Source organism: Centroberyx gerrardi, chromosome 12 (assembly GCF_048128805.1).
Source record: "Centroberyx gerrardi isolate f3 chromosome 12, fCenGer3.hap1.cur.20231027, whole genome shotgun sequence".
NCBI classification, from domain to species: Eukaryota; Metazoa; Chordata; class Actinopteri; order Beryciformes; family Berycidae; genus Centroberyx; species Centroberyx gerrardi.
In genome coordinates this window covers 7,412,465-7,553,893 of record NC_136008.1, presented here as the reverse complement: position 1 = coordinate 7,553,893, position 141,429 = coordinate 7,412,465, and the positions used below count along the sequence as shown (strand labels likewise).

At 41.4% G+C, this 141,429-nt stretch overlaps 10 protein-coding genes across 15 annotated transcripts in view; 5 read left to right on the top strand and 5 right to left on the bottom strand.

Annotated features, from left to right (window-relative positions):
- The window catches only part of LOC139917908 (apolipoprotein M-like), a 4,133-nt gene extending 77 nt beyond the window's left edge, over positions 1–4,056 (bottom strand). The window contains exons 1-5 of the mRNA XM_071907141.2: positions 3,943–4,056; positions 3,175–3,317; positions 2,003–2,073; positions 769–903; positions 1–39 (exon numbers count right to left, since the gene is read on the bottom strand). The exon at positions 1–39 is cut by the window's left edge and continues 77 nt beyond it. Coding sequence (XP_071763242.1) covers positions 1–39; positions 769–903; positions 2,003–2,073; positions 3,175–3,317; positions 3,943–4,056 — 502 coding nt within the window. The remainder of the gene's footprint in view (positions 40–768; positions 904–2,002; positions 2,074–3,174; positions 3,318–3,942) is intronic.
- A 3,006-nt stretch (positions 4,057–7,062) lies between these two features.
- On the bottom strand, positions 7,063–8,816 carry glrx3 (glutaredoxin 3). The gene has a single exon (XM_071907156.2). It carries the CDS (start codon positions 8,796–8,798, stop codon positions 7,821–7,823), a length of 978 nt encoding a protein of 325 aa, XP_071763257.1. The 5' UTR covers positions 8,799–8,816; the 3' UTR covers positions 7,063–7,820.
- Positions 8,817–8,910: 94 nt separating this feature from the next.
- Positions 8,911–23,806, top strand: LOC139917880 (large proline-rich protein BAG6). Of its 3 annotated transcripts, none has more exons than XM_078287167.1 (25): positions 8,911–9,010; positions 9,501–9,588; positions 9,690–9,807; positions 10,238–10,455; positions 10,589–10,660; positions 10,749–10,871; positions 10,998–11,194; positions 11,786–11,915; positions 12,265–12,465; positions 12,759–12,981; positions 13,325–13,375; positions 13,687–14,039; positions 14,168–14,240; positions 14,594–14,808; positions 15,265–15,523; positions 16,161–16,330; positions 17,184–17,237; positions 17,571–17,679; positions 18,024–18,148; positions 18,833–18,967; positions 19,649–19,705; positions 19,818–20,042; positions 21,425–21,532; positions 21,636–21,782; positions 22,555–23,806. In XM_078287167.1, the coding sequence occupies exons 2-25, from the start codon at positions 9,508–9,510 to the stop codon at positions 22,648–22,650; spliced, it is 3,540 nt and encodes a 1,179-aa protein (XP_078143293.1). In that variant the 5' UTR covers positions 8,911–9,010; positions 9,501–9,507; the 3' UTR covers positions 22,651–23,806. The 3 variants fall into 3 exon arrangements, with proteins under 3 accessions (XP_078143293.1, XP_071763203.2, XP_078143292.1); XM_071907102.2 differs by having other exon boundaries at positions 14,465–14,808; XM_078287166.1 differs by lacking the exon at positions 8,911–9,010 and adding an exon at positions 9,082–9,196 and having other exon boundaries at positions 14,465–14,808.
- A 1,969-nt stretch (positions 23,807–25,775) lies between these two features.
- LOC139917909 (LINE-1 retrotransposable element ORF2 protein) lies at positions 25,776–28,242 on the top strand. Its single transcript, XM_071907142.2, has 2 exons — positions 25,776–26,841; positions 27,018–28,242. The coding sequence occupies exons 1-2, from the start codon at positions 25,776–25,778 to the stop codon at positions 28,112–28,114; spliced, it is 2,163 nt and encodes a 720-aa protein (XP_071763243.2). The 3' UTR covers positions 28,115–28,242.
- An 893-nt stretch (positions 28,243–29,135) lies between these two features.
- LOC139917917 (tetraspanin-13-like) lies at positions 29,136–33,457 on the bottom strand. Its single transcript, XM_071907149.2, has 6 exons — positions 33,256–33,457; positions 32,182–32,349; positions 31,340–31,420; positions 30,911–31,024; positions 30,680–30,799; positions 29,136–30,203 (listed from the first exon to the last, which is right to left on the bottom strand). The coding sequence occupies exons 1-6, from the start codon at positions 33,316–33,318 to the stop codon at positions 30,129–30,131; spliced, it is 621 nt and encodes a 206-aa protein (XP_071763250.1). The 5' UTR covers positions 33,319–33,457; the 3' UTR covers positions 29,136–30,128.
- A 2,210-nt stretch (positions 33,458–35,667) lies between these two features.
- LOC139917950 (C-type lectin domain family 7 member A) lies at positions 35,668–40,023 on the top strand. The gene is made up of 7 exons (XM_071907186.2): positions 35,668–35,818; positions 37,053–37,142; positions 37,241–37,348; positions 37,445–37,639; positions 37,852–38,012; positions 38,376–38,497; positions 39,432–40,023. The coding sequence occupies exons 1-7, from the start codon at positions 35,758–35,760 to the stop codon at positions 39,577–39,579; spliced, it is 885 nt and encodes a 294-aa protein (XP_071763287.2). The 5' UTR covers positions 35,668–35,757; the 3' UTR covers positions 39,580–40,023.
- A 726-nt stretch (positions 40,024–40,749) lies between these two features.
- On the top strand, positions 40,750–46,103 carry LOC139917946 (asialoglycoprotein receptor 2-like). The gene is made up of 7 exons (XM_071907183.2): positions 40,750–40,881; positions 41,570–41,647; positions 42,150–42,257; positions 42,628–42,822; positions 44,146–44,306; positions 44,642–44,757; positions 45,438–46,103. The coding sequence occupies exons 1-7, from the start codon at positions 40,821–40,823 to the stop codon at positions 45,583–45,585; spliced, it is 867 nt and encodes a 288-aa protein (XP_071763284.2). The 5' UTR covers positions 40,750–40,820; the 3' UTR covers positions 45,586–46,103.
- A 2,112-nt stretch (positions 46,104–48,215) lies between these two features.
- Positions 48,216–54,810, bottom strand: gpatch4 (G patch domain containing 4). The gene is made up of 8 exons (XM_071907143.2): positions 54,693–54,810; positions 53,415–53,493; positions 53,243–53,316; positions 52,085–52,177; positions 51,298–51,411; positions 50,538–50,656; positions 50,193–50,243; positions 48,216–49,982 (listed from the first exon to the last, which is right to left on the bottom strand). The coding sequence occupies exons 2-8, from the start codon at positions 53,491–53,493 to the stop codon at positions 49,160–49,162; spliced, it is 1,353 nt and encodes a 450-aa protein (XP_071763244.1). The 5' UTR covers positions 54,693–54,810; the 3' UTR covers positions 48,216–49,159.
- A 25,726-nt stretch (positions 54,811–80,536) lies between these two features.
- pear1 (platelet endothelial aggregation receptor 1) lies at positions 80,537–105,752 on the top strand. Its single transcript, XM_071907176.2, has 22 exons — positions 80,537–80,643; positions 81,668–81,769; positions 81,867–81,967; positions 83,847–83,939; positions 89,671–89,917; positions 91,836–91,941; positions 92,482–92,618; positions 93,470–93,682; positions 94,098–94,272; positions 95,017–95,137; positions 95,320–95,483; positions 96,387–96,489; positions 97,285–97,437; positions 97,554–97,685; positions 98,109–98,240; positions 98,757–98,879; positions 99,269–99,487; positions 100,284–100,393; positions 100,645–100,771; positions 101,653–101,715; positions 102,361–102,555; positions 105,474–105,752. Exons 1-22 carry the CDS (start codon positions 80,537–80,539, stop codon positions 105,617–105,619), a joined length of 3,069 nt encoding a protein of 1,022 aa, XP_071763277.2. The 3' UTR covers positions 105,620–105,752.
- A 1,941-nt stretch (positions 105,753–107,693) lies between these two features.
- On the bottom strand, positions 107,694–138,756 carry lmna (lamin A). Of its 4 annotated transcripts, none has more exons than XM_078286960.1 (14): positions 138,644–138,747; positions 138,472–138,502; positions 136,350–136,747; positions 118,461–118,617; positions 117,316–117,441; positions 116,250–116,420; positions 115,375–115,500; positions 114,784–115,004; positions 113,636–113,945; positions 112,723–112,830; positions 112,465–112,584; positions 112,275–112,334; positions 111,935–112,108; positions 107,694–110,660 (listed from the first exon to the last, which is right to left on the bottom strand). In XM_078286960.1, the coding sequence occupies exons 3-14, from the start codon at positions 136,691–136,693 to the stop codon at positions 110,625–110,627; spliced, it is 1,953 nt and encodes a 650-aa protein (XP_078143086.1). In that variant the 5' UTR covers positions 136,694–136,747; positions 138,472–138,502; positions 138,644–138,747; the 3' UTR covers positions 107,694–110,624. The 4 variants fall into 4 exon arrangements, with proteins under 4 accessions (XP_078143086.1, XP_078143088.1, XP_071763278.1 ...); XM_078286962.1 differs by having other exon boundaries at positions 138,472–138,505; positions 138,644–138,733; XM_071907177.2 differs by lacking the exon at positions 138,472–138,502 and having other exon boundaries at positions 138,644–138,756.
- Positions 138,757–141,429: the final 2,673 nt, after the last annotated feature.

Genomic DNA, 141,429 nt, shown 5'->3' with positions numbered 1-141,429 from the left:
ACGCTTTCACCACTTCAGTGGCCACATCACTCTGACGAGCTATGGTGAAAAGCAATTGAGAAAAAAGTTGTTTTACGTGTATCATCAAGATACAGTATTTGATTGTCCTCAAAGAATTACAACAATCACTTTATTGGTTAAAATTAACTGCTTCAAATCTTGCTAGGAGTAGATATTTAAAGGATTAGTTCACCCCAAAATGAAAATTCAGTCATTATCTACTCACACCCGTCAGTCAAACTCCATTGATGTTGATAGGACCACCAAACTATTAAAGTCAATGGGGCTATCTTTTTACAGCTCCAAAACATCCTATCTCCAAAAATAACCTATCTCCAAAAAAAAAACTTTAAACATAATCCAAGTGTTTTGTAGCCAAACAATTGCACTATGGGTACAAAAGTCCAATATTTACCTCATTATCTCCTATATCCTCGCGCACACCCTACAGCGCTGTGGTGAAAGGCTTGCCACTGTAGAGCAGCTAACAAGCTGGAGGAGATAATGAGGTAAATGTTGGACTTTTGGACCCACAGTGCAATCGTTTGGCTACAAAACACTTGGATTATGCTGCAAGAGCTGTTTGGAGAAATTTGATGGACATTTTATGCTGTTTTGGAGCTGCAAAAAGATGGACCAGTTAACTTTAATAGTTTGGGTTAAAGCTAAGATGGAACTACAGGGCTAACTCGCTGTGTGTTTGGTGGTTCTAGTAGATAATGACTGAATTTCCATTTTGGGGTGAACTATTCCTTTCAGACGGCTGACCATAGAGCATGTGTCTGCTGAGGGCGTCCTCTTCCTCTGTCTCATTTAGCGGAGGCTCTATTTCCTGGAGGATGATGCACTGGGGGCAGTTGATCGACGTGCCGCTCCAGGCCAGCGTCCGCCGCACCGGCCGTCCTGCGTCCAAACAACAAGACACCAGGGGAGCAGCAACAGTTGATCAGTGAGTGACAACTGAGTAGGTGTACATGGTATATTCCAGGGTTGGGGACAGTCTTTAATTGAATTGAGAATGCATGGTAAATTCCAATTGAATTCCTGGACTTGGAATTGGATTTGGAATGTCACCCAGCTCTAAGGAAACAGAATGTGAATTGAATTGGAATGACATAATTGAATTCCATTAAATTCCATGAAATTCCACTTCTAAGAGAGTTTGTCTTGACTTGCTAAACATTCTAAATCAAACATTATGAATCAAATAAGAGACAGTTCAACAAATCAAATGCATTTAATCATAATGCATGTGTTACGATTACATGTTATGCATCAAATAGCGCCTGAAAGGTTCCTTTAATATTTTATGATATTCAATATTGATAATGTATAACAATTTCACAGAATTTAATTGAATTAAAATCAATTTCCTGAAATTCCAATTCAATTCCAATTCTGTTTCCTGTGGGTTTTTTCAAATTCCAATTCCAATTCCTCAGTTGAACTGGAATTCTCCCAAAAGCTACAAGACTGATGATTATAGTATGATGATCATTATAGATCATTATGTGTGATGACTGAGTGTTTGTCTTTGTGTGTGTGTGTCAGCGTCGTCCATGTCCGATATGATGGAGGCTCCTTCCTGACCCCAGCTACATAAAAACAACCTGTAAAACCTACAATGAAATTTTATTTTCTTTGCTTATTTTATTGATTAATTCATGGTTTAATGATGTTGTTTGTAAATCAATTTTTCATTTAAAGGCAGTCGTGTATCCCAGAGTTTCCCCTACCATTGAATTGCTGCGGTCTGTCTCCATGTTTTAATGGAGAGTTTTAGTGTCGCATGATGGTCTGAATGTTGTTTCAGAGGTTTTCCCACCCTGCTATGAATACAGTTCTGGGGGAAACACTGAATACTTTAAAATCAGTGACTTCAGTCTAACAGTATCGGTATTTGCCTTCAAAAGCCCATATCGGTTGAACCCTGTGTGTGTGTGTGTGTGTGTGTGTGTGTGTGTTGTCTGTTAATGTACAGTAGAAATGCTATGATATTTACCTTCCTGTGCCATATAATCGCTGTCAGGACGTATATAATAGATCCATGTCTGTTTTAAGCACTTATTGCCACTAAAAAACAAACAAAACAAACAAAAAAACATTGAACATCAAACAGTTTTACACATTTTAATAGCATGTTTCTCAATATTTGCTGAATATTCTATGTTTAGTATTATTAACATGTTACACATTTTGCCACTGAGGCCTCTAAGTCAGTTGATTGGATAAAGGGATGCACTAGTCCGATACAGAGCATTGGTATTGAATCAATTGAATGACTTTTTTTTTTAACGATACATTTATATATACAGTATATAAATTTATACATGTAAAAGTAAAAGTTACTTCTCTTGTTCTTTATGGCGTTGATTTTCTTGTTTCTGTTATTGGCTTTCTTTTTCATGACCCTGAACTATTTTCAACAATGTTTGTAAAGCACTTAAAGGTTACAATATTGTATGAAATGCACTATATAAATACAATTCGATTTGATTTGATTGGTATCGAGTCAATACTGGCCTAAAATACTGGCTCTGATATTGTAAAAAGTGAAGTTATTACCCAGTCAGATCTATCAGAGTAAGTCGATCAAGGCTAAAACATGCTGTGATTTCAAATATTTATATGGAGCTAAAACATAATTGATAGTTATATTTAACTTAAGTTTAATAACAGTTATTAATTAAAGCAAACTACTTCTGAAAAGAGAGTGCATTAGAGTTTCTAAGCATTTACACTTTAGTGGTTTTAGATAGAGAGCCATACAAATGACTTACTATAAACAGCTATGTAGTTATTAACCAGAAAAGTGAGTCTGTGTCAGATCAGTACTCAGCATCACCAGGTCCTCAAGCTCATGTGGTCAGAATATGTATCAGCAATGAAAAACTCAGACCCCTAGCCGGAAATAATGTGATGGTATACTGTAATGTTTTTGCTATACATACAGGTGTTTGTCATGAGAAAGGAGAAAGGTCCTGTGACCAAAACATCACCCACATAATCAAAGATGCAGAGATAATTTGTGTCAGGTTTTTTTTTCTTCTGTTTTTCCTTTTTCTCTTGTTTCTTTTTATACAGATTCATAAATGTTGTTTTTTTCCCCTGTGTGTGTGTGTGTGTGTGTGTGTGTGTGTGTGTGTGCGTGCGTGGGTATATTTGCTGTCTCACATGCGTGCGGCTCCAGTCATCAGCAGTGTGCCGTTGACTGAGGTTTCCGCCACAGTAAACGTAGAGCTGTCCATCGCTCTGAACATTTGGATGTCAGCCTCTCTGTGACTGACAGCTGCTATAAAGTACCATTTCCCCAGATACTGAAAACACAGAGACACACAGATAGAGGCAGAGATGGAATAACAGAGAGGGGGTGACAAAGTTACAGGAAAGGAAACTATTTTATTTTAAGATGTAAAAAGCCCACAACCTGTGGCATCGACCACTAATACGGAAAGAACAGAAGGAGGGGAAAGTGTGTGGTATTGCAGTGTGTAATAATTAGCTGTGATAGCGTGGTAGCTGCAGCAAGCCTGAATGCTGAATGATTTGGTCTTACAGCAAGTTTAACAGCCTTAAATATCCTTAACTTCATGTATGACCATGTTACAATCATGCAATAATAAGGATTGCACAGTTCAAACAACAGCACTCACACAGTAGAATAGGTAAAAACAAGTATGTGTCCCTGGAATAATCATTAATAAAAAGGTATTAGTTATAGAAAGAAGAAAATGTTTTCAGTCAGTCAAAATAAAGTGTAAAGGCTGCAAACTGAAAGCTTGGCTCCATTTTCATTCACAGCTCTGATTTGAGTGAGATACATGAGATTAAATTGACAGCCATTGAGCTACAGATTTGTCCCAGCATTCTCGTATTTTTTTTTTTACCTTTTTGCACATTCAAGATACCAATACAAAAGCTAAATGTCATCTTGAATCTCACCTGTTCAGTGTTGAGACTGTTGGCAGGCAACAGGTCAGGAACGGGGCAAGGAACGAAGGCCTCGTACAACAAGCCATACAAATAGAGAAGGAACGACCACAGCCTGTTCAACATGACTACAGTCTGAGCGCCGATACTCGGAAATGAACCCGACTGAAATGTCTGTCAATCCTCCGGAAGACTTTCTGGATTTGTGTGATGATCCAGCATGTCACTTTTAAACAGTATGTAAATCAGGTAAATCATTAGGTAAGGTAAATAGGTAATGTGGGTAAATCATCAACCAGCATGGCAGACACAAGGCCCTTGATCTGTGTGGGTATTTGACAATAATAAGGGGTCTCTCTGTCCTTTACTGTAAGGACACAGTTATTAAATAAACAGGTTTCAAAATGACTGAATCAGCCTGTTTGTTCTGTGCAGGAACTGAGCAAAACTCATGAGTATGCTTCATAAGGTTAGAATCGCTTATATATAAGGCGGTTATAAGGTGTTTTATAATCACTGTGCTCTGCTCCCCATGTATTTACCTACTAGATTCACACTATAACCCATACAGAATATTACAGACCACATTTACACGATACAAACTCAAAACTCATTTTTTCTACACTACATTGACTGCTTGTGAAATATCTATCTGTTGTATCTGGGTGTGTTTACCAGAAGGCAGACAGAGTTTGTGGTTCAAATGAACAAGACCACAACTTCAATGATAATTATTTCTAATGGTGGGAATAGGCTAGTGCTGTAATATTTTACTCAGGGAGAAGTACTCAAATTCAGTTTTACTCAAGCCATGTTAGTACTACTAATCCTTAGTACAGAGTCATTATCAGTTCAAAGTTTGGGGATCGTATTTTTAAATCACATCAGCAAAGCTAAATTTAATTTTGGGAAGTCAATTGTACTCACTATTCTTACATTTAAAAACTGAAACTACACCAAGTAAAAGTAGCCTAATAGTGAAAGTACCCTTTTATAGGTACTAAAAAAAGAGTATTACTAACTTATTACATCTGTTCACTTTAAAAATAATAATGTTTTATTGATTGAGGTGGTCCCATATGGTCTGTGTCAACATATGCCAACTAGGAATCATTAACTATTTGTTTGAACTTATTTTTCAGCATCCCACGCTGGTGTTTGTTCTTCAAGTTTGGGGAATTGATGAACACACAAAACTCAATTACTGGACTCAAGATTTTGTCACAATATGTAGGTTATCATAGGGGTAATTACACAACATACACAGTATTTAGAGCAGATATTTTTGCCCTGCATGTGTTTTCTTACAACCACAAGGTGGTGTCAAACAACCAGCTTGTCTACACACCTCACATTAAGATAGACTTCACCAGAAGTTTCCAGAATGTTTTATTTCAAGGACCCCCTATAAAACCATTGGACCACAGAACCCAATCGTTAAGGATTTATCCCAATGAATCCCATCTGCGAAGATGTTTGTTGCTGATTTGGTGCAAATTTATATAACAGACACAGATAATTCCTTTGTGGTAAATAATGCAGAGTCATATGAAGATGTCAGCTGCATTGCAATCGGTTCCTCTATGTAGGAATACCTTCATATCCTGCACACTGGAGTATGATGATGTAATGTACTCGAAAGAGGTGATGAGGAAGAAGAGGAGGAGGAAGAGGAGAGAAATCTAACCTCCATCTAACTGGATGGAGGAAAAGGAAATTAGATTTTAGAGAGCCATGACATTTAACATCTTGCATTAGGCCATTTAAATTGAATACCATTAGGTGAAGGTTTGCAGAGCGCATCTGAAGCACATCTCACACGCCACATTCGCCCTACCAAAACTTAGAAGGCCTCTACTTTGATTAGAAAAAGCAAAAAGATCATTCAATTCCCCCAACAGAGATGAGAGCATCCCTTCACCTCCAGTGCTGATTTATAAAGTGCAGACTGACATGCAATATTAATCACGTTTTTGGAGGGGTGTATGCATATGACTAATAGAGTTGTTTTTTTTTATAATTTGGGACACTTATTTGGGACACACACACCCCACCATATCTTTAACATTGTCACTGCTGCGAGTCCTACCCTTTCTTATATCAACTTTTCATACCTCTCAAGTGTCTGCATTGGGTGCGTTTGAGGAAAGTTACATGGCAGCAATAAATATGACAGTAGGAAAGAATTGATGTTGCTTGTAGCCTTGTCTCTATGAGAAGGGTTCAAATCACATCTTCAGTCAATAACCAGAGTACAAGAAGACTACCGAGTGCACATATACATGTACATAATGTCACCGAAACAAGATTGAAGGCTCATGGTAACCTTTATTGAATCCAAAGGTCAATTTGTCTTGCAGTCGCATAATTCAGACAACTACTTTGTAAAAAAAAAAAATCTGTATCTGCATATAATGCAAAATAACATTCTGTGTGTCTATAATGCCCACACTCCACCAGAAACTATCTTGAAAAGAAAGTAGAAAAAATGCAATTCCTTTCTTTTCTTTTATAGACAAAAATATTTGGTAGTTGCAGCAGTTATACGCCTCAAAATGACAAAAACTGCTACTCAAGCACTACCCAAGTTCAAATTTAGTTGAACTACCACCAAGCTACTGCAAAATGTAGTGAAACTTCTTCCCCACACTGCCAACAACTAACAAACTGTATCAATTAAGCTCTGTGAATTCAAAGGGAAAAACTTTTTGAAGTTAACACACACCTCAGTTGTACTGGACTTTAACCAGCGTATTGGAAAACTGCTGATCAGAAGACTGTTTCAAAATCCCAGATTGAAAGTTATTTAAAAGTGAAAACAAGATCATTGTGCTAGTCAGATCAGTGTGGTTTGAATGTAGTGAAATTACCATGCAGCAGTTTATTTTTCACACTGTATGCAGCACGATTAGCAGGTGCAGTACTAACAACACTACAAATGACTCTTTTTGGTATTCTTAAGCAAAGTCAGAGCAATTTTAACAACTTTTCTTCTTTCCACCATAGATTAAGGGACTTGTATTTTTATATTGGATGTGGAATTTTTAGTTGCCCATGGACTCTACAAACTAATATTTCACTCTTATTAGTTAATTCAATTAATAGTAACACCAAAGACAACACACCCAAATCTGAAGATACTTTTTATTGTTTAATCTCTTATGGATGAGCAAAGTATATCAATAAGTGCCGCACAGTGTTAGTTCCAAGTACTTAACCCAGATCAATTCTTGAATATGGAAAGAGACACCGCTGTTTTATCTTCTAGATGAGGAAAGCGTGGACAGGAGCAGGACAGGGTGAAGATGAAGAGTCAGCTGACGGATCAGTTGGCACTAGAACAAAACCCGTTGGTCGGTGGATGGTTCTGAACACTTTGTGTGAAGCAGAGATGATGAGAGACGATATTAACCACAGTCAGCTATTCTTGAATGTTTTCCCAGAGACAGACAGCAAGGAGGAAGTGATGTCACCGGTGTGAAGAGTGTTTGGACAGGTGAGGCTTCACAGTTTGCAGGAATCTGGACAGTTCATGGACAGTTTAATGGACACGGTTTAAACATTTCTGAACGTGTATTTGCAAGAATTAAAAAGAAAAAAAAATGTGTCAAAATACCTCTACTACTCAGTACTTTCTTAACTGAAAATAAATGTCCATTGTTCAATTGCAGTTTCATTTTAGTTGTTTGAGTTTAAATTGAAAGTGAATCTATCCAAATGCGTGAGTGGATGGGCATTAAGTTAACAGTTTGCTCATTACATCTTCTTTGTTTTCATAACCGATTCTTCCACTTCCTGGTCCTTGCACAGTGTTACATCAGTGAAGGAAGGCCGGTCTGGGCATGTGGAGTAGCCTTTTGATCCCTGTCTGGTTGGCATGGTGAGTGCATCTATGATTCCCCCCTCAGCACCGACGCCAGGTCTCCACTCTCCTTCAGTTCCTTGACTATGTCCAAACCTCCAATCAGTTCCCCCTTCACGTACAGCTGAGGGTAGGTTGGCCAGTTTGAGTAAGTCTTCAGACCCTGTCGCACCTCTTCATCCTGCAGAATATCAAACGTGTCATACTCCACCCCTGCGCCGTTCATAATCTCCAGTATCTGCCTGCTGAAGCCACATTTCGCTGCCTCCTTGTTGCCTTTCATGAACAGCATGACTGGACTCTGGTTGATGACGCTCTTCAGCCGGTGCTCCAAGGTGACAGTCTTGGGACAGGTGTTCTCCAGCTCTCCCGACTCAGCCAGCTCCTTCACTATGTCCAGCCCCCCCAGCAGCTCCCCGTTAGCGTACAGCTGAGGGTAGGTGGGCCAGTTGGAGTAGGTCTTCAGCCCCTGCCGGACCCCATCGTCGGACAGGATGTCGAAACTGCTGAACTGGATGTTGTGCTCCTTCAGGAGCGCCACGATCTGCCGGCTGAACCCGCATCGCGGCTCCTGCGGGGATCCCTTCATGAAGAGCATGCACGGCGCCGCGTTGATCAGCTTCTTCAGCCGCTGGTTCAGGTCCTCCGTGGGGCTGCTCTCCCCCCTGGCCGGACCCCCGGCTACCGCCAGGCGCTGCACAATCTTGCTCAGCTCCGGAGCGTGGGCCCCGTCCAGCCGGTCCACCTTCTGCCCGCCCTTAAAGAAGAGGAAAGTGGGGACCGAGGCGATTTCATACTTCTCTGAGACCTCCGGTACCGCCTCTGCCTCCAACTTGACGAAGGTGGTGTGCGTGTGTTCCTTGGCCAGCTCCGCCATCACGTCGTTCATCTGGCCGCACTGAGGAGCCCACGCTGCCTGGAAGTGAACCACAGTCAGGCATTTTCCAGCTTTGGCTAAAAAGTCTTCAAACTGCTGCTGAGATGTCGCTTCCACGAGATTCGCCATTTTGCTCTGCTCAGCTACGAGCTCACGCAAGAGATTATCGAATGCGTCCTGTTTTCGTCCCAACGTCACATCCGCCCTGTCACATCCCCACAGAGCCTGGTAGCTTCTGGCAAGTACCAGAGCTTGTTAATACTAGGAAGTCATTTGCATGTCATTTGATAAGAGACAGCTGCATACACTGGATAAGTTGAAAGGATCGTTTGACTTTTAAGGTAACTCTTAACCAACACAGTACGATTCTAGAGCAACAAAATGCATCAACCGTGTCTGTCTGCTTGACTCTGATAATACGAGCTGGTTGTAACGTTTAGCTTAGCTTCCTAGCTATCTAAGTTAGCGTCGTTACAAAGGTTTCCAAGTACTTGGAGGTCCTGCTAGCCAGACACTGGTGGCTAACGGTAGCTGACTATTCATCTCTCAAGTATCATTGTTCAAAACATGAAATTAAATTGTCGTTTTCAATGCCGTTGTCTTTCCCAGTAGGCCAAAACTAGTTTACTTTAATTGATGTTGCTAGCTAACTTAGCTAACGTTAACTGGCTAACGTTAGTTTACATCAGCTAACCGATCAGCCTGTCACCTTAATTCTTTCTTCTCCGATTTTTATACAAGTAGCGTGACGCAACTATTTTTCACAATTTTCAGCACCTACTATTATCAGTTTACTGACATGTATTTACTTTGCATTTTTTAATGATACAGGCACACCATGGAGGAACAAACTGCAGACATAGAGGTGACAGTCAAAACATTAGACTCCCAGAGCAGAAGTTACACTGTTCGGGGTCAGGTAATTTCTCCAATTCCTATTGCAGCTAGTTGAGTGAATTATCAGTCAGTCTTTGTCAGAGGCTAGCTCGTCACGTCGTGTCTTGTCTGCTTTTCCCCTAGTTGACAGTGAAAGAGTTCAAGGACCACATCGCCCCTTCAGTGGGGATCCCCGTGGACAAACAGAGGCTGATCTACCAGGGTAGAGTCCTGCAGGATGAAAGGACTCTGGCAGACTACAGTAAGTAATGAAGTGGCAATTAAAGCGATGCAGAACTGTTTTCTTCCCTGTTTTGTTTCCAGGTATGATGCTAGTGCAGGTTGTGTTTCTAAAAGGTGTTTTCTTTGATATTCTATCATTATATACACACACCAATTCTTAACATTAGGACTACACTTGGTGAGTTTTAGGGAATTTTCTTTGAGTTTTCTTTGAGTCCCAGTTATTTTAATTTAACATTTCCTATAGCAGTGGTGTTAATTTTCTTGCTGTGCTTTTTGATATAGTATTGCCCGCACTAGTAATTGGACATGATTTCACTCATATAGAACACATTAGCATGGCATCCATTGGAGACCTATTTCACAATCATGCAGTAACTGTAGATCTACTGATAGAAACGCAGCGCCTTATTTGGACAGATTTATGTATTTCTCTATTGTTGTCCTAGATGTGGATGGTAAGGTGATCCACCTCGTGGAGCGGGCACCCCCTCCGCCCTCCCAGCCTGGCTCAGGGTCAGGAGGCGCCTCAGCCGACAGCGGGGCCTCCTCCTCCACCTCCCAGGGAACCTCCCAAGTGCCTCCACACGACCGCAATGCCAACAGCTACGTCATGCTGGGCACCTTCAACCTGCCCGTCAACATCATGGACCCCCAGCAGATACAGGTAGAGCTATTGTGTGGCGTGTTTCATTTCATGTTCACATGGATGACCTACAGAAGGTTTGTTTTGTGTGATGACCACTGTTGGCAAAGGTGCATTAAACCTATGTTTTTTGTTTTTTTTAATTCCCGTTCAGATGTCAGTTCAGCAGATGATGTCAGGCTTGGGAGAGAATGCCAGGAATGCCAGAGTCACAACCAGCACTGGGGTAAGACACCGTGCCCGCTGACTGCATACAACCACACATAACGTTAGCCTGCGTCTTGCTAATTGTCACTCTCTTCCTACTTTTTCAGAGCAATGGGTCCATGAATGTACACATCGATATGGACCAATCAGTGCAGAGCGAGCCCAGGCTGAGGCTGCTGTTGGCTGAGAATCTGCTGAGGGACACCAATGATCTCATCCAGAGAATGGAGGTGAGAGCTCAGACTTGAACAGCACGACTTCACCAGCAAAGCGCCCGAGGAATCGCTGCCTCGTCATTCACACAGTTGTAGAGTAACAAACTGGTCTGCTACCTTGTCTCTTGTGTCTGCTTCCAGGGCCAACCAAGTGACGCATCTGCCCAGCCAGAGTCGACTCCTGCTGCTGCTCCCCCTCCTCCCTCCTCTTCTTCCACCAGCTCCACTCCCTCCCCCTCTGCCCAGCCCATGGACACCTCCCCACCGCCATCCACTCCCCCACCTCCCCCCACCTCTTCTGCCCAATCTGAGGGACCAACAACCCAAGCTGGACCCAAGTAAGACAACATCTGCATCTCACTGGATGCAGCATATAGCTGAGGATTTGCACAAGCAACTTTGATTTTTTTTCTACTCCAAATTATATCAAGAAATTTTAATTATGTAACATTTTCCATAAATTTATTATTGTCACAAAGATTGTGTTCACTGCTTTAGCCCTGTGAGCCACTGTTATATTAACATCTTTAATTATTTCCTGTCCCCGATATTTTTTTTTGATGGTTAACTTGCCACTCTAGCTTAAGGATTTTTGTAGTTTTTGCAGAGAATCGAGCAAGATCATTCCAAGACCGGGCAAAATTAAAACATAAAGCAGATCATTGGGGCTGCTGTTTGTATCGACAGCAGTCAGTTCCTTTTGTTTTTATCAGAACGAATGTGTAAAGTGATATGCGTAGTCTGCTGCCCACAGCACATCTTGCTCTGTATAGGATGTCTCGCTGTCCTTGTACAATGTGTTTCAGTATACTGTGAACTGTGGGCATTATTTTTGGCAATATGTCTCTGCACCACTGTCATCTAGACAAATTGTTGAACATTTGTTGTATTTGATTCTGATCAACTTTTCCTTTCTTTCCCTTTTCCAGTCATCCCAGCCCAGCTGAGCTGGTGGAGATGTTGTCTGAGCTGAGGAGGGTGGAGGAGAGGCTGCAGCCCTTCATCCAGAGAGCTCACACCATCCTGGAGACTGCCACCACTGCAGAATACAATAATACTGTAAGTTTTATCCTGCAAAATACACATTTACTGTTGATCTTTAGTATATCTCAAAAATGGAGGCTTTCAGTCAGGTAGCCATATATCCATTGTGGGGAAAAAAAGTTCATTGTTCAATATTTTGAAAATTCAGATGATTTTACATCGTCAATTTTTTAGTAAAGTGCTCAAGACAGCAATAACTTCAATATTAATCAATCGGAAGTTTTACTATCATAGCAATAATTTTGTCAGAATAGGACTTCCATCTTCTTTTTCTTTTTTTGTTCAAAGTAAAACTGGGTGTTAAAGTAGATAATACAGTTATTACTCAGAAAGTTGCTGAAGCAGGTTTCCATTTCCACAACAGGAGAGAGAAGAGGACCAGCGCATTCTCAACCTGGTGGGGGAGTCCCTCCGTCTCCTAGGTAACGCCCTGGTGGCCCTCAGTGACCTGCGATGCAACCTGCTGAGCCCCGCCCCCCGCCACCTGCATGTGGTCCGGCCCATGTCCCACTACACCTCCCCAGTGACTCTGCCTGGAGCTGTGCACCACCACATCCCACTGCATGTAAGTGAATACAAGCCCATTCTAGTTGATAATTAATATTTTCCTATCACCATTATTACGAACATGACAGTAGTAGCTCCTGACTGTAGCAAATATATTGATGGGTTTAGACTTTTCATGGGCAATAATGCAAATAGTAAAAATTACAGCATTGTTATCCTGTAATAGCCTATAATAGTGAAGAATCAGTTTTGTATTTTTATGTATTAATTTGTAATTGTTCTTTCTGTGAAATTTGATTTAACTGAACCAAACTGACTGACTGTACTGACTGACTGCATCTTCACCTACAGATGAACCTGGGTGCCACTGTGACTATGGCGGCTAACGGCAGCGAGGGACAAGCCCCGCCCACCCAGGCGGCCAGCCAGCCAGAGCAGGCAGGTCAGGGACAGACCTCCCCCCCACAGACTCCCCCGTCCAATCAGCAGGCTGGACAGGGACAGGCCGGCCCCCGGGTCATCAGGATCAGCCACCAGGCAGTCCCGGTGGTCATGATGCAGATGAACACGGACGGTGTGTTGTCCCCTACCCGCCACTGATTGAATGCTCCACTACACCAAAGCCGTTTGTGCGTCAGATTGCCGCGCGGCAGCACATCAGAGTTAAATGATTCCTCTCACTACAACGCTACATCCGTTATGCACTGCTGCCAAAAGCTTTTTTGCAGTGATTCGAAGAGTGAAACAGGCTTGGAACTTGTCTGATTTATAATCCGATAGGATTTTGTTTTCATGCTCGTTGAATTATGACTCTGTTATTGCACATGGAATTCTATGGAGAGTAATACACCGCCAAATGCTGTTTAGGATTGTTTAGGGGAGTTCAAATTGTTTTTGTGTGTTTGTTTTGTTTGCAGGCCCTGGTGCTAACCCTCAAACAGCCGGACAGCAGGTTCCTGGACAGCCAGGTCAGTAGTTTTGTTACAGTCTACCACTACACCACTGTCTACCACTCACAGTTAATATTGCATTGCACTTGTCATACTACATTTTACATGGCACTCTCATAACTCCAAGTTTGATGTTTTTCAAATTTGCATTAAATGAAATCCTTCTAAATCTTTGTTTTATTATTTAATTTAGAAAATATGTCGGCATGGATGAGAAACCAAGTATCCTTTTCTTAACTTCTGAAAAAATTAGTTGTTTTCCACTGACAACAGCAGTAGATTAAGTAAATCATGCTGTTCTAAGTCACTGCTATCTGTTTCCCCTTCAGGCACCCTCCCCCCAGACTTTATGCGGAATCTCATGCAGCAGATCAGCCAATACGCTGCTGCCGTGGCCACAAGCGCCGCCACCGCTGCTGCCACCGGCCAACCAGTCCCACCCCAGCCCACCCCTCCTGGCTACACCTCCACAGCCACCTCCTCTACTGCCACCACAGGTCCTAACACACCCACTACCACCCCTACTGCCCCACCTCCACCTCCCCATACCGGCCCCCAGCCCCAGGCCCGGGTGGTGTTCACCCGCCCGGCCTTTGCACCCGGCATGCCCCCTCCAGCCTTCGGCACCCGGGGAGCCACCATCAACGTGAGGGCAGCCATGCCGGGCCAGCAGCCAGGACAGGTGCGAATAGCGTCTGTGGGGATGGAAGTTATGTTTTTTGATTTGGTGCCTTATTGGTTAAGCTTTTTCAGGCTGATGATCTGTATAATCAACATTTAAGACTAATCTTCTGAATCTCTACTCCACAGCCTTTCAACCCTGCCGCCCTCAACCAGATGATTAGTGGACTGGTTGGACAGCTTCTGCTGCCAGGACAGATGGGTAAGCTGGTCCGTCCTTGGACTTGGTTTTGAGCTCCATTAGCAACAATTCACTGTAATTATAGTAGCTTTTTAAAGCTTGCATTGGAAACCAAGTCACGTCTTGTGAGACAGTAGAGGTTTGAATCCAAAAAATGTAATCGTAAGAAAAAACAAATTAGCCAAGGATGAAACTCTTGAGTTTTTCACCTCCATTATGTCAAGCCCTTTTCTTTATTTTCACAGCTGGTCAAACAGCCACCTCCTCCTCCTCCTCTTCTCACACCACCTCCACCTCCACCTCCTCTTCATCCTCCTCTTCTTCCTCCTCTTTTTCTTTCTCCACCTCGGGCCCATCACCCCCGCCTGCCGCAGACACTGCTGCTCCACCAGGCCAACCTGAGTCCGCCCCCAGCCAGCCCCAAGCCCAGGGGATGCCCCCCGACCTCAGCCAGCTCCTGGGCTCTCTCCTGGGGGGGGCCGGAGTGGGGGGCATGGCCGGTGTGGGGCCTGTTGGGGCCCCGTCCATCACTGTCACCACATCTGGTGTCCCAGCCTTCATCCAGGGAGTGACCGACTTCATGCAGCAGGTCAGTTGCTCAATGTCAGACTTAACTTCTGAATGAGCAAACTTGCTTGAGTTTGCATACAAGTTGTATATGAGTTTGTATACAGTTTGTGCGTTTTTTGCATATGATTTCTTTATTTACTTAAGAAGGTAGACCTGTACTCAGACCGTGCGTGATGATTGTGTCGGTGGAAAGATGTCAATTTTTGTTTGCAAAATGTAGATGTAACTTTGATTCTTTGAAACAATCAAACAACAAGTAAAGTGTTGACACTTTTTTTTGTAGAAAACAGTACTTGGTGCAACCCTCAAACACTTAATAGAAACTCTCGCAAGACAGCCAATGGGCTCCCATAGCGACTCTCTATGATCAGAGTAACACCAACTTTTCTACTCTTTCTGTTTTCATTCTGGTTGTTGTTTTTGTTGTCATTAACTGTCAACACATCCTGATTGTTTGTACCCATTTCATTTCTAGGCCTCCCAGCCCGTCTTCCCCCCGCCCCCTCCTCCATCCGGCACCACTCCTGCCCCCCCCGCAGGGACCACCCCGACTCCCAACCCGCAGGCAGCCGAGGCCCTCAACCCAGAGCTGTTCACAGGCATCGTTCGGGGCGTCCTAACCACCATGATGGGCTCACTGGGCCAGGCCCAGAACGACACGGAGAGCATCGCCCAGTTCATGCAGAGGCTCTCCCAGACCACCAACATCTTCATCAGCCCCGAGGATCCTACTGGTAAATAACATACATCTGTTAATTTCAGCACAGCAGCCAAGGGTAGCAGTCTATTTTGTATGTCAGTCGAGGAGCGTATCGGAAAACTATTGTTCTATATTTTGTCCCATTTGCCTCTTCTGTTTTTAGTAATCGATAGTTGCTACTTTTTATTTCATTTTCATATTCTCCGCTTTCTTTGCTTATCAATCTCGATTGAGGTTTCAGATATCTGTTGTTCTCCTGGTATCTGAAAGCTACCAGTTCAGTTCCTCATTCTTTCTTCTATCTCTCTGAAACTGTCTGTCCCTGTCTGAAACTGTGTCATGATACCACTCAGTTTTGGTAATGAAAAAAACTGTACCTATTGTACTATAAAAGCTTTAAAAGACAAACAATATTTACAAATAATTTGCATTTGTAATGCTTGGAAACTAGATAGTTGGTGTTTACTGGAAAACCCACCCATCTGCTATTCCAAGCAGATTAATACAGCGGCAAAGAAGGATTTGCAAATGATACTTGGCTCGGATTTAAATTCTGGACATTATTTTGACCATTTTGTTTCCCCTCTTTTGCTGTCTTGATTACCCATCTATCAATGTAGTGTAGTAGTCCATTGTATTGTAGTTATACTGTACTGTCCCCTCCTTCCCAGGGTTTTTTGGAGAGTTACTGACACTGGTGTGTCAGACATTCACCATGTCGGACCTGGTGTTGCTCCTCCACGGCCAGCACCAGCCCCTGGGCCGCATCCAGCCCCAGCTGGCCCAGTTCTTCACCCAGAACTACCTCAACGGCAGAGAGCCCACTGACCAGAACATCGCTGTCAGTACCACTCAGCTTCTTGAGTAGAAATGGCTGCTCCTTTACATGTTGTTGTTTACTGTGAAGGAAAAATTCACCCTAAGACACTAACATTGTTTAAAAGCAGCTCTTGATGTGATGTACCTTGCAGTTTTGAGCCCATGTTGTTGTTTGGTGGCGTATTTTTCTTATTCTCATGGATAACTGGCCAAACATAGATGACATGATGTCACATTGATGTTTCCAGCGCAGCTACAATAGAGTTTGGTAGGTATGATTGATCTAAAACATCAACTGTAAACACCAGGTTTTGTTGTGAGTCCCTCAGAATCAATTTCTTTCTAGACTCACCATGTTGCACCGATGGTCAACCATCATACACAGAGAAATCCATTGTAGAAGAAGCAGAGATACAAATTTCTCCACCGACAGTAGCCTCAATAGACCAGAATGCAATGCAGCCATAAGATGTGTTGCATTTTGAGTAAGGGGTGTGACTCACTTTTTTTTTTCCAACTGGGAAACCCCACAAGTGAATGTAACAAGTTCACGCCCATTCTCTGAGGTTTGTTGAAAGTCATTCTGGGAAATGTAGGAAATTGCTAACTGAAGTAGAAGTAGATGAGGCAGGTTGAGGGAAAACGGGTACACCAAAAAAATAAATAACAGTTAAACTCAAAATAATAATTAATAATAAAATAATATCCTGGAATGCATCGAACATCATCACAACAGTGTGAGAGTATCCAAGGGTGGATTTGTCCTTTTAATATCGGGTCTGACTAACTGTTGCATTTTCTTCTTCCCTCTTCCTGTATCTGTTTCTTTCTTTCTGTTTTCTCTCTCCATCATGTCTGCTGTTTTCCGGCCCCAGGCTGCTGCTGAGAGTCTCGTCAACGAACTGGAGGTGTACATCACTGAGAGCTTTGTGAGTCCTTAAAGTTTGCCCATCCTCCTTTGATAATGCAACAGTGTGATTACATGCCACCACAACATGTTCAGTTCAAAAATATTTGACACAAGAAGATCATTCATAGTTAGCTTTTATGCAAAACACATAACCAATGCATCTCAGCTTAGATTAAACACAAGCAAACACATATACACACATTCCCTCAGCGTGTGGCGGGCAGCTACTGTACATATTTTGCAGCAAGGTTAGATATTGCCCGATAATTCACCTATTAGATATTGTAATTCAGCGCTACCTGTGAAGCTTTTAAATTAATTCTAACTGCACTCCCTTCTTCGTCTCCCACAGAGAGAGTCCTCAGTCACGGTGTTGGAGGGGGTCGACGTCACCCAGACCAACATGTCCTTCTTCAGACAGCAGCTGACATGCATCGCCACACACATTCTGCGCTGCACTGGTAAACAAAAGAAACACAGTTAGAATCAATTGCATCATGTGGTCTTGGTCTAAAATATATAACCATTCGTAGCTGTGGGGATTGGCGTTATGTTTTAGTTCCACGTCTGCCCTCGTTTGTGTTCAAGTGCAGGTTGCAGCACTAGAAGTAATCCTATTTGAATTATTTATTAGAATAAAAAGCACTATTCCTGAACACTGTCACTGCTGCATATGTGCTTTGTGAGGTGAATTGGCTTCATTTACATTTGTTAGGAATTGTGTAGCAATTGTGATACTTTTCTTTAATGTAAAGGAATGAATGAATGTAGTTATTTATTTTGTATCGATGTTTGTCCTACCCAGATGAATCATTCGGGCCCCGGTTGCTACAGATGTGCAACCAAGCGCTGTTTGAGTGTCTGGCCCTCAACCTACACTGTCTGAGAGGAGACCAGGGTGCCCTCACCGCAGTCATCAACCACCGCATAGTCAGTACACACAGTCTCTCAGTGATTCCCTCAGTTTCTTTCTGCTTGTATTCCCCTCTCTCTCTTACTCGCTCTCTTCTGTCACTGTTCATTCTTTCTATGCCCGCTCTTCATTCACCTGTTCACTCTGTAGCCCTCTTTTTCACGCAATATCCATTTAATATCACATTATATTCAAATTTCACGTTGCATAGCTGAAGTGAGAAGTTAGGGCAGAAACAAATCACTAATCTGTTTGATTTACAGCCACTGAAAATGTGACCGCTTGGTCAGTCAAGTTTACTGTTGCACTCATTGTGGGTTTCTCTGGATTAGACATCAGCTAAGTGTCTAAAATACAAATGACTTGGAGATGAGATCTACACCCGTGCCACTGAACTTGATTTGTTGACAAACATTACATTGTAATGCCATTTAGCTGACACTCCTATCCAGAGTGACTGAAAATGAGTGCAACAACAGAATAAGCTTCACTTCCAAAATCACCGACATTACAAGCAATGGTCAGAGCCATTGTGTCATGACAATTTGTTTGTGATCCTAGAATAATCATGTAAGAGAGACGAAAAGAAATAAGAGCTAGGTAGAAGGGTATATTTTGAGAATAAAGAGAGGAATGTTGTGGCTAAGATGACAAAGCTAAACATGTAAAAACAAAATTTTCCATCTCTTTTGTGGTTTCAGCGGAGGATGTCGAGCGACATGAGCCCCAGCCTGGTCAACTGGATGACCAGCATGATGACGATGAGGCTGCAGGTCATTCTGGAGCACATCCCCGTCACACAGGAGCAGATCCAGACCTACATAGTCCACACACAGGTAATGGACCGGACACACACTCCTATATACATTTACACAGGGTTCCCACGGGCCTCGAACATCCTTGAAAGTTTGTGGATTGGAAAAAAATAAAATGAGGCCTTGAAAGTTTTAAAAAAAGGAATGGATATTAAAATATAGCATCAATCATCATCAATATGCTTCAGCTCTCTGGATCGCTCTCTGTCCTAGCATCAACATTTCACATCCCGAGGAAAACCCTGTGATGGGGATTTGGATTTCACCGGGATTTCTTGACTTGACCAAATCATGAGTAAAAAAATGTCATGCCAATTTTGAGTCCTTGAATTTCATCAAACAAGATCTTGAATGTAATTGAAAAGTCCTTGAATTTGATGTCCAAGTGAGTGTGGGAACCCTGTTTACATTTTAGGCATTTAGCTATGGGTTGCATTGAGCAGTCACACTCATAGGTTTTCAAATCCTTTGTTTTTCCCCAAATTCTTTTTTCCAATATTCATATTTCGGTTTTATTTCCTGAATTTGATGTTTTTGCATTTTATCTGTTTTCTGTAGAACCGAACACACGCACTCATCACAGGTTACAAACAGAGAAAGTAGTCCCTCTTATCATAAGTGTCTGATGGCTGTTGCATATCCTGTTACATTGGACATCTCGTCTGAAATGGCTAATAAATATTGGATGACATTCTTTCACAGAGAGAGCAGTCTTCTGCAAGTGGCACACAAGAACCTGAACGGGCACAAAGTGTAACGGTAAGTATGGTGCATCTTTAATTCCTTTTAAGATGAACTTAGTTTGATATATTAGCCCTAGGTGCTGCTTTTTGTTTTTAGTTCCCTCATTTCGCTCTCCTCCACTTCCAAGATTGAGGACACCCACTCACCAGCTGCCGCCACCACAGCCGAGGAGGCCATGTCGGCGTCACGGGAGACGAGGGCGTCGTCACGGGAAACAAGGGTGTTGCCGGGAGAAATGGGAGCTTCAGGAGGAGCCGCACCATTAGGTGGCGCCATGGCAGCGGCGGGAGCAGAGGGAGGAAGTGAGGAGTCTGCTGGAGAATCAGAGGCCTGGGCAGCTGCTGTTCCTCCTGTAAGAGCCCCCGCAGCTTCTTTACTGTCTTTATTTAAACCTTTATCTTTTATTTATGTATCCAGGGAAGGGTATTGTTCACCACACATGCTTTTTTTTTTTTTTTTTTTTTTTTTTAGCACAACCCTGCTTCACATTTCATACATTTACACACATTCACACCTGGGAGCTGCCCAGTCTTTCACCGGAGTCTTCTGTTGTTGGCGACTGAGCAGCTGCACTAAAATAATACGGGTTAAATGCCTTGCTCATGAATGCCTCATCAGTAGTTGTTGAAGGGGGCGAGTTGAAGGGGGCGAGTTGAAGGGGGCGAGTTGAAGGGGGCGAGTTTCTCATTCACTTTCCCCACCCACATGAAATTAATTCATGTGGGTGGGGAAAGTAGGTGGGTTCTTATTCATTGTTCACCCTAAATGCTCTTTGTCTTCTCCCTGCAAAGTAAAGTAATAATGCATGATATTCTACTCTCTATCACTGATACAACACAGTAGCAATTGAACACAATTCACAAAACCTTTTACATTTTCTATTCTAAACACCTGTTGTCAGGAAGCCATTTCCCAGTGTTGTGTCAAAACTAGTTCCCCATAAAAATGAGTATGAAAAAAAATTTAAGTAATTGATTTCACGCCAGGGAAGAAAATAAAGTTTCAATTTTTGTGGATTATCAGACATTGCTGGCTTTTCAAACACTAAAATGTTTGACATACATTTCAGGGGATTACGAAGAATGAAAGTAGCCCACCGAAAGTAACCTACTTTGTTGCTTCACAATACGTGGAAATCACGCTCGTTTTCTCATCTTATCTCAAACCACAAGCGTCCATTGATTCTACAAGGAAGCATCACTCTACACATGATTTCTATGCTGGTAATTTTTTCAAGCACATGGCACATCACTGGGAAAAATCCTCCAGCGCACACAGGAAGTGCTGCATATTACATTACCGGAAGCAGCAACAGCAATTTGTTTGGAATAAACAGAAGAACTGGGTAGTTGGCATTGGCAGTGATAGCCACCATGGCTGAACAGACAAAGAAATAGCGCCACCTACAGAAACTCAAACTTCATCAACAGAAAATCCAAGGAAAGAGACGTCACAGTACTGGACACACTGTTTGATTGACAGGTGATCTGTGAGAAGTGCAGTACAGAAACACCACAGCAATGAGCGCTGAGGACCAAAGATGTCGCCAGAATAAAAAACAGCTTGCAGATTATCACCTTAAACAGAAGGGACTAGGAACTTCAACTTGGAGATCTTTATAAGCCTGACTATTTCCACCTCACTAGCACTGTGTAATGGTACTAAAAATGAATGTAAATCCTTACCCTAGGTGACCCATGATCCTTATCTTCCCTGTTTGTCTCTATGTGGTAGGAATGGGTGCCCATCATCAGGTGTGATCTGATCACCCAGAGGAAGATGAAGGCTCAGCCTCCAATGTCTGACGCCTATTTGCATGGGATGCCTGCCAAACGCAGGAAGGTAATTGGATCTGGTGGAATCTTCCTTATTCATTGGCTTTGAGTGTCATCTGTCTTTACCCGTCTTACCTGCTTCAAAATGTGTGTGTGTGTGTGTGTTTCAGACAGGACAGGGGGGTGGAACCCTCCTCTCGCTCTCTGATGCAGTGAGTCAGGCAGCCAGGACGGCAGGAGTGAAGCCCATCACCACTGCAGACCGGTTGCAGGAGGAGCTGGAGAACCAGGAGCTCCAGGAGGCCTACGCAGAACAGGTAACTGGATCTGAAATGTGCTTCAGCCCAAGACTGGGGACGCACTATACAACAATCAGGCCAATTGTTGCCATGATTTGGCCATCACAACTGATTTTCAAGATCGGGCCGAGTTTGAGGCAGTCGCAGTAGATGGTCTTGTAGTGTATGAGGGTGCAGGATTTAAATGTCTTGCCTTCCAATCCAGTCAAGACCATCTGACTTGGATCTGGACAAGTCTTGACATATTCCTGTAGTGTGAGCTAATCAATGACTCAAACTGAAAGGGAGACCGCCAATAAGAGTTGAATGCAAGAGAAGGGAAAAATGAATACATAAAGTGTGGAAAGAAAAATGCTCCACTTCCATGATTGTTTTGGTTCTGTGCTGTGTTTGTTTGGAATAAGTAGAAGAAGAACTGGGTAGTTAGCATGAGCAGCGATAGCCACCATGGCTGGACAGACAGCGCCACCTACAGAAACTCAAACTTCATCAACAACTTTGTTATAGCAGTGTGAGCACTCTTGTTTTCAAGAATGCAGCATTTCTTGTGGTGCTCTATTCATCTTCAAATTCAAATTCATCTTTCACCTGCCTCCACTCTATAGGAGGGGTCCAAAGGGACCTGGTAAGGATTCAGTGTCTTGATCAAGGACATTTAAGCAGAACAGACATTTGTGGTCATGGTGATCAAACTTGGGATCACAAGACGGTCCCTCGAACCACTAGGCTGCCCTCTGACATAGCAGCTGTATAATCCTGTGATAATGATCCCGGGTTTTTCCTCCTTCAGGTTAAAGCAGACATCAAGAAACGAGTGAGGGAAGACCCAGACTTCAGCTCCCAGCAGTTCCCCAACGCACACAGAGCCTTCTCGTCAGACTCGTAACCTGATCAAGTACAACTCATAATTAACCTGCAAGCACTCGAGCCCTTCTCACCCTCATCTTCATTTCTTTGGATCTTGTTTGACTACCACTCAATGCAGCTTCACCCCCAAAACTGTCTCTACACCGTTTTGAACAATTAGCACCTCTCTTGACTAATTGCCTCTGGCTACTATGTGACTACTTTTCCTAGTGCCTATTTATTGCTTTGTGTTTATTTTGGTCCAACCTTTGCTGAGAGAATGTTCCTTAATAAAAGGTATTAAATCAGATTTAAGTTTCACTAAATCTGGTCACCTTATTTCTTTATGGATACATTCGTACAACGTCCATTTACAGTCCTTGTTTCTTTCGCCTTCTTATCCTTGTGTTGCCATGTTAATATTCAGCCTGGATTATCATCATTTAGTGGATTTTTGCCTTCCTCTCTTGATACTTTCAAGTTCAAGAGTATACTTTCATGTGATGAAAATGCTGTTTGGTACATGAATGTACAGTAAGCTTAATAAAAATCTTGATACACAAGAGAGTACTCCTTTATCATGTACATGTGGGGTAAATGTTGCTCTCTGGGTGATTTTGGAAGGGTTGGTTTGGGTGGTTTGGAAACCCATGAAAAATGTATCTGATCATTTCTTTCCCAGCTTTCTTGAAGTTTAAGAATTGCACACAATGTCAGTAAAAATATGGAAAAACATGACTATATTTTATGTAATTGTGAAGCCTCTGCCATTTCACATATTGCAGGATTTGGGAAGAATCATCTTCAGCTATAAAGTGATATGTGTCATATTGCATGTGAGCATAAATCATACTGAACACCAACCAAATCTTCAAATTTAACCTTAGTAACTTCAGGCATTTACAGCACTGCCATGTATTTTAAGGAGAAAAATTGTGAACTCTGAAATGGAGTAAATGGTTCATGTTATAGATTTAGTATTGAATAAATCTGGTCCCAAGAGTACAGTTATCTTCCAGGAATGCTGTTTGAAGCTAGACATTAGTCATTTTGCCAACCCTAACCCTTGCTAATAAAATTTGTAATTAATTCTAAGCATTTGTCAATTTATGTTCTGGGTAATTCTGAGTAATTTTTCAGTGCAGTGAAAATACATTTTTAAAACTGATCAAGCTCTCAAAACGCCATCCTGTATAACACCCAATTGTAATAACAGAGATTCAAGTAAATCTGTTTCTTTGCCACTATCTTCTCATTTTCTCTCTTTCATTTATTCTTAGATTGTCCATCATGTCCCAGTGGGACTAGCCTGATTAAATAAATGTTAAATATAATATTTACTCAACTTAAACTTAATTAAAATCCCACTCTGGAATGAGTACAGTATCCCTGTAGGAACACTTTTTTAACACAATTGAATTGATTCAATTGTGTTGTTTTAATTTCAAGAAAAAGTTTTACACAACATTTCATAGTATTTAAGCTACAATGAATGCAGGTGATATTTCACTTCTAGAGCTAGAAGCTAACCTCCCAAAGTCAGCCTTTGTCTGGCACACACAGTCTGTTTAGCACAAACATGTAGGGCATGCAGGCGTATAGGAGAGGCTTGACTGGTAAAGACATTTAACAGATAGATTCAGAGATTCAAGAACTTTATTGTCATTGTGCAAGCACAACAAAATTGCAATTGCGTCAACCTCAAAAGGTGCATTGAATTAAACCTTCACATATATACAAAGACTTCCCATTTACAAAGAATAAATAAGAAATATAAAATATCAGCATAAAAAGTACAGAATCTAAGCAATATACAAGCTATAAGCAATTACAATTAGCGATAAAATACAACTATAACGAGGGTGCAAAAACATCAGCAGCAATAATCAGTGGCTTAAAGTGACATGTGAGTAAATATTGCACGTGCTCCAATGATGGCAGCACATCAGTCTTGTCAGACTGAGGAGATGTCTGAGTTCAGTAGTGCCACAGCTTTTGGGAAGAAGCTGTTTTTCAGTCTGTTTGTGCGTTTTCTTAGCCCTCCTCACACAGCGAGTGCTGTGAAGATGTTCTAGTGATGGCAGCTCAGTGCCAACAATGTCCTGTGCTGTTTTCACAACACGCTGGAGGGCTTTTTTGTCAGCTTTGGTGCAGCTGCTATACCAGGCTGTCATGCAGTTTGTTAGGATGCTCTCTGTGGTGCATCTGTAAAAGTTGACAAGCAGCTTTTGGGGGAGGATGGCTCTCCTTAGCCTCCTCAGAAAATAAAGGCGTTGTTGTGCCTTACCCACCACTGCTGAGGTGTTGTTGGAACCTGAGGCTGGGGACTCTCTCCACAGACTCTCTTGTTGACTACGCCGAGCTGTAGTCAACAAAGAGCATCCTGACGTAGGTGTTGGGTCTTTCCAGGTGAGAGAGGGCTATATTAAGAGCCACGCAGATGGCGTCCACAATTGATCTGTTTGCCCGGTAGACAAACTGGTGTTGATCTATAGATAAGATAAGGATATCCATCAGCTGTGCTCTGATGTAGTAACAATGAGACATTTAAGTTATCTCCCCAAGTCAAACCCTTGTTTTGCACGCACATGATCCGATATGAAAAGTCTAGGGCATTCATGCAAATTAGCTGAAAACGAAACAACTATATAACAAGAATGAACTGCCTTGGATAGCATTACATGACACCAGCCTCAACTCTACAGGTAAGGTACCTTATTTGTGAACTACTGCCTTGTAAGACTGGTAATATAACCAGAGTATTAAGATTTGGTTAACAGAGCAGTTGAATTGAAGAGTCCTATTCCAAAATGCTACATATCATTACCTGAACTTTATCATAAAATATTTCTAAAATATTAATTCTGTAAAAGTGGTAATTTTGTCAACAACATAAGCTACAATCCTATATAAAGTACCTGTCATAAAAACATTTTTTGCTATCATTTTGTAAGAGCAAGTGTCGCTTTTTTCAGGTGGTATTTCTTATTTTAGAACAAAATTCTTCAATTGATTTAAAATTAATCTCTGCCCTGCTTTTTCTGCTGCATCTTATACTTGGGAAGCAGCATCTCATCTGGTCAGAAGACTCTGTCCTTCTCATCACTTGTTGCCAATGACCAACAGTGAAAAGCAGAAACTCTGGATCTGTCCACTGTGTATGAAATGGGAAGTGAAGGAAGAACTGTGACCATATTATCATGGAATGTAAATGGCTTTCGAAGGAAAAAGACTGCAGTGTTGAATCACCTCAATGTCCTGCAAGCTGATATCGTGTTTCTTCAGGAGACCCATGTCGGTCCGAGCAAAGACAATCCCACGGCTACTTTGACCACTGACCACGAGCTGAGTAAAGACTACAGCTGGGCTATCTTCACTGTGTACAGAGCCAGCTGCCGTGGGGTTGCAGTGCTGATCAGAAGGGATCTGGGTGTGGAGGGGATCACGATTTCTGGGGACACCAAAGGACGATACATGGTCCTATCTTGCACAATCTCAGGGGAGGAGTTTGTTTTTGTTAATGTCTACTGCTCAAAAGATGAGAAGATCGACTTCGCTGCGGATGCTGATTTCTCTCTCAAGCTCCCAAAGTCTGGCAACTTGATCATAGCAGGAGACTTCAACACTGTTCTTGCCCAGTTTGACAAGACGTCAAGTATTAAAAACCGCTCTCACAATTACATGCTAAAAGCACTGAGGGGCTTTTTAGAAGTCTTCGACCTAGTTGATGTATGGCGATGTCTCTACCCAGATGAAAAATGCTTTACTTTCTTTGATGACTCAAGAAAGGGAAAATCAAGACTGGACTATTTCTTTGTCCCACAAGAAGTCTTGAATAGGGTGAGAGGGTGCAAGATTCACGCAAGACCTCAACATGTTGACAAGCAAAGCTATATTTCTGACCATGCCCCCATTTCGATAAAGATCCGGACAAACAATACCAGGTGGCAGTTTGATAAGAGCTTGCTAGATCACAACCACATAGTTGGACATCTTTCAGAAACAATCCAAAACTTCTCAGGAGGGGGAATCAAGAGAAAAGCAGATATATGGCCTTGCCTAAAGATAAGATTGGGCTTTGAGGCTATCAGCTGTAAACGGAGAAGAGAGGAGCAAGAAGAATTTGAGGCATCCAGACAAGATACTGCATTCTTAGCAACCATGACAAAACACAAGTTAGATGGAACAGAAAAAAGTTTCGTCTTGCAGAAGAAGCAGACTGAAGACACAGGTAGCCAAACTACTATTCTTGAGACTTTGTGTTACAGCAAATTAGTGCATAAAAGTTCTGAAGCTGGCAGTGTGTATACAGTGAAATACAATAGTAGGATGAGTTCAATCCTTTTTCTTCTTTCATGGTATACGTCAAAGAGCAACTCTGTTGAAATTTTGCTTTTCTTTGTTAAGGTTCAACCTCAGTGAAGAATGCAGTGTCTCCTCCTGCACTATGGCCAAGTAAAGAGTCAGACATCATGGACTACTTGGACCAACTGCACAACACAATGAAATTCGAGGAACTGCAGTCCACTCTAAGAGCAGTTCTAGTTGAGAAAATCACAAAGAAAGAAATCCTCTCGGCCATCTTGTCCCTCAGCGATTCAGGCGGACCACACCCAGATGGCTTGCCTGTCAGATTCTACCAACATTTCACATGCCTACTCCTTGACTGCCTTCAAATGTTTTTTAACCATCTCCTCAGTATCAAGGCGATCAGTGCTAATTTCAATGAATCCTTAGCCGTTGATCCCACTGCATCAAGTGACCACAACTACTGCAAGAGTCAGCCACAGCAGGTGCAAGCGCAAAACTACAGCCCCCTATGCGTGTTTAACACTGACTACAAGATTTTGACCATGATTCTTGCAGAGAGATTTTGCAACGTCATGGAACATGTTCTCAATCCAGGCCAACACGGAGCTGGGAATCATGTTCAAGTGTGCATTGACGCTTTTAAGAATGCTAGAGACAACAAAACACCAACTCTAGTAGTTGGACTGAAAGTAGATCCAGGGGCGCTGAAGTGGACGTATTTGTTCCAGAGGCTGAGGTGTTACAAGTTGCCAAAAGAGTTTCAAGCACTTATCAAGCGTCTACTGAAAAAAGGGAGGAGTTTGAACGGGCTTAGCTCTGAATTAAACACACAGGATCGAGGTTTAAGAGTGGGATGCCCACTCACTCCCCTGTTAGTTAGGCTCTGTCTGCACCCTCTCATTCTGACCGTTAACAAGGACACGCTTCAGAGGCCGAACGTTAAGGAGAGTGAGAGGACGAGGGCATTGATGGACTCAGACAAAGCTGTATTTTTCATTCCAAATCAGTGCCAAACTGTTCAGGCTTTTGAGGAAGTGCTCACAGGTTTTATGTCCAATTCTGGTCTCATGGTTGATTACAGATATTCGGAAATTCTCACCGTTGGATTTCCTGGACCCTTGTGCTCAGAGAGGCTGAAGCAGTTTAAAAGGGTCACTGGTGGACTGTGGTGCTATGGTCACTATATTGGCTGAATGGAACTTTTATTTTGTTATTGCCGTTGTCAACTGAAAACGCTGTAATTCCACTCTTGGTGATTTTCATGTTTTAACTTCAGTTGAAGGATGTCATGCTCCTCTATGGGTTGAGAACATTCTATTACTGTTGGTCTTAATAAAAACCTTTCAAAACTCATTGGATAAACTCAAAATGCATGACAGTCAAGCTGAAAACAAATCTGTTTTTCTTAGTTCCTGAAAACAGGCAAAACAAGTCATTTTGGACATATAAGGTTTCACTGGACAGCAGCAAAGATGCCAAAAGATGTGGTGTTTCATGTATTTATCTATTGATTTATTCATTTGTTAATTGATTTATATTTTATCTAAAACCTTATTGTGTGATGTGTCAAAATTTCCAGGATGCATTTTTGTAAACTTGTTGATAATGAGGCAATGAATGATACATTTTGGCTTAAGATATAGTTTTATTCAACATGGAAGTCACAGTGTCTCAAACCACTTTCAATTCAAATAAATAAATAATTTTAGCTACATAATTTATCGTCATCAAAATCACATTTCCTTAATATAGTTAGCCACAGTGATATGTTAGGATATTCCACATCTTTATGTCAAATAAACCATTATATTTGTGAAATATGAAGAGAGTTTACTCACCATGTGCTTCCTATCTGCCTCTCCTCAACTGACCTTTGACCCTGGAGGTACTTCATGGGATCACTGTGGCTTTGTTTCCCCCTGAATTATGGCTTTTGTCAGGCAGGGAGAGCATTGAGTAATATTTAAAATCTTTGAATACATATACTTGTGAGTGCTAATTGATGTTGAAAATGGGTAAATAACTTACATTTTAACTTAATGTCACAAAGTCTCTGCACATGACCAGAGGCACAAGCTACTTCATAATAAAATACTTGTTTTATATGGCTCAAATGTCATAAAAAACTGTGGCATCTACTGTGTATATATATATAACATTTTTCCCCATAAGTTTAAAATGTGAGGACATGAATTTCACTTTGTTTGTAGAATGATCCCTATAGTCTTGTGTCTGTCTTTCAACCAGAAACTTTAAAACACATTTTTTATAGCTTATATCAATATCTAAATGTAGATGGAATCATATTATCAACCATACAGGGAGAACACAAGGAAATTAAAATAAGTTGGCAGTGTAGAGGCTAAACTATTTGAGTTAATAGATGCCTTGGTGAACAGGTCGGACCGTCTGTGGAGTCATCAGCTAGTCAGAGGAATCTAAACAGTGTAGTTCCTGGTTGGCATCCTGTTTGGGTTAGAGGAATGTGAGTGACTCAAGAGTGTGCCAACAAATGACCTATTCCTGAGTGAAACACTGCTCACTGTCAATACTGGATCTGAGAGGCAAGGAATAGCTGGTTTAACAGTTAAGCACGAGTCCACACCATGTTCTGCAACTCTCCATGTTTATTTAGGACAAGGAAAATGATCAGAAACGTGCTGCATTAATATGACTTCAATGTGTTCAGGTGTTTTGCATTTTAAAGTATCAACAAAAATAAACCTGGTTTTATACAATGCTTGTCTTAACTTCTCAACTGCAACAGGTGTGACCTTAAGTTGAGTTTAACCTGTCCGAAATCCTTGTGACATCCAATACCCACATCCACCGTGAGCAACAAAGAGGCCAATGTGTGATCACCCATGAATAGTCTGGGAATGGGCAGTCTTACTCTGCACTTTCTTTGCATAAGGTGTGTATGTTTACCACTCAGAGTTGCTCTTAACTTTTATCACTGTGAGACAGATTAGAATTTAAAGGGACAGTTCTCAGATTCTACTTAGAAAGGCAGTTCATGTTCACAGTCAAGCCAAAAGCCTTCATCAATACAAATAGCAAAAAAAAAAAAAAAAAAAGCATTATTTCTATGAAAATAATTCAGTAACAATCTTACAAATGTGCAGATAAGTGTGATTTACACAGTAAAACAAAAAAAGAAAAGATTCTTCAGCAGTGCATTGTTTGGTTTATTAAAATCTTTCTCTCTTATAGAAAGGCTCCAGGATTTGAACGAGGATCCTTGAGATTTCTGTATCTGTGGGCTAGCCAAACCCCCAGGATCTGAAACAAACATAGAAGAATAATATAAGTAAAAAGCAGATCTAGGAGCGCTGCTGGTGGGTTCTGTAGAGGGTGCTCTTTGGTCTATGGGCAAAAAACTGATAAAAAACTTGAACTAAAAGACCAAGGCAAGTCCTCTTTGAAGTATCAAATCTTACATATTTAAGATGATTGATTGGCAGCTGTGTGGCTTTGATACCCTAGAAGGCCCTATGGCTGAAACATGTTGGTGTTTTTTAATGCTTCCATGATGTAATAAATTATTTAGCCTTGTGATACTCAAAAGAAAAGACCAAAGCAACTCCTCTTTTAAGTTTTTTGTATCATAGAAGAATAGCAACTGAGCAAGTGTCAGTATAGATCCCCATGTTCAGAAAGTAGTAAAACTCTGAAATATCTCCGCCACCAACACTGTTTCACACCAAATTCCACATTTTTAAAACATGTTAGCTTTGTTGCCATGCTATTTTACTGACCTCTGTAAAGCTGAAGAAGAGTCCGATGCCACCCACAAACTGCAGCACCTCCCCAGCATACCGCTGGATGATTGTTGAGCAAGTCTCACACGGCTGTGAGGGCTGATGCTGAAAGCAGCTCTAGAGAACGAGGAAATACAGGAGAAAATTCGACAACTGTAAGTATCCAGAGTGCTACTTCAGGTCAAGTTGCTGCTGAGGGGAAAAAAAAGAAAAGTAAGATTTACTTACAGCAGCACATGTGCCATTGTTGTTGACATGAAAGAAGCCGCAACAGTTCAGCATCTTCTCGACATACTTCTGAGTCGCCTCTGATTTGTTCCATCCGACCTCCAGCAGGTGGTCCTACGGATGAAAATCAAAGAGGGAAATTATTTTAAAAACACCTTGTCTCTTTTCTTGTATCGCTTGAAGTGTAACAACATTGCATGTACTCATTTCAATAGGATGAGACAGCCAACCTAGTATATAATCACACATGTAACCATGAATGAATGACAATGAATAACCCTGGTTGCAAATTAAGAATTGGGTAAAACTTACTTAAAGCTACACAACATCACTGTTAGGGTCGACATAAACGACATGAAAGCTTAAGTAATATTTGTTACTACTGAAATCATATGTAATTATGATTATGTAGAAGTCAAGAATACACACCTGTTGGTCTTTATTCAGACTCAGACAAGCGCAGGACACAGAGAATTGCACGACGAACACCAGGAACAGGATTATCATGTACTGGACCCAGTTAAGGAAGTTGATTTGGGATTAATCATCCTGAAAACATCCTGGAGCCCGACGCTGTCTCTGCTACGCTACAACAGCCATCAAAATACAACCTACATGTCGACTAGGGATGGGACAGTAACCGGTATTACTATATATATTGCGGTAAAAAACACCCCTAAGTCACTATTGTACATAAATATTTTACATGTTCTACAGTCTTGCATTAAAACAATGTTTAAAAAAAAGAAATGTCTTGCAATTGATATGATAGATTAGTTTTTAAGTAATTGAAGCATATTACAGTATTGTTTTTAAAGAAACGGCATCTTTACTTCCTTAATGTGATGTATTTCCTGTTGAAACAGGATGTTGGGGCGGGATATAAGAGTGAGGGATCATTCAAAAGTGTAAACCAATGGGATGTCTGTTAGGGAAAGAAAGAAAGGCAGTTTTATTTGATGGAAGGGGCGGAGGGGCAGGATTGCTCATAAATCTGTGATGCTTTTATTGGCTGGAATTTTTATTTACTCCTACTGGTGCAGCATGAGGTCACCATTAAAGATGCTCCCTTTTCCAGGAAGTAAACGTAATCTGGAGTTAAATTCCTAATGTTGACAAGAAGAATAAATGGTCCGAGTACTGCAAGTTATTAGGGTCTGAACAGTAGCTTTCCTCTTGATCCTGCTTTAGCAAACAAACGAAACTCAGAAAAATGACAGGCTGTTCCCTGTGTTCCCGCAAACAAACCACAGAAACACACAGAAGGATACGAAGAAGAGCAGGACCTGGTGGTGCCTCATGGCGCCGCAGAGCCCCACGAAGGCGACCAGGAACAGGAAGATGCCCACGCCGATGACCCCGGCCACCACCCTGATGCTGGACACCAGGTCAAACCATTTCCCCCAGGCCGCCACTCCAATCAGCAGCAGACTCACCATCTGAGGGGCAACAACAAACGTCAGCCTGATGAGAGAGAAGTCTACCAAGGAAGGAAGCACTCTCAATGGGCCCTTTCATGCCAAGAAAGTCTCTGTTCCAGGAAAACGCAACCATGTGTCATGGCGGACCAAGAGCCTGAAGGTTTTCTTTCCAACCTGAACACTACGGCGGTTGATTTCTGGTTGAACGTGTGCTAATCAGTCAGAAATCAGCTGGTGTTTGGTTGGAATTAAAACCTGCAGACTCTTGGCCCTCCATGGCATATGTTGCCTCCCTGCAAGTCATTTAGCATGCCTGGTTTATGGGGAAACTACAGAATAACACATAAACAAATGAGTCATTGTTGATCCATGCACAGCAAAATCCCCAGTGTTAAAAAAAAAAAAAAAAAAAAAAAAAAAGTTATAGAGTTAGAAACTTTATTGTCCATGGATTTACAAACAAGACAAAGACATAGAAACATAAAAAGACATGCACAAAAACACAAAAGAACGTATAATATAATTCTAAAATGCCATGCTAGGTTACAAAAAAGTGATTTTTCAGTGACAAAAATACTGGGAGTTGACAAACTGTTGATTTCAGAGCTGATATCGAAACTACAAAGTGTAAAATTATCTGACTCTGCTGCGTAGGCTATTAATCAAGATATAGGGAAGCTATTGGAAACCAGGAAACATTTGTCACCTTAACACCTACCTGTTGCATTTCCACAGCAACTAAACTGCTCAGAAAACATCCCGGATAGCAGAGTGAAACCGGCATTATAACGCTTTTCCTTTATGAATAATTTGTGTAGCGCTGTTCAATAATAAAGGAGAAACACCTGTTGCCATTTTACAGCAGGTGTTAGACAAATGCCCTCTGAGTTACTTATGGAAACAGCAGCAGGTAGGCCTACTTACAACATAAAGTACATTGAGAGCGGAGAGGGAGTTCTTGGTGCAAACGAACCCGCCGCAAACCATTGTCGCTCGCCGAATATATTCCTCAGTAACACACGGTATATTTCTGTAGTGGGGAAATTTCTGTTTCCCAGTGTTTCTAATGGGAGGTTAAACTACTTTTGTCAGTCGCCAGGTCGCTGCTGCTGCGCAACAGGTAGAAACCAATCCAGGAGGCGTTTCCTCGGGGGAATTGGCACGCCGATTGGTCAATTGCTTCAAAGTGTTACCACAAAATTAGGAATCATTTTTCTTCTCCGTGCAAATGATTCCTTTTGTATTTTGAACTAAGCTAACCATTCAGTCGGGCAGCTAATTCTGAAGTAATTCCTTAAATTGAATCACACGCGCTTAAGTTTCTATTTGAGGATATCGTAAGTTCTAATTGGATCTACATACTGTATCCTTTCAGTCATATAGGCTTTATTGCATTATCCTACAAATCATGCAATCCACTCACAATATATATGTTTATGCGCTACAATGTATCCAAAAAACTATCAACATTTCCGTGGAACAGACTATTGTTGAAAGACTGGGGGAAGACTGTGGTTCCTTTTTTTTTTTATTGTGAAAGGGTGTTTTAAATAGTTCTTTTTCAGTGCATACTTGTGATAATATGTTATAAAGTTGAAGATAAAGATCAATTCGAGCAGATGTCTTAAGTTTTGAAGTCATTGGGATACAACGCAGCTGTTCATGGTGGTATCGTCTGAGTGACAGCTTGGACTGTGAGATATTTAGCAGATTTTCCCAGAAGGGCTGAGGCTGCTTCAGGTTCAATATCTCAGTGAAGTGACTCAGGTTTGGGTCAAAATATCTCTTGGAAAAACGTGTTGTCAGCACTTCAGGAATTTGTTGGTTTTGATTTTATCATTGGGGAAAATGTTCTGGCAGTACTTTAAAGTCAGTAGTTTTACTTATTTTTACTTAAGTATTGTACTTCACTACATTTTAAATCACATCCATTACAGAGAACAGGTTTTGTGTCTCTCCATAAGTATCAGAAACTGGACAGTTTTAAAGTAAGTAATCTGGCTTCACTTTGTCTTTACTGTAATTCCCATTTTTTCCAATCAAAAGAATCTAGTTTGAACTCTGTCCTCCCATCCTTTTGGAATTGCATGAGAAAGATCACAGCTAACACTTCTACTTAAGTAAAATATCAGTACAGTAACAATGCTTCTACTTGAGTAGGACATTCTAGCACTTAATGCCAAAAAGCAATATACCTTGGGCTTTTTGGGTCCAAAAAACTGGGCCCATGAGATGCCTCCTCAACTGGTTGTGGTCGCAGTTTTTCAAAACTTTAAACCTGGATCAGAATTACAGATTTTCCAATCCACTTTTTCTCCAGGATCAGAGTAGTATCAGATCTGGATCATTTTGATGCAGATACCAGAAAATCGAGACTGAATCCATATTTGCAGCTGTAAATAGACATCTGTCTCGCCCTCTGCTGGACAAATGATGTTACAGCATGTTGTTAGTGAGAAAGACACGAGTGAACTAGATGAAAAAGTGTAAAAGACAGTTTTTATGTTACTTTTATTCAACTGTCTGAACAAGTATACAATGCATAGGACCTTAAGGGCTAAAACCAAAGTCTCATTGGAAGGCAAACATAATTCAAAACAAATTTTCCCATTTCTCTGCAACTGTTTTGATTCATTACTTCAAGGACACTTTTAAAAAATAAAGGCTCACAAGAGCATCTCTCCCTGACTGTCCAGCTGGTCCAGCAGCTGATATGAGACTTTGTTTTGTTCATTAATGTAAACATTAAATACTATTTTTAATCTATATGCATGATGTATAAACTGACTTATCCCATCTTTACCAGTTACATCACAATGTTGGGAAAGTTGGGATTGGATTATCAAATCCAAAACCCAGTCTGAATGATCAGAATCTCGTTCATCTGTTAACCATATCCGATCACTGTAATGTGAAAAACTGGGCCCAGGAAGCATCAGAAGCGGTTTTATCACATCATGTGTCAGCAGGGGGCAGCCTTGGAAAGTGAAGGCTGCAGAAGAGAGTTTTTAATCTCTGGCCAAGTTGCAAAGTCAAAAATCATCAGTGGTCACAAATTTTCAGGTTTTTTCCACTATTTAAGGGTGGGGATACTTTGTGTCAGTGTGTGTGTGTGCGTGTGTGTGTGTGTGTGTGTGTGCTGGGTTGACACTCCACCATATAATAACTATCAATAGTCACAACAGTTCAACAATAATACATTTCAAAGACCATCTGCCTGTGTTGCAATGCATTCAGTCAGAAAGCAGAAGCACAAGTCACACAGGAACAGGACACTCTTCAAGATGTCTCTCTGTCTCTTGCATGTGGTTTTAGCCACTAAAACTGGATCCTGAACCCAAATTAGCTTTACAGCCGCTGTTGTATAAGTTAATGTCCCTGTGTCTGCTGAGAGAAAGTGAATATTGTCAGTGATAAACGTGAAGAATGGATGAAGAACTACATTACGCAACGGTGATGTTCAAGTCGAATGATGTTTCTACTCAGGGTGAGTACTTGGTAGTCTGCTAAACCAAATCCGCAAACCACACCTGGTCTAATGGAGCTGCTCAGTGGCCCACAGCAGCTCACTGTGGTTGTACTGGGCAGCTGACAGGTGTAGATGTTTGTAAGTGTATGAATGTGTACCATTCAAGGGAGAAAGTAACTAATTACATTTACTCACGTTGCTGTAATTGAGCAGCTTTTTTGTGTACTTGTACTTTTTTTTAAAGTCAGTAATTTTACTTTTACTTAAGTACATTTTCACTGAAGAATTGTACTTTGCTGCTTTTTAAATCACATTACAGATTTTGTGGCTCTCCATAAGCAACAGAAACTGGACAATCGTAAATTGGCCAAGTGTGGAGCCATTCACAGCGAGTGGTTAGCAAAGAGAAGAGTCATCTGGCTTTATTTTGTGCACTCATGTAATTTGCAAATTTCCCTTTTTTTTTAAAAATAATCTAGTTTGAACTCTAATGCTTTTAGAGCTGCATGAGAAAGATCACATCTAACATGGCTCTAAAAAGTAACACATTTTAAATGAGCTACTTTTTACTTTTACTTCAGTAGATTTTTACAGCAGTAATTTTACTTCTACTTAAGTAAAATATCAGTAAAGTAACAATACGTCTACTTGAGTAGGACATTTTAATACTTTTTCCATCACTGGTAGGCTACTCTTACACATTGTAGCAGCACATTGATAAAAGGAGCATGAGTTCAGCAAACCCCCTAATTAAGTACTTAAGCTTTTAAAAAATAATTACATATGAGCTTAAAGGAAAAGTCCACCCTAAAACACTTTTTAAAAAAACAGCGGTTGGTGATGCACCTTGCATTTCTGGGCCCATTTTGTTGTTTGATGGTGTATTTTTCTTATTCCGGCGGATAACTGGCCAAATGTAGACGATGTGATGTCACAGTGAAATATTTCCAGTGAGGTTACAATGGAGTTTGATAGCAGAAAGTTTTTCAACGATTCAAAACATCAACAGTAATCGTCAGGTTTTGGTGTCAGTCCCTCAGAATCAAAGAGCGAGGGCTTCTTTCTAGACTCACCATTTTGCACCGACAACAATCATACAGGGAGAAAACCAATGTAGAGTTTGAAAGTACTCGGTGAAGTAATCGTTGAGTCACTGGCATTGATCAACAAACGTATCAACCCCCTGCAGAAATACTATGATCATTTTGTGCTATGTGCTTTATTTCTGATCACCTCCTTTCCTTTTTTCCAGAGTTATATGCAAATTATGTGGAAAACACAATCTATGATGAGGTGAAGACTGAGGAACAGACATGTGATGGAAGTCGTCCTGTCATATCAGGTTATCTGAAGTTTCATAATAATGACTAAGACGAATTATGATTTCTATGTGCCAAAAGCTAGTGTAATAGGAATTTAATTGGTTGCTATTTTTGGTAGAAAGTGGAAAGACGGCTCCACCTTCTACTGCTCTTCGGGTGGTGGCAGCAGGTTTGGGGATCCTTTGTGTCATCTTGGTGTCAGTCATCGTCGTACTCAGGATCTACTGTAAGTCTGCCTGTATGTCTTTCTATCTATGCTATGATATGCAGTTTGACAATAATAAGTTAGTGCAAAATTGATGGTTTCTTCCCCTGACCACAGTAAATGCCGTCATCTCTGAGTACCACACAAATTACGACAACTTGACAACACAAAACCTGCAGCTGCGCACAGAGAAGACCGACTTAGAGAGACAGACAGACAAGCTGAGCAGAGAGAGAGACGCTCTCAACTGGACTGTTGGGGTCATCCTTGAATTTGACAACTTTCCAGTAAATCGCCTCTGCTCACAAAAAGGTGAAAACATGAAAAAAGACGGACTTTTGAGCTCTCAAATTGTGAATTTTGTCTTTGCAGTTACCTTTTATGTCATTTCGAGTGTATTTTTTATGATGTACATTGTTGTATGTTGTTTGTCATGATTCAGCTTTCCTGACTAGGTCTATATATGTATACATGTCTATATATGTGACCCATAGCAGTATGACTGGTTGTTATTTTACACATAGTGTGTAAACCTTGTCTGGCGGACTGGCTGCTGTTTCGGTCCAGCTGTTACCTGTTCACGGGGGATCGGTATTCTTCTTCTTGGAAGACCTGGGATGAAAGTCGAGAGCACTGCAGAAAAATGAAGGCAGATTTGGTGATGGTTGGAAGTCAAGAGGAACAGGCAAGACAGATAAGAACATTTCCATATTCAAATGAAGCTAAATGTCTCCATGCTGTAGGAGATGCATGGTCTGCGATGTCTTTATGATGATTCAGCACTGCTGAAGAAAATGTGAAATAAAAGCAACAATGCTTTTATAATGCTTTTATAAATACAATTTTTAGCAACCTGTACTGAAACCATAACATAGGGACACATGAAACCAAAACTAAAATTACCCCCAAGCACCACTGCTACTTAAAATCACAGAGGAAATGCTGCGGTTAACCATTGTCAAGTATTTTAAACGTGTATCACTAGGCCTGTTTACAACAGAAAGAGATCTGTTTTTCTTGATCACTAACAGCTATATTTTACATTTAGGAATTCATCAATAACCATACTGAACGCTATAATGATGATGCCCATGGTTATTGGATTGGCTTGACTAACAAGGCTAAAGCTGGACAGTGGCTGTGGGCTGATGGAAGCATCCCCACTGTGAAGTAAGCACCACATCCTACAGTAACACACACATGCACACGCACACGCACACACACACACACACACACACACACACACACACACACACACACACACACACACAGAATCAGCATCACTTTCAGACCCAGAATCATGGTAAAGGTGCTACATGTATCATTTTAATAACAATAAATCATTACCACATACATTTTTAGACATAGTATTTTTGGTATAATTACTGTAAACAAACAAGACCACCGCTGAGAAGACTGGCAGCCTCTCCCGGCCTCTACACTGAATTTTAGACTGTGTGCCACCGGGTCAGATTTCCTGGGAAATCTGCCGGATTGCTTTACAGCACAAAACAGGAAGAGGGCGCTGTTCTTCCAGTGCAAACAAAGCTAAAGCTTTCATTTTCACCCAATGGCAGATGGTGAAACAAGTGAAAGGCAGATGGGAAAATCACTTTCAACATGTTTAGCAAAAGCAGGTTAAGAGGGAGAGTGAGAGAGAGGGAGAGTGATGATGATGATGATAATACTTTATTGTCAGATCCAGTCTGAAATTTTTCTTGCATCACAGCAGCTCCATTTGCAACATCACAAAAAAGACACAAATTAAGACAGGAGTTTATGGAAAATGTTTTAATTTTGAGAAACACTAGCAGCAGGAGCAAAACCACTGGTGTGAGATAGAGGCTACCAATGGTCTCCACCATGGTCTCATTTGTTTACGGTAATTTTACCATGGTATTATAATTAATTTGACGATGACAGTGTTACATGCAGCACCTCAAATCGGCAAGTACAACAAATGTACAGGATTTTGTCTAGGTGACAGAGATATTGACACCTTTTAGTGTTACACAGTAGACTATAGTAGACTATACAGATCACACCACACACACAACGTTAGAATAGATGGATTTGCATTTCAGTTGTTATTTTTCCTCACCAGGTATTGGATAGTTCAGCAGGTTTCCTACTGGCATCAATGTACTCTGATTCTGCCACTGAAAGATCCTCTGGCCAGCTGGAGCAAAGCCAGCTGTGACATGAGGAACCGCTGGATCTGTGAAACTAAAGCCTTGATAAAGTCTGATTAGGAAGCAGTTACATTACCAAACTAAGTTATTTAAAGTTTGAGAGCTGTGACGCCATTGTTAGCTATCTTGAGCTCTCTAAATGATCAATCTCTTTAGTATCATTTGAGAGGACATTATGTGTTTTGATGAAGAAATGGATTTCATGTCATTTTTCATTTTTTATTTTATCAAAATGGACGGTATTTTGGGATGAACCCCCTTCACCTGTGTGTTGTTTATATTCAGCTGGTTTTATTATGCTTTTGTCAACAATCTTTAGCAGGATGCAAGAGCACATTGAATATTTTTTATATAGTGTCTTTTTTAAAGTCTTGTTTTCATTTATTGTAAGTATCCTTGTCTTAAGCTAAATTCTACAGATGTAGCAAAGTATACAGTTACCTAAGTCACACAAGCCCAAATCATCTCATTTGGCTGGGTAATGTTTGAATGTGATATGTTAAAGGAAACAAAAAGCAAATTAAATTATTTACAAAAGCATAAATTATCTCTTCTTCTTTTTCTTTTCATTATTATTACTATTATAATTAGTAGTGGTCGTAGTTGTAGCAGCACTAGTAGTAGTAGTAGTAGTAGTAGTAGTAGCAGCAGTAGTAGTAGTGGTGGTGGTGGTGGTGGTTGAAATAGTACTATTAGTATTAGTAGTATTAGTAGCAGTAGTAGCAGTACTAGCAGCAGTAGCAGTTGTAGTTCTAATACCAGTAGTAGAAGCAGTAAATGTTATAATCTACTTAAATTAGAGATTTTTGGATTGGGAGATGTTGTGAGAGTTGTACTGGATGAAGTTCATATAGAACTGATATTGACTCAACCTTTCCTTATAGATGTTCCCAATGATGCACTACACCGAAAATAGTATATTACAAGGAGATCGGTCGTCACTGTGAGATCCAAATGGGAGTTAACCTACCAGCTGAACATGGCAGGTTAAAGAGTTAGAGGGTAAGAGTTAGGTTCTGGGACATTTTGTATGTAATTTCTGACTAACACAAAGCCACGTTGGCCCTCTTGCATCACTGCCTGAGGTTGTGCAGTCAAAACGTTTCAACAGTGTCATATAACTGTGGTACAGAGTCAATATCTGCACTTCACAGAGGAGCAGAGGAAGAGGAACCACTTGTTCTCCATAAGAAAATAAGATTTTGTTCAGTCTCACCTGTGGAACATAGGTACCAGTCTCTGTTAAAATCTGCTCTCGTTTGCTGCATTAAACTAGATACTGTGATTTATACATTTTAAAGATGGAGGAAGAACTCCATTATTCTACAGTAGTTTTCAAAAACGGCGGTCCTGCTCCAAAAGGTAAGTGCCTGCATCTTTACTGAAATCAAATGGTTGTGGTGTCGCTGGAATTCAAAATGTCTGCGCAAGGTTGATTCTGTTGATCAATTTTTAGTCACAATCAAGTTCTTTTACAGTATTTAACATCTTTCTCTGTAATCTGTGTGGCAGAATGGAAGCAAGTTGGCCCTTAAAGTCACAATGTAATGAAACATGACCTTTTTTTAAAACACATTTTTTAACTACTTTTACATTCCATAATGCACACCTATTAATGCCAATGCCAAATACCAGAAAATTTACAACATTTGTATTTTCTTGTATTTTTAAATCAAAATCCCATTACATTTACTTCCTGGAAAACAGTGTATATTTAATGATTAACTCATCATGTACCAGTAGGTGGAAATAAAAATTCCCACCAATAAAACCATCACAGATTTTTGGACAATCCCGCCCCTCCGCCCCTCCCATAAAAAACAAATAAAATAAAATGAACTGATCCCCAATTGGTTTACAGTTTTGAATGACCCCTCCCTGTGTTATGTCCCGCCCCAACGTCTTGTTTCAACGCGAAATGCATTATTATTGAAGCAAGATACTCTCAAAATGCTGTTTCATTGTGACTTTAAATCAATTTCATAATTAATTTCAGTTATCATATTTTAATTGTATCTCATCTAGCCTTTCCCCATTCTGTGTTACCCAGAGATAAACAAGGAGGAGACAGTCTATGCTGACGTAAAAGCTAAAGAGCATGCTGCTGATAAAAGCGCTACTGTACCAAGTAAGTCACCCTGCAGTTTGGTTGATGTACAACATTATAATACACATCACTTCTGCTATACTTCAGTCATGGAAACCCAGAGCAAAATCACACTTCAGAGGAGTGAATAAAACAAAACAAAGCTGAAATCAAAAATGCAGTGTAAGCAAAGGAAGAAACATAAACAGGTAAAAGGGGAGGTCAAGCACAATTAATAAAAAAGTTAATCTGTTGTAAAGTCATTCCATGTGTTTCTGTGTTGCACCAAAGCTGTTGCCATGCCATAGCTTACTGACAGTAAAAGTCATTTAAAGCAATAACAATATATATAATATCTGTCTGTATATATAAGCCCTGTACTGATAATAGCAGTCCATATGTCAGAATGTAAATTGGTCAAGAGTACATCACAATACAAAAAGAAAAAAAAAAAAAATGTACATGCAACTGTAATAATGTTTATTAGGAATGAGTTGATCATGAGTCCTCATCATGATTTGAATATGAGATTTATCATCACTAGCAGATGGCGAAGCAGCTGCACACACTCAGCACTTTCATCTGTTGGCTGCATGTTTGGGGATAATTTGTGTCCTTCTGGTGGCAGCCATCATTCCCTCCATCATCTACTGTAAGTTCACTTCAACACACTGTGTACTATTGCGAACTATTGCAATTATTCAAAGCTGCAATAGTATTCAAAGCTGCACTATTTAAGAAAAATAAAGATGTGAGTATTATTGTCAACAGAGTCTTACAGTGTGCGGTTGGATAATTTAATTATATGGACTATATTTATCTATCTATCTATCTATCTATCTATCTATCTATCTATCTATCTATCTATCTATCTATCTATCTATTTATGGTATGATATACTGTTTGATAATAGTGAGTGAGTACTAAAATGTTTGCCTCTCTGACCACAGCAAATGCATCTGCCAATTGACTCACTTATCGATTGATTGATATTGATGTGCTGTTTCTCCCTCTCACCATAGTCAATATGGTAATTTCTGAACAGAAGGCAAACCTCAACAACCTCACAACACAAAATCTGCAGCTGAGGACGGAGAGGACCAGCTTAGAGAGACAGACAGAAGAGCTGAGCAGAGAGAAAGACAGTCTCAACTGGACGCTGGGGGTCATCTTTGAGTTTGACAACTTTCCAGTGAACAAATACTGCTCACAGAAAGGTGAATGGTTAACACTCGGATGCATGATGCTGTGTTTGGGTTTCAGACGGATAATCTGTGGTTTGTCAGCAGCAAATAAGAAATTGAATGAAACTAAACTCGACCCAATGTGACGTGTCACTCACTGCACTTCCCTCTACAGCTGTAATCAAGCTGTATGTCTCACTGCTGCAACACACACAGCCATAGATTGTTTAAAGATGTTATGATGATTAAAGATTTATTTGTAGCAATTTCAAACAGCATTATAACATTATCAAATTAATTGTGATACCTTGGTATAACTAATGTAAACAAATGGTTTACATTAGACCATGGTTGAGACAATTTGTAGCCTCTATGTCACTCCAGTTCTTTGTTAGAGCTAATGTTTCACAAAATTAAGACCACATTTCCCATAAAACCTGTTGCTTCTTGTTGCAAAGAGGATGCTGCTACTTGTCCCGCCCTGTCTCTTTCAGGTGTTGCTCCGCGAGTATTTGTTTTCTCTTTTGTTTTGCTGAAGAGGATAAACATATCAGAAGTGATTTCACTCGGTCCACTATCTGTTATTCTCCGAAAGCTTTAGTTCCGTTGGTGCTGGAAGAACTCCTACTACCACTCAGCTTTACGTGTTATCACTAACCTCGGTCCATTAACTCATCACTGTGTCCTGTGTCAGAAATTACACTGGAACTCACTAGCCACCAGACGACTGATAAACTGGTACATTTTTATTTATAAATCCATTATCAGTAAACTGCCCTCTTACTTGACCACACTCTAATTTGCCAGCAATGCCTACAGTCTAAGATCACAGTCCTGCGTTCTTCTTAAAGTTCCCAGAATCAGAACTGTTTTTGGTGAAAAGGCATTTGATTATTTTTCCCTGGTCCTGGAACAATCTCCAGTCAAAGCTCCAGCTCAACCATTTTATTCCCCTAAATCAGTTCAAACAAATTATCCACAGTCTTATACAAGATATGTGCTCCTGTTTCTGATCGAAATTGTGACCTTTTTTTATTGTACATATTTTAGTATTTTTTAGTAGTTTTATTGTGTAACCCCTGCTGCCATTTCTTGGCCAGGTCTCCCTTGGAAAAGTGTATGTAGAGTGATATGTACAGTGATATGTAGGCTACTGTAATACTGCTGTCTATCATGTTCCTTTGTGCTGTATGTGAGTCCCTGTCCAGTGTTCACTGTCAGTTTATGTTGAAAACTAAGTTTACTGTATGTCTCCGTGCCACTTTCACCAAGATCAATTCCTGAACATACAGGAATTAAAATAACTCTGATTCTAATCTGACCTTGTTCCATTTCTCTGCTCATTTTATGTCACAGCAGAGTGTAAACCTTGTAGGGATGGCTGGATTATGTTCCAGCAAAGCTGCTACTTCTTTTTCCAAGGTAATGCTAGAGAATGGGAGTCGTGGGAAAGTAGCCGACAGTCCTGCCAAAAGATGGCAGCAGATTTGGTTGTTGTTGGAAGCCTGCAGGAACAGGTGAGTTCTTCAAAATCATCTGAAACCACCATAACTCCAAGATTTTCTTTGTGTGTTTGTTTATTTTAAATTCAGAGTTAATTAAGAATAAATTAAGGTTAAATTCAGAGATTAGGATACATGATGCTTCATGTGCCGAGTAAGTTCCATTACCCAAGGAATCATAAAACCAATCACAACATTACAATCTTTATTTTCTAAAATGCATGGACATCAAATGGAGTCATGGAAATTAAACTTTTGCGAGGTATGACGTTTTCATGTTTGCTCGCTACCTACAACTGTAGAAGTGTACATGTTCTTGATTGTCTGCCACGCTATTGTATGATTTCCAGGAATTCATCAGTAATCACACGGAGTTCTACTATGATAAATATCATGGCTACTGGATCGGCTTGAGAGAAACTGACAACAACTGGCTCTGGGTTGATGGAAGTAATCAAACTCTGGGGTAAGAAAGGCTCTATATTCTGCAACATTAAGCAAATAAGCATTAAACATAAATTTACTCATCACAACAGTGTGATCCTGAGGGCCTGGCAATTTTTAGGTCAAGGTTTTTTTTAGGACCTTGGAATAGTCACACTATTCTGCAACCAATGTGCTCCCATCACAGTAACTACCGCCACTTCCTCCATTTTCATTTTCATGGTTGTTGTTGTAAACTTTCAGCTGCCTATGTATGAAACCCCACTTGTTCTTCACTGTGATTGGTCGGCTCACAAAAAAAGCAGTCCATGTCATGTGTGTGCCACTAAAAAGTAGGGATGGACGATTCCACATTTTTTTGTAGTCGAAACACAACACAAATTACTTTTATCACTTTTATAGAATTTGTTTTTAACTATTTTATTCTCATATTTGCCTGTTTTATTCTTCTGTACCATGTTTGACATTTTTTAATTTATCATAATGGATTTGATTTGTTTTGTTTTGTTGTCTGTATAGCACTTTCTATCTTACTTGACAAGGGCAGTTCCTGTTATTATTATTATCATCACTGGTAGTGGTGGTAGTGTACATTACTGCTGTGACATTTCCCCTGGGGGATCAATAAAGTGCAATCTTAATCTTAATCATAATTTTAGGAAGACACTGATATTCATGCCCGCCATTGTTTTGTGTTTCAAGGTACTGGGTGACGGAGCATCTGGGCCAGTCTGGTCATTGTACGCTAACTATCCCACAAAGGGCTCCTGTGGCCAGCTGGACTAAAGCAGGGTGTACCATGAGAAACAAATGGATCTGTGAGGCTAAAGTCCTGTTCAAGTCCGATTAGCTAGCACCATGTTTGTTCTCTGGATTTATGTTTGCCCTACGCTTGAGATATATGTTGAGCGTGAATGTATACAGTTTATTTCCAAAACAATATCTACCCACGTTGGAAAAAAGTTTCTAAAATGTTTCTACAATATCCTATAGATGATCCAGTCTGTAAAAGTCATTCATCATCTTGTCAGCCTTTGTCAAATCATAATTGGTTTGCCATCAGCCATTTTGTTAGATGCCACTTTTTCAAATAGTGGGTATCTCTATCTAGATCTCCACCACTAAATCTATGTGGGAATAACACTTGTGATGTTTGACCGAAGGAGTGAAATGTATAATCTTAAAAAAAAAAAATGCAGGAAGTAAAGACAATCAAATCTAAAGTTGTATGTATTCACATTCAGGAGATTCATTTACAGGTATATACACACTTCTTTCTCTGGGCATAATAGACTACCCACCTATCACAGTAAATACCACTGACTGCTGTTGGAGGAAGGGTTTCACAATAGTAATTACCATCGACTTTTACAGCAATATAAGTAAATGTATGCGTGCACAGCGGGTACAGTATTCTCATTTCCTCAACTATCACTACACTTCTCACTTTATCCTCCTAAAATGATCAAATTCAGCATCCTAAAAGCAAGTAACTGTTACATCAAAAGTCTGTAAAGTGATTCATCTCCACTGATGAAGCAAGATCTGTTAATGTATATATTTGTATTATAGTGCGGCAATATCTGCTTTGGTACAGCGTTGGCTCACATGGGTTTCCATTATTACATCACAGGAGAATGTGGCAAGGTGTTTTCTGAATAGAAAGATTTCATAATCCCCTTTTGTTTTTTAAGCTCCTTCTTTTGTTAATTTCACCTGTCATTTATTATCTGCTGGTTTTTATCAATGTATGTTGTTAGTCTTACTTCTATTTGCATTGTGTCAATAACTAAACTAAGATCTGTGGAGATTTTTATTGGGTTTTTTTGGGGGTTGAGCAGTCAGTCTGTCCTCATTAGGTAATGGAGGGAGGCAAGGAAGTCAATTACCTTACTTAAGGGTCTTAAGGCTATCCCTTGTTCTATCTCACTCTGGATATGAACGTTATCTAAATTCCTAAAATGTAAATGTTTCAAGACGGATGTGATAACATTAAGGATTTGCACCTCTGCTGTTATGTGTACATGGCACAAGCTATACCTGACCCACTAGTACCAGTCAAACGTTTGGACACACCTGATTGAATGTACTGTTTTTCATTCTCTTAAAGCCATTTCCATCGAAAGGCTTGTGCTTAAATGCTTGAAATTCGTTTTTTAGACTAATAAATAGTGAAGTTGATGCCTATGTATGAATTTCTTTCCAAAGCCTTTGCCTTTCTATCAAGGCAAAGGGCGGCTACTTTAAAGAATCTAAAACATTTTTTAATTTTTTTAAATGTGACAAATAGTAAAAATAAAGAAAAATGCGTGTCCATACTTTTGACTGGTAGTGTACAGTATATACCTCAGCTCTTTCACTTAAGTTTGGAAGAAATATAGTGTGTGCAGACTATCAGCTAAAACCTAGAATGGAAAATGTAATAATAATAAAGGTCATTTCACATGCCACAGCGGCATCTTGAATCAATTGCATTGCATTTACTGTCAATGAATGTGTACATTGTTGTAAACGAGAGGGGAAGGAGTGTTGAGAGAAACATTTCATTGTCACACAGTTCATTAGTTCGCCCGACTTAAAGCAAGTCCTCAAAGGTCACATTACCAAATCTTCCAGAAACATACCGCCTTTTACCAAAGTTGCTAATGATTAACAACCATTAAAAACAGCAAAATATTAATCTTAATAATCATGATGGTTTCACTCCCATATAGTTTTTTCCAAATTATCTGATAGTGTAAGGGGAAATGCCCATTTTAATAATTCGTTATTTTTGTGGTCCAGGTCTAGGACAGTTCAGTTAATATTTGTGAAAATAAACAACCATATACCAGACAACAGAGAGCTTAAAAATTTTTTTAAAAAAAAGAATCTGAGGTGTCATCAAGATTAAAATCGCTGCTCCTTAGTCCCTCTGGGGATAAGAGCCTGATTCTGAACTGATGAACTTCTGAACTGAGGAGCTACGCACTTTATATGTTGACATCACAGATTTAAGGAAAAAATACCGGAGTATTTCACCAGGGAATTTCTACTTTTACTTCTAAGGGGCATTTTTTTTTTTTTACCAACAATTAGTTACGCCACAATTTATACTGTATATACCAACAACAGCTTTCAACAACATTTCTTTCTTTTTTTGGTATGTTGGTTCTTGTAGATTTCCACAAGCTTTTAAAGATTTCTCTTCTAACTTGCTTTATTTTATTTTTTTTTCATTTACATCATTTCATTGAGCTTCATTACAACAGTGGTCCAGTGTCCTCTGGATAACACTCGGCACACTCATTCAGAAACATTGTTTACTTTGTAGGGATAGATCTGAGATTATGTATAACATGCAGTATATTAGCTGTATTTTTGGTGAAGCACCCCTTTAACAGTTTCTGTATTTCTTTCACCACCTCCAACTGGAACAAAACAGGTTGTCCAATAAGAAACCTGCAGATCTGTGAGAGTCACACCGTAAACGGAGACAGCTTGATGTGTCAAGTCATTTAATTTGCATGTAAAGTTTACAAATTCATGTAATAGTTTGGCCATCTTATCTGTACTTCCAGGTCTCATGCCCTTATAATAGAAACACGGTACAGTGGTCAACGATTAAGCAATCACCTTCCTTGCAATCACTATGACAGAGCACAAATTAAAATGCCCTTGAAGAAAAGTTGTTCATGATGCAAAGGCTACACTGAATTCTTGGCATTTCATGTTGATTTTTAAGTTGCATTGTAAAATAAACATGAATTAAGCACTTCTTGAAATGTATTATCACAAGAGAGCGATAAAGGCAACTTGCTATCAAGTGTGTTTCAATGCAGCTTTCATGGTTTGACGTTGTTTCTCATCCTACAGTGCAAAGCATTAAGATGTCAACATTGACTGCTAGATCTTTAGCGTCAGTTCAGAAATACTGGGTGTGGGTGGCACTGTGAGGAACCAGGGAGCCGCTGTATTGAACCACATGGTCTGACTGACTGACTGACCCCGTCCAACACATTTCATGCTGTGTACAAACAACAATCTTAAAAACGATTACGTCGCCACCATAGCCTGTGCCTGCAACAAATCGCCAAACTGATCCTGATTTCCTCAGTCACTTAGAAGTTTGCAACAGGCTATGATAAATACTCTAGCTTAGTATTCAATATTATTGAAAAAAAACCTCTATTTGACACCATACAGTAAGGTTGTTCAATAAGTAAGACAGGACAGCTGCTGTTCATTCTCGATCTGGCTGCTGATCCACACTGTCATTAAAGATACTCTACAACCAATGGGAAAGCGATGTCAACAATTCATCCAGAGGCCCTGCTGTTAGAGCAGAGCCTCCAAATAGTTCATCTGTGTGGCACATGCTTGGCACAGCTGATTCAAGTGACTGCCAACTTCCTATCATGTCCACAGTGATATTTTCTGATGTACTACTCTTTGGACTTCTTCTTCTTCTTTTTCTTCTTTGGAGGAACTGCCTCCTCATTTACATTGCCGTGTGCTGTCTGTTTGTCCTTTTTACACCTTTTCCTTATCTGCTTTACTGTAGATTCCTCCTGCACAACTTTTGCTTCCTCCATAATTACTTCATCTTTTTTCTTTTTTGGCACACAGTCCCGGACCGGTTCTGATTGGCTGGATTCTGTATCGTTACTTTCTTCCACCTCTGCAGGAGCGGCACGCTCTCTGTGCTGTTTGGATTTCTTCTTCTTCTTCTTTGTTTTAGTGTCCGTGTCAGTCTCTGAGGAAACCTGTGCAGTCCCTTGTGGTCTCTTGCTCTCGTCAGTAGGTGTTGTGGTCTCACTCAATTCTCCATTCTCCTCTGCATTCCTTTTCCTCTTTTTATGTTTCCTCTTTGTTGTTTGAGAATGATCTGCCACGCCATTTTCTATGGGGATTAATTCTTCCTCAGTGGGAACTGCAACTGTTATTTCCTCGCCACCCTCATTTGAATTTTCCTTCTTTCTCTTTTTCTTCTTTTTGGGTCTAGTGTCCATTTCAGGGCTTTCAGAGACTGCTTCACCATTTAACTCTCCAGCAGATTTCTTCCTCTTCGTCTTTTTGCTCTGGGAAGCCTCGGTCGTCTCCTCCTGCCTCTCGGGGCTCTGGGCAGCTGACTGGGTGGTTGGTGTAACACAAACTGGTGAAGAACTTGCCGATTGGCTCTTCTTGCCATATTTAGCCATGAACTCCGCCTCCTGCTGCTCCAGCCTGGCTAACTTGGCGCTCATGGTCAAGCCGTGCCTGGCTCCTCTGCAGAAACATAAAACAACAGCATCCAAAGTGAAATTACATAGTAAAATGTATTTTCTTTGAACATATGATGTCATATGGTGTCTCATCATTCTTTGTTTTGTGACTTTTACATATACAAATATATAAACTAAAAGTGCAAATTTTAAAATTCAAGGAACAAATCCTTTCATGTGAGAATTAACACTCAAACTTTACAGGTCAGCTTACTTGTGAGCAGTGCGTCCTCCACAAGCCTTCATTAGATCAGCATCGGAAAGCCTGATGAATAATGATTAAATTTATTTGATTAGCACTTTTCAAAGCAGAGTTACAAAGTGCTTTACAGACAATAAAACAATAAATATAAGCCAATGGGATGAATAAATAATATGTCAGACATTAATTAAAAACAGGTATGAAAATAAATAAAATGGACAAAGTTCAGAATGAGAGGAGAGGACGGTAAGAAAATAAGCGCTCTGTAGTTGTCCTGATGTTGACAGCGATTCTGATAACACTTCGGAGTAAAAAGACATAGTTCTGAAAATAAGTTGCATGTGAGGAGGGTCTTACTTGGTGGTGCTGGAGAGGTCCAGTTGCTGGTCTTCATCATCATCTGAGCTACTACTACTGTCATCTGAGTCATCAGACTTTGGCTCTGGCTGCTCCTGACCAGACAGCAGCGTGGCTGACTGAAAGGGGAACATGGGAAAACTGTCAGTTCAGAATCACAGACATTTCCAAGTACAATAAATGTACAGGAATTTGTCTGGGTGACATTGGTTCAGAAACATTCTGATAACCTAATGTGTTCACACCAACCACGTTTGGAGCGGTTTATTCAAACTCTGGAGTGTTTACTCCGTTTGTTTGGTTCATTTGGCCAAGTGCAAACAATACCTTCTGAACTTGGGCATCATCAAGTAACGGCATCAACACGCCTGAAAATGTTTGAAAAGCAGTAGCATCCAAAATGAACCGAGGAAGTCAAGCCACAACCTTGTGACTTTTGTTTACAAGCCCTGGTTCACTTGTAATTGGGCAGTAAGCCTAAACCAAACAAATACAAAAATGCTAAGTAAACTTTTCCACTACGGTTCAGACCAAAGAAAACAAACTGCAGGTGTGATCGCAACCTTGAGGTTTCACAGTACATTTCAACATACATGGTACAAGGACAACAAGATCTCTCATACAGTGCACATACTATGGACAGTAGACTACACTTATCGTTTGATTACACCTTTAAGTGCAAGGTTGGTATACATGTCCTTTAGGTCAGTTATGTAGTGGGTAAGGCAAGAACTTAATTTTTCACAACATATAAGTTTACCTTGACGAAGCATCCGTACAGCTTGGCTTTAGCCAGCGAGGCTTTAGTTGGTTTTTTATTGGAGATCATCCCCTCGTCATCTTCCTCCACCGTCTTCTTCACCTGAACACCACTCTGAACCAGGCAGACGAAGAAGAGAGAGGCATTATAGCTAGGAGGTCCGGGGGCTTGCTTTCCCAGAGAGAAACTTTGGAAAAATTTGTGTTCAACATGCTATTTCTAGTAATATTTTAATGATTTGACAGTGATGAATGATTTTTTACGTTAAGTTAATGGCACTACAAAAGGCAAAGGGCAATTTTGGTTCAAAAAATTTGCAGTTAAAGGGAATGAGCAGAGGAGGGTTAAAACACGTATTACAGTAAGTGCATCACTTTCATGATCACTTCCAAGTTGTTGCTTTGAGCCATCAAGTCGCTCCAACAAATATTCTCATGTGAACGCAGCACAAACTTCATAAAGGGAGGGGGCCTAATTCATAGTAGAGTGTGACATGAAGGGAGAAAGACAATTCAGTACTCTCCATCTTGAACGTCGAACTGAGTTTCCCTGGTCATGAGACAGCCGACGCCATTTGTCACATTTATGAGTAAACAAGTTAAATATAACAAGTGATTATTCCTCATTATGAAACAGACACCCACCCCCAGAAAAACAAATCATCAGAGTTTGCGTCCCTAGCTTAAGATAAGTGCATCCAGTCCACTGATTGTGTTGTGTTGTGTACAGGTGATTGTGTGTGTGAGTGTGTGTGTGTTTTGTCGTGATTTGCTAAGGTAGGACCTACCTGGTCAGATTCCACCTGCAGGCTGGAAGAAGCCTTATTGAAGACATGGTCCCACCAATGGAAGGTGAACTGCTCTCCTTGCTTATGGCCGACCTGATATGGGAGGGCAACGTCTGAGTCTCCAAACAACAACATTCGGCATAAAAAACAGAATTTGGAGCAAAACAGTAAGGGATGTGGCACTAAATCTACAATTACCTCTACGCATCACTAACCTATTAAAGTTAGAGGAAACAGTGACTAAAACCAAACCAGAAAATCAGCGCTCTGATCAGGGTTCCTACACATTTTCCATTTCAAAATTCCATACTTTTCCAGACTCAAATTTCCAGACTTCTCAGTAGATTTTTCAGACCATATTTGACATCTGAGTACAAATAGCTAGATGTTTATTATGTAAATAAATGGTTTTAAAAACAAACTGTTAACATACATTCTGACTATGTATGCTATTAAGTTGCCAAATAATTGCCAGAAGATTGTAGCTAGGTACTGTAGCTCATACAAATCAATTAACACCAAACCCAGACAAGTTCAATGCACAGCATTTTATTCAATCCATCCGTTTACTTTTCTGATAACTACATCACTGCATAACTCATAAATGTTCAGACAAGCTTAATATTTGGTTATTTGTGATGCTATGCATATATGCAATTCAAATATATTGCCGCATTTTCTTTCAAACTAATTTGGTCGCGGATGTCCAGATTTGGTACAGTTGTAAGGCACTTGGGGCAGAGCTGTTTTGCAGGCTGTGACGTACAGGCGTAGAGGCAGCTCTGCGTAGGAGTGTGCGTTCAGTCGCACGCTATACTTCTTGCCTTGCTTTCGACGACATCAAGCTCGCTCTGGCCCACGCTCTCTCACACAGGGGTAAACATTTTGGCTGCGCTGACTGCCTGCTCCAAACGCCATGAAAAACACTCTGTTTGTATGATCAATTTATTTTTAGAAATTCTGAATTTTATATTTTAGAAAACAGAATAGGGGCAATAGTCTGGAAACACAAATATTTTTCCATACTCTCTTTTCTTTTTTCCATACTTATCCAGACCTGGAAATTACTAAAATCAAATTCCATACATTTCCATACTTTTCCATACTGCGTAGGAACCCTGTCTGATTTACAGACCAACTGACAGCAGAGATACTCACCCCTCCCTTGTCACATTTCACTTTGACTTTGATAGCTTCTGATATCCCATTCTCATCTCGCCCCAGTCCTTTACCTGAGGGCAGAGTGGTTTGAGTAAGATACACACATGCTGTCACAGTCAGTCACAGTGCGGTGGCGAGGTTGCTGCACTAACCAGGTCATGTGTCTTACCGTGTTCCCAACCGTGACGCAGGAGCTGCTGCTCTGCAAATTTCAAGCCACGACTCTTGTCTTGCACAATTTCTGCCATCTGTACAAAAGGAGAGTTTGCAGACATTTAGGTTGGCCAGTTTTTGAAAACATAGAATCCTGAAGACCGAAATATTCTCTTTTCTATTTACTTCTGGATAAAAAGGGAGAACAGTGGAGATTAAGGTCACAAAGAAATGGCATTTTGATGGTGTCTTGCTTGCGTAATTCAACACACGTCTGGTTGAAACAAGATGTGTGGGGCGGGAAATAAAGCAGAAAGGGACTGTTCAAAAGCGTTCAAAGATTCAAAAATGCATCGATTCTTTACAAAACAATACATTCCAGCTGACAGAACGCAACCCTGGTGTTTTTAGGAAAAGGGTGGACTGGACACCCAAAAAATGCACCGCTGTACCATGTTGCCACTCATGTCAATTTGAAATTTGTGAAGTTGCAGGTTTTATATGATGGGGCGGAGGCAGGGGGGATTGTTCAAAAATATGTGATGGTATTATTAGTTGGAATTTTTATGTACGGCTATTGGTACACCATTAGGTAATGTAATGCTAAAGTTTGATGTGATGTTAAAGTTTTCCAGAATGTAAAAGTAATGGGACTTTGATACAAAATATGAGGGAAAAAAACCTAAACAAGGTCGAAAACGTCATTTCATTGCGACTTTAAGGTGGGAAATCACCACCAGACACCAACTTCATCTTAGCGGTGGCTGAGAAATGTGTCTACGTTACTCTATCAGGCAGTTTGGCAGGTAACCCAACCACCGTCCACAGGACTTTGTTCGACAGTGTTTACATGTAAAATAGTGACAGTGGCTGGTGAAAAGTTAGCCTCCTTAGACCGAGACATGCGTCTTTACAGGCAGCTATGGGCTAGGAAATCCTGCTTTCCCTATTTCTGACTGTAGCAAGTTGAATCTCAGACACTTCTTGGTCTACACACACCATGTTTGTCTACACGCATCAACGTCAAGCCAAGCATCTCTGGCAGGTTAACAGTGAAGTCAATGGTTGATTTGCAATCCCGACTTCTTTTTAAACCCAAGTTAAATTAGTAAAATGTACATTTCCAGAAGAGAAATTATCCACATGGTGTATATTGAGGTTGACAGGCCTGTACTGATGTTAGTTTTAACGTCACGTAAAAGCAGACCGGTTCTTGCTAGTCTCCATAGCCTTCTATTAGCTGAGGTTTTACGACACTACACTTTAAGACAATAGCGATAACAAACAGCTTTACCTCTTGACGTCTTGTTTCATTAGAAGTGCATCACTAAAACCGTCGGATTGGACAAACATAAAGTTATATTCGGCAACAGTCTCAAGCCATGCGGTTTCCACCGAGCGCTGACATGACACCGGACGTACGTCACTGCGGGTACTTCTTCGTTTTCTCACCGGCAGGCTTGGTGCTGTCAGCGCTTGCCGCCACCCTCCGGTTAGGCGGCGCTGTTAGACCAATATTTAGATTTTGCTCACTTTTCCCGACCACCGTTTTTAATAGTTTTTTAGCACCAATTCCTGTCAGCTCTACAGATCTTCCCTTTCTCTACCGTATCTTTGGCAGGGCGGCATATTTCTCAGCCTCAGCCTCATCAAGTCATCAAAGCACAAGTCAAAGTCAAGTCCCAAGTCACCAGAACCCAAGTCAAGTCTCAAGTCTTCTCTTCATGCTTCAACTCCAAGTCTCTAGCAATTAAAAGTGTGACTTGAGTCTGACTCGAGTCCCAAGTCATGTGACTCGAGTCCCCACCTCTGCCTTACTCTTCTACTTTCAGGATCCCATGTGTAAACGCCTGCAGATGTGACATGCTTCAAGTGTCTATTAACCACAATGATAGGGTTCTATTATCCAAGGCTGAAGGAATATCAAAGTCAGTTTATGTATCTTCATCTCTTGACATGCCTCATAGAACATATCAGACACTTTTCAATTTCATATGGAAAAACAAACTTCATTACTTAAAAGATATTTTATGTAACACCAGATCAATTGGTGGTAAGTTATGAGACATTACAGTTTTTTTTTAGAATCGCTTAGATGCATTTTCCCAAACGTTAACCTCATTCTCAAAACTCTAACTGCAATTCCTGAAACAGTAAAAGTGTTTCTCACAACACTATAACCTACCACCCGTGCAAAAGAACCTAAAACACTCAAAACATTAACCACATAGGCCTAACATCAAAAGCTGGTCAACCACTAAAACACTGTCACCAAATGGATTGCACCCTTTGATGATTGCGTAAACACATTGACACAAAAAATGCTATAAAACTGGACCAACTGTGTGGCCTATATACAGTGCACATAACAGGACCATCCAGAAGCTATAGAATATACAATTTAAAGTTGTAAAGCAGCTGCAGGCTAAAAAATATCAAATATTGCATGTATTCTACATTGTAAACAAAGGAAAACCTAATGAACAAACATAGATTGTTTCTGCACAGGTGTAGTCTGTATATGTCCTTCCCCTCTGTGGAAGATAATGTATTTTTTGGATATTATTTAGTTATTTCCAGTCATTACTGGGTAATTAAACTGGCATCACAGAGTGACAGTAAAATGAGTTAGGAATACTAACGGTTTTAATCAAAATAAAGGTTTACAGTAACAGTTAGTTTACATGTTACATGAGGAGTGGCATGAAAAGCTTATCGTCCAAGTTTCAATGTTTAAAAATACAGTATATCCACAGATATCAGTTAGTGGTACAATAACCAGAGAAAAAATACTAGGAATAATAATGAGGTACTAACTAGCCTTTTAAAAATCTAATTCTGTATCAAAATGAGCCAACGTTACCCTTTAACATTAGAATAATACTGTATACTGTAGGTCTGTTGGTAGGTAGATATACCTATCAACAATAATGCGCTAAAGCTGAAAAAAGTGGTTTTGATTCACTTTACATTTCATCTGCAGCTCATGAATTTATTTAGAAAATGAGAATGAATGTCACTAAACGGACCATGTCAAATGAAAACCAACTCAGCTATATTGAGAAACAATGTGATAACTATGTTTGCAAGTACTCTCTTCCAGTTGGCTGTATAAAGAAGAAGAAGAAGAAGAAGAAGAGGAGGGGCAGATAAAGGTAATTTAACCTCACTCAGTGGTCATAAACAGCTGCTGTACTGCATTAACTATTTGAGCTTCTGTTTTTTTCTGTGTTTTAAATGGCATTGGAAAGACTAGTGCCAATATTGTAATTCCCATGTATTGCCTATTGCAGCCTATTGTGTGTACAGTAAGAGTTGCTTCAATACAGAAGGCCGGAAGGCTTGAAATACAAACTCTTGGAAGTCACTAGGTGGCGATATTTCACAGTAGACAAGTAACAAAATGTATGGGACAATCAAGTGACTCTACAATCTAGGCCTAATGAAAGATGTCCCAGGTACAAGCAGATTATGTTACAGCATGACTGCCTAAAATACATGAAAGGATCGTTTTCTTAAAATTGGCCACATGCAAACATCAGTGTGAATGGGCAGGGGAGTTGTAGGGGTTATTATGGGTTAATTATGCTACTGAATAATTATTCTACAAATGGCAGCAGCAGCTCTTAGGATTCCCCTTTATGAGATTCCTGATCAAAGGCCAGCTCACTTCTTGAAGACCTCTGACATTATCTCACCTGACTGAAAACAGGTTCAGAGTCTCAGTGTCCCAACAGTGCTGTAGGAACACCAGACAACTATAGATCCAAAAGGAGGCAGTTTTTAAAGATTATATTTTGGGGCATTTTTGCCTTTATTTGATAGTTGGCAGCGCAGATAGACCGGAAAGATTGGGAGAAAGAGAGGAGGATGACATATGATAAAGTTCCCATCCAGGCTAGATTCAAACTCAGGATGTCGAGGTGCACCTTAGGACGCCCAAAAGCAGGCATTTTTGTATTCTTTTATTATTTATTTCATATTACTTCTTTCCTTCAAATGGCCCCAGAACACTAAATTTTTATCTCTGCCACGGAGGTTATGTTTTTGGCCCGTTAGTTTGTTTGTCTGTCAGCGGGATATCTCCAAAATATTCAAATGGATTTCCATGAAATTTGGTGCACAGATACACCTTGAATCAAGGAACAATAGATTTTATTGGTGATCTTGATCAGGGACTTTCACCTTTAGACAACTAGCATTTTTTTTTAGCCTTAGCTATGAAACTAACAGAGATAGAGACTTGATTCCAAACTCTACGGGTATGTTTGCAGGGTCAAGAAATCAATTGAACTTAAAATTTGAGTGACAGGAATGATGTGTTTGGGTGTGACTGTTCAGCTTTATTGGAGGTTTGCGCTCTCCAAGTGCCTTCTAGTGCCTTCTTCTTGAACTTACCAGCTCAACTAAAAGCCATGCCAAAAATGAATCCACCCCACTCAAAGTGTCGTGGACATGGGGCTGCTGGTTGGCCCACAGGAAACAGTTTTATTTTCCCCTGCTCTCAGCTTCCGTTCAGGCCACCATCCATGTGCTGTTTATCTGTGTCAACACTCGGCAGGGGGGGAAAACACCCGTCCTGAAGCAGACAGCTATCAGGCTGGCCTACTGTTGGGCAGGAAGCTGGCTGCAAAGACTGACTGACAGTTATCTCAGTAAGGAGGTTATTTACACTGTGGTCAATAAAGTGTGTGTGTGAGAGTGTGTGTGTGTGTGTGTGTGTGTGTGTGTGTGTGTGTGTGTGAGAGAGAGAGAGCGTGTGTCCACAACCTGGTTGACAGAGAAAGGAGACAGACAGAAAATGAGATAAATAAAACAAAATAAAAGTATCAACATTCCAATTTTAAAAACCAGAGGTGGGGACTCGAGTCAAATGACCGGGACTCGAGTCAGACTCCAGTCACATTTTTAATTGCTTGAGACTTGACTTGGGACTTTGACTTGTACTTTGATGACTTGAAAAGGTTTCTAAAGTCTTGACAAAAAATCTTGTGTTTGTGTAAATGACTTAGATTGAAAGTGATGAGATTTGTTCCAGCAGGCGACTGAATTCAAATTCTGTTTTCTGAATTTGTATGGAATGATTGAATTTATTGAAGTTGAAACTGATTATAGAAATCAAACTCATGATCCTTTTACCAAGTCTTTATCCTATTAAAACCATATTGCATTGAAAAGTTATAGATATGTTGTTTTCTTTAAGATATTAAATTGATACTGGACTCTTGATTTGTTCTGACTTGACTTGTTCTACATTTAGACTTGAGACTTGACATTAACGACATGGACTTGACTTGGACCTGACTTGGTAATCTACATTTAGACTTGGGACTTGACTTGAGACTTGAGCCTCAAGACTTGAGACTGACTTGGGACTCGACCAAAGTTGACTTGGTCACACCTTTGTTAAAAAGCCACGAATAACGGATGGCAAGAGGAAAATGAACCTGTCAAGTTACCACAAGGTACTCTAACGTGATCATAAATCTATCTATCTATCTATCTATCTATCTATCTATCTATCTATCTATCTATCTATCTATGAACACAGAGTACTCAGATTACTTTTTTGTGGTAACGTGACATGTCAGTTTTTCCAATTCTTGTTAGTATCTGTTATTAGTTACTTTTTAAAATTAGAATGTTGGTACCGTTATTTTATTTTATTTCAGATCATTTCATTTGTTAACGCAAAACAAAAAATTAAAAAGTAGAAAAAAGTGACATCTATATCTATCATGGTTGCATAGAGATAAAATGAGCCACATCGTTCCACCTGCATGAATCAGACACAAGTTCCTCTGTTTTCCATCAAGTAGGCTGCTATCCCACTGGACCCTTCATATATATCCTCTGAAAATTCCTACACACACACACACACACACACACACACACACACACACACACACCAAGGTCTACTGAAGACAAAAACAACACTTTCTCTCTCTCTCTCTCTTCTCTCTCTCTCTCTCTCTCTCTCTCTCTCTCTCTCTCTCTCTCCTCCTAACACCCCCTCCTCCCCCTCCTCCTCCTCCCCCTCCAGTCCCCTAGCTGTCACAGTTTTTCCAGTTTCTTTGGCTCCACTTCTGGACCCTCCCCCGTTGGATGCGACTGATCTCTCTCTCTCTCTCTCCCTCTCTCTCTTTATACTCTCTAAATGTTTACACCGCTTGAAGATCTTTTCCAAGTGTGTGAGCTTTTAAAGAAACGCCTTTTTCTCTTCGATTTTGTCCTTGGAAGTCGGTTAATACTGAAATATTGAAGCGACAAAATAATCTGGGGATTCTTGGCCGGCAAGGTGAGTGAAAGGCTGTAATTGAAATAAAACTGCAAGACTGTAAACTTTAGCCTAAACGTTTTGGAAAGCCAATTTATTATGAATGAGAAGGGTTTTTGGCTAAACAGTGAGGCTACATCAGTCGATTCATACATTTGTAATATTCTGTGTGCTTTCTAAGTTTAATGCGTTTGTTTGGGAATGGGCTGTTATGGAAAACTGTAGCATCGCACAGTCTCCAAAATGGAGAAACATGCAACTTAAGTCCAGTACATCAACAGACCCTGACGAAAACTCACTGAAGTATCCCTATAATATTCCTATAGGGACTTATAGTGTGTATATTGGCACTCAATTGTGAGTTTATAGTGACTTTATTATACTTTATGGTATTTGTTTTAATCTCTTAGGACTTGCTATGGTTTATTTTGTGACATAGCTGCGTGGTATTTCAACGTTTTCCTGTGATATTTCTATAGTATTCTTCAAAAATCTATAGAAGATACTATAGAAGATACTAGTCAGTCACTATAGCAGTGATAGACTGACTACTTGACTTGGTGTGTAGCAGACACGTTTGGAAGTGTGTGGATGAAGCCAACATGAAAACTCCTTCAGTACTAGTCTTAATAGATTTTCTTTCCACAGTCTGCTGCTTTGCTTCTTTGTTCTCCTGTATATGCCCCTTGCTATGTGAATGGACACATCTTCTTATGTGAATGGACACACACACATAATGAAATCTGTTCATAGCCTTTTGCATCAACAGTTTAACAGCTTATTATTGTCAATTTACAAGGGATTGACACTTGGCACTTATCAGCGAGTGAATATAAGCCACTTGTTCCAGTTAATTCCTGGCAGTCGGTTACCACATTATGCACTTGCTCTACTTTTCCTGATTGAGTTTTTGGCATCTTCGGCTCTCCTGTGTAAACTTATTCAGTCACTATCAGTGAGCGTGACTCTGAAAAGCTGTGGTCCTCTGGCAGGCCTCCACTGGAGACTCTGCAGAGGAAGTCAATGGGAGTAGGTCTGTTGTTTCCTCAGTCCTCCTCTTCCTCCTCCTCCTCCTCCTCCGGTGTGTTTGTGTTTCATTAAGCAGTTGAGACTTAATCCAAGACCTGGATCGACCCTGCGGTCCGTGTCCTGGTCACGGAGGAGCTCTGATTCATGGCAGTGAAACGTGGCGGCGAGGTGGCTGCGGCTCGTCCAACTGTGTGACATATTGTGTGTGATGGTGTGAGTCAACTTCCAGGTCCAGCCTGTCAGATTTATCAAATGAAACAGAGGGAGGTGCAGTGTTGTTTCTCTCCGGATCTGATGAGCTCTTGTGGATTGGCTGTATGCTTTTGTGCTTATGTTGTGGATGTATGGCTGAGGACAATGTGTGACATTGATAACGTGGCTGTTTACAGTCCTGTGATAAGAAAGGGTCCATTGATTAAAGCAGCACATGGGCTTATCTGTCTCCTCTATACACTGATTATCTTTTCATTTTGATTGGTTGATTATCATTTGTGAGAAGGATTCTTTTATCCAGGCCTTTTTGTCCCCGTTTTAAGACACAGGGTCCCAGATGATTTGAAGAGTTTTACTACAAAAAGAGATACCCATCATTTCAATAAAAATCTACTCGTACAAAATAATTGATAGCACAAAATTAAAAACAAACTAAGCCACTTTTTACTGTAAGATAAAAGTTTGGTCTAGTCGTTGGTTGACAAATAAATGTATAGTTAATGTATTTTCCCCCCACAATGGATATATACCCTTTTGGAAACAAACTCCTCACTTCTTTCTCTCAGTGGAGATGTAGTAAAACCAGTCTGTAAGTTCAGCAGTTTTGTACTTTGGCTTATTGTCTATAATTTATGATTGAAGGCTTTTGGATTAAGGAGGCCCTGGCACCATATAACACATAAAAACAACTGCGAGGGAGGAGAGATATGATTAACTTCCACGGTAAATCTGCCACCTGGTCTGACCTCCATCTGCTCCAGCAACCCAAAAATCTCCAGGAAACCTCTGTCTGCAGACTGAACTTTTCCTTTCTCTTTCTCCACAGATTGTGCCATTTTCAAAACAACTGTCTAGATTGGGACAACACACTTTTGTTTTACCTTTCCTTTCATCAGAACATATGCCAATAAAAACAGAGGTTCTGTCAATATGTGTCATTATTGACATACTGTATATTGGGTTGACAAGTAACACACATGTGCTGTCCTAAACTAGGCATGTCAGTTTGTTGAAAATGACACACAGAACTTGAGACTTATCAGATCTTTTTTTTCAGTCTATTCATATGAGATCTGCATTAGTGGAAAATAACATATCCCACTTGAAAACCTGTCTGCCCTCCTCCAGACTGTTTCAGCTATCAGTGGTATAATGGTGACCCATTTCTTTGTCTGGTCTCGCACCAAACTCTTTCTGACAGCTGGAGATCTGGCCGACTTACCATCTGTTTGTCCAGGAGAGCGCTCGGGCTCAGGCGAGCTATTGGATATGTTTTGGTTGGAGACGACACTGGCCAGAGGCACAAGAGCGGGGGTAGAAATAGAATGAGTAGAAGTGAGGTAAGAGTAGTTAAGAGTCGTTAACGCTAATTTGATCCCCCATGTGCCGGGACGTTTCTGTTGGCTAAAATTGATCGTAACACCATACAGAGCACCAGGAGAGTCTGCACCTTGTCTTTCGAAAGCTGCAGCTATTCCTGACAAGTTTATACCCGAAGGCCACACACCATTCGTGTGTTATTGAAGTGAGATCACAGCTTTACGTCCTTGTTTGTGTTACCCGCTGGAGCATGTCACTTTGTGGACTCTGTAGTATCTAATGTCTTATTCCCAAAGGTGCTTGAATGTAGATATAAGACTATTGTGTTGTCAGTGAAAGAGTGTAGCAAAACAGACATCTATTTCTACGAAAATGGTGCAGATTATTACTGTAGAGAAAATTCCATTAGTGTATTCAACCCACGCTCTCATTTGTATACATTAATGATAATGTATTCCTCATGAAAGTCAATTAGATTAAAAAAGTGACCTTTGACCCGTCTCCAGACTTCTATTTTTGATGCTAAAATAGTCTTGATGAAAACACAAAAGAGCACAGGGGCATTCAGAGGAAGGTGACACGGGTTGAATATTCCTACCACAGGCTTATATAAGCCTTTCAACCCCATGTGCTCTGCAGCCGTGCAAATAATTTGGAGCAGATTCGACTGCAGCCCTCCAACTCGGGGTTTTGGGTCTCTTTCTCCACTCTGGCTGTGGAACACGTACAGTTTCAATAGGCTCCGGCTCAAATAACCAATCATAAAAAAAACAGAGGTTGGGGGGTTCGGGGCTGGAACAGTAGGAGGAGCCAGGACCCGGTTGATGGAGCGACCACAGACTACTTGTACTGTGGTGAGGGTCTTTCCTGGAGTTGCTTATGTTGGTGGTTGGTGGGTGGTGTTTGGGGTGGAGGGTGGAGCAGCAGTGGAGACATTGTTCATTAAGGTTTCAGGGGCTTTCGCTGGTGTCTGTGTCTCACTGTGGTGTCTATGCAGGATGACTGGAACCAACTGAAACTTGAGATGTGGAATTAGAGGAAATGTAGCACCAAATTCAAGGCCCAGAGGGCTTGTTGCTTTTTTACTTTTTTACATAATGGTTATGTTGTTGTTTTTTTAATTGTTTTTTTTAATCACTACTCGAGTGAAATCGGTTGTACAGATGGAGTGCAGGATGTTTATTTTGTCATTTATGAGACGAAATGTCATGAGTTTACCATGCATGATGTGAATTCTGCATGTGAAAAACAAATGGCCTTTATGTCATGCTTGGCACCATGCGGACATGAACTGCTAGAACTCTATTTGATGTTTTTCTTGAGCCCAAACCCAGATCCATTCCACCAGCTGTGTTAAGCTATGACTCTTTGAGTCGTCCCATCTTGCATTTTATGAGAGGGCCTCCTGTTTTTTTCAAAATCGTCCATCTTCCAAGACACTATTGAAAGACAAAACTAGGTGCAGGAAAGGCAGAATGACAGATTATCACTATTTGCCAGCATCCCCATCATTCAAAACAACACAGGTTCTGTCTGGGGAAAAAAAAATTCTTTGCAAAAGGTGCACTGAGAAGCCAAGTGGGTTTGCTGTAGGGAAAAGTGGGTGCAGCAGTGCCAGTATAGGTTTGACGGCATCATTCAAGGACTTTTCCTTTTACCCGCCTAACTGTATCCCATCTCACTTGTGTTTACATGTCAGAGGAAGAGAGTGTTGGGATGCAGACCTGGGTCTACACGCAAGATGTTTCCTATCAGCTTCCTATTGTTTGTCCCAGTTCTCATTCCCCTGGCGCTCTGCAAAGATGAGCGAGGATAGAAGGGAATGTGGACCTGAAGGACGGGGGGGGATTTGGGAGACGGGGTTGGTTTTCGCGCCATCAAAAACTGCACTTTTGTTTTTTTGTTTTTGCCCTTTAGCAGAGAAACGCCATACAGAAAGAAAAGTGTCAAAAGACTCAGTTCAGTTCTAGAGGCAGAGACAATAATGAACTAAGAGGTTGTAAAAAATAATGATAAAAGGAAGGGTGATCTTACTTTCAAGGATATCCTTAGTGAAGTGTTGAAAAGATATTCTGCGGTAACTTTTATTTTAATGGTGTGCTAACAACAAAATTGCTTGCTAATTAACTGCTAAATAGTTGAACTAATTCATACTTGTAAGTTGCCGCCTGAAATCAATGATTTCCCTGCTGCAGGAAAGCTGTGATATATAGCTCATATTCATCCCATCCACACAGTAGACCTGCTGTGTTTCCTGCTGCCGCCGTTTCCCTCTGGGCATCCAGAAAAAGAAAAGTGTTAACAGCTTCCCCTTCACTTGGTTTCCTTGAGTCGTGGACATCATACCCAAACAAGCCGACATGCCCCCCGGCCCCCTCTCTCCCTCCTCCCATCTATGGATACCAGCGGTGTTGTTTGCCCAGGATGTCCTGTGTGGTGGCTTGTATCTGGCTCTTGTCTCCTCTTGCCCCCCGTCTTCCTGTTGTGTTGGACGGACATGCAGGTGTCATACCAAAAAGTCCCTAGAGGCAAATGTGTTGCACAATGCAATGCAAATTAGAGCTGAACAATTAATTGAAAAAAATCTAAATGGCAATATTAACTTCTACATTTTCCAAATTGCAGGGGCTGCAATCAATTGCAGAGGAGCGTCCAAAATGGATTTCTAAACAAGATGTTTTGGAGCTCCGGGTAATCTTTGGTCCATCAATCAAATACAATATTGGGGAAAACCTTTCATCATACTCAAACTCAGTAAATCCTGCACAATAACATCTATCTATCTATCTATCTATCTTTTTTTAACGAAATCACTTTTCTTTAAACAATTTTAAAGTTCTAAAAAATGTATGACAAGAAAAACTTTAAAACGTAACTGCAATATTCTGTCAAATAATCACAGATTTTTTGTCAATATCATTCAGGCTTAATTCAAATATGTCCCCACTGCAGACGACCATGCTGGGTTTTTTTTTAATTAACCAGAGCACGTTCTGCAGAGCCTACATCGCCTTTCATCTTTCATTAGCCGCCAGGACGTTCAAGCAAGTAAACTAATGGCACCACCTGTAGATTTTTAAGTAGGTCAGTCCAGTGACACTGCAGGAAAAAGCAGAGAGTCAGACAAAGTAAAGGAACATCACTGAGGGTTCACCTTCGGGGTAGCACACGTGGCCCAAGTTTTTGAGCGAAGAAAATAGGGCTTTAATGTCCAGATGCTCGCAGGATGAGGCCCATCTGGAGAGAGAGAGAGAGAGAGAGAGGGAGAGGGAGAAAGAAAGAGAGATGGGGGGAGAGAAGGAACTTTTTGGGCTGTGTGTAGAAAAAGCTGCACTAAATGATCACTTTAATAAGTTGCAGGTTTCCACCTCGTCCTCCAGAAAGGCAGCACACCATGTGCCAGAGGTAGGCCTGTAAATCAACGGGGTTTAACTTTTAGGAATTTACTGGCCCAGACTGGACTTCCTGGAAATAGAGAGATAGAGAAAGAAAGAAAGAAAGAAAGAGATAGAGAGAATGACTGATAAGCTCTGCCTCTCTGTACCTGTGTCTTGGTAGGGCTCTCCTGCTGGTGCTGCTGCTGCTTGCGTTAATGTTCTGCTAAGCCTGTGTTGGTTATCCTGGTACCTCAATTACAGCAAGCCACTTGACCACATGGCACTAGTCGAGACGCACATCTGTCTCCTGTGCAGCTCTCCGTCTCTTAAAGCAGTTTGCATAATGACCAAACCACCCTGCAGGCAGCAACACAAAGTACCCAGGTGTCACATCATTATTTTTCCCCTAAACAGGAAATAGTACCCAGGTCCATCCTGCAAAATAATAGGAACAACAACAACAAAAACAGCAGAAAAAAAGACACCAACCCAAATGGATTCCAGCTAGCTGTATCTCAGCAGCTGCAAAAAAAAAAAAAGAAAAAAAGAAATTGCCATCCAGTCACATTAGAAGTGTTGTCTTAATCGAAACCAGATGTGGCGTGGTCGTAGTCTGTTACCGTAAATTGCTCTCTCTTTTCGTACAACCATGACTTAAACACTCATGTTAAAGCTATTGCATGGGAGCTTTATCCACAGTATGAAATCTGTCATTCCCAACCCCTGTGTCACTGTGAAGACGCTGCTTCCCCTGATATTAGTCAGATACCACAGATATTCAGAGGAATCAGGATAATCTTGTTACAGCCTATAGACCCCCTAGGCATTCAGCATTTTCCCCAACACATTTTAGCAAAACACTGAATTGCTACAACTGTATTTATACAGTAGATCTCATCCCAGTTAGAAAACATAATTATTTTTGAGCAAAAGACCATTCTTCTTAAGTACAGCATCTGCAGGATTGTAATAGGCCTATAATTGGGCTCTGCAGACACTGTGGCTCTGTCAGCTTCTGTGCTTGTGGTAGGTTTTGCCAAGGCAGATGGGATTTGATTTCACACCTCTCCAACTGAGTTTGGATAGCAGCTCCCCTACAACTAGGGTCAAGACCGCAGGAGTAAGCAATCTGCACAGTTCTCGGCCAAAACAAAGGTCATGATGGAAAGAAAAGAACCTAGTGTGCGTTTGTGTATGTGTATGTGTGTGTGTGCGTATGTGTGTGTGTAGAGGTACATAGAACAGGCAAGGTCCACATAAAGCCAGGTCTCTATGTGCACATCTGTGTTTATGTAGATGTTCGATAGAGAGTTTAGTGATGACTTGGCAGTTTTGGCGGCCTGCAGTGGTTCAGCATTTCCCTTTAGTGGCTGCAGTCTGATCGTCTGTTTCCCCTAGTAAGAAAGTACAAGTCAAACAACTGATTGGATGACTGCACTCCAGTGATTGACTGGCTAATATGATAGACTGTAAAATTTTGCAAAGCTGTGAAATAGATTGTTTTTGCATCTGTCACCACAGTTGTGGTAAATCCAGATGTGCACAATGCACATAAAGTGCAATGCACATGACACCCTACAGCCATTTTATTATAAATCTCTGAGCCCATGATAGCCATTATACAACCATACATGACTAGTAAATTATTATTTTGTTGTAAGATTTATTTTCAGCTATAGATGTAGCTACTGTAGTTCCAAATTTTGCATAGATTTTTTTTAAACTGTTGTCAGACTGTTGTGATGGTTAAGTCAGGCACAATGCTGCCAGCATATTCATTTGGAACAGTGAAACAGCTGGAACTAGGCCTACTTCATTAGTGGCCCTGCTGTCTTTTATATGAATATTACAAACACACTCCAGCCAATGAAAATCAAGTTTTCACCAAGGCCATGTTAGAAACACCTATGCAGGGCTGTAATCCAAGCCAATTCCAACACCAGGTCTAGTTGAGAGACCAAGTCCAAAGGGTGTTGAGAGCAAGTCAAGGGCAAGATGAGAACAACTCAAGTCCTACTCAAGAACAAGACCGAAATAAGATATAAATCATGTATATTTCTTTCCAAATGCAAAAATAATGATTATAGAGTTTCTTAAGTATGAACAAATCAGCTCTATACTTTAACATCCAGCTAATCATTCCATAGAAGTTTAAGGACCATTGCATACACAGGTTTCTACAGGTGAGATCTCTTAAAATTATAATAAATATTGCTGGGGAGAAAATAAACTAAACATCAATAAAATTACCCATTTTACATATTTTTGATGGCAGAAATAAGTCAAGACAACATCCAATAGAGACCGAGACAAGTCGAACTCAAAATAAGCACGAGAATGAGACAAATCCAAGACGTCAGAAAGGTGTTCTTGCACCTATTGAATGGTCCAAGTTTTTGCTTTTTAAATATAATTTATGACTTTTGTCTCTTATCAAAGGGGCTGCTCTGGTCAGAGACAGCGCTAACATCAACAGTTTATGGTTGTTGTAGGAGTTCAGCGGAGGCTGTTTCTGCTTTCTTAAGCTCCTCTGAAGATTTCAAAGACTCTTGACCCTCTGGCCCTTTTTGTGTATGTTGGGGGAACTCTGTGCACTAATAAACATGGATGAATGAGTGTTGGTTTATCATGGGAAGATCAGTTGAAGACACAGCATCTAAAGCGCTTTATGAATCTTTATTTAGCGTCGTGCTTCCCACAACTTTTTGACCCCAAAAGGAGGACAGAAATGATTTGTATTTTCAGCGATATTAAGTGAAGAGAAAGACATGCCAAGTTGCAAGTTATGATTAAGGAAATTAGCCTGTCATGGAGGGAAATTGAGATGGAGGATGACGCTCTGATGTGAGAGAGGAACTACAGCACACGTCAGAGGGGTCGATAGCATGATTATATGTTAGTAACATGATGAAAGACAGACTGCAGTGTCAGGAAAATGTCACTGTGCAGCTGCAGCTCCATCCTGGGCTCTCCTCTGTGCCTAGGTGTTGTCCATGTGAGGCTCACCAGCTGCTAAAGGTTTAATGTGTTTTATGACATTGAGTCCACCTTTCTCTTATGTTTGTGCTCATTGTTGTTCACCAAGGTGACTTGTGTTTTACGCAGCATGAAATGCATCGTTTGAATGTGACATTTATGAGAAATTGATATTTTTCCATCCATGGTGAAGGAAAAGACGCATCAGGCTCAAGAATGTGAGTGTTAGCGTTTAAAGACAGGACTCTAGCTTCTTACAAAAGAGGATTTGGAATTAGAAAATCAATAAAATTAATCTTTTAAGAAATTCAAAAAACTGCAACTGACTGGGATCATGAGGAAAATTGGTAAAGGTGTTCCCTTTACGCCAAGCCCAGACTTTTTAAAATAGCCATAAAATATCCTTTCATAAAATATCCATATTTCATTTACTGTAAATATTTTAAACTAAGAACATTCTGTATCATTTCAGATGAGAGATCATTCCTCCCCCTAATGATCCCTTTCTTGACAAAAAGCCTTAACTGTTTATATGAAAACATTCCTGGTTTAGATTTAGTTGGGTTTAATGGGGGCCTTTCCCCTATGTCTTATGAAAAGACAGAACACTCAAAATATTATTACTTGCTTTAGTATTTCTAGTAAGAAAAAAATAGCAGAATACTATTTCAGGCAGATTACAAGCATCATGGCATTATCAAAAAATAATACAATGACTTTGCAAATTCGAGAGCATTGCATGAGTCACAGCGACATTTATAGTAAGACTATGTAGATTAGAGCTTCCTACATGCCAGCAGTACAGTATCACTGGAGGAGTAATTTGACAGCAAAGTACAGGAAGAGTTGAGGAGGGGGAACTGTACGTCTGAATCAACAATCCACTAATGATTCATCCTGAAACAATGGAACAATGAACATTCCGGCAAATCAATCGAGCATCACAGTCGTTAGAATATCCTGGTTATAGAACTAATTATGTTTTCAAATAGCTATAACATGATGTGTCACAGTTTTGAATTCTTTTGAAATTATGTAGTCAAATGTTTTTTTCACTAGGCGCGTCATAAAAGGAGCACTTCAGTCAGATCAGGATATTACACACAGTATTATTAGGAATCTGTGTGTGTCTTTGTAGATTCATCTGAGCCACACATTGATGCATGCATCGGGGTCGGGGCCATTCATTAATCCAATTGAGAATGCTTGGGAAATTCCAGTTCAGTTACTGGAGTTGGAATTGGAATGTCACCCAGCTCTAAGGAGACAGTGTTGGAATTGAATTGGAATGACAGGAAACAGAATTGAATTCCATTAAATTCCATGGAATTCCACTTCTAAGAGAGTTTGTCTTGACCTGCTAAACAATATAAGTCAAACTATGAATCAAATAAAAGACAGTTCAACAAATCAAATACATTCAGTCATAAAGTATGTCTTACAATATCATGTATGCATCAAATACCACCTGAAAGGACCCTTTGACATTTTATGATATTCAGTATTGATAATGTATAACACGATGTGTAATCTCAGATATGTGGTAAACAAAAAAAATGGAATTTCACATTATTTCATTGAATTAAATTCAGCTTCCTGAAATTCCATTTCAATTCCAATTCTGTTTTCCAATTCCTCAGCTGAATTGGATTTGATGAGCTCAGTTCATTCATGAATTGATCCCATCCCTGGCATGGATGTCACCAAAGGGGTGAGGATGCAGGGACAATCTGGGTACTCCTGGATCGAAGGATTTTGACCGTGATGGACCCACTGGCTTTTGCAGGGATCCAACCTGAAATCCTCCAGTTATGGGATATTCTAGCTGGTGCCGAAACGTCCGTACAACATGCTGCTGCTAAACAAGTAGAAACTGAACAGTGAATGAGCAAATGCTGGTTTATCCTTGCTTTATTGTATCTTTCTGAATCTGGCACCATAGTGGGTTCAAGTGTTTAAACTTGAGCAAGCCATTTTCACTTTCTATGGTCTCACCACCATGCCGTCAAGGCGGCACTGAATGCCTGTTTTCATTTTGTCATACTTTTTTTTTTTGTAAAGCTTATTTGCTGCTAGTACTTTCCTGAATGGAGTTATAGTGTCAGTGTCCTTCACTTCTGTCCGTGGGCGATGAAGCCACATTGAGGAGGCAGATGGAAGTCACTGTAACATTATGTGTTGTAGTGTAAAACCTCTCAATTCCCTGCTAATTCCACACGCTGTGAATTTTGAATTGTTATTGGTGCTTATACAGCCTTGCCTCTGTTCTTACTGTGAGGGTTTACAATGCAAGGCTATGTTTTTTGGTTTTTTGGCTTGTGGAAAGGCTGCTTTTTTTTTTTTTTTTTACGAGGCTTCTATGTGTCTCTGCACACATTATGATCCACAGAGCATTACAGTACATATAATTACAGCGCTGTATGGTCATGTCCTTCTGAAACCTCAGCCAGGGCCTCCATTTTGGGTTTTCCACCATTTCACTCACTAAAAGTTTGGATAAAACACCAGGATCGTTTAAACAGACCGTCTGTGACTTCCATCCAAGGTGTGCATCATGTCTGTGTTTTTGTTTATTGTACTGTATACAGTAGATGTAATTTGTTTATTTGTCACAGTGGCTTAGTGTTTGAGCGTTTGACTTTGTTTGTGTGGACCCTTCCACTTTCTCTGACCAATGAAGCCACAGTCATCCTGCCTGTGGTTTTGGTCTGGAGTGTGGAGGACCAAGCGGTAGTTTGCACTGTGGGTCTGCGCACGAGAGCGCACGAGAGCGCACGAGCCTCGAATGTGTCGGAGCAATGCAGCAGGGAGAGGAGCGGCCTCCCACTGGCCAGAAGCCCAGCGCTACAAAAAATTTCACTGTTGTCAGATCAGATCACACACATCTGCAAAAAGTAGGCATTTCATGAATGAAGAAGACAATGCTTTGTTGCTTATTTTCTCAGCAACACCCCACCAAAATTGCAGTTACGTGATTTTTCCGTGACAGCAGCAATCAGCACTAAACACATTTATATTGGCCACGCAGTCACATGTATCACATCATATGGATATATTTGGTCATAAAGATCAATGCATGACATGGCTTTGAGTATTAAAAAGTAAGATTTTTATGCCCCATAACAAAAAAATGAGCATGATATATAAGGGGTTGATAGGGTTATTGATAAATACCAGTGACTCAACGATTACTTCACCAACAGCTGAGATTTCTGGCTTTCAAAGCTCACTTACTCTGTTTTGGAACAAAAACTCACATTGGGATTTCAAGACGCTCCCAATTAGCTCCACCCCCACCTTGTTATATTTTCAACTGCTAAGCGATGGAAGGCGGTGCTACCAGCAAGTGAACGGTGTCACGAACGCTAAAAAGCCTCGTTCTCAAGCCAGAAAAGCAACGACAAAGCAGAAAGCACATCGATTTTGTTTCAGTAAACTTGGTTGCTGATAGACATCAGTAAGGGTCACAATTACTTGGATTAATTACCCCTTTAACTACCACAGCCAGGCACGTATTCCACAGCTACAGTAACTGCTCTGCACTGTTGAACTCCTGTTGACTTTCTCATGTGGTCCAAAACAACAGCGTTACCATGGTGACCTTATCACCCTGACCTCTGTTGTTCACGGGTTCTGTTCTCTGTCACCGTGGGGACAGAGGCTGTGACATCAGCACCGCTCTCCTCCTGTAACCCCTGACCTCACTCATGAAGACTCTCCAACACAAACACCCCCTCCAACTCTATAGCTTATCTGACTGCTAGCGGCTCTTTAGCGCTACAGGAAAAGGTGTGGCCACAACGCATTGCATCCCCTGTGATCCCATCGTCTTAGACACTCTTGTATTTCTGCTTTTTTTTTTCTTGTTCCCTCTGATGTTCAAGGCAGAAGTGACCTCGGTTCTACAACTGGCCGGTGAATCTGTAGAGCTAGCAGTTGTTGGTTCCCGCTGGAACCTAATCTTGGATGGCTGTGTAGCAGGGGGAGCGGGACGGGGGTACACGCATCCTGTTTTTCTTAGTAGAATAAAGGATCCCAGGCCACAGTCGGAGGTTGCCAAATGGAGACTGGCATGAGGTTGTCGAAGGGATGACATAGAGTTGACATGAGGTGATTTCATTAGTTTTTCCATTGCAACTCCCCCCTAATTAACAGAGCGCTAAAATGACTCGAACCCATGGATTGGCAAACTCCAGTGGGCATCTGTCATTGTATTTAAGAGCCTGTTGCTAAGAAGCATTTTGTTGAAAAGCATCCAAAATATTCAGTCCTGTGCTTTTACTGGAAACTGCAGAGAAACTATGGGACAGATTTGCTGACATAATTATAAGATAGTCACAGAGTAGGGATCAAATTATAATAATGTAGGCTACTTATCATGTCTGAAAAAAGAGACAAAAGAAGCAGGCATTAAAAGTGCAAAGGTGTGTGGTGTTTCCCAAAGTTCAAAGGTCAAAAGTTCAAGAATTCCGTGTTCACTCGCATCAATCTTGCAGATAGCAAACCCTGCTGAGCTCACTCAGCGAAATTCAGACCTCCAAGAACCTCTGCAGGGCCTCCCCCTCCTCTTTCCCTCCTAGATCATCCTTTTGTCACGCAACTCCCATGAGAACCGTCAACGGCGCATGAGCTGCCAAGAGCTTTCCACTCAAAAGCTTTTCCAGTGCGGGGGTTCGGCTTTTTGTGGCTCAGCACCACCTTTTACCGTATATGACGCCTTACTGTAAACACACTGAAATGTGTTATGATGTTGGGGTTGTAATTCTTCCCTGGATAAACTTGATAAATTGACAAAAATAATACGATATGCAAAGAAATATGTGTGTGTGTGTGTTTTTGGAGTTTAATGTGTGTTCTCGCATTACATTTTGGGTGTGGCAGGTAATTATTTCTCCAAGTCCTGCTTTTCCCCAGTGTGTTGTTAAGGGTCTCTGCCCCCCTCTGTCTCACACACACACACACACACACACACACCCCACTCCCACCCTCCACCCACCCAACATGTGGCATGGCAGCGACTCGGGAGTGTGTGTGCCAGCCTCGCTGTGGTCGAGGAGCCCAACCTCTCCTGTACGCCAAGACGAGAACCCAGATGCAAAGGATTATGGGTTTTATATCCAGTTTACAGTAACTCCGGTTTAATGTGAGGGTGGGATGGGGAGAGGGGAAAGCGGGGTGGAGGAGGGAGGGGAGAGGGGACCGTGGCTGCGGTCGGTGTGTCACATGGAGGGTTCTGGGTAATTCATTCCAACTGGCAGTTTCTGTCAGTTTCAGCCCTGGGGCAGTTTTATAGATTTGTTATTCTAAGAGCTGAACTGTAAATTTGCGACACAAACCTTAGCTTAATGACGACTACATTCTCCTACGGAGGCTTTTTTGATATCAGTAACAATCACAATCAGAGGCTGATCATTTAAATCTACTCAAGGCAGCGATACACACCGCAGCTCTGAGGCCAACTCTGAAGTGTAATGGTGCACAGCAAAGCTTTAATCATGTACAGTACGACCACCTTGTTGCCAGAAAACATTTGAATAGATTTTGTCCCTTGGTCTCCCTTTTTTGTCTGCTGCTGGGGGTTTTGATCATTTACAGTGCTCACAATATTGCCTAGTGCAGGGGTTCCCATTCTTTTTCATGTCAAGGACCCATAAATGGATATGCATCAAGCCACAGACTCCTATGTGGTAAGATTTTGTCCCAGGGAGCCCAATTTGAGGAGATTTTCCAGTGCAGAATTGACTGTAGGTGGGCAGAACAGTGGGTGGTTAATCTGAGATGAGAATATTCACTTTCTGATCTCTCATTGGGCTAATGAAATTATAATAAAATTTAACTATTCCTTATTCCCCACTTTGGGAACCACTGGTCCATTATATCACCATGTTTGAAGTTGAAATGATTGGTGGTGCGTAAAATGTTTTCCATTACAGTTACTACTTACTTCATCAAAATTCCAAGGGATTACCCAAACTCGGTAATGTATTCTGATTACTTTGTTACTCTCATGTTGCTTTGCCATATTTGAGGTATAGGGGAACAGATAAGAAAATGTGAAAATGACAAAATTCAGGAAATCTATTTCAGGCTTGCATATAAACACAATTTTTCTTCTGTGCCACATTTTATAAAGACGTAGAACAGCTGCTACTATTTAGTTTCTCGCTTTCACTTCAAAAGTAGGTATTCCCAGACGTAATCCTCTAATTTTTCACAGCTATCTGTAATCAGAATGCATTATTTTTTCAGGTAAAGTAACAGAATACAGTTACTTTTTTCTATTTAGAATACGTAACACCATTACAATTAGGCTATTTCCTTCCCACCCAGGCTGCATCATCACCGAGTTATTTAGATGTTAGTTACCCTATTATCAAGTTGTCATGTTTTGTTTATGTCAAACATTAAACTGTGCTGGTGATTTGGTGCTGACATTAGGATTACGTTTTACCAGGATCGCATGAAACCAAACATAAGTTGCCAGCAGTTTGATTCATACAGCTGTGCCAAACAAAAATGCGTTGCACCTGCAGGATCCTGTGTTCGTGTCGTAAATCTAGAGCACTCTGCTACTCTAATGCACGAAGTCTGGATTTAATTTTATTTAACCGTATTGTCTTTCTCTAGTGACCTTCAGTAACCGGGTTGGAGTTTTCAAATAGTGCAAAGAATAAAGCCCGGTAAAGTTGTTATGCGTGCTATTGATCCTGGATGAATACGCTCGATTCTGCAAGGCCAAGAGAATCCAAGAAAGGGCTTTGACAAGTAGAGACGGGAAATGGAGACGTCGTTTTCTGTAGCTTCTTTGTCTGCCTCTGACATCAGAGCACCTCGACATGAAAACTCAGTTGTATTTGGCATCTCTGCCTCTCTCTCTCTCTCTGCCTCTCTCTCTCTCTCTCTCTCTGCCTCTCTCTCTGCCTCTCTTTCTCTGCCTCTCTCTCTGCCTCTCTCTCTGCCTCTTTCTCTCTCTCTCTCTGCCTCTCTCTCTCTCTCTGCCTCTCTGCTTCTCTTTCTCTCTCTCTCTGCCTCTCTCTCTGCCTCTCTCTGCCTCTCTCTCTGTCTCTCTCTCTGCTTCTCTTTCTCTCTCTCTGCCTCTCTCTGCTTCTCTTTCTCTCTCTCTCTGCCTCTCTCTGCCTCTTTCTCTGCCTCTCTCGCTCTCTCTCTGTCTCTCTCTGCCTCTCTTTCTGTCTCTCTCTGCCTCTCTCTCTGTCTCTCTCTCTGCCTCTCTCTCTCTCTCTGCCTCTCTCTCTGCTTCTCTTTCTCTCTCTCTCTGCCTCTCTTGCTCTCTCTCTCTGCCTCTCTTTCTCTGTCTCTCTCTGCCTCTCTCTCTCTCTGCCTCTCTCTCTCTCTCTCTGTGCCTCTCTCTCTGTCTCTGTCTCTCCAGCGCACAGCCAATATGTTATTCCGTCTATTTTATTTTCCTTTCCCCCGCGACTTTCCCTTCCAGAGAGTGACTAATATTTTCTACCTCAATTAGCATTGCAACTCCACAGAAAGAGAGTCAGAAAAATAGAATGGAAAAGCAGCAGAGTAAGAGAGAGAGAGAGAGAGAGAGAGAGAGAGGAATATGGGAGGTAAATGGGAGGGAACAGGGAAGTTTAATCAGTGCCATGTGCTTTGCGTAGAATTTCACGAGAAGGAAAAAAATACTCTTCTCTAAGAAGCCTGTTATGCAATTTAACCAATCCCTACTCAAGCCAAGAAGAGTACGAATGTTCAATAAATGTGAATTATTTGTTTTTTATTTGACTTTTATTGGCTGAACAGGTAAACATTCAATTCAGTTAATGCTCCTGGTCAGCTCTGTCGCAACTCTTTGATCACTGTTCTCAGTTAATGCTCTTGCAGAATTTGAACCTTGCATTTAAACCATTACCTGGCACATAATCCACGGCTTGAATAAAATGGCTTTCAAATTATCTTCAGAATGGGAATCGTGACTCATGAAAACTGTAGTTTACAATTATTGAAAGATTTAAGTTTGTAATTTCATGTGCTTCTACTGTCATAGCTAGCCTAATTGAAAGAGAGTTTAAAATATTGGAAGAGAGAGCTGCTCAAATTTTGTTGTCATTAGCGTTGTGCTGTCACTTCATGCTTGTGATGATCTTGTCAGAGAGGGAGGTGCTGCCTCTGCAGGGGCGGAACAATTGCCCCGACTGGTTAAGTAATAGAAACAGCCAGTGCAGTGGAATTGCTCATCTGTCAAGAAAATGGCTCTCATGCATGAAATCGAATCAAAATATTCTTTTAGTTGTCAGCGGTTATGTGTCCTGTAGGGACCATGATTGAAACTGAATATGGTAATAACATGGGTACGAGTGTCTAGCGAGATTAATATAAAACCAGTGCATCTGTTTTCATTTGGTCTTTGTTTTCACTGAAGCCCCTATGTGGTTCTGGAAAGAGTGTTGCAGAGGCCTTTTAAACAGCTCAAGGCATTCCTCAGTTGGTACGATCCATGTACGCGTGGGCCGCTGGTTTGGGCTCAGCGTTATGAGTCAAGAGGAGCCCAACGAATTAGCAAAACGTCCTCAGATACTATAAATAGTTTCTCTCTGTACTCGTTTCAACGTATGGGACTCATTTTGTGTGTGTCAGTGTGTGTGTAACGCCTCAAGAACATGAAAACAAATGATCAGTCCATGAAAGAATTAGAAATTGTGTATGTGTGTGTGTGTGTGTGTGTGTGTGTGTGTACGTGAGTGTGCATGTAAGTCTGTGTGTGTGGTATTCTTTCTATGTTTTATTGGTTTATGAGGCCACATGAAAGATTCGCTGAGCTGGATGAGATTGTCTGCTTTTTTCATCCCAAACAAGCCGAAAATGTGTTGGAACAACCGCAACCATAGTGGTTTTTGCTGGACGCGGTCCAGACTTTACCTCTGTGAGCTGTGGCTCTGAACTGTGGAGGTGTGCATACATTACTGCCAGTCAGCTGTTGTAAAGATATCAAAACTGATTGGAAAAACTGTTGCAATACACCATGATACTTTTTTTTTTTTTTTTTTTGCCACATAGCCAATGTTGTCTGAGTGAAAAAGTTCAGAACGGCAGCCTGGAAAAAAGACGTCTTAAAAAAGCTCATGGGAAATATAATGATAACTTAGGGCTGGATTTAATGAAGTTGAAGACTATTATGTGAAACAGAGGCAAGGGCAGGAATCAATAATCAGTCCGCAGTTGGGGTGGAGCTGCATATAAAAGTCGTTCTCCGTCTTTAGAGCACCTGCCCTCCTTTACCCCGCTAAGAGGGAGGGCTTGCCTCCTAGATGAGCTCCCTTGCCAGGCGATGATACTCCCACCTGGAGCGCCAGACGTCTACCTGCCCACCCTCCATCTGAAGGTAACCCAAACACGTAATGCGAACTGCAGCCGAGCTCCACTTGAAAACAACTCCGTCTCTCCTCACGTCTGCGCTCGTTAAGTAGGCCTGCCTTCTCTCTCTTTCTCAGCATTTAAGAATTCCCATGCGGTCTGAAGCCTTTCTCTAATGAAGCACAATTAAAATGAAAAGAAGGTAATGAAAAATATTTACCCCCAGTCCAATGAAGTGGCTGGTGAAGTTGATTGCTCCTCTTAATAAAAGCCATACGCTTGTTCCTATAAAATTCTGTTTTTGTGGTACGGCCTTCTTTGCCGTTAGCGTTCATGCCAGCAAGTGAATTAACTCCTGACGGTGGGTAGGAGGGTGGTGAGAGGGAGTATATATCAAAAGCAGCAGGTCAGTTTGCGGACACTGATTTATGTTGCAGACCTCACCAGGCCAAAGCTCTGGCAGTGAGAACTAGCCACTGGTCAGATACTGTATATCTAACGTGTGATTGATTTTGTAGATGTGGAGGGTGGTCAACCTTTGCAAACCCATCAAATATGCCGTTTTCTCGAGTGTATTCTTCTCCAAAGCACCTTACAGTACGCAAACATTTTATATACTGTACGTATTCAGACATTATGGGTGGCTCCGGTGGGAATCGAACCCCTAACCCTGGCAGTTTTAGAGCCTGGTCTGAAAGTTCGTGAAATGAGCATGATGTCTTAAAATGCGAATACGCGCTCCGTGCACGAAACTTGAGAGGAATACGTTTCCCCACCACGAAAACAGACACGACTAGAAATACGCTGTAGTTTGACGTTGAAATAGCGCAGAGGAACCAAACTACTGCCAGCGACTCGTTCCAAGAAAAAGTATTCTACTGAAAAAGTTTTCTACTGTTAGAGAAGCATTAATTTTTAGCAAAAGTTTAACCATGACCAAAACCTTACCCTAATCTTAACCGAAGTTTTAGTTGCCCAAACTTAACCATTCGCTAACCTCTTCACATGACAAACACGTGAAAATGACGTGTCCAATTTGTTCTATTGTCACATAATCCAATTTGTGGTGGAGAAACCACACATAATCTGCTTTTCAGTGTTTGTGTGCATTTCACAAACTTTTATGAGATTGTGTTGACAATGTTTGACTTGACTTTACATAAGTGAAGGGCTAAGACTGTAAATTGTAAGAGAAAACCTAAGGTGACACAGGAGAGGAAAGACATTTTAATTTTTAAAAAAAATTCTATTTAATTTTTTTTTTTATTTTGAGGGTAAGAGAGACATTCATTGTCACTCATGTCTGCTCTTTGTAATGTTAATATGTTCCATTGCATTTATTGATGTGAGTAACAAGGGGATTTTTTTCTGAGATGTTTCTCCATGACCCAAGAAAAAAAATCTTAATCTGCAGTGTCATTGTCCAAACATATCTGAATTCCCCCAAGGCTGTATGGAGATGACATGAGAAGCTGTGGTGCAGTAATTCTGTCAGAGGGGGACTTGTTGAGAAAACAGACGGGAACGGGCCCGACCGATCCTGTGTCAACACAACGCCCCCCCTTTTCTCCAAATGTCGTCGTATTCCCACGATGGGGGCCATGGCCTTTTACAGAGGGCTCAGGCCACTGGGCTGCTGAACTTGTGTCCATTTCCATGGGAGATTTTAAGGGGAAAAAGGGAAAAAAAAATGTGCCTCCCTGTTGCTCCCTGAGAGCCTAAACGGGTCCCCATGCCGAGGCGCTCTCTTGGGCCCGGCGCTCTGATCAGATCCAGATGCTGCTGGAGCGTGGAAGGGGACAGCAGAGGAGTGTGGAGGCTTCACTTCAGCGCTGATTGATAGTGGCCAGGATGAAGTTGGGAGTCGCATTTCTTCACTCTGATCCCCCTCTCTCCCTTTTCTCTCTCTCTACCCCATCTATCCCTCTTACTGTCTGCTTGTCTCCCCTGCCTGTGTTTTATGTACCATTCTGAGACGGTGTGGAGCTCCATGGGGAGCAGACAGGGTTAACGGTTTAAGTTTGGCTCCTTGCCTCACCTCCGCTGAGTGTTTAATGAACTCTTTTACAGAGGCTAAATCTTTACCGCAATTTATAGGTAGCGAGAATATCATTACAACCAGCAGAAAATAAAAGTTTTGAATGGATCTTTCTGTACTTCACATGCAAAGATGGAGTGAGGATAAATAAGGTTCCAATTATAGCTAATAAGAAAGAATAACAGTGCATATAAATCCAAAGCTGAGAGTTAGTGAGTTTGTCTTAGATTTTGCAGTTGTGTGTGTGCAACATTTTCCAATGCACTACAGCCTCATAGGCTACAGTATATTTTGTTTTATTTCAAGGCTGCTCAAATTGCTATTAAAATTCAGGCATTTAGCAGACACTCTTATCCAGGGCGACTTACAATTAGTGCAACAGTAAAATAAATGAACATTCCTCAAGCAAATTGCTCAATTCCTCAGCAAAAAAAACCCAAAATTGATGTTAGAAAGCGTCTATTTCCACCCCAGTTTCCAGTAGGATTACATTTTGGCCCCTTTACCCTCCTTGCCTAAACATTTGGGCACCTCTGTTGTATTTTTTATCCTACTAGAAACGTCTGTTCCTTTCCTCCCTCAGGACCATGCCGACTCTGCAGAGCTCTGCTGTCCTGCTGGTTTTTAGCGTCCTGATTGGTCTGTCCTGCTGCCTGAACCCAAGAGACCCCAACGTGTGCAGCCTATGGGAGAGGTGAGACCAGTTTAACTAAAATAAATGTCTCTGTTGTTGGATGAAAACCACGCATCTGCAAAAAACATAGGCTTCTTGGACATGAAGAAAGAATAAGCGTTTTCTCATATAGTAGACGACCACATATTGTTGAAAGCACCCAGTGGGGTTTTAACAGGTTTTAAGTGCCGATGGGTCAAGAAACTTTCAACACATGAATGACCAAGTAAACTTCAAGTGAGAAAAAATAAAAAAAATAACACTGAAATTGTAGTTATGTGGTTTGTTGTCTGCAACAGCGATGATATACTGTATGTTCACTACTTTGAGGCAGGAAACTTTCTCATTCACCAAAGTGGCTGGTTGAGTCCAAAATTCAACAGCCACTTTTGCTATTTTACCAGCCAAATTGCTTCTGAGGATAGAAATGGACCGGTTGGCTACCGGACAAAGGGCCAGTTAGAGCCAAAACCAAAAGTCACAACCAGTTGGCTGGTGGTTGGTGTTAATTTCCAACCCTGGGTCCTATATGTAGGGTTTTTACATTAATATATAGCTGTCACATCACTTCCAATGGTACACTTAAATCCTAGAATAACAAAGTGAAAAGACATGGCTTTTGCTGCCAGACACCGCAGCACCATTGCTGATTAGCTGTGTGCTTTTATCTGAGCTATTTTTAAGTTTTTTAATTTTGAAGGCTAACAAATGACATTTTAAAATCAGAGAGAACATGATCAAATATTCAGATAAAAAAAAGCAGCACTAGAAAACATGGAGTGCCAAAGCCACCATGATAACTATTCATTTGACTGTGATATATTTTTAAAAAATCCCACTTTAAAGGCAAATGATGATATTATGGTATAGTGTTTTTCACTCATGTTTATCATTTCCACACCACTTCTGACCCATGTAGCTTGTCACTGTGAAGTGTCTTCTGTTAAATAAGTGAAACACATCAGTGTTTTGCTTCAAGTAAAGCAAGATAACTTTTCCATTTCTTCTGACTGGATATATTTGTGTGCATTGTTCTGCTCTTCAGCTTCACAACCTCGGTGAAGGAGTCGTACTCCCATCCCTACGACCACGTGACGGAGGAGCCGTGCTCTGATCCTCGGACCTCCTACAGATGCAGCCGCCACAGGTAGCGACAATCTGCTGACTCGCTTCCTTTTCGGCAGCCTTCCTGTTCCTGCCATTGGAGGGTCAAAGTGTCTGTTTGATTGCATTTTTTCTTTTAGAATAACCTACAAGACGGCCTACAGGCAGGCAGTGAAGACGGACTACCGCAGGAGATACCAGTGCTGTCCGGGCTATTACGAGAGCCGAGACAAGTGTGTCCGTAAGTAAAGTCTCTCACTGTGGAAACTTCTGGGGCAGTTAGTACTTTTTCTTTATTGAGACAGACAGTAGGAAAGCTGAGGGGGGAAACAGTGAAGAGGAGGTTTGGCAGGATTCAGTGCTTGGCCAGCAGGGATCCACCATCACCAGAACAAACTTCAAACCAACTCTGTCCACAGACACTCACCTGCTTTCATTTCAGTCTGTCATCTGTCATGGAAACTTCTAGCAACAGAACTTAAAAGGTTAGGCAAACTCAGTGGGTATAACCATTCATGTCATTACCAAGGTTCGGAGTTTGATTCCCACTAGAGCTTCCCATGCTGAAAATGTTTTTACTGGCTGGCATTTTGGTAGATAAAAGTATCTACCAAACAATATATTCCTGTTGTCATGTGAAAACCTCAAAACTCCAATTTTGGTGTTTTTCATATTTTCACTTCAACTAAAGGATTACATGGCCTTCTATGGATTGAGAAAATTTACCATCTTTGGGTTTATAAAACCCTTTCAAACCCAATTGGATAAACTCAAAAATGCCTGGTGGTAAAGCTAAAAACAAGGCTGCTTTTTCTTGGCTTCTGACAAGCTGACACACTGAGAAGTTTTCACGCAACAATATGCATTTTTTTGTTTGTTTCTTATTGTTTAACCATCTAATGTTCTCTAACCATATGACAGTGAGAGCCATGCGTAACCGAACACTGCAGCTGCTGATTTCTCGGATTAACACTAGAGAGGCCAAGTTGCAGTCAACTGATGGCTGTTTTGAATTTTACAATTGAAATATCTCAGCTTTCAAAATGTCCTCTGTGACTTTTCCTGGACTGAATTTCTGCACAAGCCAGTGTTGTTAGTTTTTCTACATAATGCAAGGAAATAGTAGATATGTTTACATTGCGTTTAACGACTTGCTGGCCTTTTCTTGGACCTGCAAAATCCACTTGCCTTTCTGCTGTCAACACGCCTTCAACCAGAGAGGAGAAACTAATCAGTGGAATCAGCTGCTGCAGTGTTTGGTTGGAAAGAAAACCTGGATATACATGATACTGATCTGGTGAATCAGAACTGAAGAAGTCTGTGGCAGAATTACTAGCCTTCAGTCAAAAATGCGTGTTTGAATTAGCCTGATCAATAGCAGGACCATTTATCAAGCTGGCGAGCACAGACTCGCTCTGAGAGGAAGCTCCTTGACAGGCATCTGACATTGGTGTCGTGCCTGAAATCGCATGGATGAGCCCAGCTGTCCAGCCGGCTTCACTGTTTGTCATGTGCGGGAATAAATTTAGAGGGGTGAATGCAACTGAGTTCAATAGATTTGTGATAGAATAAAATAGTAAATTCAACAGTGTGCTGTTGAATTAGCTTGATCAGGCACATGGGCTTTCATAATAATAATAATATTAATAAACTTTATTTCTAAAGGACTTTTTCTTACACAAAGTACAAAGTGCTCACAATTACAAGAATAAAAACAAACACAAATAAGACATACTGTATATAGACATACAAAAGACAAGAAGCAGTAAACATCAACAAATGACATCCAAGTAATTTGAAAGGAAAACAACAACAATAAATAAATATATAATCATTAAAAAAAACACATAAAACAAGGTATTAATTGAAAGCAAGTTGATAAAAGTGAGTTTCCAGTTGGCTCTTTATCATACTGAGAAGTGCAGGACTAATCTCTACTTCTTACCATCTTAAATGACACCTGTAACACTAGTGCCTCTGGGATCCCTAGTCCCTACACTGTACATTGTGTCACCTTGTTGTACATTATCCCTTGCATATTGAATGCTTACAGATGTTGACCCGTCTCCGAAAGCCAGTCTCCGAAAGAAATTGTGTCTCAATGTGTTTCTCATCAACAGCTCGCTGCACCAAGGAGTGTGTCCACGGCCGCTGTGTCGCTCCTGACCGCTGCCAGTGTGAGGGAGGCTGGAGAGGCGACGACTGCTCCAGTGGTACCAAACAACTCTAATTTCTTTCTCTGATTTACTTTCTCTCCTTCTTCTCATTCGTTCTGATCCTCTCTCTGTCCCCCATTTTGATCTTTCTCTCCTGTTCATTCAAATTCAAATCTGCTTTATTGGCACGACAGAGAAAGGATCTATGTTTCCAAAGCATTTGCAAAGGATAAAGTCAAATAATGGATAATAGACAAACAATTCTACAGATTCTGCACATATATCAACGATAGCATATAAATACATTGTAGCATATTAAAGCAATTCAGTACATTCGATATAATCAAGTCAATGTATAACAAAATAAAACATTGGGAGGGATGGGGGTGCATTTCTTACAACAAGACAAAACTTACAAAATCATTCTCAATATTTACATTTTCACCCATACTTTGTGACATTTAGACACAAACTTTGCAGCAAGTTTGTTTTTTTCCTTTTCTCCCAGTAACACCTTGAGATTTTCTTTTTCAGTCAGTAAATGAAATGTTGGGGTGTCTTCTCTTTCACTCTCATTTTCCTCCCTCTCTTTTTCTCTCTCCCTGCATGCACACACACACACACACACACACACACACACATAAACTTCACAACAGGAAATGACAAATGGCCATTAGTGAAGTGGCTGATCTTCTCACACACCACTCCATCACACAGGAGGCCTTTCCAGTGGAAACAGCCAGGCAGCGTTACCGAATGCACAGCCATGCGTCATTAATGTCAGCCTCAGTCCAGAAAGCAGTTTACTAGTCCAGGTGGACAGCTTGCCCCGCCTCCCCCCCTCACTGACAGTTGTTATTCCACATTAATAATAATAATGACTATATTTTTATCGCACTTTTCTTAAAGTTACAAAATGCTGTGAAATAAAAGGAACAAATCAGGTATAATAAAGGTAAGACTTGCACTGCTGGCCAAGGCATGGTCAGTAAAAATTCAGAAACCATAAACAAACAAGTTTACTAAACTATTATGGCATAATGAAAACAATAACAAGTTATCAGTTAAATACACTACCAGACACACCTGATTGAATGTATTATGTTTTTCTTTATCTTAAAGTCATTTTGATCTAAAGGCTTATGCTTAAGTGCTTGAAAATGTTTTTTTAGCCAAATATAAATAGTGAAGTTGATGCCTATGTATGAATTTCTGGCTAAAGCCTTTGCCTTTCCATCAAGGCAAAGGGCGGCTACTTTAAAGAATCTAAAATATAACATAGTTTTGATTTGTTTAACACTTTTTTGGTCGCTGCATAATTCCATTTGTGTTATTTCATAGTTTTGATGTCTTTACTATTATTCTACAATGTGAAAAATAGTAAAAAAAAAATAAAGAAAAATGTGTGTGCCCAAACCTTTGACTGGTAGTGTATCATGAAAGTAGGTATAGTTTATAAAAATGGGTTTTGAATTGTGTCTTAAAAGAAGATAGAGACATTAAACCTGCTGTACTCCTCCTACCACCAACGCTGACTGGTTTTAAAAAACAAAAGTCAGCAGAAACAGAGCAGTCAGTTGTAACTCAGGACAGCAAATTGAACAGTGAGTGTAACCCTGTTTGTCTTGTGTAAAATCACTTTAAATACAATCACCCAAACAATGTGGAGTGTGAAACTAGAACCAGATTTCACAGGCTTGCTTGTTCCGTCACTGAAATTAACTTTTCCACTACTTTCAGCCTGTTTCATCGCACTCAGCTGGGTCAATAGTACACACAGCCCTCCTCCATTTTCCCTGCTCCTCTAAAGAGAGAGGGATTTGGCTTAAACGGGTAGTGGTTGATGTCTTGACAGGGGGATGATGGGAAGGGGAAATGGAAAATGTTACCCCACTCTCTCTTGCATGCCCCAATTCTCCCCCTCTCTCTCCTTTCCCTCCCTCTCTCCTACCTCTCTCTCTCCTCTCCTTTCCCCTCCTCCCCACCAAAGTTTTCACTCTTTCCTTTCCTACTCTATTCTCTCTGTCCCCCCCCCCCCCCCCTCTTCTCTCTTAAGCCTTGGCTCCACCGTATCGGCCTATAATAGAGCCTTTCTGGCAGAATAAGACCCGACACTTCCTGGATGCCTGTGTGTTGAGCTATCTAGCTGTGGGAAAGGGGAGAGGGGCTGGGGTTTTTCATACTGAACCCTCTTAGCACTGTTTGCAAAAGAAAGACAGAGGAAAATATAAAGAAAACAGGAGAGGGGAGAGAAGTATAACGCTCAATCCTCTGTGGCCCCGCACGCAAAAGAGGGAGGAGCAAAGAGGGGGAGAGCGGGGTAAAGAGATGGGAGAGAATGAGAAATCCAGCGAAGAGGGGGGGAGATGGTGGTAGTGGTGATGACTGAGGTAAGAGAAGAGTAGGAATGTGGCTCTTAGGGAGCTACAAAATGTCATGACAGAGTATTTGCTGTACCTACGCTCTGTTTCGGAGCAGATTTTGATAGAAAGGCCAACAGAGCTGGAATCAAAACCCAGAGCCCAGAGTCCGGTTAGATGACTGGGAGATTATGTGGAGTTTGGACGCAGGCAAGACCCTAAACCACCACTTGGACAATACACTGGGGAAAGGGAGGAATTTTTCCCACCATATCTTTGTGCATTCCTCATAAAGCGCAGTGAAGAGCTGCCAATTCTGACGTGCGCATCAATCGGTGGGTTTACATGCACACAGTATTCCGGATACTGGTTTGTGTCCCTGTAAAGGTCATGCTCAGGATAAGCTGTTTAGATGCATCTTCATATCCCCATCACACGCATTAATAAACAGAATATTATCTGCATGGTAACAGAACTTACACGGACCACAAACGTAGCAGTAAATGGGAAAAGGTGTTTGTATGCCTCAGTATCCCGGCTATATTCAGGTTTCTCATTATCAAGGTCGTTGTCAGTGGTGCATGCTGTTCACATGTGCCGACTCAAAAAATGAATACCTGAGTGTCTTGGATAATAACGTCAGTGGCATCAATTCACTAAACCCTAAGCTATGGCAAAGTCCCTGCATCTAATACTGTTTGCCACCAAAGCCTGTTTATAAAGGCTAAATTCCTGGGGACAAGTGGCACAGTTACTGAAGACTGACAAGATTATTACTGGGTCAATGCGATAAATAATTTACATTGACCCATTGATCACCAAACTACCTTGCACAATTGCACACAGTTGGAGGGAAGATTGGTCATAAATGCTCCCCTGATGTGATTTTTTTGTTAGATACGGCTTCCAAATAAATTTCTGGCACTTTTGGTTTGATCTCTGCTCTCCAGCGTAATGATAAAAGCTACAAAATCAAATTTGGACTCACGTAGGCTAAGGTATGGCAAGTGCCTTAGCTTGCCATATCCAATTGACGCCCATGAATTGATGCAGGTAAACACACTCAGCAACGCTGTCAGAGAAAGCGTTGCACTTGATGATTTATGCTCACATGCAAACAAACAGATCTGGGAAGAGTCATCGTTTGGGTCAGTGGAGGGCTTGGGCTCTGCCAGCTGGTCTGAGTACAGTATCTCAACGATCGCACGTCCAATCTGCTCATTTTCACCCTTTCACTCATCCACGCTGTCTGGCTCTATCAGCCCTCGGCTCTTATATTGACGACCCCTTGGACCCTTCAGTTAATTCCCCTGCTGTCCTGGAAAATGTCTGTGTAAACATTATCGCCGCTCCAGCTGAGTTTCTCATTATTCAACGTGACACACTCCAACAGAAACCCTCTGCAGTGCCCACACAGGGAACAAGTGAATTTATGATTCATTTAAACAAAAGAGGCAAAGGTCCTGCTCTGAGTTAGAGCAATAAACAGAGCGCTCCATGGCAGCACTTGCGCTCCAAGCCAAATTTGGCTGTACTTTACCCTCGGTGTAATTGTCAAAGCAGCCCTTGTACTTTTCAAAGCTGTGGCAGAGCATATGTGTGGCAGAGGCAAAGGTGGGTGGGGGACCAGGGGCACGAACAAATGTGAGGTGTAGCTCAAGCCTTGGTGCAGAGTCGATTTTGTGCGTGCATTTCTATTGTCCAGCAAAAATACTGTAAAAATGATGATTCAAGATGATTCAAACCTCAACATCTTGGACAAAAAAGAGAGTACAGCATGGATTTGTTTGCATTTGTCACGTCAGTCATATCGGATATCACTCTCCCAACATGTCCCATGTCCAAGACAGTCAGAGTTATTGATGAGAAATTTGAGGAATGCACCCATGACCAATCTGGGTTCTCATAAAGGGATCTATTGGACGGAGATCTCTTCATCATGGTTGAAATCCAAACCTTGTGCGAATCGCCGCTGCAGGCGAACCCCCTGAGCCGATCCTTAGGCTTCTGTAAAATTAACCATTTAAACGTCGTCCATCTTGTCGGCTCCACGCAAATCTCCCTGCCAATTGTAAATCATTTGTTGGTAATATAACACTGCTGCGCTAAGGGGCAGACTTGGACGAGGAAGCAACGTTAGTGAAGCCGCAGTAATGTGTGGAAGATATGTCGCCCCTGGAGAGCGATCGCTTGCACTCTTCTTCTCTTGTTCCTGCTCTGTTGTTGTTCCTGTTCTCTTGCTTGATATGAAAGTCCCCATGCTGCGAGACAAATTGAATTTAATAGGATTCGTTTCTGCTTATTTTTACAGTTAGATTTCTTAAAATGACATCATATTACCATAAGCCTGCCTCAGGGTTTGTGAAAGGAAAATTGAATGAAGAAAAACAAAACTGACAAAAATGAAATTAGCATTCTTGCATTGTCTGCAAGTTTATCATATATAATCTGTCTTTGCTCAACACTGCGTTTTATTTTATTTCCCGCATTTCAGAGTAGGTTTTACCCACATTAAGTTTAGAGAAGCAGGCTTATGACTGGAAGGTTGTTGGAAAATCCCTGGAAAATCTGGGCAGAGAAAGCCAATAAGTAATGCTCTCCCCTCCCTCAATAACAACTGTCATTGTGCCCTTGAGCAAGGCAGTTAACCCCCAGCTGTTCCAGTGGAGCTGCTCAGTGACCCACAATAGAAAACTATGTTGGACTGGCCAGCTCTTTGGTGTGAATGCATGTAGCCGTTTAACTGTGAAGCAGTGCGGTGCTGAAAAAGAGTATCTGTGCTCAGCAAACCTTCTCTGGATAAATACAAGTTAAAAAAGGTGACAGTGATGTCCTGTGTAAGTTCAGCTGGGGTGTCTGTGATTGTCGCTGAAACTGTCCAACTCTGAAAACCTGTGTTATTTGATTTTTGCATTTTTATTTTCATTTAATCTATTTATCCAGTCTCATTGAGATGTTATACTCTCTTTTTCAAGAGAAAGGAAGCAGCATTATGACAAGCATAATGCCGACAACATACAACAATGCACTTGAATGATGGTTATGATTATGTGAAATTGCCAAAATACAATAAAAGTGACATAGATCAAAAGTATAAAGTCAAACCTCACTATAGGTGTGCTCAAAGACAGTAGTGCACTACTTTACTTTATTGCCACATCAACTAGACAGTTGCTTGGAATTAGCTGCAGTGCGCTCATAAAAACATCCATAACACAAGATAACACAACAAAACAGACTAAACAAGCCAGCAAGCAAACAATAACAAACATCAACAAAACAAGACATACTAAAGGGTAATGGATAATAAGATACTAACAGACCAGAGGGATCAGGGGTCGAGTCGTAATAGATCTTAAACAACATAGACAGTCTGGATAAAGCTTCTTCATAATCAAGGAATAACGGATTATGTTTTTATCTTTCAGCCTGCGACGACAAACACTGGGGTCCGAGCTGCAGTCAGCAGTGCAAGTGTGAGAACGGCGCTCTGTGCGATCCTGTCAAGGGAACCTGCCAGTGTCCGCCGGGATACATCGGGCGCTACTGCGAGGACCCGTGTCCAGCGGGCAACTTCGGCAAGGGCTGCCTGCAGAGGTGCAAGTGTGGGACTGGAGGATCCTGCGATAAAGCAACCGGAGAGTGCTTATGTCGGGAGGGATTCACTGGGACGTTGTAAGTGCTCTATTGAAAAACTTTGCATAATTCCTAAACAGCATATCAGCATATGAAGAGTTTCATTTCAAAATGCTATATCTGTTTAACGAAAATCATTAACACACACACATTAAGCACACGTTTAATATCTCTGAAATCTAGATCTGTGGTTCTCAACGTGGGGTCCGGGGACCACCAGGGGTCCTTTAAGGGGTTCCAAGGGGTCCCCAGTAAATTGATGAATTGTTAAACTTCACCATTATTTCATTTACAAGAAGTTAATACAATTAGAGAATGTAGAAGAATGACTGTTTTGATCATAGTTTCACTGTTATCTCTCTACCTACAATACAGATAGTCATGGGATTCTGGACAAAATCATATCTGACAATCAAAATATTCTCAGATTTGTGTCCGAGAGACAAAATATCATCAAATGGGGTCTGTGGCCCTAATGTGGACTGCATTAGGGGTCCTTGATATGAAAAAGGTTGAGAAACACTGATCTAGACGATCCAGCCTGTAAAAGTGTTATCATTTTGTCAACCATAATACGTTATCGACTATCCATTAAAAAGTAAAACAATGTGATTTCATTTTTTGTTATGAAACATCTTGTAAGACTAGGTGTTTTTGAAATAGCAGATTATCTCATTTTACTTTACTTTTACTTTATTTATCCCACATAGCTGTCAAGCACATGTACATAACTGAAATACACGGGCGTTTACAAATGTAAAAATCTAATCAAAATCTAAAACAATACTCATAAATTATACATATTAAGATACAATAAAAGAGCACCTATTAAAAAGCAGAAACTCTTCATAGATCAGTCCAAACCCCTCTCCCAAAAAAACAAAATCCACACGAAGTTGAAGACACTCCATCAGTTCTACTTGGGGAAATTAAGTAGAACTGATAAAGCTTCATGGATGAGGTGTGAAACATCTTCAACTCTTCATTTTAAATCCAGTAGATTTTTTTTTGATTATTTTGTTGGACATCTTACTACCTGGATGACTGATCCGAATGAATCTACACAGTCATATCTTCATACCTCACTTTTCTAAGAAGGTAGACGGCAAAACGCAGTCTGTCAGACGCAGCTCTGTCACGTCCCGCTGCGTTATTTGCTTCTACAACTACAATTTAAAGAGGAAAAATGACCCCGATGTACTACTGTACTGTAGTGCGTGAGTCATCTGTTACGCCCTGTGTTTTAGATGCCCCTGAGGATGAGTAAAGAATGAAAATTCTTCACCACTAGATATTAGTGGAAACTCTTAAGCTGCCAATGTGAAAACGCAATACACCATTTTGAGCGTTATAAAAAGGGGGTTTGGCAAACGCGAAGAAGGGATAAAGCTCCTTGGTGAATAGTGTATATTTGAAGTCCATCCATGTTACTTTGCCTTGCTTTCCTCCAGGGTGCATCAGAAAATATAATATCCCACCAGATAATTATACAACAGGTAGTTTCAGCCAAGCAATCTGATTGGTCAAAGACACGCTCCAACCGTGCTGATAATTCCCATAAAGCACACGTAGCTGTTGTAATGCCAAGTCTTGCAGTAATCAGGAATCTGCTGTAGTATTTTTTCTTGCTCTGGGCAAGTTTCCTCCTAAACTACTCTAAAGAAAAGTTTTCAGATGGTACATATGAATCTGTAACTCTTGTCTAAAAGCTGTAACACCCATGAGGCTGTTTTTTATCCAATATTCAATCTTGAAAAGTTTCCATATTGCGGGTTTTTGAGCAGCAGGAGGTGTGATTTTGTAAGAAAACTGTTATTTTGTGTAACTTGCAGAACAAAACATTTACTTCAGCCCTCAGGAATGTCACAGGACACATGTTTTGTTGTAGCGGAGTGTTTTCTGACTAAAGTGGGTCCATTAAGCCGTTATTAAGCATCGTCTCCATCCTGTTCCCCAGCTGTGAGAAGGCGTGTCCCAAGAGCCGGTGCCCTGTGCGGTGCCCCTGCCAGAACGGCGGTATTTGTCAGGGCAAAGGGGTCTGCGCTTGCCCCCCTGGATGGACGGTACGTTTCCAAGTTTCACACAGCTTACACTGGATCCGGCCTTCATGATATTCGTGCAGATTGCCAGATTTTAAATTCAATCTTAGCTCCTAGTGCTATATTCCAGCTGGCCCGATCTTTGGATGAGCGGTGTAACGATGTTTCCCAATCCGTGAATGAGTTGGCTCTTTTTCCTCACACGCAACGAAAGTCAGTACGTCACCCGCATATTTCTGACAACATTTTGGAGACACCCTGTCATCTCTGGAGACAGGCAGGGTGTTTTGTTATGCTGACATCATCACATTTTCATCTCCCATATTCCCTTGTTTGTGAAATACATATGGGAAAGGAGACATGATTGTCATCGCATTAGAGGGCAAACAAACAGATAATTTTGGCATCTTAACTGGCAGAGAAAGCTGCAAAGTTGGTAGAAGGATGATGAAGGTGTCTCCAGCTGTTGCGGGTTTTTGTTTTACATTTCACTAAGTGATGCATCCATTTTCATTGGGTATTCTCCTCCTCTCTCTCCAACTCTTCTCCTCTGTCTCTCTGCAGGGAGCTGTGTGTACGGAGCGCTGTTCAGAGGGAAGGTTCGGACCCAACTGTGCCCAGGAGTGTGTTTGCCACAACAGGGGCCACTGTGACCCCGAAACTGGACAGTGCCAGTGTGCTGAGGGTTTCACTGGGAACAGGTGTGTGTGTGTGTGTGTGAGTGCATATGTGCCTACCTGTGTGCATGGGCCCCTCCCATACTGTAGCTCCACAAGAGCCATCTGGACACTTGCAGGGTCCAGCTAATTCATCCGTAATGAAAGCTACCTGTCTTTCTTAAAGCTGCAGTAGGCAGAATTTTTAATATATAAACATACACCTGTCTTCGTCAGCCTAATCCACAAAGTGGGGCTGCAATAGAAAGGAGTGTCTCATCGCCTCTAATTGAGACACTGAAATGACATTTTGGTGGCCGGTATGGTCCCTGGCAGGAAAACTTCTCCGTTCACAGGAAGCAACGAACCAAACTGTCTCCTAATCAGCAGTGAGCAGCGCTCAGTCCAGAGAAAGCTGGACTTACCAATGTTAGATCTTCTGCCTCTCTTGTCCCTTTGGTATTCTTTGGTATAAAACGATCACAAACCGGCTGGGTTGGTAAACATGAACATGCTGTGTACGGTTTACTGACATCACGTTACATGATTTCTGGATATTGATGTTCAAGCAGTTTTCAAACCAGTAGGAGCTGCCAAAGTACAAAGATGCCCAGTGCAGCTTAAGGCCTGTTTCTATTACAAAGTTATTAATTCTTACTATTTTACAGTTTGCTGACAGCAGAGGCAGACAAATATGTAATAGTTAACATGGCTAACATCATGACAGGCTAACAATAATACAAAATAGATGTTCAGATTTGGTTTATCAACTAACTCCTAATTAACAACATAAAAATCTCTGGTTGGGATGAGAATCTACAGACAGACTTGTGTATCATTTCTTGTTTTTTTTTCCTTTCTGTGTATCTGTGTAACCGTTTGCGCTCCGCCCTCAGGTGCAGCGAGGAATGCGCTGTGGGAACGTACGGTCTGGACTGTAAAGGTGTGTGTGACTGCGCTAACGGAGCGCGCTGCTACAACATCGACGGAGGCTGTCTGTGTGAGCCGGGCTTCAGAGGGCCGCACTGCAGAGACAGGATGTGTCCTCACGGCACCTACGGCCTGCACTGCGAACGCACCTGCCTCTGCCAAGACAAGCACACGCTCAGGTGGGTGCTGGGAGATGATTGGAAGGCTCCGCCCATTAAGGGGTGACTCAACCAATGAGATTATTTCTGCCTCGAGAGCTCTGCCTCTGAGAAATGTTTGTATGCTAAAACGAAAACTCCAACCTGCGTGGAAAGAGCAAATCCATGTAATCATAATGAGGGTAAACACAAAGTACACACATGTATGCTGGCACACACACACACACACACACACACACACACACAATCATTGGTGTGTACATTAGTGACAGTTTAACAAATTCAATTATAGATACAGTGTATCATAGTAGATAGGGGTTTATGGTTTTCCTTTTTCTTTTTTTTTTTGCAAACTAGCATTTTCTCCCTCTCACTTTTTCCTCTATTGTGCTTGCTCGGCAATTTAATCATGTTTACGTTTGTTTTCGTTGGCTAGCTGCCATCCGATGAAAGGCGAGTGCACGTGCCAGCCGGGATGGGCGGGACTGTACTGCAACGAGACCTGCGCTCACGGTTTCTATGGTCACGGTTGCCTGGAGCCCTGTCTGTGTGTGAACGGAGGGGTGTGTGACGGCGCCACCGGCCGGTGCCAGTGTGCCCCCGGGTATACGGTGAGCGGTGAAGTTTGGCCTGGAAACACATTGGCTCAGTGGATATGAATTGATTCGATTTCTTTCACTTTCTGTGTAGATATAGCTCTCAAATCTACTGACTTAACCTGTTCAATCTGTATCTTTGTATCAGAAGATAATAGTGTAAAATATACAGTTATATGCATTGTCCATTATAGACCATTGCCAATGCACTAAATGTTTTTTTTATATTAAATATAACGAGTAATAATATGTAATAGTAATACCCTAAAACTCATCTCTTCAAGAAACACTCCATGTCTTCCTCTCTTTACCCTCCTCTCCCTCTCTAAACATCCCCCCATGTTTTTCTCCTCTATTTGCACTGAAAATGAAAAAAAAAAAATCATTCTTATTTTACTTCATACTCCAATATCTTTACCTAGCACCTCTCTATCATCCATGATCATTCTGGGGACACAAGAAATTTTGTTTTATCTATTATCTGGGCATTGTGGCCTTGACTCTTGCACTCCTTACTGTTGGTCGCTTGTAATGTGATGGTCATCTAGGAGTTTAACAGCTAAAAGTTCCATGAATGCTTTACAACTCTATGAATGCTTACATTTTTAGCATGGGTGGCCCCAGTGGGAATCAAACCTCCGCTTTACCCATTGAGCTATACTGGGCCTATACAAGAGCTTCACCTACAGTGCATGCTTTAAATCTAATGTATCTGTAGTGTAAGTGTAATGTAAATGTCTCACCTGTGTTTACCTCCAGGGGGTTCACTGTGAGAGTTCCTGTAAGAGTGGCACCTATGGTAAGAACTGCTCCCTGGAATGCTCCTGCACCAACTTTGTCGACTGCTCACCCATCGACGGGACGTGCTTCTGTAAAGAGGGTGAGTTTAGATAGCAAATAAAGAAGAAGTGATGGATTGCCTGAAAGTCATACACATCGACTTGTTGACAGACTGGCAATTGCGTCATATATCTTATACAGTGTGTAGACCCTGTCATTAAAGAATAAGAAAGTACTTTCCAACAGCCAACCAACCAATTAATGTCCCTTGTGTGAGTGCAGGCTGGCGAGGGCGGGACTGCTCCGCCCCCTGCTCCGAGGGAACCTGGGGCCCGGGATGCAACGCCACCTGCCACTGCGCCAACGGGGCAAAATGTAACCCTGCAGATGGATCCTGCACCTGCACCGCCGGCTGGCAGGGGGCGCTGTGTGACCAACCATGTCCGGTGAGTGCCTGAAATGAATTTTTCACAGGCTGAAAAGAAGGCTTGGCAATAAGGTAACACGAGGTCAACATACAGTATAATATTGGAATAGTGCAGACCTTTTAGCTTTATGTATGTATTTGTCTCCAGGCATGTAGTAGTTAAAAAAACAAGTTGGGTAAACTCATTATGAGGCAAACAACCACCAATATAAACACAAATCCATTATATTTTCATACAAATCTATACATATAGAGAGTTGATTATACATATCACCAGCGATGTTTTGGTAAATTAAAAGGTCCAGTCAGTGATAATCATAAGGCAAACAACAACCAATTATAACATACTGCACATTTTCAATTCTATCATCAATCATATGTTTAGAAAAGTATTCATTTATGCTTTTTAAACTGGGTTTAAGTGGGTTAATCCTCCACTACTTTTCCGATTGTCTCCCAAAGCAAGAAAAAAAAAAATATCCTGGACTCAAGCCACCGCATTGCACAAAAACACATCACACTTCATAAAAAAATACATTAAACTGCATAAGATAAGAAAATTGCAAAGCATATTTATCCTATGTCAAGTGGAGCAGACAAATGAACCATTATTATTATCATTGATAACACTAACACACAGTCACAAGGGCTGTAACCACAGTTCCTGGCAGTTGTTTGATTGGACTGTGTGAATTAGCAGTGTTGTCCAGCTCTCCATCCCTTACCTCACCCTGTGTATGCTTTAGTCTCTGTTTTTGGATGTGTGCCCCCCCCCTTGTCTTTGCCATGCCAACCAGCCACGCTGTCTATACAAGAACACATTGCCAGTGTAGTATTTTGTTTGACTCTGACTGAGTTGGCCAAATGCTGCAGAGATTCCCCTGACGATGCTTTGCCCGTTGGCATTTGTTCACATGTACAGATGGGCACGTTTGGGCCAGGCTGCCTGAAGAGGTGTGATTGTGTTGAGGCCGACGGCTGCCAGGCTGCCGGCGGGGAGTGCCGCTGTCTGCCAGGCTGGTGGGGTAAGTGACGACGCCGTCCTGGTGCCTCTTCCAGCTTGGCTCTGGTGCCGCAGATAAGTCTGGTCCAATAGTGCTGAGTGAGCCACAGGTTTCTGACTGTTCTCCCGCTCTGACTTTCATTCCGGTTGCACTGATCGATGACTTTATAGCACTTTTACCCTTTTCTCAACTAAAGTCAGAAAACAGTAAGTGGCATTTACCAGCACACAGGATATGATGTAATGATCCGATGTGCTGTCAAAGTAGGGGTGAGCACCTAAATAGAAACCTGGCTCTGATTTTAGAAGAAGTGAGAGAAGGGTTTATCAAGTGGGCTTAAAGTAAGTAATTATACTGTTACTTAAGTAGATTTTTATTGTAAGTGTTGTACTCAGCCGCATTTTAAATCACATCCATTACAGAGTACACATTTTGTGCATCAGAAAGTGGATAATCATCAACTTTATTCGTCCACTTTATTTTGTAATTTCCAAATTTTCCAATTAAAAGAATCTAGTTTGAACTCTGTCCTCTCGTCCTTTTAGAATTACATGGGAAAGAGCACAATGTTCTCTTTTCTAAAAAGTAACTAACTTTTAAATTAGCTACTTTTTACTTTTACTACAGTAGATTTTTACACCACGAATTTGACTTCTACTTAAGTAAAATATCAGCAAAGTAACAGTACTTCTACTTGAGTAGGACATTCTAGTACTCTTTCCACCACTGCTTACCCTCACCTACATTACAGTTAAACTACACTGACACTGGGCCCCCACTGCTCCATTCATCCACCTCTCATAATGTTTTCCCCAGGTGCCCGCTGCAGCGAGGAGTGTCCAGACGGCCAGTGGGGGCGCCACTGTAACCAGACCTGCTTCAAGCGTTGCCCCAACAGTGACACTTGTGTGAGGGAAACTGGAGCCTGTGTGTGTCGCCCGGGCTTCTGGGGAATCACCTGCCAGAACAGTGAGTGTTGTTAGGCCGGCTGAAATGCTGCGAAAATCTGATCAAATCAAATCAAACCCTGAGGTGTGCTTGTGGCATTTTCTCTCTCTCTCTCTCTCTCTCTCTCTCTCTCTCAGAGTGCAGAGCTGGGATGTATGGTGACCAGTGCAGCATGTCCTGCCCGTCCTGTGGCCAGTCGTACCGCTGTCACCATGTGACGGGCGAATGTGATTGCCTTCCTGGATACACCGGACCCCACTGTGATCAAGGTCAGCATTAACACGATACATCCATACGCAAATGGTCAAAACAAATGCTGATCTCTTTACCGTACTGGTATGCAGGATCTAATGTAACGACGCCTTGTCCTATCAAACTACAGTGAACACCTACCAAGAAAATGGATGTTAGAGGAAAAGCGTGGGGGAAACAGGGTCATTAAGTCTGTCGTTTGGGTTATACTGTGCTGAATACAAGAAAATTGCTTCTTTTTTTTTTTTTTTGTGTGTTTTTATTAGGAATTTGAAAGCAGATATACATGAAAAGATCAATTCACAAACTTCCACTTTTTTTTTTATATAACAATCCCACCCTCCCTTAATTCCCCTCCCTCTCAAACCCACATTTTGTGCATCCTAAATAAAAAAAAATGGAAAATAGCTTCTTTATGATATTCTGTAATCTATTTCCAGTTTGTCCAGCTGGTTACCACGGCAGGCAGTGTTCTGAGGTTTGCATTAATTGTGCCAACAACTCGACATGCGACCACCGGGACGGCCACTGTGAATGTCTGCCTGGCTGGACCGCAACTGACTGCTCCATACGTGAGTGGGACACGTTTACTTATAGGAATAATACTCAGAAGGGAACTGTGGGGTTATCACTTAGTGGTGTTATGGATACAACAGCTGTTACGACACATGCTTGGGCATTCAGGCTTTGGTTGATGTTGGTTCGATGTTTCATCAGAAATTAATTCATAAGGATAAAACACAGAAGAAAGATTACAAACTAGCACCCTTGTTATAACAGCAGTTAGCATTGCAGCCAATTCCATTTCTCTCAAAGCACGAGTAGCTGTGCTTCATGGGAATTGTCAGCACAGTCTTTGACCAATTAGATTGTTTGACCAAAACTACACATGCTGTAACAAATATTTACAAAGTCTCCTTGTTCCTAGAGCTTTCAAAATACTTTTCATTTACACAAATCTGGTGTATGATAGACACAGAAAAGATAGATTATTGTCTCTGCACAGTAGTTAAATCCTTGTTGCACATGTCTGCCTGGTTCTCAAAATGCGTGGGTCTCATGCCACGTTGGTACTTTGTGTTCTCCAGCCTGCAGTCCAGGAAGGTTTGGTCCGTTCTGCACCCAGACCTGCTCCTGTCCACCCAACTCCATCTGTGACCGCTACACTGGAGACTGTGTGTGTGAGACTGAAGGAGATGACTGTAAACAAGGTACAGACACACACACAAGTTGTTCCATGAGCTTATGGAACAATAATATTGAATTACACCCACTTTATACTTCTTCAATCTGTCTCTTTTCCCTCTAACCCTTCACGACTGGAGTGGTTTGAATAGGTGAAATTGGTAAGGGATAATAGCTCTCCTCTGGATTCACCTGGTCAGTCTGTTTCATGGAAAGTGCAGGTGATCCTACAGTTTAACAGACTAAAACTGCAGCCATTACCTCAATGTTCCATTTGTAAATCCATGGCCCAAAACGAACAACTTGCCCTGTTTCCTCTCACAACAGTGTGCTTGTCCCATTTCAGAGATGGAAAGTAATGAAAACTGCTCTAGCTGCCGTACTTGAGCTCCTCTCCCCTCCTCCTGTTTGGCAGACTCCACAGAGCTATCGGGGAGCGTGATGGTGCCTCTTCCCCCCGGTGAGAGGGAGTCGTGGGGGGCCATCGCCGGCATCGTGGTGCTCGTCCTCCTGGTGGTCCTGCTGCTGGCTCTCCTGCTGCTGTACCGCCGCAGGCAGAAAGACAAGCAGAACAACACGCCTACCGTCTCCTTCTCCACCACCCGCACCGTCAACTCCGAGTACGCCGTCCCAGGTACACGAGGCCGTTTGTAACACACAGTACAGCGCACCAAGAGTCTGGCTTCAAAGATGTGAGGAGATTTGTTCCGAAATGAGATATGCATGGCTTAAAAAAGCAATTATTGCGCTATCTTTTAAATCCCTTCTAAAAACACACTTTTATAGACAGGCTTTTATGTGAATTGCCCCTTACACTTGTATCTCCATTTTATTTTAGATTGTGTAATTGTTTTATTTCTTGTTTTTTACTTAGTTATTTATTACTGTCTCTATAGGGGACAACTTGTATTGTCTGGGCATTCATGTGGTTAGGAACACACACTTTTATAGTCTTATGTACTGTTTTTAGTTGTATCTCTGTTTGTTTTCTAGTTGTATCTGTGTATCTCTTGTATTACCTTTTATTCCTATTTTTTATTTATTTATTCAACTTTATTTAATTTAATTGTGGTACTTGTACATCACTGTCTCTTTGGGTTTTACTGTATGTAAAGCACATTGTTTTTAGAAAAGTGCTATACAAATAAAGTTATTATTATTATTATTATAAATCCAATAAAAAATGCAATATAGAGGCCGGTAGAGGCTGACAATCTTCTTGGCCGTGGTCTGTTTATTGTTGAAAGTAATTGTACTAATGTTTCAAAATTAATATATGATTTATTGATGTTAAAATGCTACATAGAGCACCTTTAAATGTTAAGAGACCCTCTGACTCATGCTTGCAAGACAGTAAAACGTCAGAAAGCATAATCATTTAAATTATTGAGCACTGAATTCTGATTCCACGTGTCTGCTTTGGTCATCAGACGTTCCTCACAGTTACCATCACTACTACTCCAACCCCAGCTACCACACACTGAGTCAGAACCGGCCTCCGCTGCCACACCTGCCCAACAACCACGACCGCACCATCAAGGTGAGCGCCAACTCTGTGACACACCAGGGAAACCTTTTGGGCATCATGGCAGGAGAATAGAAGTGGGAAATATGCAATTTAATCAGCAATCAGTGCCAGTTGCCCAAAATGTTGCCCAGTATATCGCAGCCTTTACTCATTACTGTTACATTTCATTGCCGCTACTCCATTCCAACAGAATATTGCACTGGGTGTATTTTCTTCACAGTGATTCATTCAGATTCTGGCTATATTTTTTTTTTGTCAAACAGAACACCAACAACCAGCTGTTCTGCAGTGTGAAGAACATGGAGAGGGAGAGGCGGGGCTTGTTTGGGGTGGAGAGCAATGCAACTCTGCCTGCAGACTGGAAACACCATGAGCCGCGCAAAGACTCAGGTCAGTCTGACTGTCCAGTGTGAGATTCACATTCAGACTCTGTCACGTTTCATTACATTTTAGGCAAGAAGAAATTACAGGATTAACATTACAAGCAAACAATAGTAAGGAGTAGTTTTCCTTATATATTGGCCTTTTATTGAATATTTAACATTGCCAGTGTTGTCTACCTCTGTTATCATGGAGGTTCCTCCCTGACCACAGCTGTAAAAAACTGTCTGTAAAACCTGCAATGAAATAATATTTTCTTTGCACATTGTATTATTCATTTAAATGTTCAGTGAGGTTTTTAGTAAATTAATTTTAAGTCAGTAATGTATCCCAGAGTTTCCCTACATTGAATAGGTGAAATTCTGGAGGAAAAAACTTCATACATGTAATTTTTTTGGCATGAAAAAGGTCAAATTTAAAGATATTGAACATTGGCACAAAATTTCGGCTATCGGCGACTTCAGTATTGGTATTGGCCTTTAAAAACCCATATCAGTCGAAACCTAAGGAGTGAAATGGTAAAAAAATATAAAAATATTCCTTTTTAATAAATAAATAATGATAGAAATGTTAGGTGAGGAAATACAATAAGAGCTGAGGAGAAAATGGAGACATTTCTTTTTATTTTCACATTCAGAAAACTTTATCATCCATCACATTTCCAGTGGGTAGACAAATCATTTTCATAAAACACAAAACAGAGGTAATATGAGACAATAAAAACAATAAGAACATCGTTAAAAAAACAATAGGTGCATGGCCAGCATTCACTCACTGCCATGCCATCACCTGGTATTGATTTTGCGTGTTTCCAAGACAGGCCGTCTGCTTTTTATTAGTTTGCCATAAATGAAAATGAAGACGCCAGATTTGTCTTTTAACGTTTACAGGAGCTTTTGGAATTGATCGGAGTTACAGCTACAGCGCCAGCCTGGGGAAATATTACAACAAAGGTACTTTATCACCCTATTTTCCTATTACCTGTCCTATTACCTCTTCTAGACACAAAGGAATACTAAACACAGACAGTCTGACCTTACATAATGCCAGAGCTGCAGTTACATGAACATTACATGGATATTAGCTGCGTAAATGTTACACAAGTGTGATCTTGAGCTTTTGATGTATCTTTCTTTGTGGTATACCCAAAAAACATATTGTACCAATTCTTTAACATTACCATTTAATTACAATTTAACACTCATTGCCTTGCAAATATCCCGTATTTCCAATTGTGACATTTGTTTTTCACCGCAAGCTGACAGCTGAAATGGTTTCACATGTTGATGGACCCTGAGAACAAGCCAAACTATTGATAATGCATAGAAAAATGTCACAAACACATGGGTTTCATAAAGATTATTCATATTTCATAATATAGAACTGTCCAAGAGAACTCATAATTCATAAAACAACCATAAAAAAATCTTGGGAATCTTGGAAAATGTCTATTGTTTTTAGAATAACAACCTAAAATAGTCAGTTTTTCACCCTGTGCACTCAGCTGGCTACAACTCTGTTACAGTCCACCGCTGTGGAGCGTTCTGACCTTCCAGTACTTCAGGTGTGTTTTACCTTCTCTTCCTGTCTGGTGGCAGAGCTGAAGGACGCGGCGGCGGTCAGCAGCAGCTCTCTGAACAGCGAGAATCCTTACGCCACCATCAAGGACCTGCCCGGCCTTCCCTTCTGCCCGCCGGAGAGCAGCTACATGGAGATGAAGTCGGCCATGCCCAGGGAGCGGGCGTACACCGAGATCAGCCCGCCGCCCTTCAACACCGCCACCTTACGCAGAGGTGAGCGAGGCTTTAGACGTGTTGATATGTTTTACTTTTTGATGTCCAAAAAGTCATTCATCCCAATGCCAATGCCCAATCAGCAGCACAGCAGAATCTGATGTTAGGTGATAACATTTTTACATTTTAGATTTTAGGCCTTTAGCTACATCAGAGTGACTTGAAACTAGAACTAAAACATCCTACTCAAGTATAGTTACTCTGCTGATATTTTTCTGAAGTAGAAGTAAAAGTACTGGTGTAAAAATCTACTTAAATAAAAGTAAAAATTACCTAATTTAAAATGTACTCAGAGTAAAAGTTACCAAGTTACTTGAGAAGTTACTAGAAAAGAGAATGTTGTTAGCTATGATCTTTCCCATGCAACTCCAAAAGGACGAGAGGACAGAGTTCAAACTAGATTCTTTTAATTGGAAAATTTGGAAATTACAAAATAAATTGCACAAAGTAAAGCCAGATTCCTCTTCTCACTGTGAATGGCTCCACAATTTGTCAATTTACGATTGTCCAGTTTCTGATGCAGATCCTACAAAATCTGTACTCTGGATGTGATTTAAAAATATATATACATAATATATACATAAATATAAATATATACAGTACATAAAAACGTACTTAAGTAAAAATTCAGTGGGACAGAGGGAGATGATATGAAGTGAAACAAGGCAACAGTAAACACAAATGATGAACATGCATCATCCCTCCATGTTTCGTCACAATCGGACCGGTGGTGTGGCAGCTGTGGCCTTTCAAATTTTTGAATTTGATCTTTAATAATTACAGCATCCCCATCAGGTCGATCGGTGTCATTTCTTAAACAAACACACTGCCAAAATGCATCATCATCCCTCCAAAGTTTCGTCAAAAACCGCGTAGAAGAAAATTCACTCCTGGGGCGAGCTGTTTCTTTAAGAGTCCTGATCAATCAGACATGAGAAGAGGGTTCCTGCTTGCCGGCAGCGTGACAGATGGGAAGGACGGGCTTCCTGAAGGCCGGGCCGAATGAATGAACAACTGTTTACATGGAAGTGAGGAAAGGTCACTCTGAAGGGAAGAGGAAGAGCAGGAGAGAGGAAAACCAGGGTGGCCCAGATTGTCCCTTTGTTTTGTTTTCTATTTTATTACCTTTTCATTTCCCCTTTTTGAATTTGATCTTTTTAAACATTTATTTATCCGGGTTAGTTAAGAATACAAGGGCTTCTTTTACAAGGGAGACAAGGCAGCAGCAGCACATAATAATAAATGATGAAACTGCTGTTATAGCAGGTTAAGAGAATCACATTCATAGATGGATGGAAATACTGACTGTGGCTTTTTCCCCTCTGTGCTCTGTTTTGTTGTTTATCTTGGGATGGCAGTAGCGTAGAAGTTAGAGAAGTTCACCAGTTTGAATCCTGGGCTGGCTGGGAAAATTTGGGTGGGGAAAATTGAGTGAGAAAGGCTCTTATCTCCATCAACAACTACTAAACACTTAACCCCACTAGCTCTAATGGAAGCTGTAGTTGCTGAAAAAAGAGCCTGCATGGTCAGTCAGCTTTGCCTGTATAAATAAATAAAGGGTAAAAAGTTTGAGTTACAATTAACTCAGTGATATTGTTGACCTTGTGTGCACAGGCAGACAAACTAGACACTGAATAAGTATTGAATAATTTATCATCCGTGGGATCACATAATGTCCTCAGTGAGCCTGCGTTGGAACTTTAAATATTATAATATAATATTATAATATGAAAACTTTAATATTGTGATAAGCATCAGTGAAAAAAGAACACAAATCCTTAACTTCAGTAAAGTTTGCAATAACCTGATAGAACTATACTTGTCAAAGATCTACTTAAGAAAAAATATTTAAATGTTTAATATTGTATTAATGCATTTAACTATTTAAACTTGGAGTTTTAGAGTTTGGAAGTGATTTGTATTTGAAGCATTAACCTCCTCAGGTTGAGCTGATGGTTCAGTTCCATTTGCTCTGATTGCTTCCTCTTAAAGTTGATTGGCTTTAGGTTGGAAAGGTCACCGTTCTTATTAACTTACTTCATCATGTGTATGCTGAGCCTTTTCATTCAAAGTAGACACTTAGTAGTGGTTTGTAGAACAAGAAAAGTGGTTTGTATAAGAAGTAGGATATTTATTTGCTTTGAAATGTGGTGAAGTTTCTGTACTGTACAAAAGTAAAGTAAAAACTCTCTGTATGATCTGCCTTTTTCTTCAAAGTAGACACTTTCTACTGGTAGTTCTACAGTAAATGTGGGTAGTAGAGAATACAAATATACTCTTTCTATACTAAGCCTTTTACATGTTGGCAGCATGTTACAGAGCTTTAGTCCAGATCACCGCAGGCGAGTCCAAGCCAGGTCCAGTTGAGTTTGAGTCAAGACCAGATCCAAAGGGGGTCGAGACCAAGTCAAGACCGAGACCAGAGCAAATTGAGTCCTACATGTACATGTCTTTCCAAATGTAAAAATAATGCTTAAGGAGTTTCTTAAAGATGATCAGAGATGTAGATCTTTCTACAGGAACTCTGTACTAAACCCTTCAACATCTAACCAATTAATGCAAAGGATTTTGAGAATCAACACATACTATAAACATTTGTAATCCTTTAAATTGTTTATAGTGCTGAGGACAAAATAAAAGAACGTGAGAACTTTTCGAAAAAGTCGAGTCAACATATAATGGCCGAGACCAAGTCTGACTCAAAGGAGAGAGACCGAAACCAAGTCCAAGATGACATAAGATGATCTGGAGACTGGACTCGAGCGCACAGCCCTGGCATTTTATCTCATAAATATAGTGGAGTTGGAAGTAGGATATGTGCTTTTAGATATATGTAAATACACAAGGGTATGACCAGCACCTCTCATTGTAACCTTCCATTTATCACATTGTCCTTTTCTTTCCTGCCCCTCTCTCAGAGCGTCAGAGTTCCCTCGGTCACGCTCCAGATCAGGACGTCCAGAACCACTACGACCTGCCAGTCAACAGCCACATCCCGGGACACTACGACCTGCCGCCGGTCCGCCGCCCCCCCTCCCCGTCCCGCAGGAGAACGCCTCAGTGACAGTCACAACAGCGGAGCAAGTTTCTACTTTTTTTCCCTCATCACCACGGGGATGAAACTGCGCTTGCGCTCCCAAGCAAGAGCCGCACTTTAAGCTCTTGTCTGACACCCAGAGCCCCACCCAGTAAAGACCACCCACAGGACAGCGGGGAGGGGAGGGGGGGGGGGGTGGTCTGTCCCACTGAGGCACGATTGTATAACGAGGATGCCCCCATTCAACTCAACGTGTTGTGAGGAAACACTGCCCCCCTGTGGATCAGAGTGGTACTTGCCTCACCATGACGGACTTGTGATCCAGACTGGGGAGCCAGCAGGCTGCGGTGCAGAAGGCTGGAGTGGGGCGACGCCAGTGGGACTCCTGCTGCATTCATGTCCCATGGGAAAAACCGTCAAACGACTTCATGGTTAAAAAAAAAAAACACAAGGCAATTTTCTTGTGTTTGAACTCATTTGAAGCCATCAAAACACCATAATGGAGGTTTTCTCTAGACTCTGGTTCCTACTAATCAGCTGTTTCACACCTTTAAGGAGGCCCTGTTATCGGAATTCAAATTTTGTTCTGTTCATAATATATGATCAAAGATGGTTAAAGTACATTGTTAAAATGTTATTCTGTTTGAGCGGTTAAATGTAAAGGTATTGCATTTTCAAAAATCCATCCTTTTTTACAGGCTGTTTTGGGATAACTCCAGTCAACGCATCACAACTAGACTTCTTGATTGGCTCCCCTCACTTAACTGATAAAATCCTGCCAACTGACCCCCACCCCCTCAACAATAAACCTTTAATACACATGTGCTTAGTGAGTGATACATTTGAGTTCATGTGTTACAACAACCAAACATTGCAATGCCAACCACAAATGAAAAATCCAGCAAGTAGTTGTGTCCTGCCACAGCATTTTAAGTCAAAATGACTCTTAAAAAATGACTTTTCCTTTATTGAAAATGAATATAACATTCCTCACACATGACTGCAGGTGCTTCCTTGTTGATGTTCAGAAGTCATGAAGTACCAGGATTTCCCAGGTAGTGTTTACCACCTGAAAGTCGAGATGAACAGTACTTTCAAGTACTAAAGCTCATATCTACCGTCTTTCCCATATGACATGAATGCAGCACGGACACAAGGATGCATGCGTCCCTTGTGTTTAACCAAATGTGGCTTACTTATTGCTGCTGTCAGATGAAAACCTTATATCTTCAAAAAACAAACAAATAAACCAAAAAAAAAAAACAGCTTAACAGGAATTTAGAAGAGCAGCCTTTTTCAGATTCAAATTGTATTACGGGTTTGGAATGGGTTTATGGGACCAAGGCTCAGAAAGTCGCTCAAACTATAAAGGACCACGTTTTGCATGTATGTTTTAAAATGTAAAGCATCACCAAAATAGGGAATTACAAGCCAAAAGAAGGCAGCATCATGTATGTTTCTGCACAGTATTATGCACACTTGAAGGCTCTCTTGGCTTTTGGATTTGCATGGAATTTAACTGGCACATTAGGCATTTTGCCAACAGCTGCATTTCAGCCAGTATTGAACAGATCCACTCCAAAATGTGTATCAGTCTGGGGGGGAAGAAAATCATTACATGAAATGTATCATTTAATATTTCTAAAATATAGTAGATCTAGTCTGTTGTCATTTTGTCAACCAAGGTCTTAAATGACCTACAAATCATTTTAAAAATGCCATGATGTCTTTCAGTTTTGTGCCTCAGTTATTTGTAAGAGAAGTTGTTGCTTTTTTCAAATGTTGGACATTTCATTTTGGAACCAAACTCCTCAGTTTATAATCCTGTCCATTTAACTTCCCTTTAACTCCACATTTGGACATGGACCACAGAAACCCCAAAGAGAAAAAGTTTTCAATGTGCTTTAAATGATATAGTTTTGTACAGTAGAGCTCCTGTTTGATACATAATGTTCATATATTTCTGAATGTAACCATGCAACATGTTGTATATAATGTAAATAAAAAATGGCTGCACTTTTGTTCAGTTTTTTTTTTTTTTGGAATGACAAAGTGTACTTATGTCAAGTCCAACAAAATCAAGGAAATAATGAGACCACAATCATGGAGTAAAGAATTTTACTTGGCATTATTTTAGAAAAGAGAAAGGCAAACAAAGACATTCATTACATCGACTGATTGCATGACTTTTCCATATTGGTAATAGCATTGTTATGACAGATCCGACACAAATCCCACTTCAAACAAATTATAACCTTAGCATTAATGGCTCGCAGCTTGAAATCCCTTTCAGTGACATTTTAAAGCATCAAGTCGTTGAAATGATTCATAAAGTCTTAAAAGGGCGAGTGCAGGATTTTATAAAGGCCTCTCAAGTCTTTTGGTTTTTGTGGCATCAGTCACCTGATAGCATTTGCTTACAATGCTAGTGGAAGACAAAGGGGAGCGAAACCATTGCTCTGCAAGTCTTTCCAAATGTCCAATATTTATTCTTTCTCTTACTACGACTTATCCAACTAAAACACACAGGTGGACTGAAGGGGATTTTGAGAGAAATGTCTTGTTTCTTCATTAACTTGAACTAACACTGCAGACAAATGCCAACAAAGGCCTGCTGTCAATTTCTTGAAAAAATAAAATAAAATCTTTGCGAATGGTTAGTTAATCAATAAGACAGGCCCCTGAAAATTCTGACCACCTCCCCTTTAAGTTATCTGTTTTAAGTGGGACGGACTGACTGGTAATCATATATGTGCATATACAGTAATCATCTCTTATAAATGTAAATGTAGATAACCATACAAATCTGGAATTATATATTCTGTAATTATAAATCTCTGTCTCAGAAGACAAATACTAAACATCTTTGGAACTGGCTATTAGCATGATTTTGTTAACTATTATCTTATATGAGCATCAAAATCTGGACTAAGGCACTTGGGGGTTCACAATGTCAAAATCAGACATCTACTTAAGGCATTTTCGCTCACTATAACAATAAAGTAAAAAAAACAAAAAAGGAAAAAGAATCTAATTTGGCAGTAATATGTTGCATTAGGTACAATACAAAACAGAAATGTAACAAAAGCTATCAAGTATTCTCCATAAATGCTTCGATATGCTTTTCTCTGGAGTATAAACAATTCAAGCTGCCACACTACAGTACAAGTCTACCTGCTGTGCATTAACTGGCGAGGCCCTCAATAAATGCAGCACATAAAGCCAAGCCAAAGACACAAAGTCAAAGTATACACACCCCGCAACCCTGCTCATATCCCCGAAGCAAGCCTGAGGATTTGCAAAGAAAAAAAAAAAAAAAACAGCCCGTATGACCAGTTTTTGGGAGAGAGACCAACCAGAGGACAACTGACATCACAAGACTGCAAAGCATGTGAGCAAAGAACCACCAGCGGCAATAATTGGAGACATTTTTCTGTCCTCTAAAAGGCACATTAGTGTTACAGGAAACTGTCATTAAGTGGGTTTTTAAAGTGTTACTGAAAAAAACCTCCTGTCAATAGCTGCAGACAGAGCCAATACAGATAAGATTGACATAATGATTGAACAAACTGAGAAATCCTATAAAAAAATATGGCACAAACTTTTGTTGTTACGACAAAATGTGTCAGTAAAGACTCCACAGAATGAACTAGCTATTCCTGATATATTTTCCCCAGGTAGAAAACAAATTGTACACTTCCTGTCATCAAGACAAAAACATCTTTGGAATTACTATAAAAAAACAATAAGGCAACAATGTTACTTTTAATGTACATCTAGCCAAGACTGAGACTTTCATGACTCAGTTCACTGGGTACAATCAATATCTTCAGCAAACAACCACAATCCCTTATTTCCACAGACTTTCAGAAACATAAACAACACCATTTCTCTAGGATCAAGCTGGAAATGGCAGAAAAAAATATTCATCTGAAATAATCCTTTTCTCTGTCTAGACCACAGGCGCCCCGCAATACGATTTGAATCCCAATAGAAAATGTATTAGTGTTGAATGTACTCTCTTTAAGGCAAAGGTGGTAGATGAGACTAGAAGCACACACACCTGCTGAACACCCTGAGCTTACTTAACCTGACCTTACAGTACTTTTTGCTTCCTTCCGGTAAGTTTTACACCGGCGTGATTCATTTGCAACATTATTATATTTTTTCCAGCAAAAAAAACTATAGTTGACCTTTTTCATAGCATAGAAAAATAGCACAATACTGTACCAAAAATCCAAAACCAAGGCAAATAAATGTATCTATCAATTGTAAACTTCATCATTTGATATATTTTTTTATACATTTGATGGGAATACTCAATGGACACGATTAACAAACCCCACGGTGATGAATTTTCCTACTGTCTGCATGGCTTTATAATGACTTTACGCCACTCTACATACATATACACAAGCAATGCATGTCATTTCTGCCCACTAATCCATGAGGTCAGGACGGGGCTAATCCCCACTCAATGAGGTGGCATTCAGAAACGGGTGGGTAGTGTATGCGGGATACCAGGGCCCTGACCCCCTGGTTGTAGCGGGCCTGAACCCCCCCAACTCCACCCCCACCCCACCCCTCCCCCTCTCCCCCCCCAGACTCACTCCTGACAGGGTTCACTAGCTGTGCGTGTTGAGTGTTGACAGCCTGGCCATTAGACGTGAAACCCCAGCTCAGATCAAAGCAGAAGCGCTGGTCAATGGAGCTGTGTGTGTGTGTGTGTGTGTGTGTGTGTGTGTGTGTGCGCGCGCAGAGCAGAATACAGTACAAGCAAGAGCACAGCACACATGCAATTAACATAACTGGAATATACAAACTCCAAAAAAGCGAAATAAAGGAAATCCTATGCCCTTTGCCAAACCTCGAAGCACATCTAACCTGCAGATTATTTTGAATACAAAATAAGACGAGATCATATAAAACATAAAAAGGAAAATAAAAAAAGGACGATATCCCAAATGGTAGAAAATAAGTCGCCTCTGCGGGGTGCAGGAGGCTGTGGACTCGGGTGAGGTGGCGTCTGGCTTTACATAATGGAGCAGTTCTCCGGTTTGGTGCGTCCCTGGAGGAGGAAGTGACATAGAGGAGCGTTAAAGGAAGAAGAAGAAGAAGAAGAAGAGAGGACAGGAAGGAGGATGTCAGGACACCTAAACAAACAAGGAAACGGGGTTAACGACGACTTGTGTTTTGTTTTGTGAGCGAGATCTAAAATAAGTAAGAGACGTCTGACAAAAAAAGATTGGTTTAGGTTGTTGGAAGACAGCGATTGATAAAATAACGCTAATACACTCTTACAAAGGATGTGTCATTTTTAACACATCTGTGTGTCTTCTTTGGGACAACACACAATTGTGTTACTTTTCAACACAAGATGTGTTCATGAAAATACATTTTAACACAACATGTCTTGTTATTAAACTTATATATTGTATGTTTTGTCCCAAAAATGACACATCCTTTGTAAGAGTTTATTAGCGTTATAAATAAATGCAGGCCAGCCATTCTTGCATATAGTTTTCAGTGCGTTTTAAATGCTACAGCTTTGTACAGTAAATCACAATACACTGTAACCGCAAGAAAATTGCAATGTGCTCTACTTTTGTATGTACCTGATGGCATAATTCAATAGTTTTAAGTCAAGTCTGGTGTTTTATGTTAGTGACTCGATTATTGTTTTATTGTTCATAAAGCTCTTTGTAACACCGTTTGAAAGGATCGTTTGTGAGAAGTTCATCCTCTTCATCCTCAACTTGGGAAGATCGTTCTCCACAAGGACATGAGTTTGACTTGGACTTCACCCGAGCAGTCCAGCCCATTTTATTGATTTCTAATCAAATTAACTGATGACACTTTGTGCCAACAACATGTTACTCCTCAGTTTCTATTTTTTTTTTGGCCAGAAGCTTGTAAACTACTTTAGGTTGTAATAAAATCCTTTAAATCAATATTTTGTGTCAGATTATTAATGTCTTCGGTAAGTAGCCATGTAATAAGCTGGATAATGTTGCTCTGCTTCATGTCATGTAACTTCTACCGCCCATATTATAACATAATATCCCAGTTTGTATTTTATCCCAGTTTGTCTCCTAATATTCATATTTTACTTGATTTTATTTTTTTTATTTTATTTATTTTCTTTTCTTTGTTTTTTTAATTTTATGTCATTTTATCTTAATTTTACTTCTTGTTTTCTGTTCTATGTACTCAGTGTACTTATTTATCATAACTGTTTGGAAAGCACTTTGCAACAGTTGTGTGCTATATAAATAAAGTTTATTATTATTGTTATTATTATTATTATCATTATAACCCCCCTATAACCACACACCACGTTACCTGTCTGGGCTGGTTGGAGCCCATGATGAAGGAGTGTCCCACCAGGCCCTCGGGCAGCCCGCCCCCGCTGCTGCACCCGCCCGAGCGATCCGACGGCTGGCCGCAGGAGTCGCAGATCACCGTGCGGCTCCGCAGGTTGTACTCGCTCTCCACGCCGCTCGTGCTGTGAGCTCCCTGCAGGGGGCGACACGCGACAGCATGAGTTACATCCCACTGCTGCTCAACTGGGAAATGCTTCCGTTAGGGAGCCGTGAGATGTGATGTTCCCGATGTATAATGTATGATGTTTTCCAGTGTGCTGTATAATTTAGGGGGATGCCTTAACAACAGCGCAATTTACCATGTCGTCGTCTTCGTCGTCATGGAATAGGGTGCGTGTGACTTTCCTCATGGCCATTTCCTAGTGATGAGAAAAGTCAGGTTATTGTTAAAAAGAAACAAAAAAGGGAAGATCAGCTCAAAAAAATGCGTGTATGAGAGTCGGGCAAAATATTTAGCATCGAGGTGTGTGATGCGAGGTGATGTCACACCTCCCCGTTGGCGCTGATGAGCGTGGTCTGGAGGAGGTCGCCGGTGCCCCACGAGTTCTGGGTCTTCCACACCAGGTCAGTGGGGGGGTTGTGGTTTCCACCGCCAGTTGAAGACCAGATCTGGAAAGGTTAAAGGAAGGAAAGATAGAAAGAAAGAAAGAAAGAAAGAATAAACAAAATAGATAATATTATATATAATAATAACAAATAAATGGAAAGATGTAACGCACACACACAAAGAAACCAAGTGTAACTCACAGTGACGGTCCCTCCAGCCTTGAGAGTGAACTTGGGGGGAAACTTGTAGGCGATGGGGCTGCCGGTGCCGACCTGCCTCTTCACCTGCCAGTGGCCCAGCGATTGGTCCTGCATGAGGGAAACAGGAAGAGAGAGAGAGAGAGAGAGAGATGGAGGATGGGACAGAGCATGGATTACAAATTATTACATATATACATATTATATCGCCAGGACTTTACAGTGTCAATTAAATCCATTGTTTCGAGGACTATGGACACATTATCTTGTCTCTTCACAAGAAAACAACAGAGACACCTTCCACCCGCATTAAAGTGCAGGTGTGAAATCTGTGGGTTTTTTATTTTTTATTTTGATGACATCTTTGGTCCTCAGTGTTCATTGCTGTGGTGTTTCTGCACTGCATTTCCCAGAGATCACCTGTCAATCAAACAGTGTGTATTGGACACACTGTTTGATTGACAGGTGAGGTGATGTGAGGTGACGTCTTTTTCCTTGGATTTTCTGTTGATGAAGTTCGAGTTTCTGTAAATTCTTTGTCTGTTCAGCCATGGTGGCCATCACTGCTCATGCTAACTACCCAGTTCTTCTTCTATTCATTTCAAATAAACTGCTGTTGCCTGAAATGCAAAACACATCAGATTTTTTCCGGGAATGACCTACCCAATACCGGGTGTTTAGAACAGCAAATGTGCAAGATTTCATGAACTGGCTATAAGTTGAATCACTATTGTGTTATATCAATCGGTGATAGAGAGTAGCAAAATGGACATTTATTTTTATGAAAATGTTGTGGATTATTACTTCAACACAGTGAGAAACTGAGACAACCCAATACAGACACGTAAGTACAGCCCAGACAAACTTTCCTCCCCCACCAACACACACAGCACACACCCACACGCAGCCACTGTACCTCGTCGGCCTTGTTGCTGAGACGGACGTATTTGCCCTCCTGGTCCACCTCGTCCACGGTGATGCGTCCGCTGGCCGAGGCCTGCTGGGCGATGCGCGTCTTGGTGACGGTGCCCCCCGCCATGCTGGACGTCTCGCTGTCGTTGTCGTTGAGACGGCGCTTCTTGGCGCTGGCGCTGCCAGAGGAGTTGCGGCTGCTGGAGGCGGCGGCGGCGGTGGAGTGGAGGAGGCGGCTGGTGTGGCTGTGACCCGAGCCAGAGGTCCGGGTGACGGTGACCCGGGTGGGCGGAGGGCTGGGGGACAGACGCAGCCTGGGGAGAGATGGTGGAAAAGGGTTACATTAGAGATATAGACCGGTGGAGTCAGTGTAACATTATAATACACATATACTCAGTCTAAGCTTCATTGGTAAAAGTTTGAGGAACGCTGTACATGTTTTGGGGCCGTGGGAGAGAGCGCAGAAAAGATTTGCATAGCTCATATATTTATAGAGAGATGAATGTCAATGAATGTCAGAAAGTTTTAGAAATGGTTCACATGGTCCGGCTGTTCATGAAGCTGAGTCTCATGGTATTGAATCTAAAAGGTTATTCATTACACTTTTTGCTCATTACAGCAATGTAATACCTAATAAACTGATGTGCACTAGAATGGCAAAGCTAATATACATTCATGCATTAATAACATGCATTCCCTCCCCTATGAAGAGGAACATGCATAAAACTGCACAACCAAATATATGAAGTACTGCCTCCTCAAGGTTCAGTAAGCCTCCTTTTATGTACAACCAATTCTGCACTGACTTGTTAACATGTGACCCTTTCCTATAGACCCTCATTTGTCTCTATGTGTACGGCTATATCTGACTGTTTGCACACATTTCTGTACAGTGGCCCTCATCTGTCCTCCTCTTTCTTCATACAGTGGCTTCCTACCCACAATATACTGTATAAGTGCATATTCTATTTTAATATAGTTGGCCCCAGTCGGAAACATCATAAAATCATACTGTACCAAGGCCCCCAGTGCCACGATCCGCCTAATGACTCACACAGCACATCACCTCCTCTTCCTCCATGAGTTTCAAACAGGCGCTGCTGAGGCACAACTGGACTATTCGGTCTATCTGTCGTCTTACAACATCCTCACCTCTCCTCCTCTCCCTCCAGCAGCTTCCTATAAGCGCTGATCTCCATGTCCAGGGCCAGCTTGATGTCCAGCAGCTCCTGGTACTCGTCCAGCTGCTGTTGCATCCTGGCGCGCATTTCAGCCATCTCCCGCTCTTTATCCTCCAGCCGCCGCCGCGTCAGGTCCCGCTCCCGGCCCAGAGCCTCCTCCAGCTCCCGCACCTTGGCCTCCCTCGCCGCCAGCTGATAAGGGAAGACACACACACACACACAGAAGATTAGTCAATTAAGACTAACCAATTAAGCAGCCTATACACTGCTCATAACGGTCCAAACACTGCCAACCCTACCTAAACAACAGTGATTAGTGTGGTTGCTGGATCAACTGAAGTTTAACAATTATCAATATAGCTTAGATGTGGTGAAAAACATTTTAAAACAGCAACATGTTTTTGGAGCAAACATGTCAGTATCAGTCAGCCATATCACAGCAAGGTGGTCAGTGAAACCACCATCAGACAGATAACCCGACACTGACAGATAGACAGTGTGACTGACAGAGTGTGTGTGTTTGTGTGTGTGTGGGGGTGTGTGTGTGTGTGTGTGTGTGTACCTGTTTCTGCAGCTGGCTGAGCTGGGCGGACATGGTCTCCAGTCGAATACGGGTCTGCTGCAGCTCTTCATGGGCGGCTCCCACCAAGTGGCTGTTCCTGTCCGCTGACTGACGGGCGTTCTCCAGCTGACAGACAGAGAGACGGCTGGTCAGCTATCAGCAGAGGCTTACTGCAGGAAGCGGCTGTCTGACAGAGAACCTGAGTAAAACTGAGCTGGGTAATTTGTGAGAGAAATACAGGTTCTCAACTTAAGAGGTGTGATTTGTCTATTTTAGAGAGTACTCATAATGTAATGAGTGCAGTTTTGAAGACCAAGGACCACAATGGAAATAAGTCTTTGACCTGTTTTGTAATCCTTACTGTTGGAGATGCATTTAAGCTTTTAATGTGTTTTGAAAAATGTCAAGTAAACTAAACTGACACACAATGACTCTCAAAGTGGGATTCCTCAAGGGGGTCCAGCAAAACAAAGAACGGTTTCATTCAGCTGTGGTTTCCTTTACAAGTAAAGCACAAAATCTACTGTCCTTATCCACGTTCCTCATTAAGATTCCCACAGGACAATGATGCTGCCTATTAAATTCACTTGTCACCTGAAGCTAAGATGTAGATGAAAGGGTAGAGACAAGTGTTAAAGGATTTTAAGCAGTGAAACAAACTGAGACATGGATTGTGGAAAAAGTGGTGTAAATCAATATTGTACATTATCTGTATTATGGGTGCCGGCTATTTGCTTACCTCATTAAAGCTAATTGCAAATGCAAAAGAAGCAAAAAAAAAAAAAAAAGTAGGCGAGACGACTACTCAGCTAGACTCCCACTATTTGGACTCTAGGCGGCGCCACAGCAGTGTGTTCTGCAGCAGTCAGGCGTACCTTGGAGTTGTAGGTCTTCTCGATCTCCTCCTTGTAGATGCGGACCTGTTCCTCATGCTGGGCTCTCAGCTCGGTCAGGGCCTCGGACAGCTTGCTCTCAAACTCTATCTGCCGCCCGCTGTCGATCTCCACAATGCGAGACTCGTGCCGGCGCTTGGACTCACGTAGCTCCTGCAGACCCACAGGGAGAGGAGCAATAACATAAGATGACGTCTTGGATTTGTCTCGGTCTCATGGCTATTTTCACTCAGATTTGTCTCGGTCTCAGCCACTTTCCTTCCTATCTAAAAACTATAGAAAAGGGGTAATTTTATTGATGTTTGGTTTACTGCAAACAATTTAAGGGATTTCACCTGTAGAAACCAACTATGGTCCATGACCTTCTTTGCATTGATTAGTCAATTCCTATGTAGTAATTAGCTGGATGTTGAAGGGTTTAGTACAGAGCCCCTGCAGATAGATCTACATCTGTTTAGATCTATGTCTCTTTAAGAAACTCCTTAATCATTATTTTTAAGTTTGGAAAGAAACACTGTTTATTGCCTATTTTGGTCTTAGGTCTTGAATAGAACTTGATTTGCTCTGATCTTGACTTGGCCCCTGTTAGACCTGGTTTTGAGTTGAACTTGATTTTACCTGGTCCTGGAATTCACTTGGACTCGACTAAGTTGGTCCTACCTACAGCGTGGTAGCAGTAAGGGTAAAAAAGGAAATAAAGAATGTGACTTCAATATGACCGAAATTGAAATCTAAGCATTCAGTTGTCTTCTTTGTTTCTTTTGAGTCAAGATATTTTTAAATCTCATCTGTACAACCTGTAAATATTTCTGTTCTTTCTGCGTTTTATAATTTCATACGTGCAAATAAATAAACTAAAAAGGTAAAATAAATCAGGTGAGATAAGGAAAACAAATTGTGCATCTGTGAGACAGATTTGAAGGGGGAATGGAAAACAAACAAGTAGGTGGCTGGAAACAAATCGATATATCTCGTGGAAAAGATACAAAGAGGGAGAGATGACTGGATAGCTAAATAAATATAGAAGGGTTAAGGTGGAGAGTGGGACCTCGCTGTAGATGTTCTTCTGGAACTCCAGCTCCTCCTTCAGGGTCTGCAGGCGGTTCTCAGCGTCCACTCTCCTCAGCATCTCATCCTGGAGCTGCCTCTTGGCATCGGCTAGGCTGACCTCCAACTGGGAGGGAGGGAGGAGGAGAGAGAGACAAAGAGAGAGAGAGAGAGAGAGATGAAAAGAGAGATGAGGAGAGAAATGTTCTTTAATTTAGGCATTTAAGCAAATACACTACAGAATAACACCCATGACAGACAAAAACCAAATGCACCTCAGGGTCTGATTTGCGTAGCATTTTCATTTGTTAACTTTAACTACGGCAGAGAGACTCGGCTATTAATGTAGGAGGAAAACCTGCAGTTCCCCAGTTTGACCAGTAGGTGGAGCAAGGCTATAACTCTATCCACGTCAGTCATATGGTAAAATTCATTGATAAAACAAAGAGCAGACGCTGCAACCTAGTTGTCTGCCTCAGCACTTGTCCTCATTCACAATCAACTGCCTGGAGTGTTTATATAAAGTTACTAGTTTCTTTGAGGTATTTCAGTGTGTGTGAAGCACAGAAAGCACCCGCACTCAGGCAAGAATCATCTCCAAATGTCAGGCGCTGTCGCTTTCACCCTTGCACTCCTACTACTGTTTGCTTTGGCTGGCGATCTAGGATTTTAAAGTTATTCTAGTGTTACAATCAATGTCCCTTAGGATAAAAGGGTCGGCTAAATGTCTGAAATGTAAATCTAACTGTAATCTAACTGTTCTTACCATGATGCATCACTCTTAATTTTTAATGTATCATTTAGAGTGATGTGTCATGGGGAAGATATCTGCTATCAGCTGAAATGATCCTGGTTTGAGTAAAAGTACTTGCTGTGACTCAATAATATCTAAAAGTAATGAGCAGAAGCTTTAAAACACTGAATCTATTTCAGTTTGCTGTTAAATGCTGTTGGATGAAAATTATATTTTCAAAATGTCAACTTTTTGGACACCACAAAAACAGCCTTATTTCAAAGTACATGAGCATGCATTTCTGAATTTTTAGCACAGGTTTTGTATGGGTTTCATGGGCTCTAGGGTGGTGAAACTGGCTCTGCCTATAAAAGACCATGTTCACCTTCAGTTCAAGTAAAAAATATATCTACCTTGGCCAGCTGGGCCTTGAGATCCTTGACCTCAGCCTCCAGGGTGCGCTTCTCCCCCAGGGCAGTGGTGAGGGAAGCATCTTTAGAGTTGAGGAGGGCCTCCAGGTCCTTCAGCCTGGCCAGGGCCGCCTCCAGGTCCGACTCCTTCTTACTGTTCCTGTGGAGACAAGAGGCGGCAGAGGTGTGAATTAGTTTGCTGTTACAATATTGTATGTGACTATCGACTAAATGCATTTCAAGTGGTCAGCATGTGCTAACTTTGAGCTATAATTAAGTTTTAGGTCACAATGTCTTGCTAAGTAAAGTGCTAACTGTGGTTGGCCAAAAAAAAAAAAATACAATGTTGTACTAATACCAGTAGGAATATATAATGTACACTACCATACCAGTCAAAAGTTTGGATACACCACTTTGTTTTTTTTTTACCATTTTCCACATTTTAGAATAATAGTAAAGACATCAAAACTATGAAATAACACAAATGGAATTATGTAGTGACCAAAAAAGATGGAAAGGCAAAGGCTTTAGACAGAAATTCATGCATCGACTTCACTATTTATATTTGTCTAAGAAACACATTTCAAGCATTTAAGCATAAGCCTTTAGATCAAAATGGCTTTAAGATAATGAAAAACATAGTACATTCAATCAGGTGTGTCCAAACTTTTGACCGGTATTGTATGTTCCCATTCATTCCGTTTAAACAAGATGCCACTTGATAAGCAGTGGATAAATGGAAAATGCAGAGGTGATTATAAGCATTTGATTGTCTCTGCCATGATACACTGATAGAAGTAGTGGAGGACACAAATTACCACTATACAGTGAGTGCAGCAGTTGTACAACACTGTTGATGTGAGCTGAACTGAGGCCAACACATCAACTTACTGTTCTTGGCCTTCGGTACTGAATAAGTGCCCATTAAGATTTCTCTCCGGGGAATCTGTGTTGAATTAAGAGAATTCACGTTTGTTGTACATGTGCTCGTTTGCGAGGCCTCTCCACAGGAACCACTTTGGACTACTGGTTAAAAAAAAAAACTTGGATCTGCCCATGGAAAAACAATATAGACACAGCAGAAGACGACGTGTGTGTGTGTGTGTGTGTGTGACTGAGTGAGTGGGTAGGAGCGAGAGTGAGAGACAGACAGAGACAGAGGGAGATTGCAGAATAGGTGGTTCATGCACAGCCAAAAAGGAAATGGGCTCCCTGTTATTCTATTTGGCCCCTGTGGTCCAGTCTTCATTGTCACTAATAATGGCCATCTGCTAGGGGAGATGGCTTCCAGGCTGCTTACACAGACCTCACAGTTCCCCGGTCACTGCCAGCCTGCTGTAGGATAGCCAGCTTACGGACAAGCATGCAGCGTGAGCTCCAGATACACTTTCACCCAGGCAGAGACGCACCCGAAGAGAGATAACACACTCCATTTTAGATTCACTGATGATTTGGAGTTCATTCACCGGTAAATAACTCAAAAGTGAAACTACTATTCAGTTTCTGATATAACATTCATTCTCAATTACTGCATTCGAGACTGGATACTTAAGACTTCTAGAGGCAAAAATGTTTCAATTTTTGGATTTTAAAGCACATCCACTTCTTGACATGTACTGGGAGAGAGACAATACATACTGGTGGCATAGTAGAACTACAGTATTGCAGCATGCTTCATATCGAAGAGCAAAAAGCGAAAAAATAAGAAAAGCAATGATCTATCAGAAATGAATGGGAGTTGTATGTCCAGAAAAAAAAAAAATCTGAAATAAAAACCCTGAAAAAGCATAATATCCCTGATGCTTTACAGATGTACAGATGCATACAAAACGACCTTGCATGGAACTGTACTAGGTAATTATGCTTTCAAAGAAAAAAAAAATGTCTCTCAAACCTGTCATTTATCAGATTACAAAAGGGACAGCCCAGTGTTTAACTGGCTGCAAACCCAATAACCCTCACAGCCACCCACACACACACACACACACACACACACACAGCACAGGCATGCACATCAACTAAAGACCACACACACACACATGCTCACTGACACACTGACATATCCTGCATCAATATGTCTTCCATCACCTGTATCAAAGTGATTGTAGACACATTCACATGGTTGGTGAATTCACACAGAACAATCTGATCAGATGGGATCTCCCAATTGTTGGATTTCATATATATCCTGTGGAACCTCAACAACACAATTTGCCCTTTTTCCAGACTTAAGACCCCTTAACCCCGTTTAAAACACCAGATGCTGGGGTCAAACACAGCCTGGTCACCAGCTTTTACGTTATTTTTTAAAAACTTTTCCTTATCCAGGAAAGGTTTGCTGAGTGTGCATGCCATTTTTCAGCGATGCCCTGCTTTGCATTTATAGTCACACACATTCACACTTGGGAGATGCCGAGGAGAACCGCAGTCTTCCACCGCCTTGCTCAAGGGCAGATTGACTGCAGAGTAGCTCAGCAGAAGTTAACATACAGTCAATGGAGGAACGCTGAGTGCTGTACTGGGAGAGTCGGGGGTTCCCATGAATGGTGTGGAGGCAAAAATATTTCTTGCCACTCAGCTTTTTTCCTGTAATGTCTTGGGGGGACAAGAATGTCACTCTTTACGGGCCAAAGTGCACAAGCACTTACAGTTATAAATACACGGCCAAACATGCGCGCGCACACACACACACACACACACACACACATATCTCACACCTGGAAACATTCCTTGAATTCTTGAACATAAAGGATAGGAGGCTACAGTGGGGCAGCTACCCCACACTAACATGTGAACCATCAATCAGGCAGATTAGTAACTAGGGTAAAATGAAACATGGCTGCTACTGTAAAAATGATGTTTTAACGGTTAGCATTTAACAATATAATAGGCTTTAACCACCTCTGGTTAGACCACGTTCCCAAAGACTTGTATAACTCTGTAGCTGTGATGAAAACTCTTTTCCAAGTGTTGAGAGGCTGTTGTTGTTATTGTGGAACATTTCAAATTTGCCACAATACTGGTCATTAACATATTATGGACTTGAGTAAACTCAAAAACAGGACTGTGTAATGAGAGAGAGAGACAGAGGGAAAGAGGTTTTTATTGAGCTGGCTTATGAAGTGTGAAAGCATTAGGCATTAGTGTGTATACGTGTGCATGTGCATGCACACACATTTCCAGATTTGTTTACACCCTGAGCTAAACATTGCTTGAAACTATACAGCCCTTTGTCTAGACATTAATATTGTTTCAATGAGACATTTTAGCAGTCCAATTCCGTGGGTAGATGAATGCTTCTGAGTGTGTGTAGGTGGCTGCTATGACGTTCATTAGGGCTAATGGGCCCAGTGGATCAGCTCCAGCAGTGAATTAATGGATGGAAATGGCTTGGGTATAGTGACAAGCTACATGAATATTTGTATTCTCTCCATACAAAAATACGGCGGCATTGAACGTAGACAGAGACAATACCTTCCACCTTCCAACAGAATGTCTTGCAGTGTAACTTTTACTGAAAGCACCATGACTACAGTTTTAGTAGAGGTGGAGTTAGAATGGAGCCTCTAACCCTGGCAGTGTTGATGCCAAGCCAACCGATTATGTTAAACAGGGACTAGAAGCCTTAACCCTGCAGTGTAAGTGCCATCCTCAACCCATTTAATTCTGATAGAATAAATGTAACAAAATAAAATCAGAATGACATTTATGGACAGAAGGATGGTGTAGTGTGTAGGGAGACCGCCCTCCAACCTCCTAGTTCAATCCCTATCTGCTCCAGGGACCATTTTGTAGCTGACCTCTGACCTCCCTGTTGAAGGGGGCGAGCAATAAACCAATTTCCCTATGGGGACCAATAAAGTTATTATTATTATTAGAAGTAGTATTATCATAATTAGGTGCACAGGAGCACCTCTGTAAGAGCCGGCTCTGTGTCTTGTTGGTTCATATGTTTGTGCGTAATGATTTGGCAACACACAGTGCTTAGGGGAGTTATGATATGCACTGTTTAAGCGGTGCAGCCCTAAGAGCCATGTATAAGGGAAATACAGTGTGTACTTGTACACCAGGCAGTACGGTAGAGATCAAACAAGCTTGAGCCAGCTCTAGGTTGGTGCACGGAACATTCACATACCAGGAAATAGCTCTGGGATTTTCTGACTGTAGTGGTGAAGTCAATGCATGAAAGAAATTTGTTCAGTGATTCTCTGAGTGACAACAACACAGTGCTACCACAGCACTTCAGAGTTAACAGGTAGAGTTTAACAAGGGGATAAAACGTCTGGCGAACAGGAACTGATGCATTTTACGTTTTCATCAGCAGCAACAGCGGTTTGTTTGGAATAAATAGAAGAAGAACTGGGTAGTTAGCATGAGCAGCGATAGCCACCATGGTTGACCAGACTACAGACACTCAAACGTCATCAACAGAAAATCCAGGAAAAACGGAGACCAAAGATGTGGCCAGAATTTAAAAAAAAACTGTTTTCACACAGACGACCACTTTAACTTTAAAGCGATTTCAATTCAAAACGTACACAGAGTGATATGATGGACTGGACTGACTGTCCTTTCTAACTGAGCTTTAATGTGTTTGTTTGCTCCTGGCTGGCATCTCCAGGATCCTGTTCCAGGATGTCGCCTTAAAACACCGCACTGCATCTCAGGACAATGGGAGGGCAGTGGAAAGCCTCATCTCTGCGTGTGTTGTCTGTGTACACGTGTGTGTGTGTGTGTGTGTGTGTGTGTGTGGGTGTTTTTGTGTGCGCTTGAGTGCATTTTGCACTGTACGTGTGTGGGAGTTTTGACAGAAATATTTGTGTGTATCGACATGCACACGTTAGTGTGTGTTTAGAAGGCCAGAAAGTGTCCATCTGTGTGTGTGTTGAAGTGAGATCAACTGTTAATAATAATGCATTATGAAATGTGTATGTGAGTGCATGTGTGTATATGTATGTCCATGCACGTGTTCCCTTTATACTTGTTATTTACATAATCTAGAGCAGTGTGTGTGTGTGTGTGTGTGTGTGTGCGTGCGTGTGTCCTTGCATGCATGTGTTTGCCTGGGACTACCTGTTTATATAATCCAGTATGAATTGTGTAATTACAGCGCCTCAGCATAAATACCCCTCGACTTTGTTTACATTCTGTTCCATCAAAGCTCGCAGCCACAAAACCCCGCCTCAAAAGCAGATGTGCAAGGAGTCACTCAGCAGTTACTTTTCAAAAATCACACTTATTAATATTTACAATACAGTAAACTGCTAGCGTCATGAGACCAACGAGTATGTTACTGAGAATGGCTGTGAGCCATTGGATGAGCAAACAAATGCAGAGTAGATTTGGGAAATGGGGTAAATAGAGTGGATAAATAGACACCAGCCTGTTTCATCAAGATAAGGGAAATCTGTTGCATGTGAAACAAGGCTAGAGGAGCTTTTTTGAAGCCTGCAAACTGAGGAAGTTCATATTCTCCACTGATAAAGTGAATTAAAAACAGAAAAATAAGTACAAATTAGGCAATTCTGAATCTTGTTTTTGGAGTGCAGACCAGTTGTCTTCTTTGACTGTAATGCTTTCATAGTGTAGTCAACAGCATTACTCCCACACACCAATGTCTGCACAAAAAAAAAAAAAAGAGCTTTAGGCATCATTTCACTCTTTTCCGCTGCAATATCAAAGCTTTTACGGAGCAAATAGAGTGAATGACACATTTTGAGGCACAGAGACAAAATGGGAGCTATTGGACAGAAAGATAGTGTGAGATGGGGGAGAGTGGAAGAGGGTGGTGGGGAAGTGAGAGTGCGAGATGGAAATGTGAAAAGAAAGAGACAGAAAGAACAAGAGAAAGAGGAGGAATAATAGAGACAAGAAATCCGAGGAGGAGGAGGAGGAATGTGTCGGCTCAGCTCCCAGTCTCAAGGATGACTCACAGCTATCTTTGTCCACCCCAGTAACGAGAAATGAAGCCCGCCTCGTGGAGAGAGAGAGGGAGAAAAAAGCCCACAATCCCCCCTGTTTTGCTGTACCGTTGCCATGACAACCGAGGCCTTGTCGTCAGGCCTGCTAGTATGCCATTTCCACCACGCTGCGGACGCAATGGAAAAAGGAGTAGACTTTTCTCTGCAGATTTTCAAAATACCTTTCTAAGACTTAAGAGTGTGTGGAAAAGCTTTCCTTTTTCGATGCTCCTTAAGGAAATTCTAACCGATAATTTCTACAATATGGCAGACGCATTACTCAAGCCACATAGTCAAAAAGGGTTTTATAAGACCTTGGCAACACTGATGCCTAAGTACCTGGCATTTATTCACTATTGGGAACTAAATCAAAACCTAAAATTGAAACACATTTTTTGAGTAATTTTAGAGCAAATGCATGTATGAATCCACAACAAAATGACTGCGTAGAAAAGCAAGGAAAAATGCATCACATATTTCTGCCTGCATATTTTTAAGGTTTAGCATTTGTAGCACTATTTCCATGCACAGTTACTACACTGGATTTTGATGAAACAACTCTACAAGGTCTGACAGAGTAAAATCTGTGCACAGAATGTTTTTACTAGCTCATGCTGCCTTACCACACATCCAAGCCTAGCAACTGAGACCTGTTTTTCCTACTTTGCAAACCAAATCCTCGCTCCATTATGAAGCGTCAACATAAGACTACTAGCCTATGCTGCATTGGCCTGTGCAAAATCATATGATCTCTGAGGTTGCACTCGATCAGGTGGGACTGAAAAAAAAAGCTGTGCAACCATTTGTTTTCTTTATTATCTGCATGTATTTAACAAGGCAAGTTGACTAACATTTTCCTATTTATAGCAATGGCTTGGGGAAGTAGCTGCGAGAGGAAGAGATGCCTACATACACACATTCACACCTGGGAGCTGCCCAGTACAGCTGCAGTCTTGTAGTGCTTGCCACAGAGCAGCTCCCCTGCAGCAGTGTGGGGTTAGGGCACATCTATGGAAGCTGTTGCGGGACGGAGGGTGCATCTCATTCATTTCCCTCACCAAGGCTTTCCCAGCCAGTGTACAGATCCAAACCGATGAGCCTCGGTCAAAAACTTTCTTCTCTAACCTTGAGGTTACTGCCAAACTGTTAGTGTGGCTGCTATGGTTGCAAACACTTCAACACCTCTTCAATTTCCTGTAGTACTACCCAAAGAATTCCTTTCAGGGGAGGTGTAACAGTTGATTGATCCATATGGTATGTTACTATACACACACTACACATGCCACACACACACACACACACACATACACACACACACACACCGTCTGGCAGGCATGTGTGGACACGTGTGGGTGGGGTTCCTCAATGAGTCACTATTCAAACACCGAGGAGTGGAAAAAAGGGGATCCCCCGGTTCCCTATGGATCGTCTCAAAAGGTTCCCATCTACAATTATAGCCCAGCTTTCCTATATCCATTTCCACTACGTTTAGTTTGGCCTTTCATGAAGCTGCTTTATATGGAGAACACTGGGAGGAAAAAGTGACTAAGAGGAAGGCTGCTGAATAATGGGGTCTTAATAAACACAGGGATCCAGGAATAGAACTGGCACCAATAATACCAGCCAGGGTATACACAGCGTCAACGGGCATTCCAATAAAACACCAATGGAACTTTGCACTGTTTGACATATAGACAGAAGATTCATGCAGTCTGCAGGCAACCTCTAATATGCACTGCTGCACTAATAAACGTTGCACCAAGATAAACAAAAAGAACCACCAATTATGTGTGGTAGATATGTGGTAGATAAGGGCAGGCCCAAACACACACCTAGATTAGCAGGGATGTGTGAGGGATCTGCAACCAGATTCTCAAGTATAGACTGCAGAATTATCATGCAAAAGCCATTCCAGGCCGCTAGTTAAAGACAATAGTACTGATCCAAGTAGGTTGTGCAACTCATGTAAAAAGAAAATAGTGCACTGAAAAGAAAATATTACAGGCTGGCACATGACCATTTCCTATGTCTCTTCTGGGATGAAGAACACAATGACAGGGATTGTTGTTAACGATGTGTGTGTGTGATAAATCACCAGAAACCAACAACAACGCGGCCTTTGCCAGGGGCAACCCATATCCGTCCACATGTGGCGGATGGGAACAGAGTTCTAGTGTTTCTACTCCTAAAGCAGAGCAAATGCTGACCATGGCTAATGGCCTTCAGGGAGCCGAGCTCTTAGGAGAAAACCACAGAGGGAGGGAGAGACTGAGAGGACAGAAGCCATACAATGTTCTCTCATCTCAAACTCATGGCTTTGTTCAAGTTGTCACGGAACAAAACAAAAAAAAATGGAAATGGAAAAAAAAATGAGATTTACTTTCCCATTCATGCCTACTAAAATGTGCATCCATCCTGCAATATATTTCTTCAAACAGTGCCAGACAAACACTGTCAGCCAACCAGGAAAGAAAAAGAAAGGTGTTTCACCCATTTAGCCCACTGATAAATCCCTTTATCCAGTGTGTGTGTGTGTCTGCATACAGCAAAGGCGTATGAGACACATAACCCTTGTTCCTCCCTGCATGATTAGTTGATGAATCATTGCTGGGTGAGTCAGAAGCCTGGTGCCTGCTCTTTGTGAGTGTGTGTTAGCATAAGCGCTAGCTCTCACTAGTACAGTATTTGATTAGATTATCTGTGGTGATAAAGTCCAGTGCTACGGCATACAGCTAGCTGTTTTGCCCTTTCATGTGCCCTTTTTACAGTGTCTAAAGGTATAAAGATAAGAAATGTTAAATTGGTAACCATGCTGACTAAGAAGTTACTTTTAACTATACATAATCTACAAACAATCTTGTTCAGAACTGACAAACATTCATGCCTAAAATTCCATGTAAAACAGATTTAAGGTAATTAAAGTTTTTGTTTTGCTACAAAAGTAAACAACAATCAAATCTGACCCAGCTCTCAAATTATCTTTTCCATGCAGCTCTGGAGTAGCCTATGCAACCTTATGCATAACACATAATCAACATAATCAACTGAGTTGCCTCAACACTGTTGCTTTAAACACACAGGAACAACTTGTTGCCAGAAAAGATTTCTGGCAGTGTACAGTGAAAGTTGTCAATATGCGTCTGCACCAATGCCGCCAACACAAAGTGCTGTTTGCTGTACTTCTTAAGTTGGCAATTTAAGTTATTCTGATTTGAACAGTTTTGGACTCAGTGTCTCAGTTTGTTGCCTGCTGCTGCGGGAGTTTCCCAAAATTGACTGGTGTATCGCCACCCTCGCTTATGCTCCATGTGGAGTAACAACAGATTGCATTCTGGTCCCCTCCCCTCCAGTGAGACACACAGCGCTCTATCCAGCTGCACTGAGTTACAATGAAAGCCTCATGGGCAGATAAGGGGGAGTGGCGCTAACGTTAGCATGAAGCTAAACAAAAGCCATGTGGAGTTTATGAGGACGGGCTAGGTTATGGTTAGCATTCATTAGCCTGTGCTAGCCTGTGGGGGAATAGGATTTGATGTTTGGAGCATTACTAAGCTGTGGTTGTAGGACGAGCCTGGCTATGCTGTGCTCTCACGCAAAGCCATAATGGACTGGCATGTAACACAGCAATACAGGATGGAGTACTTGCTGGTTTGTATAATGGCAGATAAGGCAAAGGGAAAATGGGGCACAGACCAGGGTAAGCTAGTTACCAATAGTTTACCAATGATTCTTGGCATTTGTCCTAACGCCGCCCATCCAGGATACCAGGAGGTTCTACTGCATCAGGACGATTCAGATAGTCAGGTAAGTTGTAAAACACAGAAAAGTATGTAACAGTGACTTTCACTTTCCTGTGATTGTCTAAACTTTCTGGCACTCACTGGACTGTTTTATCTGGCAAACCCCACCCATCTGGCAACAAGACAGGCTAACAAAAAACATTCCAAGTATTTTCCAAATTCTAGTTGCGCCAGAAGAGTGTATGTGGGAATATGCCACCGGTTAAAATGAAGAATATCAATTTGGGAACATTGTGAGAACGTAACAAAGACATTCACAGTTACACAAACACAGTGAAAGTGTGAGTAGAACAGTACAGTATAATACAGTACAGACACACTCAAATAGAGCTGATGGAGGATGAAAATGTTAGTTTGCAAAAACGAACCAGCGTCTCCTGTTTTTTCCAGGAATATAACAAAAGACTGCTGAACTGTAACTGATTCGCAACCACATCAGGCTTTTAAAACTTGGCTCCTAATCGCACTTCCTCAGCTCAAATAAACAAGAACAATTGTTAACGCAAAACATCTGGGGATGTCTCAGATTGATTGAAAGGGCTCCCATACAAACCCGGTGCCCTGTTTGGATTAAATGGAAATGTTCCCAACATCCTATTCATCTCAAATGTATTTGAGAGTAACTAAGCATTCGCGGGTAAGGAATCCAACAGTTGTTACATAACTAACCAGATGGGAATGGTTGGGGTTACACCCACCTTGCCAATGTCCCGATTCGAACGTCCTTGGTTAGAGAGAGAGTGTGTGTGTGTGTGTGTGTGTGTGGGCGTGTTACTGTGGAGTCCCATCATCTTAAAGTGATTTACCCTGTCTGTGAGCAAGTGACTCATACAGCTTGGCTGGATCCTGAAGAGAACCCTGAACTACGGAAACTCTGATCTATAAACTCCACTCTAACACACACACACACACACACACACACACACACACACACACACACACCACAGCCTGCCAAAACCTCCTCTCGGTACCAAGTTCTGGTCCGCTGAAGTCCTAACCCAACTCTCTCATTACTCACACAACACTAAGCCCAACAGAGACGGCTCTATGTAGCAGCCATCCAACACATTTACAGGCTTGCCACATCTGTTTTCCATTGCAGAGTGCTCTGTTATACTCTGTTAGGGGCTTGGAGAATAAGTAGCCACCAGACTGGACCAGCCATACTCCCACTTGGCCTAATGGCACCTATTGACAATATCTGCAGGATACCTGGTCAAAGAGACACAAAGATTTACAACAAAGACCATAAATTATAGAGCTGCTGTGAATAGACTTGCAAGCACACCATGCTGTGCACAGTCGGACCCCTCTTATCAACAGTGTGCTCTTGAGCTATCTTGGTATAATGGGTCAAAAAAGAATAAAGGAGTAAACCTCCTGTAAATAAGGTAATACTTTGACATTAACATGAATTTTAGTTTTTTGTCCTCCAGACATTTGTCACATTGCAGGAAAAAAAGAATCCTTCCATTTCCATAAAATTACTTGTTAGCTTTGCCAGCATTCCTCATAGAAACCAAAGGGCAGGTTTACAGCTAACTGTGCTTCAATAAAGAATGCTAACAATGCTACAAACCATTTTAGGGAAACTGAAGGAGAAAACGTGAGGAAAAATAACCGACAAAAAAAAAAAAAACTGAACGTATCCCTTTAAGATAATCTAGGCATCAATTATGCATCACCACCCTCTCTTCTATGCAAAGCACTAAGCCAGTTTTTTGTCCTTAGTAACAAATTATTCAACATGAAAGAGTCTCTTCGATGCCGTGACACCATTATAAAAAGCGATGTGATCTAATTCACATCACTGTTGGACGACATCCAAAATCAGGCAGTCGTCTGAGAGCTCCGGTCCGCCCTGGCACGACTCAACGTGACAGAGACTTGTCTGCTGTCACATAATACATGCTGAGGTCATCGTAGGGGAATACAGGGTTTCCCCCGGAGGCAGTCAGGAGAACAGAGGAGAATGTGATCAAACCACATGGGAAAAGATGCAGCACAATGAAATCTGATGGTGGTGGACGGTGGTCTGCTGCCCGTTTCTTGCCTCAGGGAAACGGGGCACAACGTTCTGGAAATCAAATGTAGTTTGTTTTGCATCACTGTGCTGAATTCAAATTCTCATCCATTTTCAGACATTAGAAAGTGCCAGTATTCACACTCGATTCATCTACAACACTTACGAAAGAATAGGTTGCAGTGGCTGTTGCACTTGTGGTGAATAGTTGATGATAAATACAGGATGGGAGTTTTCTAATAGCTACCACAGTATATAGGTGATGCAGTCAATTGTGGAAAAAGTGGTCAGACGTCACAAGTGGGTGTTAAAACATTTGTGTACACTTCCGCAGATACTTTTCAAGTTCTGTATTTTAGATTGTCAAAACCTAAATGATTACCATGGTCACAACAACCTGAATGCTGACTTTTTTCCTTTTTTTTTTTAATCCAATAGTTCTATAATATAATGCTCACACCTGGATTTCATTAAGCATATTTAACGGCTTTATAATTAGGCTAATTGTTTAAAAGGGACATTGAGGGAAAGCAAAATGATGAAGGGATAATTTACACTGGAATAAAAGGTGACTGGGAGCGAGCTTAAGCTTACCCCACTTGACCCTTAAAAAAATATATATGCAACTTGATTAGGCATATTTTCTTTAACCAGTTAATAATTGATAACATTGGCCTAATAATAGCTTGTTACAAGTAATTACTTCACTAATTAATTAACTAAGAATTTTTACATTTTGGGTGGAAAATTATAGTTTTTATGATATTGCCATAGCTTAGATTTTGAGGCAAAAGGCTGCGGAATTTATCTTTCAATTATACTTTAGGAATGGAGCAACTGGGGTTTTTATCACTTTGACTGTTTCCTAAACCTTCCTTAAGATGATCATTTCTTTTCTAATATTTTTTTAAATTCTGTCTTTCATTTTGTGCTTCAAACCAATTTCTTATCCAACAAAATATCATAGTCTCTTGGCACAGCTGAAGCTCTTACTCTAATAGTCCGAGAAGATGCTAATGTATATCGACAGCTTTTCCTGCATTCAGATGTACTTTCCCCATTCTCTCCAGTGAAAAAAATACAGTGAGTATAGTGAAATACTGCCGGCCACCAGACTGTTGAATGGAGGCTTAACTATAAAAAAGAGCAAAGGCATTTGAAAGGCTTAACTGAATCATCGTGGAAGTGGAGTGCAGGCTTGCTCTTGTCCATTTTAGGGAGAGACTTTGAAGACAAACATTTTATCTCTACAAAATTGACATGAGCAGCTTGAATGAGTCCTCCTGTTACCCATAATATGACAAAGCCCCATAATAGTGGATGTATATTGTGTTACCTCGGAGATGGGTTTCAAATTTCCCATGGGCTAAAAATAGGGATTTACTCACTGAAACTATGGTTATCACAAATATTTATGACTAATAATAGACCACTTGACTTCTTGTGATAATTACCTCCCCTTTTCATTCTCTCCATCATGCTCTCCTTTTTTCCTTCCCCTTTTTCCTCACAGGATATAGGTTGGCTATACAATGAAAAGCTCCCATCTATTGTACTGTACATCTTGTACAGTATGTGAGGTCTGTTTCCTTTGTACTATAAGTGTCAGTATGTGCTGTGAATATGTTGTCAATATGTCTTTGTTTCAATGCCACCAAGACAAATTCCTGTACATGTGTTGTACTTGGCAGATTAAGTCATTCTCCACATAGTAACAAGCTCAGGATACATCTATACATCGGATGATAATTAGGAAATGTAGTTTATGGGAAAAACACACTTAAGTAAATCAAATGGCATTGAGGTCGATCATAAACAAAATAACAAAATAAACAAGTGACACCACTCCCACTCCCAAACAGTTTGTGGACTGTACACCATTTAAACTGCATAAACACATGGGCCATATTTAATAAAGGCTATTTCAGGGTGAGCATGGTTATAGCCTACACCAAAACGAAATGGTAAAGGCAAGTATTCTAAATCAAGGAAATGGGTTTGTGCTACATGATAAGTGCACTTCCTGCTGTGTTCTCTTGATAGTTGCGAATGCCATAAGTTAGGATGGCATCCAAATTACATATCAGCCCATAAATAGTTTTACAACATTTAGACTATTGGATCTTTGTTTTGTGAGTTTCATTCTGTGCTGTACCAGGACATGTCTCGCCAAGTTATGTCTACCATATACTGCGTTTATTTAATTAATTTGTGAAGCACTGTCCAAACACAAGCATCTGGTGAAATTGATTGCAATTGTCTAAAAGCTTTGTCTACCTTCTGCCACACCCTGAAGCAGTGTGCCAACGGGTGTGGCACACAAAGCCTGGCTAAATCCCTGCTTTCATGCATTCAAAAATCCAGAAATGGGCATGGCGGTTTACTTTTGAAACCCTTCACTTCAGTGTCATCCTTATCATGCAAACTTTGACCAGAGCGAGCCATTCAAATGTTTAGCATGTTAGAATATCCATTAAATAAGGGCATGAGCTTCTGAATTTAGATAACTTTACAGTAAATATACAGAAACATGCAGTTGAGGCCATTTGATGCCACAAATAATATTTTATTATTATTAGTATTGATATTCATATATTTAAAAACAAAAACGAGTATGCCATTGTTCTTTGTCTTTTGCAAAAAATACATTAATTGAAGTAAATTATCCCACGCAATCTAGATGTGCCTCTGCAGATTTGGGATGGATTTTCTCTCTAGTCTCATCACAGAAAATAATATCTATTCATGTGTCTGGGTGGAGTGTGGAGGAAGGATTTAGCGAGCGAGTCTTGCCAGTGACACCGAGGAGCCGGTTCCCCGACATCGGCTCATGTTTCACAGCCAGCGGCGCAGCTGGAAGTTAGGCTGGGCACGGGACACCAGACAGGCGCCCTTCTTCAGTGTTAGAGGAAAGATGACTAAACAGGGCTTTGACAAACTTGTGAACACGGGGCCAGGACCTGTGGCTCCTGCTGTAGCTCGGGGGCTGATATTTCATGTTTTAACCAATTTTTTTCCTCACCTTGTAACTTCATCTCTGGCCCTACACTTCAGGTTTAGGCTTCCTTTTATAAGTTAACATTCCATCCACACCTGCTTGAGCCAAGTAGTCTTTTTCCTACAGTTGTAAATTATTTACAAGTCAAACAGCGTTTTAGGGAGAGCGGTTGGCATTCGAGCCCAACAGCTTGGGGTCTTGCCTCAGGGGGGAAGAGCATGTGTTCCTTGCAGTAGTTATGCATACAAAGACGTCTATGTGAAGAGACGCAACATCGTGGCTGTGGGCTAAACAGGTGTGTCCAGTCAACAGAGTGCAGTACTGATAGCCACACCTGTTGCTGTGCGTTCTGCGTGTCAAACTTGGGAGGAATAACCAAGGACACTGCGCAAAATGTTTAATAATAAAAAGTCATCTTATTGTGAGACATAGCTGTCCAGGATTTGTTGCGCCGCCGTCTGCTGCCGTCGCCGTCTGCTGCCCGGCTCGGGGCCAATTCAGAATAGCCCTTCAGAGTGTATTAATAAACCTGACACACAACTCCTGTTCTCGAACGTCAGTGCCTGACTTCCCGTTAGAGCGATACAGTGAGTCTACAGTCAGCCCATTCCAGAGGCCGCGGGGCCATGAAAACCCTCTGAGTCACCACCCCGTCACACGGCCATGCCAAGACTCCCAGGGCGCCATGGCAACCAAACACTGACAAAACACGCTGGCTGCAGCGTAACAGACAAAGCCGGCCCAGGCCGGATTGAGTGATTCCTTTCCACCGCACGTGCGTCAAAAGATCTGCTTCCTTTGGCCAACAATAGAGCTGTGGGAGCTGTTGCTGTATTTCTAACCATGTAGCTGGGGAATTATAAACAGCACAATGAAATGGGGAATATTTGGGATGTGAAGACAATTTTCAATAGTACTATTCTCTCAGCACTTACATGTTACACATTGCCTTGCTTTATCCATGGCTCACAGCAAAGTCAACATCCTCAACCACCTACGTACCAGTGTATGTATCAAATCTCCACTGTCATCAGACACCACAATGAAGGTCGACGCCCAAACAGAGCTGCAGAATATAAATCATCTTCCTAGACTGACCACACCCTCACCTGCAGCACTGAGCACACACATGGATATGCTTCATAGTTCGAATTCAATAGCAGTGTCAACTTAGTGAAAACACAATAGTGCTAATTGTGGAAGAGCACTGATACATCAAGTCACCACCCTATAAAGTGTTCCCAGTGTTCAGACACTGTTGTTTCAACACTGAAAATATGCCATGTTGAAATTCACTTGATGTTTTGAATGAGATGCTGTTGACAGTGTTTGCCAGGGTCTGACAATATGCTGCCTCTCCTCTACTCCCTAAGCAGGGAATCTCCAGCCATAAAACACAGAGCAGAAAACGACACGTGTAGCCTGACATGTAGGTGAATCAAACATATTAGAGAGTTGTATAAAGAAGAGTACAAATGCATTACTTTCAGTGCAGTTTCATTTTCTCAGACCCTGTCTGACCTGAGGTGCACTTTGCCAGGACTCTGACACATTCCTGGGAAGTCGCTGCAGGCTGAAGCCTGCGGCAGGAGGGCAGAACATTTTCTGAAGACATTCACCCACATAGTTGTAGTCAACACTGAGGCTAACAGTATCAACAAAGTCTGTCTACACCAAAAAAAAATTTTTGTAAGCTGGCTGGTGAGATTGGTCACCATATTCCTCTGGTGAAATACATACATGTGTGTCTCAAGAAAGAAAACACTCACACATGTGGTGAGCAGTTGCCCTAAACTATAAAATTCACAATACCTGGAGTCAGTCAGTTAACCACCGCCACCCCACCCCACCCCACCCCCAGGGTTGCTTGCACAGCACCAGTCACAGTTGTGTAATATACAACAATGGAGGAGAGTATGTCATCAGGCCGGTAATTCTAACTTGACAGAGCGAGTTGTGCGTTAAAGGTGGATCCCCTTGGTCTGGGGGTTGATTCACTTCCAATGCCCAGGGGCTTAAAGTCACATGACTGTACTTACTACCAGGCATGCCATACACGTTTAACCACCAGGAATGTGATCTACTAATGTCGGGTACGGCAAACTCTACACTTCGCTCAAAGGAATTTCTGAGGAACCAAAGAATGTTTTATGGTTGGGGGTGTTTGACTTGTGGCCTGGTATGCATTCTAGGCAGAAATTGAAGGTGTTGCACCTCTTTAGCTGTATTGTAAAACAGCTGTGGACTGGAAACAGAACAACACAAAAGGTAAAATTATAGCAATCACTTCCACGTGTTCAGTTGTTATGACTGATGTACTGCCTTAACCATTGCTATGAGATGCTTTGGAAACACAATGTTAAAAAATCTCAAACTCCAAGTTGAAATGGATGCAGAGCTGACAAGCAGATGGCTCTGGAGCATTGCATTCAGAGTGATATCCATTATAGGGGGACACAGTAATATAAGCAACTAGTGCAAGAACAAACATGCACTGGTTGATGCACCACAGCAAGTATGGGGATATAATGTTGCCATAAAATATGTCTCATAAAATAAACAGGTGCTCTGATTTCATCCCCTACGGTGCACTAACCCTTCTGACTTAACTTTGTTCCCCTAAAGAATGAAACATTGTTTATGTACTCTGTCATAAAGCAAACATCATTGCCCTAAAATGTGAAAAGCATACAATATTCATGCATTTTAAAAGCTAGGACCACAGGAACTTTCCGAGCTGAATGTAGGATCGCCTGCCAAAAAGGTAGGGAATTCCCGCACGAAGGACTGAGGCAGGCAGACAGATGAATGTTATGTCATCAAGATTGCAACACAACTTGAAACACTTACGGATAAGATACTGGTGGATATACTGAGATGGAAATGTGACTGCATGAAGGTCTAATTTACATAAAGTTTAAGTTTGCTAATGTAAATAATAATGCATGCATTTACAGAACTGATATGTTGCAAAGAGAAAAAGACGCAAGAAGAAGACTAACTACGTGCAACCCTTGCCTTAGACCACATCCACTTTATGGCATCAGCATAGTACCAAAGTCCCTCCCATTTTTATCTCCACCTCCCCATTTCCCAGCACACTCCTCCTACCTGGCTTTGAGCTCCTTGTACTCCTCCTTGATCTTGCCCAGCTCCAGCTGCAGGCGTGCTCGCTCCTTGGCCACCTGGTCCAGGGTCTTGCGGGCGTCGGCCAGCTCCATCTCATAGGCGGCCTTCATGCCCGACAGCTCGCGGCTGATCTCCGTGTCCGACTCGGTGATGCGCATCCGCAGCCCGGCGTTCTCCACCTCCAGCGAGCGCACCTTGTCGATGTAGACGGCCAGCCGGTCGTTGAGGTTGCACAGGTCCTCCTTCTCCTGCAGCCGGGTGATGCGGGCCGGGGAGATGGGCGTGCTGGCGTCACGGCCAGCGCGCTTCTGGCTCGGGGTTTCCATGGTAATAATGGAGGTGGCTCAGCAAGAGGTGCAGGCAAAGGGGTGAGTCACTGGCTGTGGAGGAGGAGGAAGGAGGAAGAGTTGGTTAGAACGCCATCTGATCTGCCTTCCCTGGAAACGCACTACACCAAATCATAAGCTGAATCACACTTTAGTGGAGTTTGTATTGAAGAAACGTTACAGTCTTGCATAACCTTGATCCTTGTCTGGGCAGCCCACCCTTAGTGCTGGGCCTGCTTACAGTTATGCATGATCATTTACTCTAGGATCATTTTTCCATGGTGAGTCAGAGCAATTGTAAAACTATGTGTATTGTGTAGGAGTAAAAGTAATTTGCAGAGGCAGAGCTCATTCACAGGGCTGTAATTTCTGTTGTTTGCTGTTCAGGACTTCAGGTTTATTTGAATTACAACCCCTATTTATTTCTAATGGAAGGTTTGAGTTTTCTTGCTTTTTTTGTTCCTGATCACATCCCTTATTCAGATTAGTAGTTACACAGCAAAGTCATATAATATATGCGTTGCTAAAACAGCGGTGCACATCTCCTCTGGCTTCATTAAATTGTTGCTAGAGTAGTTACGTCACTTTACTCAGCTCGCTCCTGAACAAGCATATTTCCCATGGACATCCACCCCCTCCCACAACTCACCCACAAGGTAATTACACACATTTATAACAGCTATAAAAAAAAATATGCAACCGCATGCCAGGAAGTCCAAAATAAATCCAAAACATTTTCCTCCTTCATCTCTGTTATCCACAAAGTTCTCCAGTAAAATGGAGGCACAGAGCAATGAACAGGCTGCTAATTGCTTCCACTCATTAACTGTGATCGATGTGTTTTGCGGTGGTCTCCACCCACATACACTCGCATCAGCCCCATTCATAATACCACAGGGTTGACTCATTATATAAACAAACACAGCAAGATGCCCCGATAAGGGCATGAATCCACTTTCCTTTTAGATGGGTGGTAACAGTGAAATGAATGAGAAAGTGTTGTTTAAAACGCTTTTGACATTAAAGACACAATGCAGAATTTGTACAAAATGTATTGAATATAAGCAGTGGGAATACATTTTTTCATCAGAGGGGGCTATACCACAATTATAGATAAGGCGTTTAACACCATCAATAAATTCATCAGTTTTATCATTATCCAACTCAAAGTATTAATAAAATGATACCATATGATATCACAACACAGCATATGGACTTAGGATTTATCTCTAAGCAGGTGCTCCACTCACAGTTTGATAACTCTTGCCCTCCGTTAGATAAAGAGGAAAGCTCACTCTATCTGGTGCAGCAGTGCGTTGATACACCAAACTTTGCCATCCATCCCATCACCGCCCATTACTAGAAGTGCACGTAAGGACATGCACGCCCATGTGGGTGGGCACACACATGCACGCACATGATCCGTGCACACGCCCACACGAGCAAACACACGCTATCACCTTAAGAACTCTCTCAGCTAACTTTGAATAAACTTCCATTTTAGCTCCCGAAATGTACCATGAATTAACAAGCACAGTCTATTATTCCACTCATAAATAATAGCATGCATTATAATGAGCCATAATGTAACTGATAACCTTTGGAATAACTCAAAGTTCACAGTTTGTATACACCACTCCCTGTCAAATAGAAAATGAAAACCATTACAAACAATATATTATCTAGCAAGCTCTTTATCACGTCAATATAACCTGCGTTTATGACTGTTCCATAAAAATGCTGGCAAAAAAAATCTGAGTTAACTCTCTCAACCTTACCTTGGTTGTGTGAGAACTTCTCAACTGCAGCCTGCTGGAAGGAATAGGAGTGAGTGTACAGCCGGACTTCTGGCCAGAAGTTTAGCTACTGGTGTGACTGTTTGTCTCCCTGTGTATGTGTGCGTGTTTGAGTGTGTGTGTGTGTGTGTGTGTGTGTGTGTGTGCGTCGTACCCCTGAGGAGCGTAGGGAAGAGGATCCGTTGAATAATGCAGCCGTTCTCTCTGCGGGTGGGTGTGTGTGCCTTTGGCTCGCGCCCTGAACTGGCTTCCTAGCAGTCGCTCACTGCACATGTACCTACCGCTGAAGAGGGAGAGAGGAGGCGGGAGCAGCAGAGAGGGGAGGAGGGAGGGAAGGGAGGGTGGGGCAGCAAGGAGGAGTCAGGCTAGACAGAGCGCGCAGACACACACACACACACACTACACACACACACACACACACACACAGAAAGCAGTTGCTGAGCTTTATCTCTCTCTACCCTGTCCTTATCTTTCCCTTTTCCTCTTGCTCAGACAGAGGTTTTCGCAGACAGATTGACCTCAGCTACTGTTCCAAGTGGTCTGCCAGTAAAAGTGGCGACTCTGGTGACACTCGGCAGCTCCCAGGTGTGGGAAAGTGTGTGAATGTGTGGACCCCCCCCCCCCTCCTCTTGCAACTACAGCCCCAGCTGTTGCTATAAAGAAGAATGTATTCGTAGTCTGCTTTCCTGGTTAAACAATGTTTTAAGAGCCTTCCACTTTAAATGGAGCAGAGAGGAAACAATTGTAAGAGAATTTGTCTTTTTGATTATATAGGGCAAAAAAAAAAAAAAAAAAGAAGCTCACTGCCTTAGAAGGGAACAAAGATAATCTTGGCACTCGCACATAACAAAGCACAGTAATCAAGAAAGTCTAAAGTACATGCAAAGCCTTCATCACCTCATAATGGGGCTCTGGTGTTATCCATTCGAGGAAAATAACCTGACAGCAAGATAGTCCACTGAATCCGAGGAGGATAAAATCCATAAGTGTTTGCCATCATATTCCCACTGAATGACAGGATAATTCCCACAGGTCATCTTCAAATTGTAAAGGTCTAACACTCAACACAAAGTTGATTCTGGTCTCATATTTATTGCCTCGGGGTGGAGTTTATGGAATCACAGGTCCAATCAAGTTCTGATGCAGGGAAAAGACAGTTTGACTGTGTGTGTCAGAGTGTGTGTGTCTCCGCACCATGGAAATGGAAGTTAAGTCTATTTGTCTGTGTGTGTCTGTGTGCGTCTGTATGTGCGCATGTGGTTAAACAAGGGGCTAGACGGCATCTCTGTTTTTGGGCATGGGGCAGGCCTGGTGGCTAAGGGAGTATCCTCCTGGCTAAGGCCTTGCAGTGGAAAGGAGCCGTCAGTCTCTGGCCTTGCCTCTCTGAGTCACACATCCCTATACAAACAGCTCGCTTGTTCAGCTCCCTCCTCCTCCTCCTGTCTGCCTCTCTCTCTCTCTCTCTCTCTCTCTCTCTATTTCCCAGCCCTCATGTTTCCATGGATCTCACACCAACAAAAGGACGCGTAGCTCGGCAGCCCAAATATTTCTCTTTAACGAGCTTGTGTACGACTCTCCCAATCTTCTTCTATGAGGCTCTGGACTGTCTGTGTGCACCAACAGTAATAGAATTCATTTTTTTCTATTACAGAAGCTATCATACTGTCACAGATATGACGGAAGCTAAATCCAGGCGTGGAAAGAATACCAAAACATCCTACTTAAGTAGAAGTAGTTATCTTGCTGAAATTTTTACTTTAACTTAAAGAGTTACTTTTTAGAAAAGAGGACCGTTACATGTGATCTTTCCCATGCAATTCTAAGACGATGAGAGTACAGAGGTCAGACTAGATTTTTTAATAGAAAAATTTGAAATTACAAAATAAAGTGAAAAAACAAAGTAAAGCCGAATTACTCTTCTCTACTTTGCTTGGTGACCATTCACTGTGAATGGCTCCACAACTGACCAATGTACGATGGTCCAGTTTCTCTTGCTTATGGAGAGCCTACAAAAGTTGGACTCTGCAATGGATGTGATTTAAAATGTAGCTAAATACAATACTTCAGCAAAAACATACAAAAGTAAAAGTAAAATTACTGACTTTAAAAAATACCCCAAAAAAGGTACAAGTACACAAAAATGCTACTCCATTACAGTCAATAACGTGAGTAAATGTAATTAGTTACTTCAACCCATGGCTAAATCCCTAAAGCAGGGTTAAAGGGGCAATAAGTAAGATCTTTGCACCCTATAGAACAAATTAAACTAATGACTAAATGATTACTTTGCCTGGTGCTGAGATTTCTGGCTTTCAAAACTCATTTTCCGGTCCATACTCTGTTTGGGGACAAAAGCTCCCCGCCCATTTGGATTTCAAGTCACTCCTATTTGTACTTTCAACAGCTCAGCGATGGAGGATGGTGCTGTGAGCAAGGGACTGGCATCGCACGACATTTCAGCTACGAAGCCTCGTTCTCAAGCCAAAAAAAGCAAATGACAAAGCAGGATTATTATTCCAGTATTTTGCATTGTGATACATTACCTCTTCCCTAGACGTTTCTGTCTGCTCTCATTAGCAAGCTTATTACTTGTCTCTATTGTGAAAATGTGACATTATTGTTTGTGTCAATTACAGGCCACCAGGAGGGATGTGTGTGTGTGTGTGTGTGTGTGTGTGTGTATAACTTAAGTCATTTTCAGGGACACACACCAGGACTTAAGACCAGTTGATTGGAGACGGCTTGTGCAATTGGGGACAAAAGCCGTGTTCCCAATTGGTAAAAAGCTAATTTTTGGGTCAGTGGTTAAGGTTAGGGTTAGGTTAGGGTTAGGGTTAGGTTTAGGCAAGTAGTGGTTATGGTTAGGGTTAGGGTAAGTCTCCAGGAAATGAATGTAAGTCTATGTAAATACCCCAAAAGTGACTTAAGTAAGACTGTGTG

What these genes read in the sequence shown, in the direction of transcription:
- LOC139917950 (XM_071907186.2), top strand. Translation starts at nt 35,758, where the DNA reads ATGGATGAAGAACTACATTACGCAACGGTGATGTTCAAGTCGAATGAT. An exon ending in GAATGATGTTTCTACTCAGG is followed by an intron (nt 35,819 to 37,052) that starts GTGAGTACTTGG and finishes CCTTTTTTCCAG; the next exon opens with AGTTATATGCAAATTATGTG. An exon ending in CGTCGTACTCAGGATCTACT is followed by an intron (nt 37,349 to 37,444) that starts GTAAGTCTGCCT and finishes CCCTGACCACAG; the next exon opens with TAAATGCCGTCATCTCTGAG.
- LOC139917909 (XM_071907142.2), top strand. Translation starts at nt 25,776, where the DNA reads ATGGGAAGTGAAGGAAGAACTGTGACCATATTATCATGGAATGTAAAT. An exon ending in GAAGCAGACTGAAGACACAG is followed by an intron (nt 26,842 to 27,017) that starts GTAGCCAAACTA and finishes TTCTTTGTTAAG; the next exon opens with GTTCAACCTCAGTGAAGAAT.
- LOC139917880 (XM_071907102.2), top strand. Translation starts at nt 9,508, where the DNA reads ATGGAGGAACAAACTGCAGACATAGAGGTGACAGTCAAAACATTAGAC. An exon ending in CGGGCCAGCAGCCAGGACAG is followed by an intron (nt 14,040 to 14,167) that starts GTGCGAATAGCG and finishes TCTACTCCACAG; the next exon opens with CCTTTCAACCCTGCCGCCCT. An exon ending in TGACCGACTTCATGCAGCAG is followed by an intron (nt 14,809 to 15,264) that starts GTCAGTTGCTCA and finishes TTTCATTTCTAG; the next exon opens with GCCTCCCAGCCCGTCTTCCC.
- glrx3 (XM_071907156.2), bottom strand. Translation starts at nt 8,798, where the DNA reads ATGGCGAATCTCGTGGAAGCGACATCTCAGCAGCAGTTTGAAGACTTT.
- pear1 (XM_071907176.2), top strand. Translation starts at nt 80,537, where the DNA reads ATGCCGACTCTGCAGAGCTCTGCTGTCCTGCTGGTTTTTAGCGTCCTG. An exon ending in CAAGACAAGCACACGCTCAG is followed by an intron (nt 93,683 to 94,097) that starts GTGGGTGCTGGG and finishes TTCGTTGGCTAG; the next exon opens with CTGCCATCCGATGAAAGGCG. An exon ending in ACCACGACCGCACCATCAAG is followed by an intron (nt 100,394 to 100,644) that starts GTGAGCGCCAAC and finishes TTTGTCAAACAG; the next exon opens with AACACCAACAACCAGCTGTT.
- LOC139917946 (XM_071907183.2), top strand. Translation starts at nt 40,821, where the DNA reads ATGGAGGAAGAACTCCATTATTCTACAGTAGTTTTCAAAAACGGCGGT. An exon ending in TTGGAAGCCTGCAGGAACAG is followed by an intron (nt 44,307 to 44,641) that starts GTGAGTTCTTCA and finishes TATGATTTCCAG; the next exon opens with GAATTCATCAGTAATCACAC. An exon ending in GGAAGTAATCAAACTCTGGG is followed by an intron (nt 44,758 to 45,437) that starts GTAAGAAAGGCT and finishes TTGTGTTTCAAG; the next exon opens with GTACTGGGTGACGGAGCATC.
- lmna (XM_071907177.2), bottom strand. Translation starts at nt 136,693, where the DNA reads ATGGAAACCCCGAGCCAGAAGCGCGCTGGCCGTGACGCCAGCACGCCC. An exon ending in TCAAGGCCCAGCTGGCCAAG is followed by an intron (nt 117,442 to 118,460) that starts GTAGATATATTT and finishes CCTCCCTCCCAG; the next exon opens with TTGGAGGTCAGCCTAGCCGA. An exon ending in TCATCAGCGCCAACGGGGAG is followed by an intron (nt 112,335 to 112,464) that starts GTGTGACATCAC and finishes TCTCATCACTAG; the next exon opens with GAAATGGCCATGAGGAAAGT.
- gpatch4 (XM_071907143.2), bottom strand. Translation starts at nt 53,493, where the DNA reads ATGGCAGAAATTGTGCAAGACAAGAGTCGTGGCTTGAAATTTGCAGAG. An exon ending in GACCTCTCCAGCACCACCAA is followed by an intron (nt 50,244 to 50,537) that starts GTAAGACCCTCC and finishes ATTATTCATCAG; the next exon opens with GCTTTCCGATGCTGATCTAA. An exon ending in GGAGGACGCACTGCTCACAA is followed by an intron (nt 49,983 to 50,192) that starts GTAAGCTGACCT and finishes ATGTTTCTGCAG; the next exon opens with AGGAGCCAGGCACGGCTTGA.
- LOC139917917 (XM_071907149.2), bottom strand. Translation starts at nt 33,318, where the DNA reads ATGGTTTGCGGCGGGTTCGTTTGCACCAAGAACTCCCTCTCCGCTCTC. An exon ending in ACCAGGTCCTGCTCTTCTTC is followed by an intron (nt 31,421 to 32,181) that starts GTATCCTTCTGT and finishes AACTGGGTCCAG; the next exon opens with TACATGATAATCCTGTTCCT. An exon ending in TCTTCTTCAGCTTTACAGAG is followed by an intron (nt 30,204 to 30,679) that starts GTCAGTAAAATA and finishes TGTTTGTTTCAG; the next exon opens with ATCCTGGGGGTTTGGCTAGC.